The 110,881-nt window shown below is 41.7% G+C and overlaps 2 protein-coding genes across 8 annotated transcripts; one reads left to right on the top strand and one right to left on the bottom strand.

Moving 5' to 3' along the window:
* The first annotated feature begins 5,949 nt into the window (after positions 1 to 5,949).
* PDZK1 (PDZ domain containing 1) lies at positions 5,950 to 41,760 on the top strand. Of its 4 annotated transcripts, XM_010374458.2 has the most exons (10): positions 5,950 to 6,146; positions 6,744 to 6,827; positions 25,287 to 25,498; positions 26,270 to 26,519; positions 30,404 to 30,540; positions 31,599 to 31,794; positions 34,054 to 34,250; positions 38,796 to 39,020; positions 39,662 to 39,952; positions 41,175 to 41,760. In XM_010374458.2, exons 3-10 carry the CDS (start codon positions 25,289 to 25,291, stop codon positions 41,226 to 41,228), a joined length of 1,560 nt encoding a protein of 519 aa, XP_010372760.1. In that variant the 5' UTR covers positions 5,950 to 6,146; positions 6,744 to 6,827; positions 25,287 to 25,288; the 3' UTR covers positions 41,229 to 41,760. The 4 variants fall into 4 exon arrangements, with proteins under 4 accessions (XP_010372760.1, XP_030791366.1, XP_030791364.1 ...); XM_030935506.1 differs by lacking the exon at positions 30,404 to 30,540 and having other exon boundaries at positions 6,061 to 6,146; XM_030935504.1 differs by lacking the exons at positions 5,950 to 6,146; positions 6,744 to 6,827 and adding an exon at positions 23,241 to 23,259.
* On the bottom strand, positions 25,494 to 101,656 carry GPR89A (G protein-coupled receptor 89A). Of its 4 annotated transcripts, none has more exons than XR_004058702.1 (14): positions 101,441 to 101,656; positions 93,234 to 93,293; positions 91,109 to 91,212; positions 85,962 to 86,068; positions 85,408 to 85,509; positions 77,979 to 78,099; positions 77,065 to 77,145; positions 65,803 to 65,912; positions 63,476 to 63,564; positions 62,439 to 62,531; positions 46,954 to 47,049; positions 44,396 to 44,485; positions 27,213 to 27,411; positions 25,494 to 25,661 (listed from the first exon to the last, which is right to left on the bottom strand). XR_004058702.1 is itself a non-coding variant. In XM_010374461.2 (14 exons), the coding sequence occupies exons 1-14, from the start codon at positions 101,480 to 101,482 to the stop codon at positions 42,592 to 42,594; spliced, it is 1,368 nt and encodes a 455-aa protein (XP_010372763.1). In that variant the 5' UTR covers positions 101,483 to 101,656; the 3' UTR covers positions 41,922 to 42,591. The 4 variants fall into 4 exon arrangements, 3 of the variants coding, with proteins under 3 accessions (XP_030791367.1, XP_010372763.1, XP_030791368.1); XM_010374461.2 differs by lacking the exons at positions 25,494 to 25,661; positions 27,213 to 27,411 and adding exons at positions 41,922 to 42,798; positions 42,942 to 43,007; XM_030935508.1 differs by lacking the exons at positions 25,494 to 25,661; positions 27,213 to 27,411 and adding exons at positions 41,922 to 42,798; positions 42,942 to 43,007 and having other exon boundaries at positions 85,408 to 85,529.
* Positions 101,657 to 110,881: the final 9,225 nt, after the last annotated feature.

Raw genomic sequence — 110,881 nt, forward strand, 5'->3', positions numbered from 1 at the left:
TCTACAGGGACAGCCCGAGCCTCTCCAGTCTGCACACCCATTTCTACAGGGACAGCGCGAGTCTCTCCAGGACACACCAGCCTCATGGCAGAGATGGCTGCAGTCACAGCTCTGTCTGTACCGTGGGGTGGTTCCCCCTCACCCACCCCCACGAAGCTACACTCTGCTGTGTGAATGCCTAGGGGAATGTGACTTTCCCCTTCGCAGGCCCCACGGCCTGCTGGATGCCACGGTGACAGGGTGTGGCCTGCAACTGCAGGTCCCCCATCCTCTTTGGTTCATCATCTCCGAGAGCTGCCTGCAAGCCACACTATGTGAATCCCAGTGCAGGGCTCCTCTGAAAGACACCTGTGAAGCTGTCTTTGGCTGAAGAAGTTGGGGAAACTGGTCTCCCACACTTGGCAATGGCTGTTCTTTCTCAACCTTCCCTCAGGCACGAAGAGTCCCGGGCCTTGATGCCTCATTCTTCCATCAAGGATTTAACATTTACCCTCCCTGGCATTTTCAATTGACCCAGAGGAAATTAATAGGTAGTACTTAGCAAAGGGTGCTTAGTAAAAAAATACTCTGCTGAGTGGAATTGCAGGCACTTCTACAGTTGTCTGGAGGCACAGAGGCTGCACTCTACCCTAAGGCAAACCGAATGGGGCCATCCTCATGCTGACTTGGGCTTCGGAGGAGAAAATGTACTTTCTTCCGTGGATAATAAAGACAAGCATTGGTTAGGTGTGGTGGCTCATGCCTGCAATCCCAGTACTCTGGGAGGTTGAGGTGGGTGGATCACTTGAGGTCAGGAGTTCAAATTCAGCCTGGCTAACATAGTGAACCCCTGTCTCTACTGAAAATACAAAAATTAGCTAGGCATGGTAGAGCACACTTGGAATCCCGGTTGGGAGGCTGAGGCAGGAGGATCACTTGAACCCAGGAGGCAGAGGTTGCAGTGAGCTGAGATTGTGCCACTGCACTCCAGCCTGGGTGACAGAGCGAGACTACATTTCCAAAAAACAAGACAAGCATTGCTTTTTCCTTGGCAAGAATTCGTTTTTTTTAAAACAGAGTTTCGCTCTTTCACTTTGTTGCCCAGGCAGGAGTGCAGTGGCGCAACCTCGGCTCACTGCAACCTCCACCTCCTGGGTTCAAGTGATTCTCCTGCCTCAGCCTTCCGAGTAGCTGGGACTACAGGTGCCCACCACCACGCCCGGCTCATTTTTTGTATTTTTAGTAGAGACGGAGTTTCACCATGTTGGCCAGGCTGGTCTTGAACTCCTGATCTCAAGTGATCCAACTGCCTCGGCCTCCCAAAGTGCAGGAATTACAGGTGTGAGCCACCGCGCCCAGCATCCTGTCAAGAATTCTAAGCAACAGAGAAAACAGGATGGGCACAATTAGTTTACTCTCCAAGCTAGAATGTCAGGGGGCATTGGAACCATTCTGGGAGAAGCAATACTTTGAGGTGCAATGTCTTTTTTTTTCTGAGACAGAGTCTCGTTCTCTTGCCCAGGCTGGAGTGCAATGGCACGATCTCAGCTTATTGCAACCTCCACCTCCCAGGTTCAAGCAATTCTTCTGCCTCAGCCTCCCAAGTAGCTAGGATTACAGGCACCTGCCACCACGCCTGGATAATTTTTTTTTTTTTTTTTATTCTTAGCAGAGACAGGGTTTTGCCATTTTGGCCAGGTTGGTCTCGATCTCCTGACCTCAGGTGATCTACCTACTTTGGCCTCCCAAAGTGCGGGGATTACAGGCGTGAGCCACTGCGCCTGGCAGGGATGATGTCTTTTTTTTTTTTTTTTTTTTTGAGATGGAGTCTCGTTTTGTTGCCCAGGCTGGAATGCAGTGGTGCAATCTCGGCTCACCGCAACCTCTGCCTCCTGGGTTCAAGCGATTCTTCTGCCTCAGCCTCCCTAGTAGTTGGGATTATAGGCATGCGCCACCACGCCTGGCTAATTTTATACTTTTAGAAGAGACGGGGTTTTTCCATGTTGGCCAGGCTGATCTCGAACTCCCGACCTCAGGTGATCCGCCTGCCTCGGCCTCCCAAAGTGTTGGGATTACAGGTGTGAGCCACCGCACCCGGCCGAGGGATGTCTTTTAAATCAAGCTACAGACTTGGGCCACTAGGCTGTTCATGGTTCCTGCTTCTTTCTTACTGACCCTTTACCTCTGGATGGGATGGTCCCCAGAGGGATGAGGTCAGGCTGAGGCTGTGGCCTTGAGATCCCTGACGCTTTTCTTGCTCTTCTCCTGTTCCCCATTCTGGACCACTGGGGGCCCTTGAGGGTCTGGCTTTTTAAGGCAGAATCCAAACTGCCCAAGGTCCACTGATTGTTTCTGTATCTCTTACAAAGGGGCGACCAAATATTCTTTTAACCAATACTCTAAGAGTGCCAAGACCAGACCTTGCCATATGCAGGAACTCAGAACATGGCATGTTCTTGTTCTGTGCCTTTTTCTTATGTGGAAAAGGATTGTGTATTCTGACCCCTCATCTGGGAAAAGGAAGAGCAAATGAATTACTACTCGGATATCCTTGGCAGCCAGCTTGCAAGTGTTAATAATTCACAGCTCTCCAAGGATCCTCAGGCCTCCCCTGTCCTGACACCTGGTTACTGAAAAGAACTAGAAAGCTCCAGTCAGCAGTCATGTGGAGCCAGTGTGTGCTGCAGCCAAGTGGCATTGCCCTGTCTCCAGCTTGTCACCCACACTGCTGTAAAACATTTATCTCAGTCTTGCATCTGGACCCTGGCCTAATAAATTCCTCCAAAGGTATGCAGAGTACACAGGCTGCCACTTAAGGTGGGATGAGGCCAGAGTAACAGAGAGAGTGGAAAGGGAGCCTGTCATAAATATTGACTCTAGACAGGGAGAGAAGCCACTGGAGCTTAAAATTCCAGGCTCAGAGTAAGTTAATGAGCTACTAAAAAGACAAGGTAGTAGGACATGCATACTAGGACAATCAGACCTGAAGCTGGAGAAAAATTTGAGGATACCCATTAAACCAGGCAGACTGGTATAGTAGAAAGGGCATTGGCCATGAAAGCAAGAGCACAGTGTTTTTAGCCATGTGTCTGCCTGAGGTGACTTTGGCTAAGTCACTTCACGTCTCTGAGTCTTTGTTTTACAATAAAGAAAAATTGAGATGATACAATTCAATAACAACAAAAACAACTTGATTTTTAAAATGGGCAAATTGAATAGACTTTTATCTAAAGAAGATACAAATGGCCAGTAAGCACATGAAAAGATGCTCAACATTATGAATCATTAAGGAAATGCATCAAAACCACAATGAGATGTCACCTCAAACCCATTAAAATGGCCATCATTTAAAAAACAAACAAACAAACAAACAAAAAACAGAAAATAATAAGTGTTCATGGGACTATGGCGAAATTGGAACCTTTCTATGTTGCTGGTGGGAAGCTAAAATGGTGCAGACACCATGGAAAACAGTATGGCAGTTCCTTAAGAAATTAAACGTATGATCCAGCAATTCCATTTCTGGGCAAATACCCAAAATATTTGAAAACAGGGACTTGAACAAATATTTGTACATCCATTTTCACAGCAGTATGATTGACTACAGCCTAAAGGTGGTAGCAATTCATTCCGTGATGGATGAATAAATAAAATGTGGTGTATATACATAGTGGAATATTATTCACCCTTCAAAAGGAAGGAAATTCTGACATGTGCTACAACACGAATGAACTTTGAAGACATTTGCTAAGTGAAATAAGCCAGTCACAAAAGGACAAATAGTATACTATTCCACACATAGAAGGTGCTTAGAGTAGTCAAATTTGTAGAAACAAAGTAGAAAGGTGGTTGCCAGGGGCTGGGGAGGAGGGAATAGAAAATCATGTTCAATGGCTACACAGTTTCACTTTGGGAAGATAAAAAAGTTCTGGAGATGGATGGTGGTGATGGTTGCCCAACAGTGTGAAAGTACTTAACGCCACTGAATTGTATACTCAAAATGATTAGAATGGTAATTTTTTTGTTACGAATATTTTACCACAATTTAATTTTTTTTTTTTTTTTGAGACAGGGTCTCACTCTGTAGTCCAGGCTGGCATGTAGTGGCATGATCGTGGCTCACTGCAGCCTTGACCTCGCAGGCTCAATCAATCCTCCTGCCTCAGTCTCCTGAGTAGCTGGGACTATAGGTGTGCACCACCACTCCCAGCTATTTTTGTATTTTCTGTAGAGATGGGGTTTCACCATGTTGCCCAGGCTGGTCTCAAACTCCTGGACTCAAGCATTCCTCCCACCTCAACCTCCCAAAGTGCTGAGATTATAGGCATGAGCCACTGTGCCCAGCCAATTTTTTAAAAATTGAAGTGGAGAGATCAAAGCTTCTTGACCAGATTGCTCAGGTGTGCCACATGTAGGTTATTGGCATGCCAAGATATTGATCCCTTCCACTTTTGAATAGATCATGCAGAGCTGAGCACAGCTGAAATCCTCAGGCAGGTCACTTCTAGCCTTGAAGAGCTTCTTCTTACTCCAGTGTGCTATACACATATTGTAATGTTTAAAATTTCAATATAATTTAATTATTATTTATACAGAATTAGTGCATGAAACAAAAATGCCTAGCTCAATAATTAATCTTAAATACCTGTGTAACCTTCACTTAGCTCAAGAACTAGAATCTTGCCAGTATACCAGAAGTTAGGGTCATGTGTTACCACCTAACCGGGAATCCCCCAAAGTTCTGACCTATATTTGGACATTATGTAAATGGAATCCTAGTATGAAAACAAATGAACTATGGCTACTCACAGCAACATGAGTGAACCTCACAAACATCATATTGAATGAAATAAACCAGATACAAAAGGAATACACCAGGCCTGTAATCCCAGCACTTTGGGAGGCCAAGGCGGGAGGATCACTTGAGGTCAGGAGTTCGAGACCAGCCTGGCCAACATGGTGAAACCCTGTCTGTACTAAAAATACAAAAAAATTAGTCAGGCATGGTGGTGGGCGCTTATAATCCCAGCTACTCGGGAGGCGGAGGCAGGAGAATCACTTGAACTCAGGAAGCAGATGTTGCAGTGAGCTGAGATTGCACCACTGCATTTCAGTCTGGGCAGCAGAGTGAGACTCCAGCTCAAAAAACACAAAAAACAAAAAACAAAAAAACTCACAATTTTAAAAAATTTCTAAAAACCATACAATAACAACTATTTATACGTGATGAAGGTAAGTGAGGCCCAGAGTGCTAAAACTGAATTACTTTGGATCAAACACCTGGGAAACGGTGGCATCAGAATTGAACTCAGGTGTTCTTTCTTTCTTTCTTTCTTTGGAGACAGGGTCTCCCTCTGTCATTGAGGCTAGAGTTCAGCAGCATGATCACGGCTCACTGCACCTCTGCCTCTCCATCAAGTGATCCTCCCACTTCAGCCTCCAGAGTAGCTGGGACTACAGGCATGTACCACCATGCCTGGCGTTTTTTTAACCTTTTGTAGAGATAGGGTTTCACCAGGTGGCCTGGGCTGGTCTCGAACTCTTGAGCTCAGGCAATCTGCCTGCTTCGACCTCACAAAGTGCTGGGATTACAGTGAACTCAGGTGTTCTGATCCTAAATCCAGATTTTCCCATTCTGCCTTCTGCTTTGAAAGATATAGAGGAGGCCAAGAGGGCTTAGCCCCGAGGTGGAGGAAGATAAGCTGGTATGAGGAAGCCGCTCAGTGTCATTTTAAACCGTTTATCCACTGGCTCAGGTCATGTCTTTGTTGGGGGCCAAGCCAAGGCCCAGCAAAGACAAATGGCCTTTGCAGTGTGGGTGGAAGAGGGGTGAGGTCACCCAGTCCTCGGCCTGTGGTTTGCTTTGCCTGAGTGCCGGGAGCAATCTCTTGCCCTGATTTGCAGTGTGGGCTGAGGATCCAGGTCAGTGAGAAGGCCAGTGCTAGAACTGTCTGTGGGTGCTGCTGATAGGAATCAGCTGCTGATCGCGGCTAGGGCTGGGGGCTGAGCACACCGGCACCAGCCTACTTCTCGGGCAGCAAGGCAGCAGGATGGAGGGGTTTGTAAAAATGTCTTCTGCCTACCCTGCTGGGCTTGCCTGAGAGACTCTGAGTGTATGAAGGGAAGACAATTATCACTAGGCTGGAGAACAGAAAGAGCGCCGTCAGGTGAGAAAGAGAAGAAAAAAAGAGAGGGGAGAGAGTGGATAAGAAGGAAGCCTGGGACATAAGAGCAAGGGCTTTGTTTGCTAAACTCCTAGGGAGCACACAAGTGAGAATCCAGGGCGGAGGGAAGCAGGATGGGTGCCCTGAACGCTTGGCCGCATTTCCTGGGGCTTACTGGCCTCCTGGGTGGGAGTATTACAGGCTACTGCTCCTTGAGGAGGCCTCAGTGATTGAGGATGCTCCTGTATGAGTCTCGGCCCCGACCCCGGGATAGGGGACTGGAGGACCCTAACAGGATTGGGGGTTGGTTGGGTGTGACCAAGGCATCTGCCAAAGGGAGAGTACCAAGGAAAGTGGAAGCACCTCCTCCCTGGCTGTCCTTCGCCCCCTCTCTCCTCCTTGTTCTCTGGGAGTGTCTGGCAAGCAGCAGCCTCCCTGCAGGGCCAGGCAGGTGGGCCAGAGCATTTGGTTTGCTGAGGTTTGTCAGGTTTTCCAGCTCAGGGCCCAGCCAGCTGGCAGGAAGCAGGACAGAGGTCACTTGAATTCAGACCACATGTCCCTGTTAAATACATTAGCTTTTAAATCAACCTTTGTTCAAAGTCCAGTGAGTTGCAAGCCTAGTGCTCACCTGCAGAGACAGAATTCCTGATCGAACGAACAGAGCCGCTCCTCTTCCATCTCCAGGTAAGAACTGCTCGTGTCCTTGAGGGCGCTGGCCACTGGGGCCTGAATTACCTTCTTTCTTTTCCTTTTCCCTTTCTCTTTTTCCAAGCCAGTAGCTGGCTGTCTAGGGCAGAGAAGAATCCCATGGGGAGGGAGCCAGGCCCCTTTGGCGGTGGTTGGGGGTGAGGGATGATCCACACTCTGAGATTCTTTCTGCTGGAGAGGCCCCTCACCCTTGCAGGCTACGGTCTGCTTCACAAAGAAATTGGCAAGCCGATCTCAGAAAAAGCTTTCCCTGGGTTGTACGGGGGTTTGATGTGCAGCCAAAGGGAATGAGACAACCGACTTCACAGGTAACCAGGCGGATACGCCCAGGACCTTCCTACTGGTACAGGGCCCTTGGGTAGCAGAAAAGACTCTTCTGGAAGCAGCCCTTAAAGGATGCAGCCTAACTTAGCTTGCCCACTTGATAATAAAAGCAGGCATCTTTCCTCTCTGTATTACATTGCAGCACTAAGACATGAGAAAAACCAGTGAAATTTCCAGGCTGGCTGAATTTTAAAGCATACATTCCCCAGACTCTCACCTTTGGCATTTCTAAGTCTCCAGGTCTTGTGTGAATCGAAAGATCTTTATTTGAAAACTCTCCCAGATCATTCTGATCAGTGCAGGTAGGTTTGGGAACCACTAGTAGTTTATTTATTAAGCAGAAGACTCATGAGACTTAAATATGACACTCATCTAAGGGTTCACTCACTATGAAGACTCCTGGTCTGGGTTGGATCCAGCTATGAAGATTTGGGGGTTGGCTCTGAGAAACACATTCTTCTTTATTTACTAAAATCTCTGCAATGTGTCACCAGGGCAGCTTTCAGTCTTGTACCCAGAAGGCAAGAGGGGATAGCGGGGACTGCCTCAGGCCATGATTGTCCAGTCATCTGAAGTCTGCAGCAAATTACTCAGGGTCTTTGAATTTCTGTGTTATGACAGTAATTTGTGCTTATCTTTGACTTTTGTATGTTCTTTGCACCATAGGGTGTGAAGTTGCTGGTAATGATGTCTTATATTCATAGACCACTGACTAGGCAGCTACTTCTCACCCAGGTGAAAGAACACAGGACTAGAATACAAATCATCAGAGTTTTGATTCAGTTGCTAGTGACAGGCCATTAGACAAACTACTCAGCCAGCTGGAGGCTCAATTTCATTATCGATCAAGTGAAGGCCTGTCATTTTTTCCCCAAGAGTGTACTGAAAATAAAATTGTAAGTACAAATGTGTGGTCAGGCATGGTGGCTCATGCCTGTAATCCCAGCACTTTGGGAGGCCCAAGCAGGAGGATCACTTGAGGCCAGGAGTTCCAGACCAGCCTCGGCAATGAAGTGAGACCCCGTCTCTACAAAAAGTAATAATTAATCCTGCGTGGTGGCATGTGTCTGTGGTGTCAGCTACTTGGGAGGCTGAAATGGAAGGGTTGCTTGAGCCCAGGAGGTTGAGGCTACAGTGAGCCATGATTGCACCACTGCACTCCAACCTGGGTGACAGAGTGAGACCCTGTCTCAAAAACAAAAAAAACTATGAATGTGTTAAAAACACAACTTAAGATGCCTAGATTTCAAATGTGTATATTGAAAGTCTCTATAGAATAGTAAGAAGAAACAAATTGCAGTCAGTTGGGAAACCTTGTCCTAGTCTTTTAATCTCATTGAGCTTCTGTTTGCTCACTGACAAATAAGAAGTTGAGACCAGATCATCGTTAATGTCTTTTTCAGTTGGCCAAGTATAAGGTAGATCCTGGAGCCTTGGAGGGTAGCTCCTTGTCATCTGGGTATGAATTCAAATGTCACCTCCCAGGAAGGACTTTCTAAAACAGCCTCCCATCTCCATGCCACCAGTATCTCTATCATTCATAGCATGTACCATCAGAAATCATCTCATTTTGGCCAGGTGCAGTGGCTCATGTCTGTAATCCCAGCACTTTGGGAGGCCGAGGCAGGTGGATCATCTGAGGTCAGGAGTTCGAGACCAGCCTGGCCAACATGGTGAACCCCCCCATCTCTACTAAAAATACAAAAATTAGCCAGGCATGGTGCCACACGTCTGTAGTCCCAGCTACTTGGGAGGCTGAGGCAGGAGAATTGCTTAAACCTGGGAGGCGGAGGTTGCAGTGAGCCAAGATTGTGCCATTGCACCCCAGCCTGGGTGACAGAGTGAGACTCCATCTCGAGAAAAAAAAAAAAATCATCTCTTTGACTTGTCACCTTTGCCAGATGTTAAGCTTCAAGACTGCAGGGATCTTATCATTTGTGTTACTTGCTGTATTACCAGCCCCTTGAGCACTACCTGGCACAAACACATTTGCATAAATGGAATTGGTGTGGCAGGGAAGGAGCTGGAAGAATAGATGCAGATGGTGATGACTTTGATAAGGTGTTCCTCAGGAAAGGAGGTTGAAGGACTCCAACACTCTCTCAGGGCATCTGAAGCCCAGGGTCTAATCATGTGGGAATGGGTTTTTCTGGTCACATCTTAGTGAAATGATTCTTGCATTCGTTGCATAGGGATGCGATGAGAGTGGCAAGCTGGAGCTGGACGTGTTTTCCTCAAGATCTCAGCAACTTCTTTCTTTGGTTCTTCATGAGGGACTGCCCAGATTTCCTTAATCTCTTTGCCTGGTGGGTATCATGGCTAAGTGATTAAGAAAATGAGCATTGGGATTGGAAACCTGCACTCTAGATCAGACTGACTTTTACTCTCTAAGCTTCTATTTCCTCATCAGTCAAATGGGCATATTAGAATCTAGTTCCAGAAGTTACGAGGGTTAAACGAATGCACATAGTGCCTAGCACATCTTAAGTGCTATTGAGATAATCTTCAGACAGCTTTGCTATTACATGATCCCCGGAAATGAAGGAACCCAGGGAATGGCAGGAGTTTTGATAAGTAGAAAAGATAGCCCTAGCCCACTTAGTGGCAACTAGAGTAGGTTTGCTGTTGGTCTGAGGTGGTCACTGGTTTCTTGAGTTGCCAAGCCTTGTTGGAGGCACAGATAGTCAGCATTCATAAAGCTGCATAAAACCACGGGGTCCCACTGGGGACGTGAAACTAAATGATCCAGAAAAGCCCGTGGGCTTTCCACCAGTTGTATTGAATACAAACTTGATGGTGTGAAAATACAGAAAGGGGCTGTGGTGCCTGCTCTTAAGAAAGCTTATCTTGGCTGGGCCTGATGGCTCACGCCTGTAATCCCAGCACTTTTGGAGGCTGAGGAGGGTGGATCACTTGAGGTCAGGAGTTTGAGACCAGCCTGGCCAACATAGTGAAACCCCATCTCTACTAAAAACACAAAAAGTAGCCGGGTGTGGTGGCGGGCACCTGCAATCCCAGCTTCTCAGGAGGCTGAGGCAGAATTGCTTGAATCCAGGAGGCCGAGGTTGCAGTGAGCCAAGATTGCACCACTGTACTCTAGCCTGGGCCACAAGAGCGAGATTCCGTTCCCCTGCCACGCGCGCGCACACACACACACACACACACACACACACACACACACAAAGCTTATCTTGCTGGGGACACACGACATGGACCCTGAAGCTCCTCTATAGTCTACTGGATTGAGTCCGGGGTGCTTCACAGTCTAACCTACTTCTTTTTTTTCAACATGTAACTGTGTTCTGACCTTCCTGAACCATTCGCCATTCTGGGAACGCATCTCGTGCTGTTCCTTCTGCCTGGGATGGCTTCCTCTTCCCAGTCTGACTACACGTATTTCCAGAATACATTCTACACCTCAGGCTTGGGAGGCAGGGTAGATGGTGGAAGGAATCCAGACTCAACTGGGTTTGAATCTAGACTCTGCTTATCCAAATAGCCAGGGGAAACCAAGTTAACTTTTCAGAGTCTCTTTTCTTTTTCCTTGTAAAATGGCCCATTAGGATTGAATCAGAACCCACAAAAAGTACCTAGGCTAATGCTAGTAGGAGCTCAATAAATACATATAACAATAAGAAAGCCTTTGTATTTAAATATTCCAGCACCCACACCATTGTTCAGCAGTTATACTTCATAGCTCTCCCCGCTGGACTCTGGGCTCTTTCAGGGCAGGATGGTAGCTCTTCTGGATTGAACCCTGATACCTGCCTCACAGCAGGTGTTTGTTACATAGAACTTGTTAAGTATATGAGCAATAACTGAAATTCAGAAGATGAAATGATACCTTCAGACTGTGGTGGTCATGGAAGGGTTCGTATATAATCTAAAATTTCAACTGAGCCTTGAAAATGGTAGGTCTTAAATTTGTTCACTTGGAAAAAATGTTTACTTAGCACTTACTGTGAATAAGTAGTCAGAAGTGGGGAAGGGATTCCAGGCAGAGCATGGGGCATGAGCAAAGGGCAGGCTCGTGTGGGTGACCATGCATAGACCATTTGGGGCTTGCTGAGGAGCTGGGGGCCTGAGGTACGGCTGGATTATGGTGAGCCTCAGTGCCTGAGCAAGAAACTTGAACTTCTTTCCCTTGAGTGATTTTTTTTTTTTTTTTTTTTTAGAATATAGTATAAAACCAGGGTCAGAAAGTTTGTCTTGAGGCAGGACTCTTGTAGTAGTTTAGATATACCAAAAAAAAAGTGAGGGGGGTAGAAATGCAAGTTCAAAAAGTCATGTAACACTAAATGTCGATTTGGGGAAAACCCTTGTCTCAGCTGACCCTCAGGATGGTTGAGCTATTTTCAGGTACTAGTTCTATCAGCAGCGTGAGGATGTCCTCTCTCTGTGGGTACCTCTGTTTCCACACAATATTGGCTCCATCCCTCTCCCAACTCACAGAACTCTTAGAGAAGCAATCCAACTGTGAAAGGCCTTGAACTCCAGCCCAGAGTCTCGCCATATAGGATGAAGTATTGTTTATGGTGGCTGGGGGTAGGGAAGGTACTTAGTATCAACAGGCCAAATGAACTTTGAGATAAGTAGATTCCATTCTTGATCATAAATGAGAAATAAAAACTACTCAGTGGGTCTGTGATCACTCTTCTCCAGATAATTCTCAATGGAATAGATTTCATTGATTTCCCACATTTGAAAGTTCTCTCTGGCTAAGACCAGTAACTATCACAATGGGAAAGTACACTAAGCAAGTACATATTTTAGAGCCCTGCTTCTCCTTCTATTTTTGATATTAATTATTTGAAGTAAATACACTTGAGTATTTGAATTTCCATATGCCTTGCTTTTCAAAGGAGAAATCCAGGCAGCCTTAAATATGATCTGCATAATAATATAGGATCTGTTCTAGGTAAAATATATTTGAAGAAGGGTGAAATTGAGTTGTCTTTATCTCTTCCTTGCTAGAGACATCAGTCAGTACCAGCTCAGATACAGCAGGACATTTTCCTTATGCTGTTGGAAGGAATGGCATGTGCCAAGGCTCTGTGGTAGACTCTGAAGGAGGCCAGCCATGGCTGGTGTGAGGCATGAAGTCTTGGAGTCAGGGCTGATGCCTGTAAGGAATTCTCAGCCTGTCTATAGTTGCTGACTTAACATTGCACAGTCTCCACCAACTGTATTTTCCTAACAAAAGTCTAGTGGGTTTGTTTTCTTCTTTCTTGTTACACAGATGCATACAAGTGCTGCAAGAACAGCATTCCTCAAAGTGCACACTGTGGTCAAGCGTCCTGAGAAGGCTGCTTTTTTCTTGCTGAAGTTCAGAATGTTTTATAGGCAAGCGTGGAGTTCAGTGGAAAGTAAATAATGTCTAGGTTGAATGTTGCCAGAGAGACCCTGCCGTTTCTTTTCCTCATCCCTCAATGAAACAGAAATAACTTACTCTATGGTTTCACACTAGATTATACAATCAGGTACCCTTCCACAGTCAAAGCAATTAGGGTTAAACATTCCTCACCAGCAGTCCTGCTAAGTGATTTTTTTGAGATGGAGTCTTGCTCTGTTGCCCAGTCTGGAGTGCAGTGGCATGATCTTGGCTCACTGCAACCTTCACCTCCTGGGTTCAAGCAATTCTCCTGTCTCAGCCTCCTGAGTAGCTGGGACCACAGGCGTGTGCCACCACATCCAGCTAATTTTTGTACTTTTAGTATAGATGGGGTTTCACCATATTGGTCAGGCTGGTCTCGAACTCCTGACCTCAGGTGATCCACTCCCAAAGTGCTGGGATTACAGGCGTGAGCCACCGTGCCTGGCCCCTGCTAAGGTTTTAGGGTTTAGTGTTTTCATGGATTGCGTGTTGGCTACATAAGTGCCTTGTGGGGAGAGGCTCTTGGTGTGATACTGACTGCATAATTGATTCCTGATTACTATTAGATAAGGTGATGGTGGGTTCGGGTGTAGATGACTATATTTTTGGAATAATCCTGCCACTTCTAAGTCCCAGACCTTGGAATATGAGCAGAGATGACAGTACCTGGGCTCTTTCTTTCCTGATGGTAGTTCATTGCGTCTGGCCATCGCTGGTGACAGCCCCCTTCATTCCAGCTCTGTGCTCCTTGTAAATCTAGAAATCCTCACATCCTACACTTACGGGTTTGTTTGAGATGGAGTCTTGCTCTGTCACCCATGCTGGAGTGAGTGGTGCAATCTCGGCTCACTATAACCTCCATCTCTCGGGTTCAAGCGATGCCTGTGCCTCAGCCTCCTGAGTAGCTGCGATTACAGGCATGCACTACCATGCCCAGCTAATTTACTTATTTATTTTATTTATTTATTTTTATTGAGACAGAGTTTCACTTGTTGCCCAGGCTGGAGTGTAATGTCACAATCTTGGCTCACTGCAACCTCTGCCTCCAGTTCAAGTGATTCTCCTGCCTCAGACTCCTGAGTAGCTGCGATTACAGACGCCCACCACCATGCCTGGCTAAATTTTGTATTTTTAGTAGAGACGGTGTTTTGCCAAGTTGGCCAGGCTGGTCTCAAACTCCTGACCTCAGATGATCTGCCTGCCTTGGCCTCCCAAAGTGCTGGGATTACAGGCATGAGCCACTGCCCCTGGCCTTTAGTTTTTATTTTTTGAGGCATAGTCTCATTCTGTCACCCAGGCTGGAGTGCAGTGGAGCAATCTCGGCTCACTGCAACCTCTGCCTCCCGGGTTCAAGCAATTCTCCTGCCTCAGCCTCCAGAGTAGCTGGGATTATAGGTGCCTGTCATCACACCTGGCTTATTTTTTTTTTTTTTTTTGTATTTTTAGTAGAGACGAGGTTTCATCACATTGGCCAGGCTGGTCTTGAACTCCTGACCTTAAGTAATTCACCAGTCTCGGACTCCCAAAGTGCTGGGATTATGGGCGTGAGCCACTGCACCCAGCCTACTCTTACGTTTTAAAAACATGTTAAGCCCCAATTTAGGGTAAAAGTTACCACTTTCCTTTTCTATTCTTGATGTATATTACTGTGAGAAAAAATAAACTTGCTGCTCCACGTTTATTATATTTATATTTTTAACCTAAGTTATTTCTTAGACATTTTAATTCAATTCATTGACTCTTTGTAGTGAACTAATGTTGTGGCCATTAGTTCACTGCCTTAGTTCACAAGCCTTAGTTCACCGCCAGCTCGGGGGCTCCATTCTGTTTTGGTTTACATAGAACTTCTTTTAAGTTTGAAATAGCTGTCAGTTTTTTTTTTAATGGGGACATTTTATGTAAACCTAGATTTCCAGAGTCTCTTGAAAACTGAAAGGTGGCATGCTGGCCTCCTCTTCCTCATGCAGTTGTCTTCTCTTGAAGAGCAGCTGTTCCTCCGTCCCCTCCTGGCCACCTTCACTGATTTACCTGTTTCACCCTAGAGACTATTTTTCTGTGGTACTTTTGCTCCATATTCTCCAAGTTCCTGATTTTTGTCAACTATTTCATAGGAGAGATTGATGCTGAGGTAAGTGACCTTGTTTTCTTCTTTATCCCATTTTTTTCTACTTCTCTCCTGCCCCCGGAGAAGATCATCAAGGATCATCAAGGCTAATCCCAGTTTTCATGTTCTCCATATCATCTCTTGATACAGAAACATGCCGATCATTTCCTTAATGTTAAAAATAAAAACATCCAGGCCGGGTGCAGTGGCTCATGCCTGTAATCCCAGCACTTTGGGAGGCTGGGGCAGGCAGACCATGAAGTCAGGAGTTTGAGACCAGCCTGACCAACATGGTGAAACCCCGTCTCTACTAAAAAAAAAAAAAAAAAAAAAAAAAAAAAGCTGGGCGTGTTGGCATGCACCTGTAATCCCAACTACTCAGGAGGCTGAGCAGGAGAATTGCTTGAATCTGGGAGGCAGAGGTTGCAGTGAACTGAGATTGTACCACTGTACTCCAGCCTGGGTGACAGAGCGAGACTCTGTCTCAAAAAATAAAATAAAATAAAAATAAATAAATAAAGCATCCATCAATCCTGCTTTTCCCTCCAGCTGCTACTCCAACTCTCTCATTTATCTCTTCTCAAATGTATCAATATTTGTTACCTCTGTTACTTGGTATCCACTTGCTTCTTAGTGTCTTATCAGGCCCAGACTTCCATTTTCTGAATGTCAGTGGCATTTTCTGTTTTCATTCTCTCTACCTCTTAGCATAATTTGGCATTGTTAACTACCCCATCTTAAAATTCTTTTAGTTTTGATGACACTGAAATTTTGGCATTTTGATTTCTGATTATTCCTTTTTGCTCTCTCTCTCTCTCTCTCTCTTTCTCTCTTCCCTCCCTCCCTCCCTCCCTCTCTCTCTCTCTCTCGCTCCTCCCCCCCCAACTTTAGTTTTTTTGGGATAGGGTCTCACTCTGTTGCCCAGATTGGAGTGCAGTGGTGTGATCTCGGCTTACCACAACCACTGCCTCCCAGGTTCAAGTGATTCTCCTGCCTCAGCCTCCCAAGTAGCTGGGCTTACAGGTGTGTGCCTCCACACCCGGCTAATTCTTGTATTTTTAGTAGAGACAGGGCTTCACCAGTTGGCCAGGCTGGTCTTGAACTCCTGACCTCAAATGATCCACCCACCTCGGCCTCCCAAAGCACTGGGATTACAGGCGTGAGCCACCGCGGCGGCCTTTTTGTTTCATCTTCCTATCACTTAGATATAGGTATTGCACAAGGCTTTATCCTTGGCCCCCCTCCTTTCGTATTCTCATTGATGGGCTTCACGTAGTGCTGCTGTGCAGATGGTCCCAAACCCGGACTCTAGTCCAGCAGCTCCTGAGCTCTAGGTGATGTTCCGTCAAGTCCTCTAATTCAAACCTACCCCAAACTGACGTTGCCATCTCATTCCTCGTGCCTACACCATCTTTTAATGGCATCACATTTCTGCCAGTCACCAGAGCATGAATTCAGTTTCCTTTGACACATTCCCTTTCCAACACACAGCCTGGGTGGGCAGCATTCCTCAGAAGGTGCTAGAGCTGCTGTAATAGAAGACCACAGAAGGCGTGGCTTAAGTAACATTTATTTTCTCACGGTTCTAGAGGCTGGAAGTCCAAGGTGTCAACAGGTTTGTGTCCTTGGAAGCCCCTCTCCTGTCTTCTCCCTGTGTCCTCACATGGCTTTATTCTCTGTGCAAGTGCATCTCTGATGTCTTTTCTTCTTTTCATAAGGGCGCCAGTTCTGTTGAATTAGGGTCCCACCCTCATGACCTCATTTAACCTTAGTTACTTCTTTAAAGTTCCTGTCTCCAAGTATAGTCACATTGGGGATTAGGGCTTCAATGTATGAATTGGAAGTTGGGGGCAAAAATCAGTCTATAATAGAAGGGGAGTTCAGGGCTTGAAGTAGGAAAGCTATCCAGGCTGGTTAGTAGAAAATACTGAGCCAGGGTCATTAGTTCAGGGAAAGTATTCAGCTGGCCCTTGTGGAGAAGCAGGCAGAATAAGTGAGCGTCCAGTGTCCTTACAATGCCTGGACTAAGAGGAGCCCAAAGCACAGTTGTGTTCAAATTGAGCTGTGGCCTCTGAAGACTTAACTGTGCATTTGCCGCTCTGTGACAGGGAAGCTTTCATGACAGCGAAACCAGAACAAAAAAACTACATGCCAGGGGAGCAAGCCGTCATTAGGAAGCGTGGCAGGAGCCTGTGGGCCCTGACACTGACTGGGTGCTGCACACCTGTTGTTCCTCCTGGATACTTGTCATGGTGAGTGTAAAGAAGTGTTTTGGACATCTGTGTTGTCACAGCTGTTCTGTCTGAGATCATCTCTGCATGGAGAAATCTGAGGGAACAAGGCTGAAGAGTTACTACAATGTCAGTTAGTCCTCTCTGTAGTTCCTCAACCTCTGTCACCTTTATTTATTTATTTATTTATTTATTTATTTATTTATTTATTTATTTATTTTTTGAGGCGGAGTCTCGCTCTGTCGACCGGACTGGAGTGCAGTGGCCGGATCTCAGCTCACTGCAAGCTCTGCCTCCCGGGTTCACGCCATTCTCCTGCCTCAGCCTCCCGAGTAGCTGGGACTACAGGCGCCCACCACCTCGCCTGGCTAGTTTTTTTTGTATTTTTTAGTAGAGACGGGGTTTCACCATGTTAGCCAGGATGGTCTCGATCTCCTGACCTCGTGATCCGCCCGTCTCGGCCTCCCAAAGTGCTGGGATTACAGGCTTGAGCCACCGCGCCCGGCCTGTCACCTTCATTCTATTCTGACGGCTGCCATGTGTGTCAGGCCCTTTATCACGTGTGAGTAGGATTTTGAGAACAGCCTCTTCCTTGGCCTCTCTGCAGTGTGTCTTTGCTTGAATCCAGCCTACCTGCCATTCTTGGAACCCAACTCTGATCCTGTTACTCCTCTGCTTAAAAGCCTTGAGTGGTGCCCCTTTCCACCAAGCTAAGGCCAGATCCCTTGGGCTGATATTAATGGCCTTTATAGTCTAATTTGTCACTCATGATTTCCCTTCTGTTGGCTGTCCTTCAACCACATTGGGTTTTAGCTCTTCCTTGACTACACCCAAGCTTTCCCTCTTTCTCTCTCTTTCTCTCTCCCTCTCTCCCCCTCTCTCCCTCTCCCTCTCCCTCTCCCTCTCCTTCCCTCCCTCCCTCCCTCCCTCCTTCCTCTTTTCCCTCCTCTTTGTCTCTTTTAACAGTGTCTCACTCTGTCACCCGGGCTGGAGTGCAGTGGCACTGTCTCGGCTCATTGCAACCTCCGCTTCCTGGGTTGAAGTGATTCTCCTGCCTCAGCCTCCTCAGTAGCCAGGATTACAGGTGCCCACCACCACACCTGGCTAATTTTTGTATTTTTTTGGTAGAGGCAGGGTTTTGCCATGTTGGCCAGGCTGCTCTTGAACTCCTGACCTCAAGTGATCTGCCCACCTCTACCTCCTCCTCCCCAAGTGTTGGGATTACAGGTGTGAGCCACCGCACCTGGCAAACTTTCCCACTTTCATAACATGGTGTCCACACTGTTCTGTGTCTAAAATGGTGTCGTCCTTCTGCACTTGTTGAACTGTCATCCATCTGTTGTTAGGGTTTAAATCAAGTCCTGCCTAATTTTGAAGGTTTCCTTAATTTGTTTCATATTGTAGGTCTTACCTCACTTATACTCTGCTCACAATGATATTTTTCTTTCTTTTTCTTTTCTTTTTCTTTTTCTTTTTTTTTTTTGAGACGGAGTCTTGCTCTGTCACCAGGCTGGAGTACAGTGGTGCGATCTCGGCTCATTGCAACCTCCGACTCTCTGGTTCAAGCGATTCTCCTGCTTCAACCTCCCGAATAGCTGCGACTACAGGCATGTGCCACCACACCCAGCTAATTTTTGTATTTTTAGTAGAGATGGGGTTTCACCATGTTGGCCAGGATGGTCTAGATCTCTTGACCTCATGATCTGCCCTCCTTGGCCTCTCAAAGTGCTGGGATTACAGGTGTGAGCCACCGCACCTGGCCAGTTATTTTTGTTCTAAAACTTTTTCTTAACTCTATGCAACTATAAAGTCTCTTGAGAATAGGGGTGGTGTATAACTTTATCCTATCAACCACTTGACAGTGTTTTGCATATAAGTGAGGGGCAGATGCCTGTGGCATGAACAAATGAAATCAGGTTTGGGTAGTATATCTTCTTGATGCTGAAGTGGAAAATAGAAGGAACTATGTTCATGATCCCAAACAGATTTCACCTGCCCCAGCATGCTAACTGAAGAAGCTAATTGTTTGGGAAAGGGAAGAGATTGGTAGGGAGCAAAGAACTGTGGAGTAAATCTGGCAACCATCACTTTTTCTCCAGGGTTCACAGGATGACAGGTAGGGCCTCAGTCCTGGGTAGATTCTGCCCATAGGGTTGGAGGAGGATGAGGAACGGCCTCAGCTTTTAACGTTGAGGTTTGGGAGGTGGGGAGCAATCCCCTAGACTTAATTCATAGCATAAAGAGCCCATGTGAACTATGAAAGGTTGTTTTATCTGCTTGGTTCTATGCTCACCCAACTCAGAACTAGAACTTGGGGAGGGAGGCACAAGGAACAGATTGCAGGTTGCGACATGCTCCTATCCTGCTGGCTGGGGCACTGATTGTGGGCACACAGGATCCCGAGGACTGCACGGTGTGACCAAGAGCTTCTCCTAATCAGGCTGCCACCTTGGCCTCTCAGGTTGGATAAAGGTGAGCCCAGGGTGGCTGTGATTAGTTCACTCAATCTCGACATTCCTCTGTGACCCATGAGGGAGGGAGTTATCCTGAGGCTGAGGGGAGACAGGAGGAGTCAGAGGCAGCCTAGGGTGATTTTTAAGCTCTAGTTCCTTTGCTCTGGTTTAGGTCTTTTGGTCTGCATTAGACCTGAGGTGGGGCCTAAGCATCGATTTTTCTAAATCTCTACAGGTGATTCTGAGGGGCAGCTAGGATTGAGAATCAAACTTGTAAGGTGATTGCGAGCATTAAATGAGATAATGTGCCATAGAGAGTTTTCAAATGACATGATTTATTATTGCTAGCATCACCTGACACAGTCTACAGAGTTACACAATTTAAGCTAAATTTTTTTTTTTTTTTTTTAGACAGAGTCTCTCTCTGTCGCCCAGGCTGGAGTGCAGTGGCCGGATCTCAGCTCACTGCAAGCTCTGCCTCCTGGGTTCACGCCATTCTCCTACCTCAGCCTCCTGAGTAGCTGGGACTACAGGCACCCACCACCTCGCCCGGCTAGTTTTTTGCATTTTTTAGTAGAGACGGGGTTTCACCGTGTTAGCCAGGATGGTCTCGATCTCCTGACCTCGTGATCTGCCCATCACGGCCTCCCAAAGTGCTGGGATTACAGAAGCTAAATTTTTCTGCTTATTCAGATTAGACAGCTGAAGTCTTTGGGCATGGGTGGACAACTAGGACTGAGGAAATGAAGGAAGATCTTGTTATTCTGCTGACTTCACTCCTCAAGGAGTTGCCATTTATTTTCCTTCTTCAGAAGAAGAATTTATTTACCCCATGGCCCATGTTTTCTCTGGTCTTTAGCAGCTCCAGAATTCCTTTTCTTTTTTTCTTTTTTCTTGAGACGGAGTCTCTATCACCAGGCTAGAGTGCAGTGGCGCGATCTCAGCTCACTGCAAGCTCCGCCTCCCATGTTCAAGTGATTCTCCTGCCTCATGCGCCACCACACCCAGCTAATTTTTTTTTTTTTTTAATTTTAATAGAGACAGGTTTTCACTATGTTGACCAGGATGGTTTCGATCTCCTGACCTCATGATCCGCTTGCCTTGGCCTCCCAAAGTGCTAGAATTATAGGTGTGAGCCACTGTGCCCAGCACAGAATTCCTTTTCTTTCTTCCCTCCTTTTATTTATTTTTTTTTTTTGAGATGGAGTCTCACTCTGTCGCCCAGGCTGGAGTGCACGGGCACAATTTCGGCTCACTGCAACCTCTGGCTCCCAGGTTCAAGCGATTCCCCTGCCCCAGCCTCCCGAGTAGTTGGGATTACAGGTGTGCACCACCATGTCCGGCTAATTTTTGTATTTTTAGTAGAGACGGGGTTTCACCATGTTTGCCAGGCTGGTCTCTAACTCCTGACCTCAGGTGATCCACCCACCTTGGCCTCCTTAAGTGCTGGGATTGCAGGTGTGAGCCACCACACCCGGTCTAGAATTCCTTTTCAAAATAACACCTGGAAGCTTATAGGAGTTACATGAAGAGTGCTCAGGAATAGCTCCCAGCTCAGATTTCCAGCTTTCTGTGCAGAGGAGTTGGTGAGGGTGGTGCTAAGGATCTCATGTATCAATTCTGTTGATGGCTGTCTGGGGGCTGAGAGTCCTTGGCCTGCCTTGGGCTTGGAAGAAGTCACCTAGGTCCCACCAGCTATTTCTTTCCTATGGAAAATAGACCAGTGGCTTTAGTTCTTTCTACTCTGCCACATCCAGAGGTCATACCACCCTCCTTTTCATGGTCATTACCAAACCTTCCTAACTTCTAAAAGCTATTTAATGTTTCTTCTTGACTGTGGCCACATTATTCTCTTCCCTGGCAGCATTAATCTAATCATTTTGGAAAAAAGCAAAGTTAATGGTATAATTAGCTTTTTCATCAATAAAATTGGTGGAAAAAAAAATCTCACTGGCTCTCACCCCCGAGCGGTTCCTGTCTGCCAGCCAACACTTCATTCTCGTTCCCACAGATAAACAACTTTGTTGTCAACTATTGATTTTTCCCCCAGAGCTCAGGAATGGTTATAGCTTTCTTTCATCTCCAGTTTTTTTTTTTTTTTTTTTTTTTTTTTTTTTTATTTTTTATTTTTGAGACAGGGTCTCATTCTGTTGCCCAGGCTGGAGTGGAGTGCAGTGGTGTGATCTCGGCTCACAGCAACCTCTGCCTCCAGGTTCAAGCCATCCTCCCACCTAAGCCTCCTGAGTAGCTGGGACTAAAGGTGTGTACCACCATGTACTTTGGCTGTTTGAACTGGGGAACAAAACCTGCTGGATTTAATGGACTCCAGCTTCAGATGATTGCTACTAATGATAGTCTAGAAATCCATAGGCCTTCACTTCTTCTGTGTCTATCCACCAGAGGGGTCTGATCTCCAGATTTTCTCAGGAGGCAGAAGATGAGGTGGGGTTGAAGAAGTAGGAAAGAGTATCCTTAAATACAAAGATCCTTCCTAATTAGGCCCTGTGTTCCAGAGTCCCAGGCATCCTTATCATGGAGCAATGACAGAGTCTTGCGAAAGAGACATACCCTAGCTCTGAATTAGGGGCCAGAGTAACACCAGGATGTGGACTAGACAGAACCAGTCCTGGAGGTGGACCAGAGCCCAGCTCTCCTGGCTCCTAGATGAATCATCTTTCTGCAAGATGGCAAAGGAAACAAATAGTTTTAGGGTCCCATGTAAGACCAGACTTTTGAGGTTTGGGTCTGCTTTCCCCATTGGTGCAGCTGGGGGTGTAAATATTTAATCAGTCTGGCCTGGGTACATGCAGATGGATGGACAGCGTTATGGATTAACGCTGGATTAACGTAATGACATAATGGATTAACAACGTTAATCCATTAATGGCTGTATGGTGGGGAGTACATAGTGGCAGGAGGCAGTCGGGGGCTTGCAGCAGTAGCTGTTTGCCCACCAGCATGGTAGCATTTCACTATTGGTATAAAGTGGGTTTAATTTTCTGGCTTCAAACAGCCAAAAAAGGAACTGACCCTGAATGCTTAAGGCTTCAAAGCCATAGGTGCAGATCTGAGCGATCACCATCTGGCTGCTTGAAAACTCCAAACAAAAATGTCAACTTGAGATTCTGCCAAGAAACAGTGATTTGTGTTTCCTTGTGTGTCAGGCTCACAGGTCTCCAGTGAGACACAGGAAAACCTTTGTCTCTTCCCCTCTCTCCAAACACAGGGCTGGTTCTCCTAGTGAGGAGGTTTCACTTTCTATCCTTGGCCTACAAACAAAGAGATTAAGAGTTTGTGGTTGGCGCTGCAGAGCGTGAGACTGCTGAATCTTGGGTGTGAGTGCCTTAGAAATAAGCATTCACATGCTGATCACAAACAGCCTCATCTCTTGATGAAAACATAGTATCTGTTGGCCTTATTCTGATTGTAAGGACATATTTTAAATTGTGTAGGATTTGAATGAGGTTCTCCAATAATTACCCCCAAGTTTAAGAGGGCTTCGCATGTTTTGCTTGACATTCTATTTTCTTCACAGCAAGTGTCATTATCTGAAATGATCTTATTCATTTATGTAATTATTGTCTGGTCCTCCCCGTAAAGGACATTGAGACCTCGTCTTTCTTTTCTGATTCTTTTTCTTTTGAGGTCTTTTGGCCCTATGAAATGGAAAGGCGTAGGGATCTACAGGTGAGCTTGGACGTAGATGTGAACTCAAGCTGAAACTGAACTGATGCTCGCAGGTTGGGATCAGCAGAAAGAGGAGTGAAAGGTGAGGGAGCTGGAATGGGCCTGGATGTGACTCAACTCTGGTGATGTCATATTTTCTCCTTTCATCCCAGAGTGGTGTTTTCCTGGCAGCTGGTTATGGCTTTTGATAAGGCAGAGCTGCCTAGCTCTCCCAAGGTGCTGGTGTTGACCACTGGTGAGTGTGGCTTCGCTGTTTTCTTGCCTTGATGCTCGATGGGGAGTTTGTTTGTTTATTTCTTTCATGGCTGCTTAGTCACTTGTGCCACTGGCAGCATGGGCTTCCGACTTTGCGGAGACCGTGTGAGAGGCCTGGTATCGGGCAGTTGAGGCCTTTCTGTCCGATTTGTACGTACGTCTCCATGGGCATGGTCAGGCATGGCTATCTTGAATCATCACAGCATGGCTTCTAGGGTGCATGGAGTACTTTGTCGCCTATTCTCCACCCTCCCCCATATCCTGTATGGTCATCTGTTCTTGTCCCTCCAGGAGGGAAGAGATAGGTGGTTTATTCTGATTTGTAGGTAGGGAACTGTGATGAGAGGAACTTGAGGGCTTGCTCTGCAGGTGGTGTGAAGAGCAGACTCCAGGGCTCTCTCGTGAGCCTTCTGCCTTCTGTATCAGCCTGTTGCTGTTCTGGCCCCTGTTCTTATTCTCCTATAAAAGAAAAAGCTTTCAGCCAGCAGGTGTCAGCGGCACTGGCAGAAGTCTTTCCCTTAATAATAACTGGGTGTTGGAACCCCAGCTGTGGTTTTACACTTGTCCTGTCTTCCTCCTATGGCTCAGGACCTTGCCCCTGCAATGAGGCAACAGGAGGGGCAGGATGAATGGAAATAGAAGCTGCTTCAGACCAGGCATGGTGGCTTATGTCTGTAATTCCAGCACTTTGGGAGCCTGAAGCATGACGATCACTTGAGCCCAGGAGTTTGAGACCAGCCTGGGCACAAAAGGGAGACACTGTCTCTAAAAAAAATTAGTTAGCAGGGCATAGTGGCATGCGCCTTTAGCTCCAGCTATTCAGGAGGCTGAGGTGGGAGGATCGCCTAAGCCCCGGAGTTTGAGGCTGCAGTGAGCGGCGATTGCGCCACTGCACTCCAGCCTGGGTGACAAAGCATTTGGGAGGGAAAGCCCCGACCTAGCCACAGGAATCCCTTTTCTATGGGGCATCTCTGCTGTGCTCTGGCTAGAGACTTCAGGGGCCGGAACAGTCTTTTCTAGTGCATCTCCAACATATTGGACAATCTCTAAGGCCTGGTGTCTCTTTTTTTTTTTTTTGAAACAGAGTCTCAGTCTGTTGCCCAGGCTGGAATGCAGCAGCATGATCTTGGCTCACTGCAATCTCCACCTCCCGGGTTAAAGTGATTCTCCTGCATCAGCCTCCCGAGTAGCTGGGACTACAGGTGCCTGCCACCATGCCCAGCTAATTTTTGTATTTTTAGTAGAGATGGGGTTTCACCATATTGGCCAGGCTGGTCTCAAACTCCTGACCTTGTGATCTGCCCGCCTTGGCCTCCCAAAGTGCTGGGATTATAGGAGTGAACTACTGCGCCTGCCTTTTTTAATGGTTTAAGTTCTTCCTTGTCCTGTCCTACCTCACCAAGCTTCTACTAATCCTTCAGTTCTTGGAAGTGTCATTCCTTCAGGAAGGTTTCTTAATTCTTCCCATCCCGCTCCCTATTCCCAAGACCCTTTGTTATTTTCCCCCTTATCACTGCATTCTTCCTGAGCATGACACTCACCACGTGTGGTTATGGGAATGTAACTATGTTCCCCAATAGGAGAGGCAAGGTATGGGTCCGTCTTGTCTACAGATTTAGCCCTGATTCCTTGAACTTGAAAAGCTCTTCAAATGTTTGAATGAGAGTGGGCTTGTCATAAAGTTTTGGGTTCATGTATTTGGACTTAATTTCTTTAGGTCAGAGGACAAAGAGGAGTTTGGTTGGAGATACTGAAATGGCAGCATCTGTGTCCAGTACCCAGTAAAATATGTGGGTCTGAAACTCTAGTGAAAAGGTTGTCCTTGGGGAAACAGATTTGGAAATCATTAGCAAGTTCTGGAAGGTGTCCTCCTGTGCCCCCAGCGTGTACCCAAGCAGTCTAGATTTGGTGATTGGAAAATAGAATTATAGGAGATGGAGGATGGGGTCCTCACTCCAATTAGTTTCTCTTTTCCATGGATTTATAAATTTTTTTTTTTCATCACAGAAATGACCTCCACCTTCAACCCCCGAGAATGTAAACTGTCCAAGCAAGAAGGGCAAAACTATGGCTTCTTCCTGCGAATTGAGAAGGACACCGAGGGCCACCTGGTCCGGGTGGTTGAGAAGGGTAGCCCAGCAGAGAAGGCTGGCCTTCAGGATGGAGACCGAGTTCTTAGGATCAATGGTGTCTTTGTGGACAAAGAAGAACATACGCAGGTGAATGAGACATTTGGGGCTCCTCTTCCAGGATCTCTTCAGCCCCAACATCTTCTCTGCTGATTATAATTTTGGGGGTCAGTAGAGTTTGGTTCTTTTCTGGCTGCCACTGGCAAGGCAGGACACCTTTATTGCTGTACCTTATGTTGGCCAATCAAGTCTCCTATGAGGAACCAAGAACTGCACACATTACTCTTGGATTTGAATAGCATCAGGTCTAACATGAATTGCATGTTCACTACATACCAAAAATGGTGCTAGGCAATTTTATATTCATTATCTTGTTAAGTCCTCCCTATGACCTTGTGAGGTATATGTTACAATCTCACAGATTAGGTAGCTAAGTACAGACAACTTAGCTTGCTAACATGTTCATGCAGAGGATATATGGGAGAGTCTGGCCTTACCCTATTCTGCCTGACTCCAAAAGCATGCTCTTTTCCTTACACTGTGCTGTCGCCATGCACTCAGGAGGAACGGTTGCAATCTAGGGCAGCGCTCCTCTCTAGAAAGGGGCAGTCCTTGTAAGAAGCCTCTGGGCTGGGGTTGGACCACACTCTATATTCCAGCAGTGCCAGAAGCTCAGCCTAATCTGCACCTGGATCTCAGGAGGGCAGGGATGGAGGTGGCTGAGGAACTACCTGCTTCTACTTGGGTGTCAGGGGTCAACTAGCAGGATCTCCAGGGCCAGATATTGAGCCAGATGGTCAGCATTTCCCTCTGGCAGTTGATAGAGGGTTATTAAAGTTTTTTTTTCTTCTTCCCTCCTAGGTTGTGGATCTGGTCAGAAAGAGTGGGAATTCAGTGACTTTACTAGTTCTGGATGGGGATTCCTATGAGAAAGCAATGAAAACACAGGTGGACTTGAAAGAGTTGGGTCAAAGTCAGAAGGAGCAAGGTTTGAGTGACAATACACTTTCCCCTGTGATGAATGGAGGCGTGCAAACTTGGACCCAGCCCCGGCTCTGCTACCTCGTGAAGCAGGGAGGCAGCTATGGCTTCTCTCTGAAAACTGTCCAAGGTGAGAATTTTTGGGGGGAGTGGGGGGAGGCAGGGGCAGGGCACAGACAACAGGCTTCCAGAACAAAGATGCTATTGGTTAATGACTTTTCTTCTTTTACTTCTCAGTTGCTTTAGACAGTTTGCAACAGCTTTCCTCCCTCCCTCCCTCTCTCCCTCCCTTCCTCCCTGCCCTTTCCCTTGCCTTGCACAGTTGTGCAATCGGGGAGGGACACTGGACAGCAGTGGGGGTGGGGGGGGGGGGCACTGGGCACTCCTGTCCCTGAGTGTTTGTCAGGCTGACACTTGAAGACTCTGAGGTCAGGGGGTCAGAGGGTTGATGCTTCTAGCCCTCTTAGGGTGAAAATGAAGGGGAGAATGAGGAATAAGAGGCAAGAAAAATGAGATTTTTCATAATAGCTACTTTTGAGTAAGATTGGTGTCTTTTTTTAATCTGGGTGCCCAGATAGTCATTCATTTATTCAACAAATTCTTGAGCACCTACTGATGTGCCAGGCACTGTTACCTTTGCTGAGAATACTGCAAAAATCTCCACCGTCCTGTAACATTTTGATAGTATCCTCAGCTGTGGCTCAGCCCCACCTGTTCTGAGGTGCATCTTTGAGCTCTAAGCGGTATAGAGTGATTTGAGAAACCCTGACCATCAGGAAGCACTAGAAGTTCTGTTTCTAGAATTTCAGAGGTGCAGACTAACCTGTGTTCAGTTGACCATGGCTCTGGGGTATTGGTTGGAACCAGAGGGGCTGTGTTAGCTAGTCGGTTCCTTCTTGAACGTTGCCTCTGCCCATATTCTTTCTGGGGCTGGAGAAGCACTGGTGGTAGGTCATGATTTGGCAAGTGGTACAGCAGCAGACCAGTGGTAAATTCACAATAGTTTATGAGGCTTATTTAACCTGTACCAAGAGATGGAAACTCGCGATAAGGGGTATTTCTCAGGTTGGTCAGCTATTAAACACAGTGGTGTGGGTAGTCAAAGGAAGCTTGGCACATCTTCGAAGCCTATTATCAGTAAAGTGGTAAAAAAAAAAAAGAGAAAATCATAATTCAGATTCTACTCATCTGGCTCGTGTGCTAACGCACATGGTGAACAGTTTAGGTTAGCTTTATGAGGAAAATGGTTTCTTCATGACAAATATATAACAAGGTGGCAGAAGAAATGCTGAATGTTTAGGGAAGCAGAATTTAAGTTACTGTCATTCCTTACAAGTGATTTAGGTAGTCATTAGCAAGCGATCCCTTGCCTAGGTTGAAATACAGGAGTCCCCCCTTATCCTGTTTTGCTTTCCATCGTTTCAGTTACCTTACCTGCAGGCAACTGTGGTCTGAAAATATTAAATGTAGAATTCCATACATAATGTTTGCATTGTGAACCATTATGAGTAGGGTAATGAAATCTTGTGCTGTCCTGCCCCGTCTTGGACATGAATCCTCTGTTTGTCTAGCATCTCTGTGTGGTATGTGCTTACTTGCCTGTTAGTCTTACTACTTACTACTCAGTTATCAGGTCAACTGTTGCAGTATTAAAGTATTGTGTTCAAATAATCCTTATTTTGCTTAATAATGGCCCAGCACAGAAAGAAAAATATCACATGTTCTCATATGTGGGAGCTAAAAAAGGTGAATCTCACGGAGGTAGAGAGTAGAATGAGAGATACCAGAGGCTGGGAAGAGTGTATGTGGGGTAGGGCAGGGATGAAGAAAGCTAGGTTAATGGGTACAAACACAAAGAGAGAATAAGTTCTAATGTTTGATAGCAAAGTGGGGTGACTATAGTTAAGAACAATGTATTGCACATTTCAAAATAGTTGTAAGAAGATTTGAAATATTCTCAACACAAAGAAATGATAAATGTTCAAGGATGGATGTCCTAAATATTATACCACGATTTGTTCATATATGCTCTTGGTATCAAAATATGACACACACCCTACAAATATGTACAAATGTTATGTATCAATAAAAAATAATAGCCCAGGCCGGGCGTGGTGGCTCACGCCTGTAATCCCAGCACGTTGGGAGGCCGAGGCGGGCAGATCACGAGATCAGGAGACGGAGACCATCCTGGCTAACACGGTGAAACCCTGTCTCTACTAAAAACACAAAAAGTTAGCTGGGCATGGTGGCGGGCGCCTGTAGTCCCGGCTACTTGGAGGCTGAGGCAGGAGAATGGCGTGAACCCGGGAGGCGGAGCTTGCAATGAGCCAAGACTGCGCCATTGCACTCCAGCCTGGGTGACAAAGCGAGAGTCTGTCTCAAAAAAAAAAAAAAAAAAAAAAGCCCAAAATGCAACAGTTGTGATGCTGGCAGTTCAGATATGACAAAGAGAAGCTGTAATGTGGCCAGGCATAGTGGCTCATGGCTGTAATACTAGCACTTTGAGAGTCCGAGGTGGACGGATCACCTGAGGTCAGGAGTCAGGAGTTCGATACTAGCCTGGCCAACATAGCAAAACCCCATCTCTACTAAAAATACAAAAATTAGCCAGGTGCAGTGGCAGACACCTGTAGTCCCAGCTACTTGAGAGACCGAGGCAGGAGAATCGCTTGAACCAGGGAAGCAGAGGTTGCAGTGAGCCAAGATTGTGCCCCTGGACTCCAGACTAGGTGACAGAGCGAGACCCCATCTGTTAAAAAAATAATAATAATTAAAAAAGGCTGTAAAGTGCTTCTTCTATTAAGTGAAAAGCTCTCAATTTAATAAGAAAAAATATTGTATGCTGAGGTTGCTAAGATTAGCTCAGTTATTGCTAATCTCTTACTGTGCCTAATTTATAAATTAAACTCTATCATAGGTACGTAAGCATAGGAAAAAAAAACATACAGGGTTCGGAATACTATCTAAAGTTTCAGTCTTCCACTGGGGGTCGTGGAATGAATCCCCCATGGTTAAGGGGGAACTGCTCTATTAATATCTTTGAAGAATTGACAGCATTTCTGTAAGTAGCAGCTAAATCTCACCATCACCACTAAATGCATTCATGTTCTTCCCTCGCTCCTGTGCCTGTCCTTGTTAGCCTACATTGGTGAGATGACTCCATCAGAATACGATGGCTAATATAATAGTACAAACTAAAAAGGAGGGAATGGGAAAGATGCTTTCTGATTCTACAAATGCAAAAAAAGGGCATATAGACACAATAATGCAGTGTGGGTATGGTTTAGCGCTTTCTGGTACAAGGGGCCAAGGCCACCCAAGATTCCATCTTTGCATTTAGCTGACCTCAGAAATTCTATTCAAATCAACAAATATCCACTGAGTAAAGGCTGTGTCAAGTTCTGTGCCAGGAGCTATAACTGTGATTTTAGATCAGAAGCCAAAGGCTGTTTGAGTTAGCTCTAAAATTGGAAGTTCTAGTTTCACATTATTGGGAGAAAAGTCTTTACCATTGGATTTCTGGTTTTTGTGTGTGTGTGTGTGCAATGGAGTGTTCTATGAAAGGGTGGTGTATGCAAACCAGTCCTCGAATGCTGAAGGAGCTCAGAAACCAAAGAACAAGGCAGGCAAATCCAGTTTGTAGGTATATTGGAATTTATCATGGGAACTTATGAACAGAAGGATGGGCTTGGACAGCCACAAAACATGTAGATCTCTGCAGTGTTACTCCCCAGACCCAAGGCTGATATGCCATAGGGAAAGGGTATATGTGCTCCAGCAAGGCATTCAAAGGCAGCCCTCTGCAATAGCCAAGAATGCTATATGCATCATGGCCTGTAATTTGTGTGGTAACATTAAGGTTGACATGTTCTTACACTAGGGACAGTAAATGAACTAGGAATCAGGAGGCATTCACAGGACTGGGGCTAATCAGAAGTCAACATCGCAGATTACCATCCAAGAGGGAGTCACTTTTATCTCCACACGGAGTTCACCCCTACTCTCTTCCAGGTAAAAAGGGGGTATACATGACTGATATTACACCGCAAGGTGTGGCTATGAAAGCTGGAGTTCTGGCTGATGATCACTTGATTGAAGTGAATGGAGAGAATGTAGAGGATGCCAGCCACGAGGAAGTGGTTGAAAAGGTATGCCCCAAAGGGTACTTTTCTTACCCTGTCTTCCACTCTATTCTCATTGGAGGTGACAGGAAGACAGGGGTGGTAGGGGACAGCATGAGTTTATGATGGAAAAAATATCCAGCTGAGTTGCCCCTTCACATTAAGGGTTAACAGACTCTCACTAGTTGTATAAGCAGTGTTAATACAGGTTTTGGAATAAAGCCTTCCCTAATTTCACATAAGGTCTACAAAACTATTAACTTTACCTTTCGGATCTTGTTTGTATCGGATTGGGAGCCCCCTCTGAACTGTCTGATTGAGACAGGGTCTCACTGTGTTACCCAGGCTGGAGTGTAGTGGCACCATCTTAGCTCATTGTAGTCTCGGCCTCCTGGGCTCAGATGATTCTTCCACCTCAGCTTCCTGAGTAGCTGGGACTACAGGTGTGCACCACCGCGCCTGGCTAATTTTTGTATATATATATATATTTTTTAGAGACAGGGTCTCACTATATTGGCCAGGCTGGTCTTGAACTCCCGAGCTCAAGTGATCTGCCCGCCTTGGCCTCCCAAAGTGCTGGGATTATGGGCGTGTGTCACTGTGCCCTCTGAATTTACAATAAATTCACTGTTGAGCCGATAATACTGAAATGCTTTAATAGGAAGTGGGATATAACTGAGATTTTCCTTTGAGGTCATATGGAACCTTAAAAATTGACCAACCTTCTCTTCTCTTTGTAGAATGATTTTTTTGACGTGGACTCCTACTTTCTTTTCTTTTCCAAACTCCTGTTCTAGCTTTTATCTAGGTACCTTTATGGGTTTTCTGAATTCCAGCTCCTACTTGGGCTCAGTTAGTACCTATGTGGGTGGGTTATACTTAAATAAGGGAAAACAACTCTAGAAGTGGAGATAGATGCGTATCAGTTAGCTGGTAGGACACAGTGTAACAGCTTAAACTCAGGCCTTCCATCCCCTATCTTTTGTTGAACCTAGAGACTGTGTGCCTTCAAACAGAAACTTTCTTATCCTCCAGCATTGTTCTCGGGGGTTGATGTTGTTCCTCATCTGTGTGTGTTGTTACAGGTGAAGAAGTCAGGAAGCCGTGTCATGTTCCTGCTGGTGGACAAAGAAACTGACAAGTGTCACCTTGAGCAGAAGTTACAATTCAAAAGAGAAACAGCCAGTTTGAAACTGTTACCCCACCAGCCCCGAATTGTGGAGATGAAGAAAGGAAGCAATGGTTATGGTTTCTATCTGAGGGCATGCTCAGAACAGAAAGGTAAGGTACAACAGCAGGAAACTTGGCAGTGTAACCAACAAATTCCTCATCCCAGTCTGACTCCAGAGTTCCATTAGGCTCCCAACTTCCAACCAGATGCATGAGGGGCACAGCAAGAAACTAGAAGGCACAGCTGGGTCAGAGTCTATGTCACATGAGGCTCTGATGTTGGGCATCAAAAGTTTCCATAGCATTATGATAAGGCAGAATTTGGGATCTGGGCAATGGTATCCTGGTAAGCTGGCTCTCTGGCGTGGGGGCAGGGGTGGTGGTGGAATACAAATTGGTAGCATTTGTTGGTTTTTGTGATGCAAATACTCCTCCCATGTCCAATTTCAACTTACTAACACGATGTCACTGAACACAACGAAGTGGTGCACAGAACTGGCTTTTGTGAGCCAGTATAGCACACCGCTGGACCTGAGGCCGAGGTGTGGGTGAGGATCTGGGACTCAGAACCAGGAGTCCTCCTTCTTTGCAACTCAACAGGAAGAACACTAGGTTCTTTCAGGGAAGGTAAATACATAAAAGAACATGAATTCAGGCCATATAAACTGTTATTCACCCGTAAGTTGTTATTTTCTTTTCACTTTATGTTTACATTAATTTAGCAAATATTAATTTGGTTTGTGTTTTGTAAAAACATCCTCAGTGCCTTGGAGAAAGAAAATCACATGAATCAGACAGGAATTCTTTAGTCAAGGAGTCTACCATTTAGTAGATAAGAGATAAGGGACTTATGTCCATAACGAAGGGAGATAGAGGTTAAGTACCTTCATACAGGGCAGATTAAGCGCTGTGATAATTCAAGGTTAGAGTAAGCTTTTCTCACTAAAAAGGTACCAGAAGCCCTCATAGTGGGGGTGGCCCTTGAGTTCAGGCTTTGTAACATGAATCGATTTGGGAAAGTAGGCAGGGCCGGGACAAGGAAGATCATTCCAGGAAGGGGGGAGTCATGTGAACACTGTCAGGAGACATGGGCACAGTTTAATTGGCACGATGCGTGGTGCAAGAATTCGTTGGAAGGGTAGGCTGGAGAGAGGTGATAAGGGAACTTCTATGCAAGATTGACGAGTTTGGACTTGGCTCATTAGATGATGAGGAGTTGTTTTTTGAGCAGTATAAGGGAGAAGAAAAAACCAGTCTATAATGTCTTGGGGGCTTTGCACGTCTCAGTTACTCCTAACAATTATGCAGGAAGAACTGCTGAAATTGAGGGCTTGGAGAAGATACAGTAATTATGTAAGGTCAAATAGTTGTTTAGTTCCAAAGCCCATACTCATTCTGTTGCACCAGGGAGTGACTTGGTTAAGAAAGTGCATCAAGATGGATCTGAAGGCCGATCTGTATCAGAGAAGGATTGGGGAAGGGAGAGCAGTAGGAAGGTGCTGTAATAGTTTATGTAGAATTCTAGGCAGGAACTAATACAAACTGCATTCAGGGTAGAGGAAGTGGGATGTGTAAGATATTAGGGTAGCATGAGAGGACTTAGTAATCATTTAGATACAGGGATTGGATGCTGGGGAAGAATCAGTTGCCAAGTGTTGGTGGCTAGGAGGATGTTGCTCCACTAACAGGTAACCAAGAGGAGGGGCTTTGGGGTGGAGAATGGGCAAAGCTCATTTTTGATTTGAATACATTACAGTTGAGAGATCTATGAGATATTTTGTTGGAGATGCCCAGCAACTAGCTGGAAAAGGGAAACAGGAGTTTGTTAAAAAAAAAAAAAAGCTCTGGCAGCACCTGGTAAAGATACCAGGAGGCCAAAGGCACATGGAGGCATGTATATACAAATACATTCACAACCGAATACACCCCATTGCTACTAAAATGCCAGCATGGGTTTCTTAAGGTCCAAAGTTTGAGGTTTTGTTCTTTATTCTTCCCTGTCCTTTATGACAGCTTTTACATAAGAAGAATGGCTACAAGTGCGCCCACTGACTTCCTGGGAACTTACAGTCGTTTAATATGCTATTGTGCCACAATCGAATGTCAGACACTTTTAGTAACATGATTATTTCCAGTAAGACCCCTTCATTGTTAATGGCTGGGTTAATTTCTGGAGCGAGTTCTGAGCAGGAAATGAGCCTAGATAGTGTGCTTATAAACTTCCTGGGATGCTGGTGGAAGGGACTATAGTTGTACTCGGCATGCCTTTTACATCTATTTCATCAGGGCTTTAGGCTCCAGCAGAAAAATTTTTTTTTTTTTTTAAGGGACTTATTAATAATTTTATTTTTTGGGGTGGGGGGAGGACAGGTCAAATTATCAAGGACATAGATTCTGGAAGTCCAGCAGAGGAAGCTGGCTTGAAGAACAATGATCTGGTAGTTGCTGTCAACGGCGAATCTGTGGAAACCCTGGATCATGACAGTGTGGTGGAAATGATTAGAAAGGGTGGAGATCAGACTTCACTGTTGGTGGTAGACAAAGAGACGGACAACATGTACAGACTGGTAAGTAATACAAGGCCATATATTCAAGCATTAAGGCTGGGCCCATTCCCTCATGCCCTCAACCTTTGCACTGAGTTAGGACTTTGTTCCTTAAACTGGAAGAGGCCTAACAATCATCATTAAGGCTGAACTGAAGCTCAACTCAAATTGGTAGTGATAAGAGAATGCCAAATGATTGATAAATGGGTTTTAAGTCCTTGATCTTAAGATTTTGAAACAATTTGTGAATATAACTGCAGACTTACTCTTGGTGATCTGAGAAAATCTATGGAGAATATAAGCCTGGAAATAAAATTGTTCCCCAAATACGGAACAATTAGATTTTAAGCTTTAGGTCAGTTAAGTTCTATCAACTGCACATAAAAGCCTAGAAAGGATTATTAAACAATTTGTAAACCCTTAGCAAATCAAAGAGAAACACAGATAGACCAAGACCAAGCTGAATCAAACTAACTTTTCTCTTAACAGCTCTTTATCGTAACATCTACTACATGTTTTAAGGTTTTATTTTATTTTAACACTTTTAACACAAGAACTGAGGTTCAGTCTAGTTTAACAAATACCTGGGGGGCCTTCTAAGTACCATCTGTCTTGCTAAGTGCTGATCGTAAAGATGAACAAGATAAATGTTTTCTGTGATGTACAATGATAGTACAATCTAAAATAAAATAAGTGGTACAGAGGGGGGAATATGATGGGTGGTGATATATTAGGCCTTCATCATAGATTAGGAAACTGAAGCTTAGAGAGACTAAGTGCTTTGCTAAAGTCACGCAGCTTAGTGAAGACTGAAGCTGGTATTTGAACCCAAATTCTTGGACCCATAATCCATTATACCATACTCCTCCTCAGCACATTTTCATGAGATATTTCAAGATAATCTTGTAAGCAGGATTAAAGAATGAATTGGACTAATAGCTTTTTTAAACTACTTGAACAATCATACCTAGAAAATACTTGATATCAACCTGAATATCAACTTGAATAGAAGTCTCTAATGGCATGCTACTTGTTCCTAACCGTTTGTATTTAAAGTTGAAAGGAGATATGGAAAATATATTAACATACTTAAAGTGGTACTAGATAATTCATTTGCTGGAGTGTAATTAATACTCAAAATATTTAGTCAGGAGAGAAAATAAAAACTAAAGAAGAATAAATTTCAGGTGTACTATGCTAAGCTAAAAGTAAATTGTATGAATACCACATGGTGAGACCTGATTGAGGACTATAGAAAAAGATCAGAAACTTGATACTCCAAGTAGTTGCCCCATCCTAAATTGGCAATTTAAAAATTAACTGACACTTGGCTTCTGGAGATGACCATGTTACTGTACTTACTTGGTTAGACCATACTTAAATTCCTGGTAATCCAGTTACCCCCTCTATCTGTGCTTCAGTTTCCTTAGTTTTAAGAGAGGGGTAGTAGCTACAGTGAAGGGTGGCTATGAGGGTTGAATTGGAATATTTAGAGCATGTAGAATAATGCCTCACACATCTAAATGTTCTATTTGTTAAATCAATATTGTGTCCGGTTTCAAGAATCTCACTTTAAGAAGGCAATGACAAGGGTAACCAGGGAAGAGGTTTTGGAAGCCACCATGTGAGTATTTAGCTTGAGTAAGGCTTTGGAGACGAAAGCATCTTCGAGAATTTGAAAGGCTATTACATGTAAGAAGGAGCACACTTTTTTTTTTTTTTTTTTTTGAGACGGAGTCTTGCTCTGTCATCAGGCTGAAGTGCAGTGGCACCATCTCGGCTCACTGCAATCTCTGCCTCCCGGGTTCAAGCAATTCCCCTGCCTCAGCCTCCTGAGTAGCTGGAACTACAGGTGCGCACCACCACGCCCAGCTAATTTTCTGTATTTTAGTAGAGACGGGGTTTTACCATGTTGCCCAGGATGGTCTCGATCTCCTGACCTCGTGATCCACCCGCCTCGGCCTCCCAAAGTGCTGGGATTACAAGTATGAGCCAATGCGCCTGGCCTACACAATTTTTTAAAGGTGTCCTGTGGGGCAGAGCAGGACCAGAGAAGCCATAGTGAGCTAGCTTTTGGCTTAAGAACCAACTGAAGCTGCCAGGAATGATGAGTCATTTCACAGTTGGTAGAAAAAGTCAAGCAGAAATCAGAGGTGGCTCTGCAGCTGTTTGTTGTAAAGGGGATTCTGACCCCTCCTGATCTTATCACAGAATAATTTAATTGTAATTTTTCTGTTTTGGTTAATAGAGAACTTTGATCTAAAAAGAGGCCTGCCCTCATTCTCTCCTTCCCCCCTCTCCAAAGTAAGCCCTGTAGGTTGGGGTACAGGGTGGGTCTTTGAGATACATGAGTGAATAAAACACAACCCTCTCGCAGTCCCTGGCATATACTAGACACCCAATTATCTGAATGAAGCATGAATAAAATCTCATTAAGTATTTGTTTTTTGAGACAGTGTCTCCCGTTGTTGTCCAAGCTGGAGTGCAATGGTGTGTTCTTGGCTCACTGGAACCTCTGCCTCCTGCATTCAAGTGATTCTCCTGCCTCAGCCTCTCAAGTAGCTGGGACTACAGGTGCCTGCTACCACACTTGGCTAATTTTTGTATTTTTAGTAGAGATGAGGTTTCACCATGTTGGCCAGGCTAGTCTCAAACTCCTGACCTCAAGTGATCTGCCCACCTTGTACTCCCAAAGTGCTGGGATTTCAGGCATGAGCCACCAAGCCCGGCCAAAATCTCATTAAGTGTTTTGATGTTACTGTACTTTGCCTCGAGATGAGCTGCGACTGTCAGATGCAGTTGATTTGCTTGTTCAGGTAGTGTCATCACATGTTATTTTTGTATGTAATGAGTCACCTGATAGTTTTCCATATTTTAAAGAGGGGAAAGACTCCATTGTGGAACTTCCAAGTATATGACTAAAAGGTCTGAAGTTAGTTGAACTGGGTAACTAGGAGGTTCTGTGCTGGTGGTATTCTCACTTAGAAAGGAAGGAGATGTGGTCTTGTGGTAAGACAAATGATAACCAGAGGACTCAAAATCTAATTTTAGTCAGGCTGCTAACAGTGCGATTTGAAGTAGAGCCCACACTGTGCTCACCTTCCATTGCTTGATTTCCCACTCATCGCCTAACAAATGTTTCAGACACTTGTGGGCAGCCATTTTGCTGCTGATCCAGGATCACACCATACCCAGGTCCACTCTAATTGTCTCAACTAAAACAGCCAGTTAGGCTCATAATTCTATTACAAAAAATCAGTCCTGTTTCCTGTTCTATGCCTCTTCGGTATTCAAGACCATCATTTCTTCACATGGATGGTCTGGGAGTTGATATGAATTAGGAGTATTTAAAGATGTTGAAGAGCTTGGCATAACACAAGTGACAGCTAATGGTTACAATAATACGTAGTAAAATAAGCACACAGATCCCAGGTCTGGAAGGGGAGGGTGCTGGCAAGCAGCAAAGGGTTGGAATTAACTTTTGTTACAATATGTGACCATATAATAGCTGTCACCCTCTCACCAATTATTACTGTATATATGGGTTGTTCTCTTCTAGTAGCTTTGAGTCTTCGGATAGTGATAAAAATAGTGTTATATTAACATTCTCCAGAGAGACAGATCTAGTAGGATATAAAGATACAGGTATGAGAGGAGATTAATTAGGGGAATTTATGGAGGCTGAGAAGCCCCAAAACAGGCTGTCTTCAAGCTTGAAACCCTGGGATGCCAGGAGTGTGGCTCCGTCCAAATCTGCCTGAGCCACACTACTGGCATCACCCCTGGTTGGCAGTCCTACTTGTTGGCTTCTGTGCATTTGGCCTGAGAATCTGGGGGGCTGTGGCTGTAGATCTTAGAGTCCAAAGGCCAGAGAACCTGGAATTCTGATGTCCAAGCACAGGAGAGGAAGAGTGTATCCCAGCTCTAGCAGACAGACTGACACCTTTGCCTTTTCTGTAGTTCACTGGGACTCGCACACCAATCCCCTCTGGAACCACCCTCATGGATGCACACCAAAATAATGCTTTACCGGGTTTCTAGGTATTCCTTAATCCAGTCAAGTTGGCACCTAAAATTAACTATCACAAGTGTCTTGTGTTTTACATTTTTCGAATGTGTTTAAGGAGCTCTGAAGACCATCTTACTGAAAGGAAAAGCCAGAAGAATGTACTTTGCATGAGGTACCGGGCTAGTCAGTCAGATGTGTCATTTCCCAACAGGGGAATTATGTATAGATTGTTCAGTGACTTGCTCACTATCATGAACTCAAAAGAAATTAGCAATTTTTTAGACACCTTTTTGGATCCTTGTACAGCATCCTATACTGCTTTTATGTTCATGTGTGCATTTGTGTACATGTATACACATATTACTCCACAACGAAGCACAATCTTCTTTTATACCTTTCCTGGTTGGGGTAGTAGAGAAATTTTACAGCCTACAATCAGACATATCCAGAAGAACAGTGGAATATGTATGATACCATAAAAATTAGCACATTTAACAAAGTGTAACTTACTCATGGTTACAACTAAGTTAATGATTTTTCCCTTTATTTTTCAAAAGGCTCATTTTTCTCCATTTCTCTACTATCAAAGTCAAAAACTGCCCAATGGCTCTGTCAAGGAGGCTCCAGCTCCTACTCCCGCTTCTCTGGAAGTCTCAAGTCCACCAGATACTACAGAGGAAGTAGTTCATAAGCCTAAACTCTGCAGGCTGGCTAAAGGTGAAAATGGCTATGGCTTTCACTTAAATTCGATTCGGGGTCTGCCAGGCTCATTCATCAAAGAGGTATGGTAATCTGGTTCCAGCAGCCCAACAAACACAGCCACAATTAGGATAGTCTCAGCTTTTCCCACCCATTGACGGCTTAGTAGAGAGGTTCCATTGAAGGCACACACTGAGGGGTCTCACCTGGGTTCAGATAAATATTGTCATGGTCCCATACCCTTTAGGTTAGCTACCAGTACATCATAAGTTCACGTGTTTTTTGCTTTCCAAACATCTGTTCCAAACAGTGTGAGTTGACTGAACTCTAGCTGACAGTCGCTATCAACCCTGATTGGCAGTCATACTTGTTTGCTTCTGTGCATTTGGCATAGTGCCCCTTACCCTGTAGGGACTGATAAGACTCCCTATAGCTTTCAAGTTGGGAGTGAAGAAGGGGGACCTATTTATCCTCCTTCATCCCAGAAGACATGTGACACTGAACCACTAGTTATAATACCACTAATCATGTGAGTATGGAATTTACAGCCTTCATAAATACAAAAGCATTAGAACACCTTTTTCAACTCTATACCTCAAGGAGAAATAACAACATGATTAAGAATAAATTCTTGAACTCCTCATTTGTCCTCTGAAGGAGACCTAGTCTGACATCCCCTTCTCTGTGTTTGAAATTGATGATGGCTCAGAACGTCTGTTCACAGGTACAGAAGGGCGGCCCTGCTGACTTGGCTGGGCTAGAGGATGAAGATATCATAATTGAAGTGAATGGGGTGAATGTGCTAGATGAACCCTATGAGAAGGTGGTGGATAGAATCCAGAGCAGTGGGAAGAATGTCACACTTTTAGTCTGTGGAAAGAAGGCCTATGATTATTTCCAAGCTAAGAAAATCCCCATTGTTTCCTCCCTGGCTGATCCACTTGACACCCCTCCAGATTCTAAAGAAGGAACAGTGGTGGAGTCAGGGCATGACTCGCACATGGCAAAGGAACAGGTGAGTGGGAGCCTTTTTCTTTTCGTGATCTAATTTACTGGAGTATGGGTATAGTCCCTATGAGTATATTTAATGTCTGTTTGCCACAGATTTTTTTAAAACTAGAAAATGACAATGTAAAGATAACTCACAAATCAAGTTGTTGTAGAGGACAGGCGGCAGTACAAGGACAACAAATTTCTTACTTTCACAGCATGCAGCTGACAGCAATTGTCTAGAGCTAATAAATCAAGAGGTAAAAAGTTTATCAGTATTGCAATGGGAACCCCCAGAACAGCCTGAATTGGATGATCTATGTATGAATTCTGGTTCTGTCATTTGTCAGCTGCGAGGAAATGGATTTATTTGTTCTGTTCCTCAGTTTTCCCACCCATAAAACAGGGATAATTTGTAGGATTGTTATCAGGATTATGTTAACTAAGATTATATTAACTATACTAAAGTGCTTTGAATAGTGGCTGGCTCATAGTAAGCATGTAAATGGTGATGGTTATAGACAATATTGTTCAAAATAATTGACAGGTATTCCAGTTTTATTACTAGGAAAGATTAAGCATTCTCTATATATTTGGATTAAACTTCTTGGTAAGTCTCAGTTTCATATTTTTGCCCAATTTTTCATAGAAGAACTTGAGGTCCAAAAGTAAACTGACTTATCCAAATTCATAAAGGAAATTTATAGCAAAGCCAAGACTCTAAAAAAGTTTAACTCAATGTTGTTGTTCTTTCCATTATATTCTGCTAATTGGTGACTACTCGTTTTAATAAACTCAGTTTAATGAACACACACAATGCCCACTGATTTGTATTCTGGAATGCTTAATAAACACTATTTTAGTTGTCATTTAAAAATTCTATAATTTCTCTTTAGGAAGTCAGTATCCTAGTCTTATAAAAAAGAAATATATACAGACATTAAGGAATTTGTTAATGTGTCAAACAGCACGTTGAAAACGGTCAAGTGTAGAATTCAGGTCACCTGACTTCTAGTCATACCTAGATCATCTGATTCAGGCTCTTCTGGGGGTTCCCATTACAATATTGATAAACTTTTTACTTCTTGATTTATCAGCTCTAGACAATTGCTGTCAACTGCATGCTGTGAAAGTAAGAAATTCTAGTGAGTGACCCTGCTCCCCGACTTAAGTCATGCAACTCTAGAATAGATCATCCCTCTTTCATTACTCTACCATTTGTAAATTCTTTGTTTTCTTTTACACAGGCCCACAGTACAGCCTCACATTCTTCTTCCAATTCTGAAGATACAGAGATGTGATGAAAACAAGTAATAGCGTTGGCTGTTTTATTTGATAGCTATTTCTGGGTATTTAATAGGAATCCTTTCTCAAGGAATGAGTTGCGACCAGTTTACTGTCTCTTTAGAAGAAAAACTCCACTGGAAACCATTCACCATGTGTGATTGGTCTTACGGGCGGCTATTGCAGACTGCTAATTTATGCTTAACTTAGGAAGAGATAAGGCAAGAGCTAGATTTTTTTCAGGTGATCTCTTCCAAGCTTCAACTTAACTACATTTCTCTGTATGATGATGTCTCTTACTTCTACAGGTTCCTTGAGCACCAAAGATGATTCATAACTCTGTATAGGTGATAGCTGCTTATTAAAGCATCTTAGCAGATAAGCCTATTAAAATTGTGCTTTTGTAACAATGTTGTAGTTGCTAGAATAAATACCATTAACAAATGCCTTTTGAGTACACTTGATAGAGCTTTTGTTTTGGATTCACTTTTTATACTTTAACCTTCATTTGCTTCTAGAAACCCAAAACACATTAAGTACAGAATAAGACCTTAGTAATAAAATTCAGAATTTTCTTAAATTGCATGTCTGAATGTTCTAAAAATTTTTCAACATTTCCCTTTCACAAGTGACTTATTCCCCCAGTTAAAGTTATTCATGGTTTCACCCCACAGTGTGAGGGGCAGATAGAAAAAAAAAGGAAACATCACTACTGAATTGAAAGTAGGGTATAATACTAAGTTGACAGGAACTCAAGAAAAAATGACATACCTGAAATCTCTCTTTTGGTAGAATCTATTTCAGGTGCACACTACCCCTTTCCCGGAAAAGAACAGATAACCTCTTGGTTATTTTCATGGGGGTAGGCTCAGATGAGGAGGTGTGGGATGCTAACTCATGTCAGATCACACAAGCACAACACCAAGCTATGCTTGATGAAAGGAACCTAAGGCCAAAGTGTTACAATCTCTGATTTTAATGAGTCAATCTCAAGGGAAAGCTATAACCTTCTCCATGTGAACCTTAAAACGGAAATCCTATGTGTTTGGCCCAGCTACCATAGACATCTCTTGCCCCAGAGTTCCAGTGTATTTTTCCCCTTTAGTTTCTTGGCTCCTCTCCGCCTTTGCACCAGCCTCAAATCCACACTGGACACTCTCTGCTGAGTACTGTCTTGAGTTACTTCTCCCTCTCATGTTCTGGCTGATGCTACTCATGGTCATAGTATCACCCGACGGGGAAACAGTATGCTATGAGGTGAAAAATGCTACCACAGCATTTTGTTGTTTATAAAATGTCAGGTCCTGGTTCAATTTTTTCCCCCTCTTAGATCTAAATTTTGAAACCACTGGCCTCTAATAGTCTGTAGTAGGCTTAAGTTCAAGGTGCCATATGCTTCTCTGGTGCCTGTTTGTGAGCCAAATAGAGGAAAAGTATGCTAGAGAGAGCGCTGACCAGGAAGATCACATCAAACCAACGGTGATAGAAGTTGAACTGCAGTTCTCCAAGGACTTCAGTGATTATGGTGCGGTATTCTAGAGGCATACTCATTCGGATCAGCAGCACAGAGGAGACAAAGTACATGCCCTGTAAGTCAAATGAATTAATCCAGAAGTGACTCTGAATGTAGTGAGGAACAGGACAAAGGAAATTATTAAAATTCTTAAAAGTATGAAGCATATTTCTGATATTTTACAGCTGTAAACATAAAGGTAACTCATTAAACTTACCATTATCTGTGCTAATAGCAGGACAATGACATTGGAGGACTTACTGCTAGAGATAGCATAAAAGAACTGTCAAGAAAGAGGGAGATAAATTTATGCAGTACTGTTAGATTCCTGTGTCATGAACAATAAGAAATATGGTTAACATTTGATTAAAAGTGTCTCTTCGATGCCACAATCCTGTATAGAACAATTCATATGATTAAGCCTATAAAGCAGAGACTTAAAATAGACTGCAGAAAAAGTTACAGTTTCCCCCGGAGGTAACTTCTTTACATAACATATGAAAGGATTCCTATTGCTATCACACTTCAGAAACTATGTGACACATGTGACTTAACATCACTATAAACATTAAGTCAGATCACTCCAGCCCACTCCGAGCAAGCGAGCGAGCGTTTGTAATTGTTACTAGGCTCCTGCGCTCTTTAAACTCTGCTAGATGCCTGCAGATCCCTTTGCGTCCCAACCCCTTCTTTCATTCAAAAGCTCCTGGATTTTAAATCCCTACCTTTCCTACCAGAGAGGACTCACTTTCCACCTCCGTGAAGTCTTCTTACATTGATTAGAAAATAGTTGAATTCAGTAGGTCCTTACTTAATGCCATTTATAGGATCTTGGAAACAGATTTTAAGTGAAATGATGTATAACAAAACTGCATTTTTCTCATCAGCATTATAATGAAATGTTGAATGAAACATTTTTTTGAGGACTTGGTATATAGTTTTACTTAAAGCCGCTGTTTCCAAGAACTTATTGATGACATTGAGGACTTGCTATATTCTGTCCCCCTACTTCCATATCTTCTCTACAAGTGATTCTCACAATTATTCTTCCAGTCTCAAATATCTGCTGAATACCTGCCTACCATGTGCTAGGTTCTGTTCTAGATACTGATAACATATCAGTGAACAAAACAGAACCATATCTTTCTCTATTACCTTTAGTGAATGTACTTATCTATAATTGGTATATGATATAAATATATTGCCATCAATTTATGTAGTAGTTTAACTTTTTAAAAATTCGGTTGTATGTCTTTTAAATCCTTGGGACTGTTTAAAGTCTCAGGAGGCAGAATTCTTAATTAGGTAAAATTATCTCATGGTACCACTTTTTTTTTTTGAGACAGAGTCTTGCAGGCTGGAGTGCAGTGGTGCGATCTTGGCTCACTGCAATCCCTGCCCCCCAAGTTCAAGTAATTCTCCTGTCTCAGCCTCCTGAGTAGCTGGGACCACAGGCACATGCTACCACACCCAGCTAATTTGTTGTATTTTTAGTAGAGATGGGGTTTCATCATGTTGGCCAGGATGGTCTCCATCTCCTGACCTCATGATCCACCCACCTCAGCCTCCCAAAGTGTTGGGATTACGGGCATGAGCCACCACACCCAGCTGGTATCACATTTAATTAAACAAATGATAAGCAGTACTTTTAAACACTGTGATAAAACATACCTTGGTAAGAGTGATCAGCAGTCCTCTGATGGATGTAACGATGATTATTCCAACAAGAATGAAGGAAATGTGTTGGGACCAAAACTTCACCTGCCACCGTAACAGGAAGAAAAAACAGCTGCTAACCCTCTGTTCAGAGAGATGTAAAGGCTAAGTAAAATCTGTATCCTGATCATTACGTGACTGTGAGAAGGAACTTCATTAGACCCTACCTGATTTTTTTTTTTCTTAAGGGAGAGAGGAAAGCAAGTAAGTGGCAAATAAAACAACTACAGAAAGACTGCAGTAGATATCTTAATTAGCAGACTTAATTAAACCTTAAAATTAAAAAAATTTTTTTTTTTAGAGCCAGGGTCTTGCTATGTAGTCCAGGCTAGTCTCAAACTCCTGGGCTCAAGCAATACTCCCACATCAGTATCCCAAAGTGTTGGTATTACAGGCATGAGTCACCATGCTTGGCAGTAAGTACTGAGGAGTGATAAAAATAACACCAATAAATCAGAAGAAACAGAACTAATGATACAGTTTTACTGTGATAAATGAAAAGCAGGGATTAAAAAGAAACTAAATAATAGCTTGATTATTTTCAATCTCTATGAATAATAGTTCCCTAACCACCAAAACTTCAAGAAATCTTTCTTTTTATAATAAAGGAATATATAGACATTCTCAGCTAAATTCTAGGAAATAGTTGAACTTCACTGGAACCACATGATACCTTTTTCTCCTCCTGCACTGCTTCATAGTGAGAAGGAGTTTTGGGACCCTGTGTTTGATTCAGTTCTGAAAAGTATCTGCAAGGGAGCTGCTATTACTAACATCTAAAAGATTCGTTATTCAGAATTACAAAATATGGCATAAACAGATGAATTATAGATGGAATATATACATGACCATCTAAGTATCCTCAGAAAGTACAGAAAAGGAGAAGCATTGCTAAAAATTCAGCCCAGTAAAACACTTAAGAAAACACAAATGCAACAATAGCAAAGCATACTTTTTGTTGTTTTTTGAGACAGGGGTCTCACCCTATCACCCACAATAGAGTGCAGTGGCACTATCTCAGCTCACTGGAACTTCTGCCTCCCTGGCTCAAGTGATCCTCCTGCTTCAGCCTCCTGTGTAGCTGGGACTACAGGTGCATGCCATCATATCCAACTAATTTTTATATTTTTTCTAGAGATGGGGTTTCACCATGTTGCCCAGGCTGGTCTTGAACTCCTGGACTCAAGTGATCTGTCTCGGCCTCTCAAAGTGCTGGGACTACAGATGTGAGCCACAGTAGTGCCTGGCCTGTAAAGCATACTTAATATGATTTATATACTACTTGAATAAAAGATACCATGCTTCTTCACACTCAAAGAGGATATACTATTGATCTAGCATCAAGAAACATGTACATTGAACTGTTTCTCAAGGATTGGGGCTCAGTTTGCTCTGGTTCATTTTCATTTTATCCAAGTCCTTTTGAGATCAGGGGCATGTCTGGCTGGGATGGATGTCTGGGGGTAGCATGCACTCTGCGTCTAGGTTGACAGCACAGCTAAACGGCCTATACTGGGACTAAGAATATGACATTGGGCTGTGCGCAGTGGCTCAAGCCTGTAATCCCAGCACTTTGGGAGGCCTAGACGGGTGGATCACGAGGTCAGGAGATCGAGACCATCCTGGCTAACACTGTGAAACCCCGTCTCTACTAAAAAATACAAAAAACTAGCCGGGCGAGGTGGCAGGCGCCTGTAGTCCCAGCTACCTGGGAGGCTGAGGCAGGAGAATGGCGTAAACCCGGGAGGCGGAGCTTGCAGTGAGCTGAGAGATCCAGCCACTGCACTTCAGCGCGGGCGACAGAGCGAGACTCCGTCTCAAATAAAAAAAAAGAATATGACATTGGTGTTAACATTAAAGTGCTATTCAGCCTGAGTCATTGGCTCTGGTTTATGAATAAATACACTGAACTTCAATTAGGACAAGGGTGTATTTATGACAGTGGTATTATGAAACAGTAAAAAGCCAATTTAAAAAAACAACTTTGTGCAGAAGTGACAGTTACCATCTTTAGCCCAAGGTCCACATTAATTGATAAAGATCATTTCTTACAGCAGAAATCGTTTCAGCTCTAACACGGAACACTAATTAGTAGTTAATTTTCCACTGGGGCATCAAAGGTAAGTTGTACGTTTGAAGAGCTCATCAAGAATCAGAGGGAAGTATTTGAATACTTTGGTGGGGAGAAGATGGTAAACTGGTAGCTGGCTATAGAGAAGCAGAGGAGCAGCTGTAGAAATAATCAGCATCTGACAATATTAAGTATCAGTCATTACTTCTGGCTTCATGTTAAGAGAGAGAATCTTGGCCTTTTACAAATTTTCCATGTGAATACATCAAAATATAAAAATTTTCCATGTGAATATGTCAAAATATACAGAAGAGAATAGGAAGAACAAAAGCAGAAGCAAGTACCTAAAGCATACAAATTAGAATCTTAACAATAAGTTATAACAGATACAAGAGAAAGAAACATGACAAACCAGTATCTTGAATCTTGATATAACACTCACATCAAATTGGATTCCCAGATAATTCACAGTGATCTCAATGCCTCTTGTGACAGGATCCGTTTTCCCAACTCGATCAAAAACAATATTGATGGTAGCCTGCAAAGATGCAGATTTTTACATTGGAGCATCTTAACAATCACTTACTATTTCAAAAAGTGACTCAAACTAATGAATTAATCACTATATCTTACAGGTCAATGTTCCTAAAAATGCAGTTCTACTCTTAATCCAAATCATATATAGGAAATCTATTTTGGATACTCATATATAGGCAAACAAAAGTCCCTATTTACTCCATCTTTCTTTTCTGTAAAGAGTCAAGGGAAATAAAGCTATGGCATTATGCCTTAATTTATCAGGAGCCAGAAAGGTAACATTCTGGTAGATTGAGTCAGATTAAGAGAATCAAGACATCCTAGGGTCATTCCTTGTGGTTATTTTCTGAATGCTCTAACAGCAAATACTAAAACAATAATAAAAAAAGAGTTATAGCTAATAAGTCAACAAACGATATCAAATGGAATAATGAAAAATACCCAATTAATCCCCAAGACGGCAGTTTAAAAAAAGGAAAAAGGGAGAAAAGAACAGATGGGACCAATGAAAAGAAATAGCAACACAGTAGTTTAAAATCCAACCACATAAAAAAATCCAACCACATCAATAATCACATGAAATGTAAATGGTCTGCATAATAGGTGAGCAAACTCTGCCACTGGAGTGTGACAGCAGCCACAGACAATACACAAATGAATGGACTTGGCTGTGTTCCAATAACACTTTATTTCCAAAGGCAGGCAGTAGTTAGGTTTGGCCTGTGGGCTATAGATTGCTGATCCTTGGTCTAAACATGTCAACGAAATGGCAGAGATTGTTAGATTGGATAAGAATGCAAGACCCAACTATATCTTCCTTACGAAAAGCCCACTTTAATAAATATACAAATAGGTTAAAAGTAAAAGGATGGAAAAATATATTATGCTAACACTAATCATTAAAAGAAAGCCAGAATGTCTATATTAATGGCAGACAAAGTAGACTTCATAGCAAAAATACTGCCAGGTATTAAAAGGGACATTTCAGAATGATAACAGGATCATTTCAATAAGGGGTACATAATGATTCTAAATGTTTATATACCTAATGACAGAGCTTCAAAATACATAAAGCAAAACTGATAGAAATAAAAAAGAAATGGACAAATCCACAACAATAGGTGGATCCCCTCTCTCAATAATTAATAAAATTAGTCAGAAACTCTAATAATACCATCAATCAATTTGACATAATTGACATTTATAGAACACTCCTGCCAACAAGAGCAGAATACATATTCTACTCACATACATGTAGGACATTTATCACCATATTCTATCTGGGACAGAAAACAAGTCAATAATTTAAAAAATTCATATCATACAAAACATGTTCTTAGTCCACATGAAATTAAATTAGAAATCAATTAGAGAGTAATATTTGGAAGATCCTCAATATTTTATAACACACTTCTAAATCACCCATGAATCAAAGAAGAAATGAAAGGGAAATTAGAAAGCATTTTGAATTGAATGAGAAATACAATTCATTAAAATTTGTGAGATCTAGTACAGCAGTACATAGCAAGAAATGTATAGCATTAAAACCCCTATATCAGCAAAGGTCTCCAATCAATGATCTTAGTTTCCATCTTGAGAAATTAGAAAAAGAAGACTCAAAATAAGCAGAAGAAAGGAAATAACAAAGACCAGAGCAGAAATCAATGAAACAGCAGAAGATGAGAGAAAACTAGGCCAGGCGCGGTGGCTCACGCCTGTAATCCCAGCACTTTGGGAGGCCGAGGCAGGCGGATCACGAGGTCAGGAGATCGAGACCATCCTGGCTAACACGGTGAAACCCCGTCTCTACTAAAAATACAAAAAATTAGCCGGGTGTGGTGGTGCACGCCTGTAGTCCCAGCTACTCGGAGGCTGAGGCAGGAGAATGGCGTGAACCCGGGAGGCGGAGCTTGCAGTGAGCCGAGATCGTGCCACTGCACTCCAGCCTGGGCGACAAAGTGAGACTCCGTCTCAAAAAAAAAAAAGAAAACTAACCCAGAAGTTGGTTCTTTGAAAAGTTCAATAAAATCAATAAACTTCTACTAGACTGATAAAGACAAAAGAGGAAAGTCACAAGTTACCAATATTAAGAACAAGAGAGACATCACTGTCACACCCATGAGGATGGCTATAATAAAAAAGTTAATAACAAGTTGGTGAGGATGTGGAGAAATAGGAACACACATTCCCTGCTGACAGGAATGTAAACTGTTGCTGCTGTTTTGGAAAAGTCTGGTAGTTCTTTAAAAGGTTAAACATAGGCCAGTCGCAGTGACTCATGAATCCTAGCACTTTGGGAAGCTGAGGCGGGCGGATCACAAGGTTAGGAGTTCAAGACCAGCCTGGCCAATATGGTGAAACCCTGTTTCTATTAAAAATACAAAAAAATTAGCCAGGCACGGTTGCATGTGTCTGTAATCTCAGTTACTTGGGAGGCTGAGGCAGGAGAACTGCTTGAACCTGGGAGGCAGAGGTTGCAGTGAGCTGAGATTGCGCCATTGCACTACAGCCTGGGCGACAGAGCGAGACTCCGTCTCAATAAATAAATAAATTAAAAGGTTAAACATATACTTAGCATATGACACAGCAATTCTACCCCTAGATATACACGTAAGAGAAATTAAAACATACATCACATAAAAACTTATACACAAGGTCGGGAACGGTGGTTCATGGCTGTAATCCCACTTTGGGAGGCCGAGGCTGGTGGATCACCTGAGGTCAGGAGTTGAGACCAGCCTGGCCACATGGTGAAACCCCGACTCTACTAAAAATAGAAAAATCAGCCAGGCTTGGTGGTACGCACCTGTAATCCCAGCTACTCAGGGGGCTGAGGCAGGAGAATCGCTTGAACCCAGGAGGCAGAGGTTGAAGTGAGCTGAGATCACCCCACTGCACTCCAGCCTGGGCAACAGAGTGAGACTCTGTCTCAAAACAAAAACAAAAAACTTATACACAAATGTTCACATCAGCATTATTGATAACAGCCCAAAAGTGGAAACAATCCTAATGTACATCAACTAATAAATGGACAAAAAATGTGGTATATCTATAAAATGAAACAGATATTATTCAGCCGTAGAAAATAATGAATTTTTTTTTTTTTTTAAGACAGTCTTGCTCTGTTGCCTGCTGGTGTGCGGTGGCACAATCACGGCTCACTGCAGCTTCAACTTCCCAGGCTCAAGCGATCCTCCCCGCTCAGCCTCCCAAGTAGCTGGGGCCACAGGCGTGTGCCTTTATGCCCTATTAATTGTGTGTGTGTGTCGGGGAGGGAGGGGTAAAGAACGGGGTCTCCCTTTGTTTCTCAGGATAGTCTCAAACTCCTGAGCTCAAGTGATCCTCCTTCCTCAGCCTCCCAAAGTGTTGGGATTACAGGCATCAGCCACTGTGCCTGGCCAGGAATGAAGTACTGAAAGACACTATGACATGGTTGTACCTTAAAAACATTATGCTGGGGCTGGGTACAGTGGCTCATGCCTGTAAGCTCAGCACTCTGGGAGGCTGAGGCAAGAGGATCACTTGAGCCCAGGAGTTTAAGACCAGCCTGGACAATATAGTGAGACCTGTCTCTATGAAAAAAAAATATATATATATTTTAAAATTACATTATAAAAGCCCCCCCAAACTCCATTATGCTAAATGAGAGAAGTCAATCATAAAACAATATAAATTATGTGATTCCATTTATTTGTTTTTTTTTTTTTTTTTTTTTTTTTGAGACGGAGTCTCGCTCTGTCGCCCAGGCTGGAGTACAGTGGCCAGATCTCAGCTCACTGCAAGCTCCGCCTCCCGGGTTTACGCCATTCTCCTGCCTCAGCCTCCCGATTAGCTGGGACTACAGGCGCCCACCACCTCGCCCGGCTAGTTTTTTGTATTTTTTAGTAGAGACAGGGTTTCACCGTGTTAGCCAGGATGGTCTCGATCTCCTGACCTCGTGATCCGCCCGTCTCGGCCTCCCAAAGTGCTGGGATTACAGGCTTGAGCCACCGCGCCCGGCCGTGATTCCATTTATATGAAAGATTCAGAATAGGAAAATCTATAGAGACAGAAAATAGATTAGTGGTTGCTAAGGGCTGGGGGAGTGGGAATTGGAGGGAAATGGGGAATGACTACTAATGAGTATAGAATTTCTTTTTGGCTTAATAAAAATGTTCAAAAATTGTGGTAATGGTTATAAAACTATGACTATATTAAGAACCACTGCATTGTACACTAAATGAGTATATTGTATGAGAATTATATTTCAATAAACCTGTTATATGAAAAAAAGAAGTCTCTACAGGTCCTAGATATTAAAAGGATAGTAAGATAATATTATGAGCAATATCATGCCAATAAACAACTTCAATAAAAATAGACAAATTCCTTAAGACTCAAATTGCAAGAGCTCACTCAAGAATAGATAACCTGCATAAACCCTGTATCTTATAAAAAAAAAAAGATTGGTATTTAAAAATATCTTCCTGCAAAGAAAACTACAGGCCCAGACAGCTTTATCGACAAACTCTATAACACATTTAGGGGAGAAATAACAACTCCACACAAACTTTTCCACTAACTGAAAGATGTGGCAGTACTTCTCAACTCATTCTCTAAGGTCAGTAAGCATTACTTTGACACCAAAACCAAATACAAATATTATGAGAAAAGAAAACTATAGTCCAATATCCTCATACATATGGAGGCATTTTTTTTTTTTTTTGAGACAAGAGTCTCCCTCTGTCACTCAAGCTGGAGTGCAGTAGTGTGATAATAGCTCATTGCAGCCTTGGACTTCTGGGCTCAAGCGATCCTCCCACCATAGCCTCCTGAGTAGCTGGGGACACAGGAATGCCACCACACTCAGTTACTTTTTATTGTTTTGCTGAGATGAGGTCTTGCTATGTTGCCCAGGCTGGCCTTGAATTCCTGGCCTCAAGCAGTTCTCCTGCTTCAGCCTCCCAAAGTACTGGGAATACAGGTGTGAGCCAACATCCTCAGACAATGCAAATATTCTTAACATAATTTTAGCAAATCGAATCTAACAAAATAGAAAAATGATAATTTACCATAACCAAGTGAGGTTTATTCTAGGAATGCAAGATTGGTTTAATATTCAAAAATTAAGTAAATAACTATAGCAGACTAAAAAAGTAAAACCTTGATCATCTCAATAGATGCAGAAAAGGCATTTAACAAAATCCAACACCTTTTCATGACTAACAATACTCAATAAATTATGATTAGAATGGAACTTCCTCAACCTGATAAAGGGCATCTAGGGAAAACCTAACATCATAATGAATGGTGAGACTGGATGCTATCTCCCTAAGATCAGGAATAACGGTAGGATGACTATTCCTACCACTTCTATTCAACTTTGTACTGAAGGTTTTATAAGACTGGAGGAGGAGCAGGAGAAAAAGGATAAGGAGGAAGGAAGGAAGAACAGTGGAAAGGAACAACTTAATTAAAACACTGGCAAGGTCGCGGAAGGGGCCAAGATGGCCAACTAGAAGGAGCTGCTGTTGGCCGCTCCTATCAAGAATGAAAACAGCAAGTGAATGCTGCACTTTCAGGCTGAGGTAACCAGGTTCTCTCATTGGGACTGACTAGGTGGTGGGCACGACCCACGGACAGCGAGGAAAAGCAGGGTAGTGCAACAGCCCCACCTGGGAGCCACAGAGGGCAAGGGGAGTTCCCACCCCCAACCAAGGAAGGCGGTGAGGGATTGTGGCACCCTGCCTAAGGAAACCATTCTTCTTCCACAGATCTGTGTAACCCGTGGATCAGGAGATTCCCTCATGAGCCCACACCAACAGGGCCTTGGATCCCAAGCACAGAGCTGCCCAGATGCTCAGTGGCCACTGAGGTTGCAGCCAACAGCAGCAGACTGGAGATTGCCTAAGACGACCAAGTTCCCGGGATGGCCACCATCACTGTGGGTCCAGTCTGCCCTTTTTTCCCTGCCAGTGCTGGGAAGAATATGTGGTTTGGACCAGGAGGAATTCCCCACAGCACAGCACAGTGGCTGTGGCAGATTGTGGCCCGACTGCTTCTTCAGGTGGGACTTGGATCCATTCCTCCTCACTAGGCGGGGCCTCCCTGCAGAAATGTCAGCAACTCCAGGTAGGGGTTTAGGGGCAGAACTGATCTCTCTGGGAAGGAGCCCCTGGGGGTAGGGGTGGCTAACGTCTTCATGGTTCAGCAGGCTTAGTCTTTCCTGCCTGCTGCCTCTGAAAAGTCTGGGCAGTCCAGAGGAGGGGGATTCCCTTCAGTGCAGCACACCTGCTCTGCCAAGGGGCAGTCAGAGTGCTTCCTTAAGCCAGTCCCTGAGCCCATGCCTCCTTACTAGGTGAGACCCTCGCAACCAGGGGTCGCCAGACACCTTATACAGGACCATTCCTGCTGGCATCAGGTCAGTGCTTCCTCCCAGAGGAAGGAGCAGGCTGCCATCTTTGCTGTTCTGCAGCCTCTACTGGTGATACCTCCAGATGCAAGAGGGACCCAGGTGAGTAGAGTATGGATTCCACCCCCAACAAATGGCAGCAGCCCTACAGAAGAGGGGCCTGACTGTTAAAAACAAACAGAAAGCAACAACAACAACATCAACAAAAAAAGACCCCACACAAACCCCATCCAAAGGTCAGCAGCCTCAAAAATCAAAGGTAGATAAACTGAGGATGATGAGAAAGAATCAACACAAAAATGGTGAAAACTCAAAAAGCCAGAGTGCCTCTTATCCTCCAAATGATCACAATACCTCTCCAGCAAGGGCACAGAACTGGGCTGAGGCTGAGATGGATGAACTGACAGAAGTAGGCTTTAGAAGGTGGGCAGTAACAAACTTCGCTGAACAAAAGGAGTAATGTTCTAACCCAATGCAAAGAAGCCAAGAACCATGATAAAACATTATAGGAGCTGTAACAACCTGATGGAGCTGAAAAACACAATGTGAAATTCACAATGCAACCACAAGTATCAACAGCTAAAGAGACCAAGCAGAGGAAAGAATCTCAGAGCTTGACGACTATCTTGCTGAAATAAGACAGGCAGACAAGGTTAGAGAAAAAAGAGTGAAAAGGAATGAACAAAACCTCTGAGAACTATGGGCTTATGTAAAAATACCGAACCTATGGCTGATTAGGGTACCTGGAAGAGATGGGGAGAACAGAACCAAATTTCAAGTTAGAAAATATACTTCAGGATATCATCCAGAACTTGCCCAACCTAGCAAGACAGGCCAGAACTTCTCCAACCTAGCAAGACAGGCCAACATTCAAATTCAGAAATCCAGAGAACTTCAGTAAAATACTCCATGAGAAGATCAACCCCAAGACACATAATCATCAGATTCTCCAAGGTCAAAATGAAGGAAAAAATGTTAAGGGCAGCCAGAGAGAAAGGACAGGTTACCTATGAAGGGAAGCCCATCAGACTAACAGTGGTCCTCTCAGTGCAAACCCTACAAGCCAGAAGAAACTGGAAGCCAATATTCAACATTCTTAAAGAAAAGAATGTCCAACCCATAATTTCCTGTCTGACCAAACTAAGCTTCATAAGTGAAGACGAAATAAAATCCTTTCCAGACAAGCAAATGCTGAGGGAACTTATCACCACCTTGCAAGAACTCCTGAAGGAAGCACTAAATATGGAAAGGAAAAACTATTACCAGGCACTACAAAAACACATTGAAGTACACAAAGCAATGACACTGTGAAGCAACTACAATAGCAAGTCTGCAAAATAACCAGCTAGCACCATGAGGACGGGATCAAATCATACATAACAACATTAACCTTAAATGTAAATGGGCTAAATGCCCCAATTAAAAGACACAGAATGGCAAATTGGATAAAGAGTGAAGACCCATTGGTGTGCTGTATTCAGGAGACCCATCTCACTTGCAAAGACACACACAGGCTCAAAATAAAGGGATGGAGGAAAATTTACCAAGCAAATGGAAAGAAAAAAAAAAAAAAAAGGCAAGGGTTGCAATCCCAGTTTCTGACAAAACAGACTTTAAACCAACAAAGATCAAAAAAGACAAAGAAGGGCTTTACATAATGCTGAAGGGTTCAATTCAACAAGAGCTAACTATCCTAAATATCTATACACCCAATACAGGAGCACCCAGATCTATAAAACAAGTTCTTAGAGACCTCCAAAGAGACTTATACTCCCACATAGTAATAGTGGGAGACTTTAACACCCCACTGTCAGTGTTAGATCATTGAGACAGAAAATTAGCAAGTATATTTAGGACTTGAACTCAGCTCTGGATCAAGTGGACCTGATAGATATCTACAGAACTCTCTACCCAAAAACAATAGAATGTACATTCTTCTTGGTGCCACATGGCACTTACTCTAAAATTGATGACATAATTGAAAGTAGAACACTCCTCAGCAAATGCAAAAGAATTGAAATCAAACAGTCTCTCAGACCACGGGACAATCAAATTAGAACTCAAGACTAAGAAACTAAAAACTACACAACTACATGAAAATTGAACAACTTGCTCCTGAATGAATCCTCGGTAAATAATGAAATTAAGGCAGAAATCAAGAAGTTATGTGACACTATGAGAACAAAGAGACAACATACCAGAATCTCTGGGACACAGCTAAAGCAGTGTTAAGAGGGAAATGGATAGCACTAAATGCCCACATTAAAAAGCTAGAAAGATCTCCAATCAATACCCTAACATCACAACTAAAAGAACTAGAGAACCAAGAGCAAACAAACCCCAAAGCTAGCAGAAGATAAGAAATAACCAAGGTCACAGTGGAACTGCAGGAGATAGAGACATGAAAAACCCTTCAAAAAAATCAACGAATCCAGGAGTCACTTTTTGGAAAGATTAATAAAATAGACCACTACTAGACTAATAAAGAAGAAAAGAAGAATCAAACAGACACAATAAAAAATGATAAAGGGGACATCACCACTGATCCCACAGAAATACAAATAACCATCAGAGAATACTATAAACACCTCTATGCAAATAAACTGGAAAATCTAGAAGAAATGGATAAATTCTTGGACACATACATCCTCCCAAGACTGAACCAGGAAGAAGTTGAATACCTGAATAGACCCATAACGAGTTCTGAAATTGGGGCAGTAATAAGTAGCCTACCATCCAAGGAAAGCCCAGGACCAGATGGATTTACAGCTGAATTCAGAGATAAAAAGAGGAGCTGATACCATATCTTCTGCAACTATTCCAAACAACAGAAAAAGAGGGACTCCTCGCTAACTCATTTTATGAGGCCAGCATCATCCTGATACCAAAATATGGCAGAGATACAACAACAACAACAAAAAAAAAAAACTTCAGGCCAGTATCCCTGAAGAACATTGATGTAAAAATCCTCAATAAAATACTGGCAAACCAAGTGCAGCACCACATCAAAAAGCTTATCTACCATGATCAAGTCAGTTTCATCCCCAGGATGCAACGCTGGTTCAACATACACGAATCAATAAATGTAATCCATCACATAAACAGAACCAATGACAAAAACCACATGATTATCTCAATAGACACAGAAAAGGCCTTTGATAAAATTCAACATCCCTTCATGCTAAAAACTCTCAATAAACTAGGTATTGATGGAACATACCTCAAAATAATAAGAGTGATTTATAACAAACCCACAGCCAATATCATACTGAATGGGCAAAAGCTGGAAGCATTCCCTTTGAAAACTGGCACAAGACAGGACGCCCTCTCTCCCCACTCCTACTCAACATAGTATTGGAAGTTCTGTCCAGGGCAATCAGGCAAGAGAAAGAAATAAAGGGTATTCAAATAGGAAGAGAGAAACTCAAATTTTTTTTTTTGCGTATGACATAATCTTCTATCTAGAAAACCCCATCGTCTCAGCCCAAAAGCTACCTAAACTGATAAGCAACTTCAGCAAAGTCTCAAGATACAAAGTCAATGTGCAGAAATCACAAGCATTCCTGTACACCAACAACAGACAAGGAAAGAGCCAAATCATGAATGAACTCCCATTTACAATTGCTACAAAGACATTACAATACCTAGGAACACAGCTAACAAGGGGAATGAAGGAGAACTACAAACCACTGCTCGAGGAAATCAGAGAGGACACATACAAATGGAAAAACACTCCATGCTCCCAGATAGGAGGAATCAATATCGTGAAAACGGCCATACTGCCCAAAGTAATTTATAAATTCAATGCTATTCCCACTAAACTACCACTGACATTCTTCACAGAATTAGAAAAAACTATTTTAAAATTCAATATGGAAGTGAAAAAGAGCCTGTACAGTCAAGACAATTGTAAGCAAAAAGAACAAAGCTGGAGGCATCACGCTACCTGACTTCAAACTATACTACAAGGTACAGTAACCAAAACAGCATGCTACCGGTACAAAAACAGACACATAGACCAATGGAACAGAATAGAGAACTCAGAAATAAGACCACACATCTACAGCCATTTGATCTTTGACAAAACTGACAAAAACAAGCAATGGGAAAAGGATTCCCTATTTATTAAATGGTGCTGGGAAAACTGGCTAGCCATATGCAGAAAATTGAAACTGGAACCCTTCTTTACACCTTACACAAAAATTAACTCAAGATGGATTAAAGATGTAAATGTAAAACCCAAAACTATAAAAACCCTAGAAGAAAATCTACGCAATACCATTCAGGACATGGAACAGGCAAAGGTTTCATGACAAAAATGTCAAAAGCAATTGCCACAAAAGCAAAACTTGACAAATGGGATCTTTAAATTAAACTGAAGAGCTTCTGCACAGCTAAAGAAACTATCATCAGGGTGAACAGACAACCTACAGAATGGGAGAAAACTTTTGCAATCTATCCATCTGACAAAGGCCTAATATCCAGAATCTACAAGGAACTTAAACAAATTTACAAGAAAAAATCAAATAATCCCATTAAAAAGTAAGCAAAGGACATGAACAGACAATTCTCAAAAGAAGACATTTATGTAGCCACAAACGTATCTAAAAAGCTCAAGCTCAGTATCACTGATCATTAGATAAATGCAAATCAAAACCACAATGAGATACCATCTCACACCAGTCAGAATGGCAATTATTAAAAAGTCAAGAAACAACAGATGCTGGCAAGGCTACAGAGAAATAGGAACGCTTTTACACTGTTGGTGGGAATGTACATTAACTCAACCATTTTGGAAGACAGTGTGGTGATTCCTCAAAGACCCAGCACCAGAAATACCATTTGACCCAGCAGTCCCATTACTGGGTATATACCCAAAGGAATATAAATCATTCCATTATAAAGATACATACACATGTACATCCATTGCAGCACTATTCACAACAGCAAAGAATGGGCTATTTGGAATCAACCCAAATGCCCATCAATGATAGACTGGATAAAGAAAATGTGGTATATATCACCATGGAATACTACACTGCAATAAAAAGTAATGAGATCATGTCCATTACAGGGACATGGATGGACCTGGAAGCCATCATCCTCATCAAACTAATGCAGGAACAGAAAACCAAATACCACATGTTCTCACTTATAAGTGGGAGCTGAACAATGTGAACACACAGACACACGGAGGGCTGGGGAAAATAGCTAATGGATGCTGGGCTTAATACCTAGGTGATGGGTTGAGAGGTGCAGCAAATCACCATGGCACATACTTACCTATGTAACAAACTTGCACACCCTGCACATGTACCTCAGAACTTAAAATTTAAAAAAAAAATTGGCAAAAGATTTGAACAGATAATTCACCAAAAAAAAAAAAAAAAAAAAAAAAATTGGTGGAAAATAAGCACATGAAAAGATGCTCAATATCATTAGACATTAAGAAAATATAAATTAAAACCACAATGCAATATCACTTCATATCTATCAGAATGTCTAAAATTAGTGAGACTGGCCATATAGAGTGTTGGTGAGGATGTGGAACAACTGAAACTCATACACAGTGCAAGTAGAAATGTAAATGATACAATTTTTTGGAAAAGAGTTGTCTGTTTCTTCTAAAGCTAAACATTACATCTGCCATATGATCCAGACATTCCACTCCTAAGTGCCTACTCAAGAGAAAGACAGCACATGTCTATACACAAAATTGTACACAAACGTTCACAGCAACTTTATCTGTAATATCTCCAAATTGGAAACAACCAAATATTCATCATCAGATGAATGGACAAACAAAATTGTGGTACATCCAAACCATGGAAACACTAATCAGCAATACAAAGGAATAAACTACTGATACACATCATAACATGGATAAAATCTAAAATAATCATGCTGAGTAAAATAAGCCAGACAGAAAAAGGACACATACTGTAGGATTCTACTTACATAACATTCTAGAAAATACAAAATAATATATAATGAGAGAAAGCAGATTGGCAGTCTGGGGACTAGAGGTGTGGGAGAGAGGCATTATGAAGGGACACCAGGAATCTTACTGGCAGTGACGGATGGATGTGTTCTCTGTTTTGACTGTGATGATGGTTGTTGCATAGGTATATATGTATGTCAAAATGTACCCAGTTGTACATAAATATATGTTTGGTTTATGTATCAGTTATACCCCAATAAACCTGTTAAAAAATGACATGCTGGCTGTGCGCAGTGGCTCACGCCTGTAATCCCAGCACTTTGGGAGGCTGAGGCAGGTGGATCACAAGGTCAAGAGATGGAGACCATCCTGGCCAAGACGGTGAAATCCCATCTCTACTAAACATACAAAAAATTAGCCAGGCTTTGTGGCGTGCACCTGTAGTCCCAGTTACTTGGGAGCGTTGCAGGAAGTCAGGGACCCTGAATGGAGGGACCGGCTGAAGCCATGGCAAGAAGAACATAAATTGTGAAGATTTCATGGACATTTATCACTTCCCCAATCAATACTCTTGTGATTTCCCATGCCTGTCTTTTCTTTAATCTCTTAATCCTGTCATCTTCGTAAGTTGAGGATGTATGTCGCCTCAGGACTCTGTGATGATTGCGTTAACTGCATAAATTGTCCATAAAGCACATGTGTTTAAACAATATGAAATCTGGGCACCTTAAAAAAAGAACAGGTAACAGCGATGTTCAGGGAACAAGGGAGATAACTGTTACGTCTGACTGCCTGACAGCTGGGCGGAATAGAGCCATATTTCTCTTCTTACAAAAGCAAAAAGGAGAAATATTGCTGAATTCTTTTTCTCAGCAAGGAACAGCCCTGAGAAAGAGTATGCATTCGCAGGGGTAGGCCTCTAAAATGGCTGCTCTGAGAGTGTCTGTCTTATATGGTTGCAGATAAGGGATGAAATAAGCCCCAATCTCCCATAGTGATCCCAGACCTATTAGGATGAGGAAATTCCTGCCTAGTAAATTTTAGTCAAGACTCGTTGTTGGCTCTCAAACCCTGTCTCCCGAAAAGATGTTATCAGTGACAATGCGTGTCCAGTGGGACATGAAACTTCATTAGTAATTTTAATTTCGCCCCGGTCCTGTGATCTCACCCTGCCCCCATTTGCCTTGTGATATTTTACTGCCTTGTGAAGCATGTGATTTCTGTGACCCACACCCTATATGTACATGCCCTCCCCTTTAAAAATCACTAATAAAAACTTGCTGGTTTTGCAGCTCAGGGGGCATCACAGAACCTGCTGACATGCGATGTCTGCCCCGGACACCCAGCTTTAAAATTTCTCTCTTTTGTACTCTTTCCCTTTATTTCTCAGACCAGCTGACACTTACGGAAAATAGAAAAGAACTTACTGTTGAAAAATCAGGGGCTGGTTCCCCGATATGGGAGGCTAAGGCAGGGGAATCACTTGAATCCAGAAGGTGGAGGGGTTGTAGTGAGCTGAGATCGTGCCACTGCACTCCAGCCTAGGCGATAGAGCGAGACTCCATCTCCCGCCCTGCCCCCCAAAAAAGACATGCTTCCCTAGGCCAGGTGCGATGGCTCACACCTGTAGTCCCAGCACTTTGGGAGGCTGAGGTGGGCAGATTGCCTAGCTCAGGAGTTAGAAACCACCTTGGGCAACATGGTGAAACCCTGTGTCTACTGAAACACAAAAAAGTTAGCTGGGCATGTTGGTGCGTGCTTGTAATCCCAGCTACTTGGGAGGCTGAGGCAGGAGAATTGCTTGAGCCCAGGAGGCGGAGGTTGCAGTGAGCCGAGATCACACCACTGCATTACAGCTTGGGTGACAGAGTGAGACTCCATCTAAAAACAAAACAAAACGAAACAAAAAAACAAAAAACAAAAAAAGACATGCTTCCCTAAAGGCTGCATCTTAGGAAAATACCTTTTAGTAGCTTTGCTAACTGAACATACTATCTTCATTCATTCTCTCCCACTGAATGAATCCAGATTTTAAAACGTCATCTGAGTAGTACTGACATCAATTTATTATAACACTAGATCCTTTATATAATGAAAATCCTCATTCATCTATATTGATCAAAATTAACTAACAAGCTGACAAAACTCCTCTTTGCACAAATACAAACCTAGCAGGAAAGTCATCAAACTAGGAAGTCAAATCAGCCTTTTCTGTAATCACATTGAAATCCATTAGTACCTGAGTCAGAGGTAAAGACAAATACTGTACATAAAAAATATTATGAGAAATCCACAAAAGAATTAGAGCTATATGTACAGCAAATGAATTTATCTATGGAAATACATTTTAGAATTTATTGTGAACTTAATTTTTTAGGTATACACATTATTAAAAAGGACAAGTAAATTCTGAGCTGAAGGTAGAAGTTGAGGTTATATACAGTCATGTGCTCATGGGTAACACAGAAAGGAGAATGTAAAGTAAGAATTGTTCACTCTCTCTCTCTCTCTATAGATAGATAGATAGATAGAGTCTCACTCTGTCCCCAGGCTGGAGTGCAGTGGCGTAATCTTAGCTCACTGCAATGTCCGCCTCTAGGGTTCAAGCGATTCTCCTGCCTCAGCCTCCTGAGTAGTTGGGGTTACAGTGTCCACCACCACACCTGGCTAATTTCTGTATTTTTAGTAGAGATGGGGTTTCACCATGTTGGTCAGGCTGTTCTCGAACTCCTGACCTCAGATGATATGCCTGCCTTGGCCTCCCAAAGTGCTGGTATTACAGGCATGAGCCACCACGCCTGGCCTCAATTTAGATATTTCATAAAATAAGGCCTTATTAACAATTTCTGACAGAAGAAAAATGCAACCTCCCTTTTCTATGTAATCTAAAAAGGAGAGAGGATAACGAATGAAGCCCAGAGATGTGAAAGATCATGCTCTCTGCTGACGCAATCACATTTGGAATTTAGTTCAATATATCAGTCAAATCCACTCTTATCTCCCTGCCATTACTAGGAAAAAACATCTAAATTCTGACAACTAAAAATAACATACTTACCATGAAAATTTTCCAAACACAGTAAATAGAGAAAAAGTAACCAAGAAAATTAAAGTATTTCCCCTTGAAAGTTTTGGAGTATTCTATTCTCTCCTGGGGGAAAACAAACACAAAACATGGTTCTCAGCAAAATATAAATTTATATTCAACACAAGTATTCTTCCCTCTATGAATCACTGCTCAGGCTAAGTAAAAAAAATTAATTTTACCATACACTGTAATAATATTAAACTAATAATATTACCATACACTGTAATAATATTAAACTAATAATAGTAGTTATGGCCAACACTTGTTGAATGCTTACTTTTAGCCAGAGACTGGAATAAACATCTTACATGCATTATCCACTTAATCTTCATACAACTCTTGTGAGATATGTTCTATTATCTTAATTTTACAGATGAGAAAATTGAGGCTTTGAGAGGTTCGATAACTTGCTCAAAGTCATACAGCTGGTGAGTAGGCTCAGGTCTATGTTTCCAAAGCCTATGTTAACTTCTATCCTATGAGGTTACTCCTGTAAAGTTATCCTAAAAAAGAATTAAAAGTTTGCAATCTTCACTAACAGATTTTGCATATTTAAATTATATTTTATTTTAGGTGTACATAAGAAAGTTACTTCTTGCAGTTTCGACACTTAACTGATCTGGATCCTTTAAAACATGGCTAGGCCATCCATGGCAGATAGGTGTCTACTGCTCTTAAAATATCACTAACTTATAAAGGAATAAAAGTAGCTACCATCTTTACCCCAGGTTAGTAGGAGGTGGTACATGCCACCTTCCTAAATGTTGAAAAGCCTCTTCTGACTATCCCACCAACTGCTACTATTGAGAGTGTTCCATTAAGGATTTTGCTAGTGATAGGAGCAATTTCATGAAGAGTGAAGATCCCTTATCCCTAATGCTTCCTGGCTGATTTGAAGCTGTGAGGTATCTCTTGCTTGGCCACAGAGAAATCTAAAAAGCCATTTAGTCTTGTTCTCTCTTTAATCATAATGGTAAAAACCACACTTCAGATTCCTTGCTCTGTACCTTGGTAGCATACAGATCAGCTGTTTCCAGAAAAAGCTGCCTGCTTAGTTCTTCCAAAGCATCCACTTCCTGTTGAATAAGAGTAAGATCTGATACAGAACGGGCATCAAGGTTTAAATCACATAGGAATTTCAAGAAATGGCAATGAGAAAGCATATACTTTTGGTTTTTCCTATAGTGGATTCCAGGAATTGCCTGTGTTCTCAATTTCTTGTTTCACAGCCAGCAATGTTACTTCAGAGCAACTTTCCCAACCTCTGACGCAGGTGTGTAAAAGCTTCTCCATCAAGAGCATCACCACCAAACAATTACCACTCAGTTTCTCTTAAGTCAAGCGGCTCAAACAGATGGTTTCATTTGTTTTTTGATTTATCTAGTTAGATTAAGTCAAATGTAATGTTCAAGATTGTAAATAGCTACATAATAATAACACCTCTAATAAAGCATAGCTGTGTCCTACATTATCTGAGTAACTATAATGTTAGAAAAGGGAACTAATACTTTACTGTGTTCTAATATAGGCTAGGATTTACAGACATTACCTTCTTTCCAAACATTATCTTCTTTTATATCTTATCTTCATGGGATTGTCTTATCCCATGGTGTTATCCATTTTGCACATAAGGAAAGTGAAGCTCAGAGAGTTAAATAACTTGCTCAAAGTCACACGATTAATTGATAGAGATGCAAAGTCAGATCCTCTTTTCCTCCAAAGCCTGCTCTTTCCATTACACTATGTTATTTTCCAAGAACTAAATCAGGTAGAGTTATTATTCTCCCATTTAGAGAACAGGGACTCAGGGAGGTTAAATAATCCTGATATGTTTGTTGACTCATCACTAACACAGCTCAAACCCATATTATTGGCTTTTATGAACTTTTAAGTAATAAATACAGTAAATATAGCCCCTTCTAAAATAGAAGCACATACTTCAATCCAAACACTCTCTCCTCTCTGATTTTTCCCACTATTACCCAAATCAGTAAGTGCCCTTCAGTTCCTTCTTAAATAGAGGCTACTACTGGCACGGTTCAGGCCACCAAACAATATGGTTTAACTAGTTACATGTCTGTCTCTCCCATGATTAGAGAGTAAGCTCCTTGAGGAGAAAGGCTGTACTCTAGTCATCATTTCATTATTTAGCACTCGGCCTGGAAATAGGAGATACAAAATAAAAGTTTCTTGATTAAATAAATCTAAATTAATCCTTTTTCTTTCTCTTCCACAATCGTCTTGCCTTTCTTTGATCTTATTCTTATCTTCATTTGACACCAGGACATAAATCATAATTTGTAGCAAGAATAGACATCTTTCTGTAATTGGGGCAAAAGGGAATTTGTATTTCCCTGGGACAGAGAAGGAAACAGGAGTATGCTATCTCATGTTTAGTTCCCCAAAGTTTTGACCTAATAGTGCCAGAGCCACACAGAAATTTGGTTACATAATTTGGGAAGTAGTTCAACATCTAACCAGTCAGGAAAGAACAATTTATGAATCTATTAATCAAATCTCCTTTATTCTTTCTTAGTTTGAGACTGGGTCTAGCTCTGTTGCCCAGGCAGGAGTACAGTGGCACAATCTGGGCTCACTGCTACCTCAGCCTCCTAAGTTCAAACAATCCTCCCACCTCAGCCTCCTGTAGTAGTTGGGACTACAGGCACACGCCACTAGGCCTGGCTAATTTTTGCATATTTTGTAGAGATGAGGTTTTGCCATTTTGCCCAGGCTCGTCTTGAACTCCTGGGTTCAAGTGATCTGCCCACCTCGGTCTTGCAAAGTGCTGGGATTACAGGGATGAGCCACTGCGCTCAGCCTCTCCTTGATTCTTTAAACCAAAATGTTGCTGGAGAAGCAGAGCTACTTAAAAATTGTTTAGGAATACTAATTACTTTAGAAATGGGCCTTTACCATCCCATATACAAGCCATTTATTTTAGGTAGCCATTATGCTTTATGGTGGTTTTTCAGAGTTGAGAAATGTAATAGTGTAGTGGAAAGAACCATGAAGAGGAGATCACAGTTACGTTTCTAGCTTTGCCACAAACCACTGTGTGACTTAACCTCTCTGGGTCTATTTTCTCATCTGTAAAATGGAAAGACTGACTTTTTAGGACTGCTTCAGCTCAAAGACAATGATTTTATGATCTTGTGCGGGTGTTGGAAAGATGACTGTACACATGGTATTTCCTAAGCCTAGTAGCTCTTAGGAGTTTGGACTCTGATGCAGTCAGGTACCTTACTTAGAAGGGACTATCCCAATATTACTTTTTTCTTTTGCTCTTGGTCCAGAGTTGAGAAAAAGAATCAAGTAGAGAGACAAAGGATACTTTCACTTCCTGGTGCTGAAGTGGTAACACTTTTTATCATTCCCCAGAAACCTGATGGTTTGTTATGCACTTCCCCTTTCTGGAACATTGTTCTCCGTGCCATTGCCATCCTGAAATGAAAGAAAATATAAAGCCTCAGCAAGGAAGCATGGACCCTCACAGTCTAGTCCCATCCACTTTCCAGTCTCACAACTGCCTCTCATGTACTGAGCTGTTTCTGGAAGGATATTGATTCTGGAGTCCTACTTTTCCACTACTTACAACTGAAGGGAAACTATGTGGAAGCAATGTGGCCTGGGTGAAGAACAGAATTTGGGCTAGGCAATAAATTTGAGGACTGGCTCTGCCACTTGGAAGCTGGGAGGTCTTAAGAGTCTTCGGCCGGGCGCGGTGGCTCAAGCCTGCAATCCCAGCACTTTGGGAGGCCGAGACGGGTGGATCACGAGGTCAGGAGATCGAGACCATCCTGGCGAACACGGTGAAACCCCATCTCTACTAAAAAAAAATACAAAAAACTAGCTGGGCGAGGTGGCGGGCGCCTGTAGTCCCAGCTACTCCGGAGGCTGAGGCAGGAGAATGGCGTAAACCCAGGAGGCAGAGTTTGCAGTGAGCTGAGATCCGGCCACTGCACTCCAGCCTGGGCGACAGAGCAAGACTCTGTCTCAAAAAAAAAAAAAAAAAAAAGTTTTCATTTCCTCATCTCTGGATGGTTGTGAAGATAAATGAGATAATATATATGAATTCATGTTGTCAACTACAACGTGTTATACATAGTTTAATTACTACAGTTACCATTTAAAGACAAAATAAAACAGCTAACATACCTGGCCGGGCGTGGTGGCTCACACCTGTAATCCCAGCACTTTGGGAGGCTGAGGTGGGTAGATCACCTGAGGTTGGGAGTTCAAGATCAGCATGGGCAACATGGTGAAACCCCGTCTCTACTAAAAATACAAAAATTAGCTGGGCGTGGTGACTCATGTTTGTAATCCCAGCTACTTGGGAGGCTGAGGCAGGAGAACTGCGTGACTCTAGGAGGCAGAGGTTGCAGTGAGCTGAGATCACGCCACTGCACTTCAGCCCGGGTGACAGACTGAGACTCTATCTCAAAACAAAAAACAAAAAACAAACAAAAAAAAAACAGCTAACATACCTAACTAAAGGACCAAATACAGAGTTAGAAATGAAATACATGTTTTCTTCCTTCTTTTTCAAAGGCAGACAAAAGGAAAAAAAAATAGCAAAGTTGCATAAACCCGTCCCCGTCTAAAATATTAGTCTCTAAGTCCAATACCCTCACCTTCTGTAATCTGTCCTATGGCTGAATAAATCAACAGGAAACGTATCACTCTTTGTCCTCTCAGTCTGTGGAGGACTGACTAGCACAGTGGTAGCTGCTGGCATATCCCAACCCACCACAAAGGTATTAACAGGGTCCTAGTGAGGATCAAAAAAAAGATCATTTGTACATAATTGATTATTTAAAGGGTTTAATGGGCCAAGGCCTACAGGCATAAAATGAACTAGGATGAGTCTAATAAAAATAGAGTAGCAGGACCAAAGAAAAATGTAACTCAAGGTGGATATTTTTGGGAGGCAAAAGATAAAAACGGTGAAGAGCAAGAAGCAGCATTGGTATTTATGCCGGGGACTAATACAAACAGTACCAATGGTACCAAAGATCAAATGATATTTCTATGGGTGAAATTCTTTGAGTCATTAGCTAAAATGATATTAACAAGAAAAAATGTCAGCCATGTTGACTTAACTGTTTCCTTTTGAAAATGACCTTTGCCTGGATACTAAGTGAATGAAACACAGCTCTTTTAGCTCTTTCTGCCTTTCTTCTAACTGCACATCTACCATCACTCACCATTTTGGGAAGATGTAATAAACAATCAAGAAGAGGCTCAGACCTAGGGAGATTCTGACTTGTAAGATTAAGGCTTAGTAATTCTAGGTTTTTATATTTTCATAGTTGAAAAAGCTAGAACACATACATAAAGAAAGCAAGGGTTTTATTCCATTCATTTAATAGCTCATTTCAGCTTAACATGCAGGATTAAAGGAGGCAGTTGTGAGAGAGGAAGCACAGAGCTCATTTCTACTGTTCTTATTTTCAGTGTCTACAATACAACAAACACTAATGACTGGCTGTGGAGTGGAATTGATTGAGTACGTAAAGGTGACTGACACTGTGCTGTGGTCTCATGATAGGCAAAGAAGTGTAATCACTAGAAGTGAAAGTTAGAGGCACATAGACAAGCATGGCCTTGTTTTAAACAATTCACTTTTACTTTCAATTGCATCAAGAATCTATTAATTCTAAACCAATTTTGCTCTTATCAAATGAATTGTAGATGAAAAAGAAATGATCATATATTTAAGAAGGTAACAATATTAAACCTTCTGAAATGTGAAAAGGAATTAAAAAACCCCCAACAATATGAGGTACTATAGAATTAGATCACCTTCATCTTCAACTTTTCTTTACTATCAACATCACTATTGACTCTTTATAACAAAGGTAGCTTACAAGAAATTATCTATTTGTTATTAGCCCAATGTCATTTAAAAGTTCCTAATATGGAAAAACTTATGCACTAGGCTGAGGTTTGGTGGTAGTGTACCAGAGAAGAAGCTAAAAAATGTCTATTGTGGTTTAAGTATCAGTCAATTATTTTCTGGTCTCTGCTGTTTCTAGTAGGAAGTCAGCCATTATTTTTTTTTTTAGTTAAACTTTTGAAATAATTGTAGATTCATAATGTGGTTTTAAGAAAAAACACAGAGAGATTCTATGTACCCTTTACCCAGATTTCCTCAACTGAAACATCTTGCAAAGCTCTAGTACAACCAGGACACTGACACTGATAGAGTCACAATACAGGACATTTCCATCACTACAAGGATCCTTCAGGCTGCACCTATACAGCTTATCTCCCTCCCACCTCCAATTCCTTAACTCCAGCAACCATGAATCTGTTCTCCATTTCTGCCATTTTGTCATTTCAAAAATGTATATACAACTAGAATCATACAGTATATATTATTTGGGGATTCTTTTTTCACCCAGCATAATTTTCTAGAGATTTATCCAGGTTGTTGAGTGTATCAATAGCTTGTTCATTTTTCCTGCTAAGTAGTATTCCATGGCATGAATGTACCAGTTTGTTTAACCATTCACCCACTGAAGAATATCTCATTTGTTTCCAGTTTTGGAGCTACTATGAATAAAGCTGCTATAAACATTCAAGTACATTTTTTTGTGTGAACATAAATCTTCATTTCTCTGGATGAATGCCCTGGAGTGCAATTGTTAGGGTGTGTTAACCGCATGTTTAACTTTTAAAGAAAGAGCTAAAATGTGTTCCAGAGGGACTATACCATTCTACATGGATGCCAGCAATGTGTGAGTGATCCAGTTGCTCTGCATTCTTATTAGTATTTGGTGTTGTCACTAATTTTTATTTTAGCCATTCTGACAGGTGTGTAGTGATATCTCAATGTGGTTTTAATGGTATATCCATAATGGCTAACAACGTTGAATCCATAATGGCTAACAACGTTGAACACCTTTTCATGCAGTTATGTGCCGTTTGTATATCCTCTACAATAAAACGTTCATCATTTTTGCTTATTTTCTAACTGCACTGCTTTTTTTTAATGTAAGCTTTGAATGTTTTTTATTCTAGATACTAGTGCTTTCTCAAATAAGTGGCTTGCAAATATTTTCTCCCAGTGGTAGCTTATCTTTTCATGCACTTAACAGTCTTTTTTTTTTTTTTTTGAGAAGGAGTCTTGCTCTGTTGCCCAGGCTAAAGTGCAGTGACTCCATCTTGGCTCACTGCAACCTCTGCCTCCCAGGTTCAAGCCATTCTCCTGTCTCAGCCTCCCAAGTAGCTGGGATTATAGGCGCCCGCCACCGTGCCTGGCAAATTTTTTTTTTTTTAGTAGAGATGGGGCTTCATCATCTCGGCCAGGCTGGTCTCAAACTCCTGACCTTGTGATCCAGCTGCTCTGGTCTCCCAAAGTGCTGGGATTACAGGTGTCAGCCACCACACCCAGCCTTAACAGTCCTTTACTGAGCAAAAGTGTTAAATTTTGATGGAGTCCAATTTATCAATTTTTCCTTTTATGGATTTTACTTTTGGTATCAAGTAAATAACTTTTTGCTTAGCCCTTGATTCCAAAGATTCTCTCCTGTTTTGTTTTTTTTTCTGAAAGTTTTATAGTTTTACATTTTAGTCTATTATCTGTTTTAATTTTTCTTTTTTTTTTTTTGAGATGGCGTCTTGCTCTGTCGCCCAGGCTGGAGGGCAATGGTGGATCTCGGCTCACTGCAACCTCCACCTCCAGGGTTCAAACAATTCTCGTGCCTCAGCCTCCTCAGTAGCTGGGATTACAGGCGCCCGCTACCACACCTGGCTAATTTTTTGTATTTTTAATAGAGAGGGGGTTTCGCCATGTTCACCAGGCTAGTCTTGAACTCCTGACCTTAAGTGATCTGTCTGCCTCGGCCTCCCAAAGTGCTGGGATTACAAGCGTGAGCCACTGTGCCCTGCCTGTTTTAATTTTATATAAGGTGTAAGACTTAGATTTAGATTCATTTTTTTAACCTATGGATGCCTAATTGCTCTAGCACCATTTGGTGAAAGGCTATCTTTCCTCCACTGAACTGCTTTTGCATCTCTGTCAAAAATTAGCTGGGCGTATTTGTGTATTTCTTGTTTTTTTTTTTTTTTTTGAGACGGAGTTTTGCTCTGTTGCCCAGGCTGGAGGGCAGTGGAGCAATCTCAGCTCACTGCAACCTCTGCCTCCTGGATTCAAGCAATTTTCCTGTCTCAACCTCCCAAGAAGCTGGGACCACAGGCGCATGCCACCATGTCCAGCTAATTTTTGTATTTTTAGTAGAGACAGGGTTTCGCCATATTGGTCAGGCTGGTCTCAAACTCCTGACCTCAGGTGATCTACCTGCCTCAGCCTCCCAAAGTGTTGGGATTACAGGCGTGAGCCACTGTGCCTGGCCGTGTGTATTTCTGGGTTCTCTTTTCTGTTCCACTGATCTATGTTTACCAGTACCACAGTCTTGATTATTGTAGCTATATAATATGTTTTAAGATCAGGTAGACAAATTCCTCTCATATTGCTCTTTTTAAAAATTGTATTAACTATTCTAGTTATTTTGCCTTTCTGTACAAATTTTAGAATAGTTTTGTGTATTTCTACAAATAAATCTTGCTGGGATTTTGAAATGAATAACATTAAATTTGTATATCAATTTGGGGAGAATTAACATCATTACTATGTTGAGTCTCCCAATCTATTAACATGGTATGTCTATTTATTTGTATCTTCTTTGATTTTTTTCATTAGTTTTATAATTTTCAGCAAACGGTCCTGTATACACGTTTTGTTAGACTTCTACCTAGGTATTTCATTTTGTGAGTGATTGTAAGTAGTGTATTTAAACATTTGATGCCCACATGTCCACTGCTAGCTTATAGAAAGACAATTGATTTAAAAAAATTTGATTTTCAAGATGGGGTCTTGTTATATTGCTCTCAGGCTGCATTCAAACTCCTGGGCTCAAACAATTCTCTTGCTTTACCCTCTTGAGTAGCTGGTCAGGCGCATGCACCACTGCTCCTGGCTACAATTGATTTTTGTATGTTTATTTTATATTCTACAATGTTGCTGAATAACCATTACTTTTGTTTTCCATTGCTGCTTTCAAGATTTTCTCTTTATTTTTGTCTTTTAGCAGTTTCACTATACATACACGTAGGTGTAGTTTTCTTATGTTTTGGGCTGGTATTTCTTTAAATACTTTTTCTGCCCCTTTCCTTTTCTTCTAGAACTCCAACCATAATAATGTTGGACTGCTTGATATTGCCTCCTACTGAGACTTTTGTTCATTTTTATTCAATCTTTTTTTAAAAAAATATTTGTTTGTTTTTTCTTCTTTTTGAGACAGAGTCTCGCTCTGTCACCTGGGGTGGGGTGCAGTGGTGAGATTGCAGCTCACTACAACTTCCGCCTCCCAGGTTCAAGCCATTCTCCTGCCTCTGCCTCCTGAGTAGCTGGGACTACAGGCTCCTACCACCACGTCCAGCTAATTTTTAAATTTTTGGTACAGACAGGGTTTCGCCATGTTGGCCAGACCTCAAGTGATCCGCCTGCCTTGGCCTGCCAAAGTGCTGGGATTACCTGGCCATTTTTCTTCAATCTTTTATCTCTCTATTCTTCAGATTAAATAATTTCTATTAATCTATCTCATTTTTTATTTTATGTTTTAAGACACAGTCTCGCTCTGTCACCCAAGCTGGAGTGCAGTGGCTTGATCTCGGCTCACTACAACCTCCGCCTCCTGGGTTCAAGAGATTCTCCTGCCTCAAATTCCCAAGTAGTTGTGACTTCAGGCACGTGCCACCACGCCCAGCTAATTTTTGTATTTTTGGTGGAGACAGCGTTTCACTATGTTGGCCAGGCTGGTCTCGAACTCCTAATCTCAGGTGACCCACCCACCTCGGCCTCCCAAAGTGCTGGGATTACAGGCATGAGCCACCATGCCCAGTCTGAATTTTTATTGATCTGATTCTTCTGTCATCTCAATTCTCCTGTTAAGCCAGCCTAGTAAAATTTTTATTTCAGTTACTGTAGTTCTGTCTTTGGATTCTATTTTGTTGTTTTTTAAAAGTTTCCATTTCTCTGTTGGGATTCTCTCTTTTCACTTGTATCATGCTTTCCTTCGCTTTTTTGAATATATTTGTAATGGTTACTTTCAAGTCTTTGTTAAATCTATAATCTGGATCCATTTGGAGTTAGTGTCTATTGGCTGCTTTTTATCTTGAACATTGGTTATATAGTCTTGTTTCTTTACATGTCTAGCAAGTTTTAGTTGAAGGTAAAATGTTATAGTGACTTTGGAATCTGTTTTGTTTTTCTGAGAACTGTTAATTTTTTGGTACTAGTAAGCAGTTAATTTACTTAGACTCAAACTGTGAAATCTGTCATACCTGCAGCAGCTAATGTTTCTGCTCAGTTTCCTGGTTTCTAGCTTCTCCTTTTTTAGCCTAACTCCCTGACAGTCTCCACTGAGCTTGAGCTTGTGTAGGGTAGTGGTAGTCTGGACAGATTCTATAATCATATTTTAGGGCTTATCCTCTCTGTGGATCTTTTGCTTCTAGGGATCTCTCCTAAATTTTCAATTGCTTTGCCAGTCCTGAGTTCTACCCTCTGACACCTCAAGCCACTAAGGCTTTCACTTTCTGTCATCCAAGCTGTGTGTTCAACCTGCACATAGCTCAGAAAATGCACTCAATCAAAGGCACAGCAACCTTGCAAATCACACCAAGAAGCAGTTCAGTATATCAAGGGTAGACTCTCTTCCAGTTTCTGCCTATTTTTCCTCAGGCTCTTTGGTGTTTACCATGGAAATACATTATTTAATGCTGACACAGGGATTTGGGAAGGGTTTCTACTGAGATTTTGGATCTTAGTCCTTCTGCATTTCCCTCATTTCCAAAATTTCCCCTTTAAATTTTCAGTTACTCAGCTGATTTAAACTTTTATCAATCTGCACGCTTGAGTGGGTGCTGGGAGGGTGGGTGGTGGCTGAGGAGCACTTCCAGGCAAGAAAGCCATAAACTTGCAATAGTTACCTGATGCTCTGAATTTCTACCTGCCTCTGTTCATTTTCCAGTGACTTCAAATACTTGCTTTTAACATTTTTTCCAGTTTTTATGATTTTCTGTAGAGGAATGGCTTAAATTCTTTCCACTGTCATTTCCGGAAGTTTCCTCTATTATCGTTTGAGAGTGGCTGTGGGTGGTGCTGAAATTTCACTAGTGAATATGTTTCTTCCCCCATCCCTACAAAATTTCAAAGAGATCCTAGAAAAACTAATTCAAGGTAGAGGTTAACATTTTTTCCTCCACTGTTCCAAACGGGAAGACATATGCCTCTTTCCTTCTCCCACTTTAAACCATTAACTTTTTTGTATATAACAAATGTTACTTTTCTTGTATGTCATCTCACTGGCCCTCTACTGTTAAGGTAAAATATGGTTTTCTGGTCACTACTGCTCCCCAACTATGACTGTTTGCAAAAACAGTTTTTCTTTTTTATTAAAAAAATTTTTATTTTGTAAAACCATTTGCAAACAACAAAAATAGTTTTTCTATATTGTGGTAAATGGCAAGGGCACTGCATGAATCCTAAGGGCCCCAGTGTTGTCATGTTAGCTGTCTGTCTGCCCTGTTAGTTCCACTGGGTAAAGGACTGTGCTAATGGGGTCATGTTGGGAGGCTGATTCTTCTGTGAGCCACTCAAATCAATAAAACCTACTGTTGGACCACAAACCATTCCTGATCCTGACCAGACAATGCATTATAGGGGAAATGGGCTATAGTATGTACAGATCAGAGTCAATTCCTTAGCAGTATTAGTATGAAATGGCTTAAAAGTATACATCCACACTTGACATGGGTCACAACTTCACTTTTTTTTTAGACAGAGTCTCGTTCTGTCCCCCAGGCTGCAGTGCAGTGGTGCAATCTTGGCTCACTGCAACCTCTACCACCCAGTTTCAAGCAATTCTCCTGCCTCAGCCTCCCAGGTAGAAAAAATTCAGGACAATAAGGCTGGGCGTGGTGGTTCACGCCTGTAATCCCAGCACTTAGGGAGGATAAGGCGGGCAGATAACTTGAGGTCAAGAGTTTGAGATCAGCCTGGTCCAACATGGTGAAACCCCCTCTCTACTAAAAATACAAAAATTAGCTGGGTGTGGTGGCACGCCTATAATCCCAGCGACTCGGGAGGCTAAGGCAGGAGAACTGCTTGAACCTGAGAGGTGGAGGCTGCAGTGAGCTGAAATCACATCACTGCACTCCAGCCTGGGCAACAGAGCGAGACTCTGTCTTAAAAAAAAAAAAAATTCAGGACAATAGACAATATTCTATTCTTCAAATACAAAAGTCACACACCAGTCCATGAGCATGGAATATCTTTCCATTATTTGTGTCTTCTACAATTTCTTCTATTAATGTTGTATAGTTTTCAGTGTCCAGGTCTTTCTTCCTCCTTGGTTAAATTTCTTCCTAAGTATTTTTTCTTGTAGCTATTTTAAGTGGGATGGTTCATTATTGGAATGTTCGTTGAACATCAGTATTGTTAAAATGTCCATACTACCTAAAGCAATCTATAGATTTAATGTAATCCTTCTCTATCAAAATTCCAATGTCACTTTTCATAGAAATAGAAAAAAAAATCCTAAAATGCATATGGAACCAGAAAAAACTGAATTGCCAAGGCAATCATGAACAAAAGAACAAAGCTGGAGGCATCACACTATCTTATTTCAAATTATACTACAAAGCAATAGTAATTAAAACAGCATGATACGAGCATAAGCACAGACTCATTGACCAAGGGAACAGAATAGAGAACCCAGAAATAAACCCACACATGTATGGTCAATTGATTTTTGACAAGGGTGCCACATGTACACACTGGGAAAACGATAGTCTTTTCACTAAACGGTGTTGGGAAAACTGAATATCTGCAGAAGAATGAAATTGGACCCTTATCTCACTCAATATATAAAAATTAACTCAAAATGGACTAAACACTTAAGCCTGGAAACTGTAAAACTACTAGAAGAAAATAGGGGAAAAACTACACAAATTGCTCTGAACAATAACTTTTCAGATTTAATCCCCAAAGTGCAAGCAATTAAAGCAAAAATAGACAAACGGGATTACATCAAAATAAAAAGCTTCTGCGCAAAAAAGAAAACAATTAGCAGAGTGAAGACACAACCTACGGACTGGAAGAAAATATCTGCAAGCCATATGTCTGATAAGGGGTTGGTATACAAAATACATAAGGACCTCAAACAACTCTATAGAAAGAAAACAAATAACCTGATTTTTAAATGGGCAAGGAACCTGAATAGACATTTCTCAAAAGAAGGCATACACATGACCAATAGATATATCAAATAATGTTTAACATACTAGCCATTAAGGAACTGCAAACTAAGACACAATGAGATATCACCTCGCACCTGTCAGAATGACTATTATCAAGGGGCAAAAGATAAAGAATGCTGGTGTGGACGCTGAGGAAAGGGAACCCTTATTACATTGTTGGTGGAAATGTAAATTAGCACAACCACTATGGAAAACACTGTGGAGGTTCCTACAAAAACTGAAAATGGAATTGCTATATGATCCAGCAATCCCACTTCTGAGTATTTACCCAAAAGATATGAGATCAGTAAAATGTCAAAGAGATATACGTACACCCATGTTCACTGCAGTATTATTTACAATAGCCAAGTTATGGTATCAATCTATATGTCCATCAACAGAAAAATGGATAAAGAAAATATGGCATATATAGACAACAGAATAGTATTCAGGCTTAAGGAAGGAAATTCTTTCATTTGTTAGTGGAGAACACCATGCTAAGCAAAATGAGTTGGACACAGAAAGACAAATACTGCATATTCTCACTTATATGTGGAATCTAAAACAATGAACTCAACAGAAGCAGAGGGTAGAATGATGGTTACCAGAGGCTAGATGGGTGGGAGGAATGGAGAGACGATGGCCAAAGGGTACAAAGCTTCAGTTAGACAGGAGGAATAAGGTTTTTTTCTTTGCGACATACTGTACAGCATGATGAATATAATAATGTATTGTACATTTCAAAATCAATGAGAGTAAATTTCAAATGTTTTCACCACAAAAAAATAAGCATGTGAGGTGATAGATATGTTAATGAGCTTGATTTAATTATTCCACTTTGTATGCCACAAATATACACAACTATAATTTGTCAATTTACAATTTAAAAAATTAAACAAATTTTAATTTATCTAAGGAGAATGATCTAAATTCAAGAAATGAGATTGAATTTGAGAATTTTCTTTCACACAAAACACTAAATCTTTTTAAAAAATTTTTTAATATTTTTAATTCTATTATTATTGTTATTTTAAAGGGATGGGGTCTCACTATGTTACCCAGGCTAATCCTGAACTTCTGGGCTCAAGTGATGCTCCCGTCTTGGCCTCCCAAAGTGCTGGGATCACAGGTGTGAGCCACTGTGTTCAGCCAACACTAAATCTTTGATAGTACTTTACCTTATAATAAAAATGAACAAGATAAAATTCCCTGCCAGCACCAATTCATAGTCAAATTTTCTTGTTGAGAAATTGTAACAGAGTCCAGATGTTTTACAGTGTTGATATCTTACCTTTTCTTTTTGCTTATGATCATATCCATGGTTTGGAGCAGTCGCCGTTCCAGGGCTAGAATATCTGTGTCAGTCACATTCCTACAAAAAGCACAAACTGCTAGCAAAATGTTTTGGGGTCCCACTCTTGGGCATGATACAGGGTATCTGGAGAGACACACAGACTTCAACTTTACCCACTACTTTTTTCTAGAAAATAATAAAATGACCATAATAAACTAAAATGCTTTTGCTCTCATTTCTTATAGCTAACCCTCTGGGATCTCAGGGAAATGGAATTTACCCAGCTCTCTTACAGTTTTTCTTAGCTTTGATCCAGTGACATTTATATATATACATATATATATATTTAAATATTTTTATTTTATTTTTTATTATACTTTAAGTTCTGGGATACATGTGTAAAACGTGCAGGTTTGTTACATAGGTATACACGTGCCATGGTGGTTTGCTGCACCCATCAACCCGTCATTTATTTATGAAAGAGTCTTGCTCTGTCACCAAGGCTGGAGTGCAGTGGCGTGATCTCAGCTCAGTGACATTTAGGATGTATGTTTAAGCACACTATTAACTTTGTATTGTCTTCTACTAGGAACTAAACTGCTGAAGTTGGGGTTGGTTTATACTGCTGGTCACTAGAAATGTGCCTTTAAAAAGTGGGAGGGGAGTGTCAGATTGAAATTTGCCATTCAAAATATAAATGAATGTAGGACAAATAGCAAAGGCAAGCAGTACAAGTGATAAGACTTATTTAGAAAGATTTCCAGGTCAATGCCCATAGGGACAGAGGAAGAGAAGAATAAAAAGACAGTGTCATAGATCTAATATATAATCTTAAAGATGGTGGCATAATATGACATATATATTCAAGAAGTAATGGGGCAAAAAAGAAAGGATGCAAAGCGCTCTGTTACCTGAGGAAGTAAGACATGTAAGTGTATGGGCAGTTGACAGCACCAAATCCAGAAAGGAGGGCCATGAGAGTCACTCCAATCACACCAACCCGGCTGATGAGCTGTTCTATGGATAAGATCCCTAAAAACATCAAGGCACATTAATGCCAGGCAACACAGATAAAATGGCTCTCATCTGTACTGCAAAAGGAAACATTACTGAAAACATTAACCATTACACATAACTAACTCATACAAGCCAACTTTTAATTATTAATGTGTAGATGATAAGAGTATAATAAATATACTAAATATAGTACATAGAGTATAATATATATAGTATATAAATATAGATAATAAATAGAGTATAGTAAATATACTAAAAGTTTACAGATTTTCCTCTTGTCCTATATGCTTCAGAGTGATCTCTTTTATTGGGTGATAACAGTAAAATAATAACAACAATAATTATAAATAACAATCATTGACTGTTTACTCTTGGTAGCATGAATGCTAACAAAGCAAAGTACTTTTAGTAAAAGCATCGGCAAAAAAAACTAGAAAAGTAAATCTGCTGGAAAAGTATAAATAGCAGGAAATATTTGGTGCTAGTTATCTTTGATATATATGTATTTCCCCTAAGGTGATACTCTTTTGCTTTTGTCTTATTCTTTTTTGCATCCAATAAACACAGAATTCATCTAATAAATGAGCTACACTTATAGATGAATGAGTAATTCAAAGGCAAACACATCATTTTTAGATTATAAATTGTATCCTAATTATCAATTGTTTCACATCACTTGAGAATGCTGAAAATCAACTTAGCAGTGAAAATAAATACTGCCGGTTGATGTATTTGGGATAAATGAGAGAAAGCAATGCTGAAGAATAACTCAGTAAGTTTGCCGTTGCAGAAAAAGAATGGTTTTAATTGGTTTTCACTTTTATTTCTAGGATAGAATTCACTTCAGCCATCCACTCCTATGGTCAAATGCCAGAGCTATAATTCAGGAATTCTGTCAGCTTCAAAACTGAAAATTCCAATATTCCTTTTCTGACTACTGGCCTCCCTTCCTAGTCTTCGAGTTCTCTTTCTCCTTTATTTCCACTACACTCGTTTTAGAGGTCAGTGCACTGCTTCTCCATTCTTCACCTAGCTTGGACTCCAGGCTTGCTGGCTTCAAATTCTCTCACCAGGAGCCTCAATCTCCTAATATCTTCCTTCTGAGGCGCTAATCCTACAAATTCCCAACTCTGGATCAGTCTAACACTCTGCCTTCCCTGTGCCCATGTTTTGCTGCCTAAAATTGCTAGAATGCATACTGATTTTGGAGCCATTACAAATGTATGGTCTCCGGTCCTAAGAGAGCTCTCATACTACTGACTAATCCTTATCTTGCCCTTGGTCAGCCATCTCTCTCCATTGTCTTTGGCAGTTACTCTTTATTTTTCCTACCTTTGTCCTTCTCCTTTGCCAATGTCCTTATTATAAAAGACATAAGCTATTAGACATAAACTACCTTCACTCTACACTATGGTCATGAATTTTCTCCTGGTTGCAAAATTCAACATTTTCCAATTCTTCTTTTATTGGCTCTTTTATAACATTGAATATACATCTGCAATCATCCTCCCAGCTTGTCTCCTTCAGAACAAAGTAGCATCCAAAGCTGACTTCTCCACTTGTGCTTCTGATCTTCTCTGGGCCCTGGGAACTGTCTCATCCTTTTATGTGAGTTCTGGGATATTGCTGGTGATAATCTTGGTGCTATTTGTTTTTGGTTTTCTGTCATGGGGGTAAGTGAAGCCAGCTTGCCCCTACCCCACCATCTTGGAACTAGAAGTCACCATACTTTTGATTGTATTCAATCCCTTCCACCTCTTTCAGAGTCTTGTTCCATCATCTGTCTCCTCTCTCTTGTATATTCAATATTTCCTTCTTTGCTAGTTCTTTCTCTTTAGTTTCAAGTCTCTTTTCTAAGAGAAATTCTGTTCTTGGCTTTGAGTTTACCTGTAGTTACCAATCCCCATCTATTTCCTCCTTAATAGCCAGGCTTCTTAAAAGAAGTTTATAGTTATTGTCACCTTTTCTTTACCTCCAGTTCATTCCTTAACTGACTGCAATCCAGCTTTCTTCCCATTCTTCTACATTGAATGAAATCACTTTCACTAATAATTGTAATGGCAATATAATAGGTAATATGCATCAAGCACATGCTATGACTAGGCACTGTTCTAAGCACTTCACGTGTTCTAATTCATTTAACCCTCATAACAATCCTACGAGGTAGATATTATTGAAAACTTAATTTTACATATGAAGAAATGGAGGCACAAAGAGGTTAAGTAACTTAGTCAAGGCCACAGAGATAAAAGGGGCAGAGTCAGGTTTCAAGTGCAGTCTAGCTCCAGAGTCTAGGCTTTAATCACTACAATACTTTGGTAATAAGTTTTTTCCTGGTTGCAAAATTCAACATTTTCCAATCCTTGTTTTATTGGCTCTTTTATGACACTGAATCATTTTTGTTTAAAATTATTTTATATTCTTGGCTTCCACAACACCATTTCCCAAGGATTACCCTTTTACTTCTCTAATTGCTTTTTCTCGGTCACTTCTTGCTCTGTATGGACCAGAGTTCTCTCTTTCCCTTCAGTATACACAGTTTTTGGTTGGGTGATCTCACCAACTTCCCCAGCTTCACCTAATGGCATTTAGTTGATGATTTCTAGTTGTTTAGATTCCTGGAGTCATCTCTATGAGGACTGATACATGTATACTTTTTCCCTAAGCTCCTGATTTGTACATCCAATTGCTTATTTAACATCACCTGGATATGCATAGGTAACTCAAATTCAGCATATACCAAACTAAAATTATCTTTCCCCTCAACTTGTTCCTTCTTCTGCATTATCTGTCTTAGAAAATGACATAATCACCATAATAATAAAATCTATACACTATACGATTACTCTCCATTCTATCTCTCGCCTTTCCTTGAATACACCAAGGTCTTTCTGCCTCAGGGCTTTATACGATGTCTCTTGTGCCTTCTTGGTGGGTCTTCCTTTGGTCTTGTCCTTTAAATCTCAGCTTAAATATCGCTGTCTCAGAAAGGGTGGATCTAACTACTTATACTACATTATCTGCATTTTTCTCTATCACAGCAACCTGTTCACTCCTTGATGACAAAGATCACAATTGGCAATCATTTATTTATATATTTACCTCTTTACTGTCTAGTTCCACCCACAAGACTGTAAATTTCAGGGGGGCAGAAACCAAGTTTGTTTTGTTTGTGGTTTATTTCCAGTGCTTAATTTATACAAAGTAGATGCTCAATAAATATTTGTGTAATGCTCAATAAACGAAGCAATCCTCACCTAAATTCTGTTGATTCTACTTGCTATATACCTCTTGAATTTGCAACCCCTTTACAAGAAGACATCATGTCTTATTGATCTTTGTTTTCCTTACTGCCTGGCACATAGAAGGTGTTCAACAAATGTTTGTTGACTATAATATCACTCAATAACATAAAAAATCCAAGGGATTAATATGGGTTATTAAATATGAAAAAATGAAAAAATTCCCCCCTCTACCTTTATTCCTTTTAACATGGTGTCTTTGTCCTTTTATTACATATCTTTTTATGGTTTAAAGTACTTTGTAGATACTATTTACTTAATCTTAGCATTTCTATGAAGTAGGAGTCAGTCATCATTATCCTCATTTACCAGTTAATACATGGAAAGTCAGATGAATAAGGAGACTAGCAGAAGACCATTTCACCTTTGCCACCTGCTCACACAGATTCCTTACAGTCTTTTGTAATCTCTCTGACTCTTTCCCACTAAAGACATTCCAAGGTTCAGGCACCACACAAGAAGTACTTTTATGGAATTTTTTTTTTTTTTTTTTTGAGTCTCGCTCTGTTGCCGAGGCTGCAGGGCAGTGGCATGATCTCAGCTCATTGCAACCTCAGCCTCCTGGGTTCAAGCAATTCTTGTGTCTCCAGCCTCCGGGGAGTAGCTGGGATTACAGGCATGCGTCACCATGCCTGGCTAATTTTTGTATTTCTAGTAGGGACGGGGTTTTGCCGTGTTGGCCAGGCTGGTCTCTAACTCTTGGCCTCAAGTGATCTCCCTGCCTTGGCCTCCCAAAGTATTGGGATTATAGGGGTGAGCCAACCTGCCCAGCCCATTTTTTGGGTGGTCTCCACAGCAATAAACAACTACAGTGGTTGTTGGGACAGTCCTGGAAAAGCTCTAGGAAGGTAGTGTAAGGCTGGTTGCTTCTCAGCTACCATCTAAACTTTCCTTCCTCCTTACTTATCTTAGAGGGTTAAATAAATTAAGATACCTGAACATTCAGTCATAAAACTGTAATGCCTATTGGAGTACAATGGAAAGAAGAAAGCTGAAACTGTCTCCCTAGCTTTCTCCCTCAGTGTCCTTTTCAGGGTCATCCCACAGAATTTAGAAAAAGGGGTGGATGAAAGGACAATAGATACAATGGCCTTCATCTTCCCTTTGGTGTGTCCTGGCCGCACTGGTCATGTGAGCTGAATGCACACAGAAGAAAGCTGGAGAAAGGTGTCAGAGTCAGGTCTTTGTATTGCATGTGAGCCTGTGTTTGCCATGTCAGCAGCCCTGGGGGCCTTTTGTAACTCTTCTCTCTGACTTCTACCATCACAGATAAATGTGCCTGTCTGTGGGTTTCTTTGAAACAGGTTTATATGAGAACTATACTGCCAGGACTCTTTAGTGCAAGTCTTTCCTTTCGTTGACCATTGACATAGGCATGCTGATCACATTAGCGTTTCCTAAATTCCTATCCAGAGTGTTAAAGTAGTAAACTCATTTACCACTTTGGAGAGACTCAATTTTCTTCCATTCACTGATTCAAAGAACATGTATTAAAACACTTGTTGTGTGTTAGGTTCCACACTAGGGCACGAGGGATACAAAGACAAATAACATGTAGTTTTCTGATCTCAGGGAGCCCACAGGTTGATGAGGAAGTTGGAAAAGGAAACATGAAATTTTAAGTTTTATAGATGATATAGATACCTTGAGTTGGGAGCAATTAATATCTCCTAATGATGGCCAGGAAAATCTTCCTAAAGGAATTGACAAGAGTTGAATCTAGAAAGGATAAATAGGCATTTTCTAGGTAGACAGGGTTGGTGAAGGATTGTCCAGGCTGATAGAACAGCTCTAGAAACTTGAGGCTGGGTGTGGTGGCTCACACTTGTGAGCACTTTGGGAGGCCAAGGTGGGTCGATCCCCTGAGCTCAGTTCAAGACCATCCTGAGCAATGTGGAGAAACTCCATCTCTACAAAAAAATACAAAACTTAGCTGGGTGTGGTGGCATTCGCCCGTAGTCCCCGTTACTCAGGAGGCTGAGGTGGGAGGATCACTTGAGCCTGGGAGACAGAGGTTGCAGTGAGCCAAGATCATGCCACTGCACTCCAGCCTGGGTAAGAGTGAGACCTATCTCAAAAAGAAAATAAATAAATAAACTTGAAATAACTTCACAGGACTGGAGAATGCAACATGTATAGAGAGCAGTAGCCAGGCCATAAAAGGTCTCATACGCTACCTAAGAGTTTGAATGTTTTTGGTAGGCTGGTGTTATGTTAAGTTTTCTGGCCTTTAACATTATTTGAAATCTTGAAACAGTTATTCTTATTTTAAAAATACACGACTATTTATTTGGTATTGCATATGCTTTTCAAAACTGCGTATCTCCTCTGATCTTACTGCAGGAGAGTCTCATAACCTCTCTCTCCTGAAATTCCTGCTATAGGCAATGAGTATACGTGGAAGGGTGTGTGGGAGGTATGACAGATTCTATAATAGACACTGGCTCATTCAACATTAATTCCAATATCCTTTTCTAGCATTTGTTTTGGTACTACAGAGTTTAGAAAGCCAAACACTCCTTCTCAGACTTCCTTGAGGCTAAGGTTCTAAATGTTACCTAGGTTTCACCAAAAAACCAGGCCCATGTGAGGCCTCAGAGGCAGAAATGAACAATGTAAGAGTGGTGATAGCACTTAGGAGCTCAAATAGCTGGGACTGAGGTCCCTGATGTCATAGACCCTGAGTGGCATGTGATGACTTCAGTGAGGTTTTCTAGCTTAGTATTGTGGCATAGTTGGGTATTTCTCTTCACCATACAGCAGTTAAGGTTTGCATTCCTGCTTTCCTAGAAAGTCTATAAATTGCCTGACACTGTATAATTAATCACTTTCTGCTTTAAATTAGTTACAGTAGATTCTGTTTTCTGCAATAAGAACCCTGATAATAGATATGGCAGGATGGTGAATGAACAGGTATAAATATATTTTTAAAAAGGTTCTAGCATGAAAGCTGCAGTATATTTATTACAGATGGGCTCTCTAATCTTTTTAAGATAGATTCATACATACTTCTGAAATAGTTCTGGAAGGACTTGTTAGCTGAGGTACTTTGTTCATTGATTTTAACTTAAAAATTAGGGCTCTGCCAAATCTCGTTTTAAAATAAACTTTTTTTGGCTGGGCACGGTGGCTCAAGCCTGTAATCCCAGCACTTTGGGAGGCCGAGATGGGTGGATCACGAGGTCAGGAGATCGAGACCATCCTGGCTAACACGGTGAAACCCCGTCTCTACTAAAAAAAAATACAAAAAACTAACCGGGCGAGGTGGCGGGCGCCTGTAGTCCCAGCTACTCAGGAGGCTGAGGCAGGAGAATGGCGTAAACCCGGGAGGCAGAGCTTGCAGTGAGCTGAGATCCAGCCACTGCACTCCAGCCTGGGCGACAGAGCTAGACTCCATCTCAAAAAAAAAAAAAAATTAAAAAAAAAAAAATAAACTTTTTTTGTTAGAGGGGAGACACCGATTATTGGAAAGCTTTTCTTTATCTACTAATTGTGGGCATTTTATGTCACCTTTCCCCAAATACGTATGCTTCCCTAATGTATCTTTATCATCACTTAAACAGTGGCCATTTACCTTTTGGGTCACAGACCCCTTTGGAAATCTGATAAAAGTTTATTGATACCTTACTTCCAAATACACATACAAATATATTCCTGTAGTCCCATATACAATATGAGTTAGACACCGTTCTCTTTCCTTATACCCTTTAAGTAAGTATATTCAGTAAAGGAAGGTCAAAAATTCCTACTTCAGAATGATAGAAGTGAGTTCCAAAACCAGCATTAGTTATCTCTTAGAATAAAGGAGAAAATGTGGTTCAAAATCAGACATTTTTCAGAGAAATAGCTTGCTATCCTCCTCAAAATCAGAAAATTTTTTTCCCAATCCCAAGAACCTATGAATTAATAAATTATTTCCCCAAATAAATTTTTCCCCAAGAAATTTAATTAAATGTTTTTGAAATCAGAAAATTAAACAAAGCTTCTCCCTCCCTTCCTCTGCCCTCCCATATATACTCACCATGTTTTGGGCTGAGAATGGGAAAGGGATCTCCTAGTTTCCAGAAGAAATACATAAAGGTCAGCCATAAGAGACAGGAAAAAAGCAGTCGTTGTTTATGCACTGAGACAGAGGAGACAAAACTGTTAGGAAAAACAGATATAGGTTAAAGAGCTTGCTCTATTTAAAAATATAAGATAATGCTAATTAATATTTGGCTGCTAATTCACTTGGCAAATGAGTGATGAACAGTATAATTTTTGGTGAAAGCATCCTTACCATTGTAAGAGAAATTTAGCTGAATTTAAGATGTGGGATGAATTAAAGGAGACATTATTAATAGGTAGAAAAATAAAGTTGTGGCAGAACAAATAACCTAATCATTCACTCAATATTTACTTTGTGCCAATTCATTCAATATTTATTTTATATTTATTTTTAAGATGTTATGTGTGAGGTGTCCTCAAATAGTGGTAGCTACTGAAAGTTAATGTAGAAATGAAGCTATTCACAATCTAAGTCCCCTCAAATACTCATCTCAATCTATGTGCTGACTGAGAGGGCAAAATACTTACATAGTCGGATGTTGCTCACAATAAAATAGCCAATGTAAAAAGGCACCATGAAAACCAGGATCAGCAGAATTACACACAGGTTCATTTTCCAGTGAAAATAACGTGAGCTGAAATAAATATCAAAGACTGTCACTACGAGGGAGAGAGGGCAGCAACTTTCTTTCTCTTTAGTCTTCCAAAGGGTCTTTTGCTCTTTGGACTCAATATTGAATATATCCTATCTAATCAGCCTACTAGACTCTTATAATCTACTCATTTGTAGAGATTAAAAAACACAAATTTTTGAAAGGTATATATGACCATCTTAACCTCTGAAGAATTTCATATATTAAAATAAGAATGTTTATGTTTTTGATCTATTCATAGGCAACATATACCACTAACATGTATCAACATAAGACATTGCTGGTAGAATGACTATTGTTTTACTCTCCCCTAGGAATCTTATTCCAATGTAAGAATTAAAGGAAAATAAATATTAACAGTAATAAATGCTATAAAGGCTCAAAAATATTTCTTTTGTACTCTTGAAATAAACACCTGATTTGCATGAATTACATTTATTAATTTATAAGATGTATTTTATTAAAACTTTTTGTTAGCACTTTTTATAAGTTTTAATGAGATATAATTTACCCATTTAAAGTGTACAATTCAATGGTTTTCATATACTCAGAGTTGGGCAACCATCACCTCAATCAATTTTAGAACATTTTCATTAGGCCATAAAGAAATCCTGTACCCATTAGCAGTCACTCCCTGTTTCTCCCTAACCTCCTCAGCTCTAGGAAACCACCAATATACTTTCTGTTTCTAGGAAACCACCAATATGTAATCTTTTATGACTGGCTTCTTTTACTTACCATAATGTTTGCAAGGTTCATCCATGTTGTAGTATCTATCAATAATTCCTTTTATGGTTGAACAATATTCATCCCATTATATGGATATATTATATTTTGTTTCTGGATTCATTAATTGAAGACATTGGGTTTTTGGCTATTACAAATAGAGATGCTATGAATGTGTGTGTATACATTTTGGTGTGGATGTATGTTTTCATTTCTCTTTAGGTAAAAATGGAGTGGAATTGTTGGGTCATATGATAAATCTATATTTAATCTTTTGAGGCACTCCCACTGTTTCCCGATGTGGCTGCATCATTTTACATTTTCCTCAGGAGCGTATGAGAGTTCCAATTTCTCCTCAGCCTCGCCAACACTTGTTATTGTCTGTTTTTTTTTTTTGTTATTAGCCATTTTAGTGTGTGAGAAGTGGTATCTCACTGTGGTTTTGATTTGCATTTCCTTGATGGCTAACGGTACTGGGCATCTATTTATATGTGCTTACTGGCCATTTGTAGATCTTTGGAGAAATGCCTATTCAGATCCTTTATTCATTTTTTAATTGTACTATATTATTAAACTGTAAGAATTCTTGATGTATTTTAGATACGAGTCCCAGTCCATTATCAGATAGGTAATTTATAAAAATTTTTTCTTGTTCTTGGAATGTTTGTTCACTTTCTTGATGGTGTCCTTTGTATTTACCGATTTTAAATTTACTTAGGCCTTGTTTCAAAAAAGGTATAAGTGGTTAAATGGCTTACAAAGATAAATAAAATACAGGATGATGAAATGAACTATAAGGAAATATGAACAACAATGGTAACAGATAGGTAAAATATTGGGCTAAGCCTGATGGCTATTATAAAATAGAATTCTAGAAACTTGCTATGGGTAGGTCATAAATTTAGCTTTAAGTTTTCTAATGGTCAATGTGAAATAAAAAATTTGATCAGTTAGATAAAATCATTGTGTCTGCAAGAAAATAACAAATTAGGCCGGGCACGGTGGCTCAAGCCTGTAATCCCAGCACTTTGGGAGGCCGAGGCGGGCGGATCACAAGGTCAGGAGATCGAGACCATCCTGGCTAACACGGTGAAACCCCGTCTCTACTAAAAAAATACAAAAAACTAGCCGGGCGAGGTGGCGGGCGCCTGTAGTCCCAGCTACTCGGGAGGCTGAGGCAGGAGAATGGCGTAAACCCGGAAGGCGGAGTTTGCAGTGAGCTGAGATCTGGCCACTGCACTCTAGCCTGGGTGACAGAGCGAGACTCCTTCTCAAAAAAAAAAAAAAAAAAAAGAAAATAACAAATTAATTTCTCAAAAGAAGCATAATTATCATTTATTGTTACTGAATTGTTACTAAGATTACAATGAAATTTCTTCAAAGACTTCATAAAGGAGAAAATGCAAAGGCAATTAACAGTGTCATCAACAACATCCTTTCAAGAGAAATATCAGTTTCAGAGGGCTGTTTCTTACTGTTCCTTCCTTAGTACAGATGGCAGGCAACACAAAACAAACAGCCATTCAGTAAAAGCTACCCTACAGGGAGTGAACACCATTTAGACTAGATACGTTGACAGTTTTTCGCTCCTCCAGGTTAACCTACTTTAGAGCATTTAGAGAAGGAAATAAGGTGGACATCCTCCAGGCAATCCTACATAGTATTTCAGCTGAGTTTCTGAAAGATTTTGGGAGGCAGTGGGTTTGAAATAACAAGTGCAACTTTAATTGGCAGTACGGACTGCCCCCTTTTTTTTCCCCCCCCGAGACGGAGTCTCGCTCTGTCGCCCAGGCTGGAGTGCAGTGGCGCAATCTCCATTCACTGCAAGCTCCGCCTCCGGGGTTCATGCCATTCTCCTGCCTCAGCCTCCCGAGTAGCCGGAACTACAGGCGCCCGCCACCGCGCCCGGCTAATTTTTGTATTTTCAGTAGAGACGGGGTTTCACCGTGTTAGCCAGGGTGGTCTCGATCTCCTGACCTCGTGATCCACCCGTCTCGGCCTCCCAAAGTGCTGGGATTACAGGCGTGAGCCACCACGCCCGGCAGGGCTGCCTATTAAAAGTGAAGCACATGTTTTAACTAATCTTTTGAGCTGAGAGCAAAGTGATATTCTCTTGAAAAAATTAAGGATCCCAACAAGATTACATATTTGGATAGAAAGTCATACAATCTCTGCTCAAAGGCGAGTCAAAGGAATATTCTGGCCAAGATTCTCTTTTCAAAACGATTCTGAGTCCAGTCAATGGACAGTTATACTACATCATCAAGGTTCACATTTGTGTTCCATAATTGGGTGAAACACTAGCATGAAAAAACAGGTATAACTGAAGACATGTCTCAGACTGAACAAACCCAATCCTCTACATAACACACAAAGAAGAATCAGATTTCAGCAATGCTACTTCTTATCCTCTTTAACTAACTAAGAAATTTAAGAAATATACACTACAGTATGACTGATGTTTCTTACTATATGGGTTATTAACTATAAGTTAAAAGTTGGGGGACATCATCTACCAAAAACAGAAACTATAGCTTTAGAATAACTGAATCCTCTGTATCTATATTTAGATGAGTAGTTGGCAAACTATGGCCTGGCAGCCACCTGCTTTTACAAATTAAGTTTTATTAGAGCATGGTCATGCTCGTTTGTTTATATATTGCCTATGACTACTTTCGCTCTACAACAGCAGGGCTGAGTAGTTGCAATAGAAACCTTCTGGTCCACAGAAGCCTAAAATATTTACTATCTGTCCCTTTACAGAAGAAAGTCTGCCAACCCCTGCTTAAATAGCAGTGAAAGATGCAAGTTGTGATAATAAAATTTAATAACCATTATGTAAAATAATACTTGTCTATTCTCTATAGTCAAAGGATCTATATCTAGCTCATCCAAAAAAAGGTTTGGATTAATAAAGTTTAAAAGTAGGAGAATCAGAACATATTTCTATTTTACCATAATACATGTTATTCATTGTTCTATCAAGAGACCATTATTATCAACTCTGATTCTGTCTCACTCTTTTTTCCTAAGAGATGGGTCTCACTGTCTTGTCCAGTGATCACAGCTCACAGCACATTCTCAAACTCCTGGGCTCAAGGGATCCTCCTGCTTCAGCATCTAGTGTAGCTGGGACTATAGGTGTATACTACTACACTCTGCTAATTTTTTTTAAATTTTTTTGTAGAAAGTATACATATGTAACAAACCTGCACGTTATGCACATGTACCCTAGAACTTAAAGTATAATAAAAAATAAAAAAGAAAAAAAAATTTTTTTTTTGTAGAGACAGGGCCTCACTTTGTTGCCCAGGCTGGCCTTGAACCTCTGCACTTAAGTGATCCTCCTGCCTCAGCCTCCCAAAGTGCTGGGATTATAGGCGTAAGCCACTGTGTCTAGCCCCTCTCTCTTTTTTTAACCTTTCAATGTTTTGTGATTAACCATTTGTACAGTAAGTTTTTCTTTTTAATTCAAATTTTGTTTTCAACTCTGATTATTAAAGGATTTGAGAGTACAGTCTCTCTACCAGTTTCAAGTGTCAGTGGTCTATAATGAACTTATCTTGGCGCTGAGTCCTGACTTTAGAGTGAAAGACTACTTTACTCTTAAAGGTTTTTCCAGATAGTGATTAAAAAGTACAACAAAGTCTGCATAGCATAGCTGAACCCTACATATAAATGCCACTAAAAAAAATTCTCAAGCTTGCAGATTAACAAGCAAGAAATATTTCAGATAGACTATCTAATAAACTAACAGGTCTATTATTCGGAAGGGAGTAAAGAGTTACTTTTAAAAAGTGTTTTAAGAAACACTTTAAATTCAAACAAACTTGACCATGACTGTAAAATCAATAAAAGTTAACTAAGTTAAGTAAGAACTGGAGTTCAGTCTTCAGAGAGATTGTTAAGTATCTCTGAGGAACTCTAATCTTTTCAGGTAGAGATTTTCAATCGGCAGAGCAATGTGAAGGGCTGTTACTGGGATTCAGTCAGCGAGCAGTCCCAGAAAAATAAAGCTTCTAGGAGTGAAGCCTAGTCTGCGGCTTCACAGCCTCACTTCAATGAGTTCTTCGGAGTTAATGGTCAGATCTTTTTTTTCCTGGTTTCTCATAATCTTTGTCAAACCAGCTATTAGATGGCTGTGACCCATATCTGCTGTGATCATTGTAGTTACTGAGACTAAATTATTAACACAGTGGTTTTTTTTTTATCTGCTATGAGATCCAGATAGCTTTTCCACCGTAAAGAATGTAACACAGAACCCTTCAAGAGGAGTTATTCAGTACTCTTACTCACCTGCTATTCAATACTCCTAAGATTTCAAAGATGATGAGCTCAAACATGGTGCAAGAAAATGCAAATGTCACAGAGAAGATCACCTGTACAACATACTGACGTATCTGTTAAAAGCCAAATAGAAATTAGAAGTTATTTCCGAGTTTAAAAACTGAACTGATAACCTCCTTCTCGTTATAAGTCAGAAAACTTATTTTGAGGAAATTCTCAAGTCACTGGAAGTAAGGCCACAACAGCAACTTGCCTGGAGCTAAAGAAAAAGATCAAAGTAGGTGGCACTTCTGAATCATGAGTCACTATTACCAGCATCCTCTTGTGGATGAAGAATTTTGAGGACAAGAAGATGAAGTGACAGGGTCATAGGCAGCACTTAGAATTCCTGATGCACACTGACAAAAAACTGACAGATTCATATATAATGGTTAATGTTTAAAGGGTTCTTCAACACTCTGCAGATCCTGGATCAGTTCTGGAACCTCCCTTGGGAGGCCTTAAAGTACTGGGCAGAAGAAAATCTCCAGAATTCCAGGCTCTTTCAGACAATAAACTCCCAGAGAAAGTTTAATGGAGAACATCCTAGAAACGACCCAATGTAGACTATAACCCCTGATCTTATTACTAATTAGGAAAACTAACTAGGAAATGTCCAGTCTAGGATGGTGATCTTCTGAATCCAAAGCTTAAGATAAAAACACCAGCTTTGTGTTGCAGGAAGTCAGGGACCCCGAATGGAGGGACTGGCTGAAGCTGTGGCAGAAGAACATAAATTGTGAAGATTTCATGGGCATTTATTAGTTCCCAAAATTAGGACTTTTATAATTTCTTACACCTGTGTTTACTGCACTCTCCGAATATAAATTGTGAAGATTTCATGGACATTTATTAGTTCTCCAAATTAATACTTTTATAATTTCTTCCGCCTGTCTTAATCTCTTAATCCCGTCATCTTCGTAAGCTGAGGATGTATGTCACCTCAGGACCCTGTGATGATTGCGTTAACTGTACAAATTGTTTGTAAAACATGTGTGTTTGAACAATACGAAATCAGTGCACTCTGAAAAAGAACAGAAGAGCGATTTTCAGGGAACAAGGAAAGATAACCATAAGGTCTGACTGCCTGCGGGGTCGGGCAGAATACAGCCATATTTTTCTTCTTGCAGAAAGCAGGTAGGAGAAATATCGCTGAATTCTTTTCCCAGCAAGGAATAATCTTGGGGAAGGAATGCATACCTAGGGGGAGGTTTATGAAGGCCGCTCCAGGAAGTCTGTCTTATGCGGTTGAGATAGGACTGAAATACGCCTTGGTCTCCTGCAGTGCCCTCCGGCTTACTAGGATTTAGAAATTCCAGCCTGGTAAATTCTAGTCAGACCAGTTGTCAGGTCTCGAACCCTGTTTCCTGTTAAGATGTTTATCTAGACAATGCGTGCACAGTGGGACACAGACCCTCATCAGTAATTCTAATTTTTGCCTCTGCCTTGTGATCTTTTATTGCGTCTGAAGCACTGATCTCTGTGACCCACTCCCTATTCATACACCCCCTCCCCTTTTGAAATCCCTAATAAAAACGTGCTGGTTTTGCAGCTCAGGGTCGCCGTCACAGTCCTACCAATATGTGATGGCACCCCCAGGGGCCCACCTGTAAAATTTCTCTCTTTGTACTCTTTCTCTTTATTTCTGAGACTGGCCGACACTTAGGGAAAACAGAAAGAACCTATGTTGAAATATAGGGGGCTGGTTCCCCTGATAGCCTTGGGATTTTGGTATTAACTTAGAATATAAGACTGGCAATTCAGGGCCAGATAGACACATGAAAGGGAACATTTGTGAGACATTATGAATTAAATTCTCTCCTGCAGAATAACTATTTGCTATTGGTGCATATCCTGATATGACTAAGGCATAACATTCCTTTCTCCTAACTTCTGGGCTATATTTGGCTTGCCTTTTTTCCCCCCTTTTAAATCAATTAAGCCTAATTATATTCTACAATCTAATAGTTATATAGTACCTATTTGGTAAAAGCTTCCTATCTTGGAAATGAACATAATGTTTCTTTAATGGAGACATTTTTCTTGTCAATCTAAATTCACATAGTGTAAGTATAACAAAATTATTTCTTCTCACCTCATAGTCTTTAAACAATTGGCGCATGAAGAAAAGCCACCCAAATCCAAAAAATAGTATCTGGAAGAGAAAGAAGATAGAATGTCAATATATATTTTCTTTTGAGAAATGTGTTACAGAAACTCTTTTATGATAAAAGGTCTGCTAACTAGATGGTTAACTTATTTCAGGGATTAAAGATAAGATCTACTCTTACAAGACCTACTTATTAAAGCTTATGACATTGGAAATAAATGTTTAAATGTTCTTGGATGTTTTAAGTTATACATGTTACAGAGTATGCTTCAAGACAAAAATGGAAGTACATATTTTCCCATAATCTTATGATAATAATTACATGAGCCAGAGAAGTTCGCAAATAGAAAAGGAGTCAGTGGCCAGGTGTGGTGGCTCACACTTGTAATCCCAGCACTTTGGGAGGATAAGGTGGGCAGATCACCTGAGACCAGGAGCTCGAGACCAGTCTGGCCAACATGGCGAAGCCCCGTCTGTACTGAAAATACAAAAATTAGATGGGTGTGGACACCTGTAATCTCAGCTGCTCCCGGAGGCTGAGGCATGAGAATCCCTCGAATCTGGGAGGCAGAAGTTGCAGATAGCCAGTATCGTGCCACTGCATTACAGCCTGGGTGATAGAGTGAGACTCGGCCTCAAAAAAAAAAAAAAGAAAAGGAGTCAAAGTGAGACTTGCTTCTTATGGATGATCCCTGATTGCAAGTATTTTAAAAAAATACCAGCCTGGCCAACATGGTGAAAATCCATCTCTACAAAAAAACACACACACATAAAAATGAGCTGGGGGTGGTGGGGTGTGCCTGTAGTCTCAGCCACCTGGGAGGCAAAGGTGGGAAGATCACCTGAGCCTAGGAAGTTGAGGCTGCAGTGAGCCATGACTGCACCACTGTGCTCCAGCCTGGGCAACAGAGTGAGACCCTGTCTCAAAAAATAAATAAAAATAAATCAATTTAAAAAACAAAAACTTCACGGGAAAGGAGTTGAGACCAAAAGTAGACGAGCAGTAGAAAGCCTAATGTGTTTTATATCTGTTTCCTTCAGAGAGTTTTCTTAGCTTCTCCACCATCCTGCCTAATCTACATCAAGTGGTTTTCATCTCAGTGTAAAGCTGAGAGATTGCAGGATCCCTCTTTTGTCAGTTTTGTTTCAAACTGGCAGAGACCGTAGCCACATGACAGCTGACAAAGCTGGTCTGTAGTAAACAGAACTTTCTATACATAGACACGCACTGACACGACTAATCTTTTCTTCTTAAACTGGCTAGGACCTTTATGAAGAAAATGATTTTATGTCTTCCTAGGGACTACTTTACTGAGCAAGTGTAAACTCAGTAGTTTAGCACAGACTACTTTAGCTTCTTATCATGCCCCTGCTGCCTAGCAAACTCATGTGTTCAGCCCCCTGGAACTTCCTTTGGTTCTTTAGACCCATATTCTTTCACATCAAGACCTCTGTAAATGTCCTCTGACAGGAAATTCTCTCCAGCCCTCTCCCAGTTATGCTATTTACTCCCTCTGGAAGGCCCTCTCTGCCCTCCCAAACACAGATAAATTGCTCTTTTTATATAATCTTATTCTACATTGTACTTCCCTCATCAAAGTGCTTACCATATGGTTTTGTAATGCCTGATTTAAATATTTTTTGACATCAGATTATAAGCTCTATGAGGACAAAAACCATGTTTGTCTTGTAATCTTTGTATCCTTGGCATCCAGCACAAAGCCTGGTATGTAGCAGACTCTCCATAAGTGCTTGCTGAATGGCTAAGTGGTCTACATAAAAGATGGTTTATTCTTCAGCATTCAATCTTAAATTTTCTGTAATAACTCCTATGTGCTATGCTAGGTGCTGAGGATATAAAGATGAGTAGGACGGTTACTACCCTCTACAAGCTCACAACATAGTGAAGACACTACATAAATAACTATAACATAATATGGACGTGCAATGATAGAAATACATACACGATATTGTAAAACAATATGAAAGAGGGAGACCAAACCAATCTGTAGGGGCTTAGGACAGATTTTCTGGAGAAGATAATGCTTGAGCTGAAGGATGTTTTAATTTGCGGTTACAACGTGATATTGTGTGCAAATTTTGGGATTATGTGCATTTTTCTAGAGTGGTTGAAGGTATTCATCACACACTCAAAGGTTTCCACCACCCCTAACATATTAAAAACCACCCTCTCAAAGGATGAATAAGAATCAAGCAGGGAGGTTGGACACAGTGGCTCACTCCTGTAATCCCAGTACTTTGGGAGGCCAAGGTGGGTGGATCGCTTGAGCCCAGGAGTTCAAGAACAGCTTGGGTAACATGGTGAAACCCCATCTCTACAAAAAATACAAAAATTAGCTAGGTGTGGTGGTGCGTGCCTGTAGTTCCAGCTTATGGGGAGGCTGAGGTGGAAGGGTCACTTGAGTCTGGCAGGTGGAGGCTACAGTGAGCCGTGAGCACGTCACTGCATTCCAGCCTGGGTGATAGAGCGAAACCCTGTCTCAGAACAAAACAAATGAACAAAAAACGAATCAGGTAGGGTAAAAACAGGTGGTAGGGGTAGGAGGAGAGGGCTTTCCAGATAGCAAAGGGCATGAGTAAAGGCACAGAGTGAAAAGCACGGTATATGCCAGGAACTACACATGGTTTGGAGATGCCAGAAGATGAAATTCAAAGAAGGAAGAGGTTAAAAATGAGGCTAGATAAGAGGAGTGGATGTCCAACCACTGAGAGCTTTGAAGGCCACCCTAAGATTATAGTCTGTAGGTGGTGAGGGTTATTTAAGCAGGGAAATGGCATGGTCTGATTTGTTTTATATTATAGAGAGCAGTATGGTGGCTGTGTGGAAGACACATTTGAAGGAAATAACATTGTAGGAAGAGAAACATCATAGAAATGTGTTATGGGAGTTCAGATGAAAGATGATAAAGCCCTGAATTAAGACATTTGGTGACAGAAGAGGAGACGACAGATTTGAGAACTATTTAGAAGGTAAAATCAGCAGGGAGAAGTCAAGGATGACTAATTTGGAATACAGGATGAATAGTGAAGCTACCCAATTTATATTAAGAATATTGGAGAAAGAAGAGGTTTAGGAAAGAGGGCAGAGGATGGGGAAAATGATGACCTCATTTTGAACACACTAAGGGCCTGAGGGACAGCCAGCAAGATGGGTCAAGATATCCAGCAAGCACCTGAATAAAAGACAGATTGTGAAGGCAGGTCTAAGATATACTTATGAGTTGAAACCACCAAAGTACACGAGATCACCCGGGAACAGTATCTACAGTAAGGAGAGCAATGTGCCAAGAAGAAAACACTAGAGGATAAGGAACACAGTTTGCATGGTGAGGTAGGGGCAAGAACCAGAGTGTAGCAGGTCAGAATGAATGGGAGCTAAAGCAGTGGGGATAGTAAATGCAAATTACTCTAGGGAGGGCCAGGAATGAGAAAAAAAGAAAACACTAGATAATAGGCTAGAGAAGAATGTGGAATAAAGGGACAGTTTATTGGCCAAGGGGAAAGAAAGCAGTCAAGTAAGGAGAAAAAGATGAGATGGATGATGGAATGCTAGAGGATGAACTGATACTATTAATTTATTTTTATTATTAGGTAACTTTTATTGAGCATTTACTATATTCCAGGCTCTCTAAGTAGTACTTAGCATTATAATCTTATAGAAATCATTAAAAACCCAGCAAGGTAGGTTTGATTGTCCTATTTTCACAGAGAAAGATGAGGTTTAGAGAAGTTAATCAATTTATAGTAAGTGTCAGAATCAAGATTGAACTCAAGCCTGTCTGACTCCAAAATCTGTGCTTTTTTTTTTTTAATATTATGTTTTCAGCTCTTATTGAGTCTGTCTGTTTAGAAAATCTGTGCTTTTAACCACTTCAAAATAAGCTACTCTAAGATCAAAGGTAGGGAGAATGGCCTTAAACCGGAGTATGGGAACCCCATTTTCTGAAATGGGAGGAAAGGAGGTGAGAATGGTTGTGAACACAGATAACCTTTTAGATTATGCAGAAAGTATTCATAGTAGGAGATCATACCTTTTGGCTTCACTTTTGTTGAGTAAGTACGAGGCAAGGTTATCTGCTAAGAGTAAGACAGGTGAGTATAGAAAAGGCAGCTTTGAGGAGAGTGACAAAGATTCAGACAAACTTTGAGGGAAATAAAACAAGTAGCTGATTAAGGTCAAGAAAAGGAATAATTCAGTGAGCTGAGGGTTAAACTCATGGTGTTGGCAAACTACACAGCTGTGTGATTTTCTACAGTAGCCTTCAGGCCTCTGTATTAGTGGCAGATAAACTATAGCAATGATCCAAGTGTGGACTTTTATATATATATATATGAAGGTAAATGAACAAGTGGGTGTAAGAAAGTAAGTTGGATCCAAGCATCTAGATCAAGTAGAAAAGGAAAGGGTCAAACAGATTAGGAGAAAATGTCCAGGATATCCTGTGGCTATTATAAAGAATTACCAGTGGAGACAGATGTAAATTCAGAGTTTAGAAACCATATTTATATGACTTATGAAGCCACAACTGAAGATAGAGAAGTTGGGCAGTTAGGAATGAGAGTAGTATGTATAGTGGAAATGGATGATTAAAAAAAAAAATCACCAAGATTGCTGTGAAATGGAACTTTAGACAAGGAAAAGAAAACAAGCAAAAATTTTAAGATATATGGTGGGGAGGGGAATGGAAGAAAAGAGAAACAGATACATACCTTTAATATTTTATTGTGGCCTCCTTTCACATTGACAAAGAAAGTGTAAAAAGACTTTCAGAACAAAATTATGTCTTTTGCACCAACACAGATGCACCTAGGGGCCATCATCCTAAACAAATTAATGCAAGAACAGAAAACCAAATACCCCATGTTCTCACTTCTAAGTGGGAGCTAAATATTGGGTACTCACCAACATAAAGATGGCAAAAAACGAAACTGGAGACTACCTGGGGGCAGGGGAGGGGAGAAAGTGGAAGAACTGAAAAACTATTGAGTACTATGCACCTGGTACCTGGGTGACAGAATCATTTGTATACCAAGCCTCAGCTCCCACAATATACCCAGCACAAATACCAAATCTACAATAAAATAAAAGTTGAAAAAAAAAAAAGACTTTTAAACTACACACATACACAAAAGTAGCTGGAGAATTCATTTACATCCAAGATAAACACAAATTCTGGCAAGATTATAGAGGATCCAAAAAGAATGCAGAAGCAAAATGCAATTTCAAATAGCTTTGCAAATAAAATGGAAGGCGCATAGCTTCTTATTAAAAACGAGACTTAATACTTTCAGAATTGTACAGAGTAAAATCTTGACTTTAGGACTTAAGAGTGTACTCTGGAACTGATAAGTCTTAATGACTGTATAGAGGGCTCAAAACATGAGTTAGATCATAGTTGCTTTTATAAAAGTGACTTCTGGGTTGAAAATTAGCTACTGTTTAAAAAAAATGGCCATCAGCAGGATAGTTATTAAAGAATTAACTATAAAAGACACCTTTCTTGGATCATTTATTCACCCTTTTAATCATCTAACAAGTATTTATTAGTGCCTAATATGTGCCAGGTCCAAAGGATAGAACGGCAAACAAGAGAGCATGAATGCTACTCTCAAGGAGTTTATAACCTACGGAGGAGATAAACCAGTAATTACAAAACAATGTGACTGTGTTGTTACAGGGGAAGTAGGTGAAGGGTACTATGGCAGTATGTATAGGGACATCTAGTCCAGTCTAGGGGAAGCTTCTTGGATGTTCAAGTTGAGATCTGAAGGCTGAAAGGGGAGGGATATGAGGAAAAGGCCCAGAAAGAGAAAACACACTGTGTGGAAATCTGGAGGCACCACAGCATGGCCAGGTTAGGGAACTAAAAGAAGTTCAGGAAGTCTAAAGAATAAAATGGTGAAAGCCATAGCTGAAGAGAGAAGAGCCAGGGTCCCATCAATAAGGGACCTGATAAGAGCGAGGGTCCCATCCATAATGGACCTGAAAAGCCACGTAAAGGAGTGTGAACTTCATCCTGTGGCGCGGTGAGCAAGATTCAATATGTGACCTCTGATTTCAGATTTCATTTCAAATAAACCTTTCAGTTAATACAACACAGAAAAAATGAGGGGGGAGGGGCACAGGGGGCAATGGTGGTGTTTCCAAGGTAACCACACCTCTCTAGAGAAGTGCTTTTTATTAAATAAATATTCACTACAACTCTACTATGTGCCCGCAACTGATCTAGATGCTGGTGAATAAAGGAGAGAACAAGAAAGACAGTGTCTTGGACTTCATGGACAGATAACAAACACATGAACATACAAATGAACTATAGCAATAAATGCCAAGAAGAAAATAAAACATGGAAATGAGGAAGAAGGCAGCCGAAATGGAAAGCCACTTTGGCTGTGGGCAGGGTGTCAGGTAAAACCTTCCTAAAGTGACATTTTTACTAATGCCGAAATGATGATAAAGTAGCCACATAAATATTTGAACAGAGAACATTCCATGCAAAGGAATCTTTGGGTCTTTCTTCCACATTAGTTTAACAATTAATTACTGCATATGGATATATGTGTGAAGTAAAAGTCTATGATTACAAGGCATACGAAATTAGAAAGCCACTTCCTTGGTTCAACGTATCAATTATATCCACGCTAAAAATCTTAGAGGCTGCAATGCAAAGCCAATTTTCTACTGACATTCTTATCTTTATTATAAGTGAAAAGAAAAGCTAATTAAATATTGCTATTTTTCTCAAATTGGTACTAGGGTTAAAAATAACCCTAAGTTGTCACCAAGGGCACTAGGTAGTCTTAGAAAGGTTTTAAGCAGAAGAATTACATGTCCAGGTTTTTTAACAATACATTTGAATACTATGCAGTCAATAAAAACAATTATGAAAACTATAGAAAAGGTGGTAAATTTAAAAAATTAAAAAAAAAAAGATTGCATTAGAGTGGTAGGATCATGGATGGCTTTTCCTTCTTTCTTATCTTCTTAAATATTGTAAAAGTTTTTGAACAGAAAAGGACAATGCTCCGCTCTACGGAGACGAGTATTAGGATGAAGCAATACAAAAATTGAATCAAAGAACAAAAATTTAGTTCACTTTAAGCTCCAAAAGGTAACTGTTTCTGTTACTTGCCGTTTGAGAGAAAGAACAAGTAAAAACAACCAAAAAAAAAAATTCTTCAAATTATTGGAAAGACGAGGGGAAAAAGGTAAATATGTAGTCTGAGCTTCACAAATATTAACAGTTGGCCAACAATTATTTATTGAATGCCTGCACTTGAAAGTGGGGATACAGCTATGAACAAGGCAGGATTTCAAAAAACGAAATCATAAACACATACATAAATAATGCCAGTGCTATGATAAATGCTAGGAAGAAACAATAATTAACAATGGATTACATGGTAAAAGCAAGAGGCTCACTAGACGAAGCTTCTATTGAGCACAGACAATGTCTTATATGTTTGTACGCTCAGAGCTTTATATAACGGTCGATAAATGTTTGTTGACTGTACAAACAAATGAAGGTGACCAATGGAGAAGAAAGGAGGGTCAGACAAACATCCGAAAAAGGTGGGTAAGTAAGCAGAGGATAAAGGATGAGGTGTCAGTGCAAACACGAAACCTCATACTTTTAAGCATACGTATAACCTTATATTGACACTTTGAAGCAGCAAATTTCTCCACACCTGGATGCAGGATTTGACATCTAACAGCAAAGCCTACACTGACGTGTCCTCAGTATCCAGCCCTGATTGGCGCGCCGCACACCCGGTGCCCGGAACCACACAGGCTTCCCCAGCCCAGGGTCAGCAGCGCAGCCCGGAAGCTTCGAGGAGCTTCGAGGAGCTCTGAGGACCGCCGCCTTAGGTGGCGGCGCCGGCTCTTAGCGTGGAGGCCGGCGGACCCCTTCCAAAAGTGGACCGAAATTCCAGGGACGGATGCCGGGTGGGGCCGCGGACGGCCGCAGGCCAGCCTCCTGACAGCCGGGGTAGAGGGAACCGGAGGCAGCAAATCGCACACCCTCTTCGTGCTCTGGGTCCCGGAGTAACTGGCGCAGGCCGCTTGAGAGAGAAGTGAGACCCCGCACCAGCCCGCACCGCGGAGGACCCGAGAGGGCGATTCGGGAAAGGGAAGCGGACGGGTGTCGGGGCGGGAGGCAGTGACTCACCTGGGAGGTAATCATGATGCTGGAGTCGATCAGGAAACTCATGGCGAAGTGTAAGGAGTGCTCCTGCCTCCACTTCACACTCCCCGAGGCCACGGCACGCTGGGGCCACAGGCCCCCTTACACAGTCCGTCTTCTCCCTGGTGCCGCAGCCGGGACTGCGGCGCTCCAGCCCGACGCCATCAAGCTGCGCCCCAGCCAGCCAATCAGCGGCTACATCCAGAGCCCCGCCTCGGGCTCGGCGTGGGTGGGGCAGACGCCAGGCTCCAGCCACTGAGGCCCCAGGAGCGGGGCTTGTTAGGGGTGATACTAAAAGCATGCAGTGCAAGGTAACTTTAACATTTCGGAGGCTGAAGGAGGTAGGGCCTGAGACCTAAGTGGCAATTCTGTTTTGTAAAGATCATAAGATAATAGTAATTATAGTAAGTCAGGCATTGTGTCCTAAATGTTATAACTTTTACTTGACTCGGCAAATATGACTGCACAAAGTGAGGAAAGACTGGAAAGTCAGACGAGACGTTAACAAATATAACTAACCAAATACATTTCTGTGACAACAACGAAAAGCACACCGTCTGTAGCAATTTAGTGATAATATTGTACTGCATATCAGTCAGGCCACAGGTGGAGTACTGCACTCCGTGTACCACTCTTTTAAGAGATTTTACAGGCCGGGCGCAGTAGCTCATCTCGGCACTTGGGGGAGGCCGAGGCGGGGGGATCACCTGAGGTCGGAAGTTCGAGACTAACCTGACTAACATGGAGAAACCCCGTCTGTACTAAAAATACAAAATTAGCCGGGAGTGGTGGCGCATGCCTGTAATCCCAGCTACTAGGTTGGCTGAGGCAGGAGAATCGCTTGAGCCCGGGAGGCGGAGGTTGCGGTAAGTCGAGATCGCACCATTGCACTCCAGCCTGGACAACAAGAGCGAAACTCCGTCTCAAAAAAAAAAAAAAAAAAAAAGAAAGAAAAGAAAAGAAAAAAGAGACATATTGGAGCTCGCTCAAATGTGAGCCACCAGATAAGGGCTGGTGGAAGGAGGCGAGGAAAGATGACTCAGAACATGACATCTGTCTTCATGTGAAAGAATGGGTAGAACTGATGTGGCGCTGACAGTTATCTGTAGGGCAAAGGACTGGAAGTTAAATGAAGACAGCTTTTAATTCAAAACAAGGATCAGTTCTTTAAGAGTCTGAAGAAGGGTTATTTTAGGAAGTAGCTCCTTCTGCCCCCTTCCCACCTGTTGCAGTGGATCAAATATACACTGAATCACTACCTCATTCATTGAATACTCATTTCATGAAGGCTTAATGCATTGCTCTGGGGCTTACTCTGCCGCCGCCCTGGGGCCTAGCTAGTCTTTGTAGTCCACATAGTCTCATAGTCCTGCAAACTGGTTCCAGCCCAGGAAATCACCCTCTGTAGGAGTGGCTGCAGTCAAGATCCAGGAAGACAATCCTGAGGGCACCTGACATCCAGCGTCTGAGTTCGGACTACTACAGTTTGAATAAGTGACTTGCAGATTCATTACACACAAGAGAACGTGTCTTCCTTTCGTTGGATTGAACTCTGTCATGCCAAGCAGTCAAAACTGCCTGTTAGATGTCCAATCCCTGATCCAGAATTTCAAGGGGCTGTGGAGGCAGCTCTATTATGGGAGTGTCATAACCAGAGAACTTTGTGTCCTGGCTATATCTATTAGGGAAGCAGGTAGATTCCCACGTAACAGCGCCTAACTGACATTCAAGACTGTATATACTGCAGAGTGCTGAGAGAGACGATCAAGGCAAGCAGTTTACCTTGGTGGCTTACTGGGATGCACAGTGGGGATCAGAGTCTCAGTAACCAGGAATAGCAAAGAAAGGTGTGCAATGCCTGCTGACCTAAGGCCTATGCAAAGCTTTGGGTGACACCATTCAGAATTCTCCCTACTGTACCACTTGTGTCCAGGTAAAGGACAGGCCTAGGTGATTCAAGGGACTGCTTTACCCTCTGATTTTGATTGAGGAATGTCTTTAGAAACCTTCACACTGCATTTAGTATCCAACTGACTCTCCTCTCAAAGCAAGTCTCTACTGCTGATGGTGGACTCTGACACTAAAATGGCTTGTCCTCCCATCTCTACCACTGGTAATATTCTCCCAATCCACTCTAGCTGCTGCCATCCTCTTAGAATAGTGAGATCTTTTGGTTCTGCCTCCATGGACAGTCAAACCATCTGGGCTCCGAGTCCCCAGTTTGTGCTATTTTTCCAAGAGAGCTTTTCAAAATATGTCATGTTCATAACTAGTAGCCATTGTTTGCCACTCATCCGGAGATTGACAGCCAGTCCCATAGATGTGCTATAGAGTCGATTGACAAGATGATCAGTCTGTGTCCTTTGGACAAGTGTTTGCTCACACCACTTTACCGTCCATTTTCATAGCAACTGCAGTGTTCATACCTACTGTACTCTCACACTTGCCAGCACCACCTGACAGCTAACTATTTCACCCCCTTCCTCCAAATTAATGCAAAGGACTGGGCCCAGGGGTTGACACTAATACTAGATCCCTGGGAAACATCCTAGTACCTCTTCTCCAGGCACATACATAGCACCTGCCCATGCCTGTGGCTGGATGATCTCTGTTAGGGATTTTCTTTTTTTTTTTTTTTTTGAGACGGAGTCTCGCTCTGTCGCCCAGGCTGGAGTGCAGTGGCGCGATCTCGGCTCACTGCAAGCTCCGCCTCCTGGGTTTACGCCATTCTCCTGCCTCAGCCTCCCGAGTAGCTGGGACTACAGCGCCCGCCACCTCGCCCAGCTAGTTTTTTGTATTTTTTAGTAGAGACGGGGTTTCACCATGTAGACCAGGATGGTCTCGATTGCCTGACCTCGTGATCCACCCATCTCGGCCTCCCAAAGTGCTGGGATTACAGGCTTGAGCCACCGCGCCCGGCCAGGGATTTTCTTTTGAAACTTTTAACTTATTGTGATATAGTTGTAGATTCAAATGCAGTTGTAAGTCTGGGATCTTTTGAGACATATCACCAATTCCTTGCAATCCTACTCTAGCTGTGTCCCTTCATGGAGAGACATCCTATCTTGTAGTTTTGCCCACTGTGCCAGGTTCACTGAGTCTCTGAACTCCCCTCTGTGCCCCACTAAGTCACCAGTGTCAGCTGGACAGGAAACCCCAAGTATTCAGAGGAAAAGTGTTTATTTCCCAATGGTCCCATGGACAGTATCTATACCTGATACCTAGAAAATATATAGGTGCAGTTTTCTCTTTTTTATTTTTATTGTTTGAGACAGAGTCTCGCTCTGTCGCCCAGGCTGGAGTGCAGTGGTGCAATCTCAGCTCACTGCAAGCTCCGCCTCCCGGGTTCACGCCATTCTCCTATCTCCACCTCCCAAATAGCTAGGACTACAGGCACCCGCCACCACGCCTGGCTAATTTTTTGTATTTTTAGTAGAGACAGGGTTTTCACCGTGTTAGCCAGGATGGTCTCGATCTCCTGACCTCGTGATCCGTCCGTCTCAGCCTCCCAAAGTGCTGGGATTACAGGTGTGAGCCACCGCGCCCGGCCAGGTGCAGTTTTCTCAAAGTGTGATTCTCTAACGACTTGGGGAGCTTATTTAAAATGTAGATTCATAAGCCCTAATGTAGACCAGTGGACTTGGGATTTCTGAAAGTGACTCCCAGGAGGAATCAGGAGTCAATTAATTAATAAGTAGAAATTATATGCATTTATCATACACAAAATGATGTCTTGAAATATGTATACATTGTGGAATGGTGAAATCAAGGTAATTAGTGTATGTATTACTTCAGATATTTATTTTTGTGGTGAGAATACTTAAAATTTACTCTCTCAGAGATTTTCAAAAATGTAATACTTTGTTATTAACTATAGTCAACATATTGCACAACTTCTCTTGAACTTACTCCTCTTATCTAACTGAAGTTTTGTATCCTTTGACCAACATCTCCCCAACCTCACCCGACCTTCCCCTCCAGCCCCTGGTAATCACCACTCTACTCTCTGCTTTTGTAAATTCAATTTTTTTTTAAGAAGGAACCTGCATTTTTAACAGCTTCCTGGGAGATTCTTTTTTTTTTTTTTTTTGAGACGGAGTCTCGCCCTGTCGCCCGGGCTGGAGTGCAGTGGCCAGATCTCAGCTCACTGCAAGCTCCGCCTCCTGGGTTTACGCCATTCTCCTGCCTCAGCCTCCCGAGTAGCTGGGACTACAGGCGCCCGCCACCTCGCCCGGCTAGTTTTTTGTATTTTTTTTTTTTAGTAGAGACGGGGTTTCACCGTGTTGGCCAGGATGGTCTCGATCTCCTGACCTCGTGATCCGCCGTCTCGGCCTCCCAAAGTGCTGGGATTACAGGCTTGAGCCACCGTGCCCGGCCTCCTGGGAGATTCTTATGCACACTGACTGGGGACTGGCTGTGAGACTCTGCTCCCCATCTCAAAACTTTCCTAGAGTGAGTGAGCGCCTTCACACTAGGAAAATGTCAGCTCCAATTTGCCTAGAGAAAGGGGACTGAGGACCAGAGTGTTGCTAGCTTTGCTCTTTGCTTTTTTCCACTCCTGCCCCCCTTTCTCTAGATATGCTCACTCCATAGCCTCAGGAAGCCTAAAGATCTTTTCCAACCACTTGTGCTTTGGCTCAAGAATTTCACTTCATCTTCCTTGAGCTTTGAACCTCTTGCCTAGTTGGTTCTCACTTTTCCAGACCTTCTTGGAGGTGCATTCCAGTCCTTTCCTCTTATACAATCTCATTTTGAATATATCAACCTTGGTGCTGACCTGGTATGCACCACCCTGTCCAGGGCCTTGATTGGTTCATATGAATTAGAGTTAACTCTGTATCAAGTGCTTGGTTGTTCTTGAGGCCGTGTTCCTGAGGAAGAAGATTAAATATTGTGTGCTTTTATGCAAGTTACTAAACTCTCTGTACGGCAGTTTCCTCATCTAAAAAATAGAGATAGTAATAGTATCTTATCTCGTAGGTTATTATGAAGATTAAGTAATATACATAAAGCCCTCAGGAAAAGAAGCACTTTATAGTAAGTATGCAATAATTTTTACCCATTATTATTATTATTATGAGTTTACATTCAGTTTTCCTTCATTGTTAATTAGTTTCAATATATATTTATACATGTATATTTAAAAGTTTTGGTTGTCGATTATTCAAATTATACTGAAAAGACTGATGATTGTAGAGCTCCCAAATTTGGAAAGATTCAGAGGCATTATTCGAAATATATAGCACCAACTTTTTCCATTTATTAAAACTAATTTTGGGATTCTCTTAATATAATTATATGCAGAATGAATTTGATCCATATATTTTGTGAACAAAGGGGAAGAATATGTAGAGATTAAATTTAAAATTGAATATATTAGTTGAAGTTCAAAGTAAAGGATGTTCATATTCTTATTGTATGAACTGTTCCAAACCTCTGGTCCCCTGCCATCTGTGCTCAGGCAGAGCGGAAAGCTCTCTCTATTGTCCCACCAATTCTTGCTCCAGGACTAACCACTTCTTGGGATAACTACCAGCAGGGACATTCACTTATTTTAAAGAAGTCCCCACCTTTACCACTGGATTGAGATTTGCCACCATGACGTTAAGACAGTTGCAAAGGAGTACAACACTGGCATATTTCCAAAGTCTGGGATATTCATTCTTATTCTTGGTTAACGTGATGCATACCCACACCAATGCACATATACCTTTTGATTTTCCCAAAATTGGATCACAAGGAGTGCTATGGAATCCTTGTGATCCAATATTGAAAAAATGGATCCTGTTTGTGTACCCCCAAAATGCACATGTTGAAGCCCTAGTTCCCGATGTGATAGAATTTGGAGGAGGGGCCTTTGGGAGGTGATTAGGTTTAGACGAGTTCATGAGAGTGAAGCCCCATGATGGGATTTATGCCCTTCCAAGGAGATAAAGGAACCAGCACGCTCTCTTTCTAACAGGTGAGTATCTGGTGAGAAGGCAGCTGTCTGTGAACCAGAACGAGGGCCCTCACCAAGAAGTGACCATGCTGGCACCCTGATCTTGGACTTCTGGCATCTGGGACGGTGAGAAGTAAATGTTTGTTAAATATATACACCTACTATGCACCCACAAAACTTAAGAATAAAAAATTTTAAAAACTTTGTTGTTTAAGCCACCTAATGTACCGTATCTTGTTACAGTAGCTTGAACTAAGATAATGAGCATACTATTTTGTTATATAGTTTTCATTATATTTCATTTTAGAAATATATTATGGGGCTGGGCATGGTGGCTTACACCTGTAGTCCCAGCACTTTGGGAGGCCGAGGTGGGTGGATCACTTTCGGTCAGGAGTTTGAGACCATCCTGGCCAACATAGTGAAATTCTGTCTCTACTAAAAATACAAAAATTAGCTGGGCATGGTGGCACATGCCTGTAATCCCACCTACTTGGGAAACTGAGGCAGGAGAATCGCTTGAACCTGGAAGGCAGAGGTTGCAGTGAATTGAGATTGTGCCACTGCACTCCAGCCTGGGTGACAGAGCAAGACTTCGTCTCAAAAACAAAAAAGAGAGAGAGAAATACATTGTAGTATTATAGACCAGACATGGTGGCTAAAACTTGAAATCCCAGCACTTTGGGAGGCCGAGGTGAGAGGATCACTTGAGCCCAGGAGTTTGAGACCAACCTGGGTAACATTGGGAGACCCTGTCTCTACCAAAAAAAAAAAATTAGCCAGGCAATGTGGTGCACACCTGTAATCCCAGGTACTCTGGAGGCTGAAGTGGGAGGATTGCTTGAGCTTAGGAGGTTGAGGCTGTAGTAATCTGTGATTGCACCAGTGCATTCCAGCCTGGGCAACAGAGTGAGACCCTGTCTCAAAAAAATGTGTATAATGAATATTTTCTCGTGCCAAAGACTTTATAACATTTTTATTGACTCAATAACATTCCATCATATGGTTATGTTATGAGTAACTTAACCAATCTACCTTTTGGATTTTTTTTATTTTTTTTGGTGTTGTTTACTATAATAAAATAATATGATGGTGAAGAATTTGGCCCACAAGAAACACTTATTCAAGCTTCCAATTTTCCCTGGTCAAGGGAAGGTCACTGTGTCTATGTCCCAGCAAATTCTGAGGACATACGTCAAGCTCCTGCAAGCTTGGCTACTGTGGCAGCCAGAGGTGAACCTGTGAACTTCTGCAGACGAATAGGCCGCTAATGACTAGTGAGAAAGAGGTCAGGCCTCCCTCCCAGCAAGTACTTTCCAGAAAGTCTCAGAGGTTTTCCTTGAGCCCCTCACTTAGAGGGGAGTGAGGGAAGGGGATGAGAAACACCACAGCTCTTTCTTCTAGTCTGACAACTCTCTTCAAAGACTGCTCCTATCGGTTAACCCTTAACTTTCTCTTAAATAACCCAGAGGTGGATTGTGAGTTAGGAGTTGCAAGACCATTTGGGGGCTACCTCTTTTTTTAAGGAATTCTAGATTGTGCTTTGTACCACTTTTTAGAAAGTGTAGACATTGAGCATTTATTGCCCTTCGTTATGTAACCTTACTGAAACTCCAAGACAGGAAATATTTTGTTTAACATTTCATTACATATCCATTAAATCAGACTTGTAAATTACATTCAGGTCCTCTTTATTTTTGTCTTCTATCAATTCATCAAAGACTGAAGTCTTTTATTGCTACTATTTTTCTGTCCATATCTCCATGTATTTCTGAGAGCTTCATGCAGTCCAGTGGCTTATTTTTCAGTGCAAAATGATTCATAGTATATCTTTGTTGCATATTATATTTTATATGAATAAAGATCAATATTTTGGTTTGGTTTAGTGATTCTGCTCTCGTATTTTGTGTGTTTGGTCTTTCTTTTGCTTTTTTCCTGTTGTGTTTTTCTTCTTTTTGCTCTATGGACTGTGTAGTCCTTGTTTCTTGTTTTGTTTCCTAGTAATCTGGAAGGCATGCAGTTTGTTTTAAAATAACACATGCAACTTTATATTTTTCTTATTACTAACACAGAGAATAAAATAGTATCTTTGTAAGTTGAGAATACCAGGACACTTCTACTTTCTCACATTTCTCCTTCTTTGTTACTCCCTACACCCCACACAATACCCAAATTTATGTTGGTGTATGCTGGGATTTTAAACCTTACTTTAAAAATATATTTTTGTTAAGGATTATTTATGATATTTGTATTCTGTTTTGTAACTATACTTCAAATAGTTACATTTAATTCATTTCATGCTTAAATGTCTTCAGTATTCATCATCAGCCTCTTTCATACTTTACCTTCTTGATTTCTTTCTTTTTTTTTCTGAGACAGCATCTCCCTTTGTTGTTTAGGCTGGAGTGCAGTGGCATAATCACAGCTCACTGTAGTTGCTGGGCTCAAGTGATCCTCCCACCTCAGCTTCTCAAGTAGCTGGGACTATAGGTGTGTGCCACCATGCCTGGCTAATTTTTAAATTTTTGTAGAGACACGGTCTTACAACGTGCCCAGGCTAATCTCAAACTCCTGGGCTCAAGCGGTCTTCCCACCTCTGCCTCCCAAAATGTTGGGATTACAGGTATGAGCCTCTATGCCCGGTCTTGAATTCTTTTAAAAAATATTTCTCTTGGGCGGGCACGGTGGCTAATGCCTATAATCCCAGCACTTTGGGAGGCTGAGGCGGGTGGATCACCTGAGGTCAGGAGTTCGAGACCAGCCTGGCCAACATGGTGAAACCTTGTCTCTACTAATAATCCAAAAATTAGCCAGGTGTGGTGGCGCACGCGTCTAATCCCAGCTACTCGTGAGGCTGAGGCACAAGAATCGCTTGAACCCAGGAGGTGGTGGTTGAATGAGCCAAGGTCGCACCATTGCACTCCAGCCCGGGCAACGAGAGTGAAACTCCATCTCAAAAAAACAAAAAACAAAACAAAACAAAACAACAACAACAAAAACAAAAAATATATTTCTCTTTTGGCTTGAGTGGGTTATGAAATAAATTTTTCTTTAAAGAAGGGTTTGCAGGTATTTTGAGCTTTTGCATAATTGAGACTGCCTTTCTTTTTTTTTTTTTTTTTTTTTTGAGACGGAGTCTGGCTCTGTCGCCCGGGCTGGAGTGCAGTGGCCGGATCTCAGCTCACTGCAAGCTCTGCCTCCTGGGTTTACGCCATTCTCCTGCCTCAGTCTCCGGAGTAGCTGGGACTACAGGCGCCTGCCACCACGCCCGGCTAATTTTTTGTATTTTTAGTAGAGACGGGGTTTCACCATGTTGGCCAGGATGGTCTCGATCTCCTGACCTTGTGATCTGCCCATCTTGGCCTCCCAAAGTGCTGGGATTACAGGCGTGAGCTACCGCGCCCGGCGAGAGTGCCTTTCAGTTGGCTTCACACATGAATGAAATTTGGCTTGTTGTGGAGTTTTCAGCTTAAGTTTTTCATCCT

Source organism: Rhinopithecus roxellana, chromosome 8 (genome assembly GCF_007565055.1).
Source record: "Rhinopithecus roxellana isolate Shanxi Qingling chromosome 8, ASM756505v1, whole genome shotgun sequence".
In the NCBI taxonomy this organism is placed as follows: Eukaryota; Metazoa; Chordata; class Mammalia; order Primates; family Cercopithecidae; genus Rhinopithecus; species Rhinopithecus roxellana.

Bases quoted from the DNA above. Each gene is read 5' to 3' on its own strand.
- PDZK1 (XM_010374458.2), top strand. From the start codon at position 25,289: ATGACCTCCACCTTCAACCCCCGAGAATGTAAACTGTCCAAGCAAGAA. The intron at 31,795-34,053 runs GTAAGGTACAAC...GGGGGAGGACAG, and splicing joins GGCATGCTCAGAACAGAAAG to GTCAAATTATCAAGGACATA. The intron at 39,021-39,661 runs GTATGGTAATCT...GTCTGTTCACAG, and splicing joins CAGGCTCATTCATCAAAGAG to GTACAGAAGGGCGGCCCTGC.
- GPR89A (XM_010374461.2), bottom strand. From the start codon at position 101,482: ATGAGTTTCCTGATCGACTCCAGCATCATGATTACCTCCCAG. The intron at 63,565-65,802 runs GTATCCTTTGTC...GTTCTGTATCAG, and splicing joins TTCAGCACCAGGAAGTGAAA to ATCTTACTCTTATTCAACAG. The intron at 62,532-63,475 runs GTACAGAGCAAG...GTTTTCCCCCAG, and splicing joins CTGATCTGTATGCTACCAAG to GAGAGAATAGAATACTCCAA.